The sequence below is a fragment of the Thermobia domestica genome, chromosome 10 (genome assembly GCF_964235325.1).
Source record: "Thermobia domestica chromosome 10, izTheDome1.hap1.1, whole genome shotgun sequence".
In the NCBI taxonomy this organism is placed as follows: domain Eukaryota; kingdom Metazoa; phylum Arthropoda; class Insecta; order Zygentoma; family Lepismatidae; genus Thermobia; species Thermobia domestica.
This window is the reverse complement of record NC_137463.1, coordinates 15,545,603-15,674,959: the sequence shown is the minus strand read 5'-3', so window position 1 is coordinate 15,674,959 and position 129,357 is coordinate 15,545,603. Positions and strand designations below refer to the sequence as shown.

Below are 129,357 nucleotides of genomic sequence, written 5' to 3'. Positions count from 1 at the left end.
CTACGCTCATACAGAGGTTGTACATAGGGGGATTCTTCCTTAGGTTCGCGTCTGATGGAACTAATATCTCCATTGTTCTCTATCTGGCGCATCCTCTTCCTTATCTTCCAATACCTTCTCCAGTTTTTCAAATCATCGATGAATACACTAACTAAACTATTTAAGTAACAGCAGGATCTCTATTACTATTATTATTATTGAATGTGTATCAAAGTTTGGATGTAAATTTAGCTACTTCAGCTTTCATTTCGACATTACAAAAATGTATTAAAACTTCACAAATAGTAATTGAAAAAACTATCCCAAAATATCGTAAGTTAAAGCCATGGATAACTGATGAATTGATATTACATATACGAGAAAGAGACAAATTAAGCAAACTTGTAATAAAAAATAAAGATAATCTAGAAATAAAAGAACACTACAAAAATATAGAAATAAGGTAACTCAACTGATAAAAATGGTAAAAAATGAGTACTATAAAAAGCAGATTGTTAATTGTGAAAACAATACAGGTAAATTATGGAATGTAATATCAAACATTATTGACAAAAAAGAAAACAAAAGCATGGACATTAAAGTAATACAAACGGCTACGGGTAACATTAACTTTCAGCAATATCCTAAACTAGTAGTTGACACATTCAACAAATATTTCTGCAATATAGGTGAAGTGAAAGGTTAGTTAAAATGTAAATTTAACCAAAATAAATGAAAACCTAGGAAACAAAGCTAAAAACAGTATGTTTTTTACGCCTATTACTGAACAAGAAATCTCATTTTATATAAACCAACTGAAAGCAAAATCGGCTCCAGGACTAGATGAAATAACTGCTAAAATATTGAAAAATGTAAAAGAAGAAATAACTAAACCACTGTTGCATATATATAATATGAGTTTAGAAACAGGTATTTTCCCTAATCAATTTAAACTAGCACTCGTGAAACCAGTATATAAAAAAGGGTCAAGAAAGGATCTCAATAACTATAGACCAATATCGCTACTTAGTAATTGTGCTAAAATATTAGAAAAATGTGTTAAAAAGAGATTAGTTTCCTTTCTTGAAACTAATAACATACTTGTATTAAATCAGTTTGGTTTCAGAAAAGAGAGAAGTACATCTGATGCAATTTATAAACTAACGGAAATAATAACAAATTACATGGATCATAATGAAAAAGTAATAACAATATTTTTGGATTTAACCAAAGCATTCGATACAATATCTCATAATATATTGTTAACTAAGCTAGAACATTATGGAGTAAGAGGTGTAGTACTCTCGTGGTTTACTAGTTATTTAAGTAATAGATTGCAAGCTGTTAAAATTGGAAATGTTATGAGTGACTTAACACAGGTTAGCTATGGAGTGCCACAAGGATCAGTATTAGGTCCAATTTTATTTATAATTTATAAAATGATTTGTACAATATAGGCATTGATGGCTATATTCAATCTTTTGCAGATGACACCACTATAACAATAACAGGGAAAAAGTGGGAAGAAACTTATAAAAAAGCGGAAATAACAGTAAAGAAAGTAAAACAATGGCTTGAACAAAATTCCTTGGTACTAAACTTAACGAAAACCAATTATATTGCTTTCTCACCAACAATAACCGGACAGCCACAAAATTTTGTCTTAAAATATCATAACTGTATTAATACTTTAGACTGTAACTGTAATATAATAAATAAAGTAACTGAACAAAATTATTTAGGAGTGAAAATTGATAAACATTTAAAGTGGACATCGCATATTCAACATGTAGCCAAGACATTAAGAAAATTGCTGTATAAATTTGTACAATTAAGAGGGTGTTTAGAATTAAAAGTTTTACGTATGGTATATTATGCACTAACACAAAATATATTACAGTATGGTATCTTAAGTTGGGGATCTGCCTATGAGACGCATATAAGACCTTTAAAAGTTCAGCAAAATAATATTATAAGAATATGTTTAAATAAAAACAAAGAAGACAGTCTAGAAAACCTGTATAGAGAATTTTCAGTCTTAACTGTTGAAAAATTATATATAAAAGCAGTCCTACTCTATGTAAAAAAACATGAAAATGAATGGAATAAAATTTCTCATGGGTATGGAACAAGAAAAGTAACTCAAAAAGATCTTGAAACAATAAAAGTAAATAAGGGTATATCACAAAATCAAACATATTATTTGGCTCCGAAACTTTATAATAATACTCCAAAAGAAATTAGGGAAGAAGGAAAAATGCATAGATTAAAAATACTAATAACTAATTGGTTAAAGGAAATAAAGAATGATGACTTTAGAGCGTTAATGTATTAAATTAGTAAATAATCGACAAAGTCACTTGAAATATGCTTATCTACAACTACTGGGGTTTATTTTTTTAATTATCCTTTTAAAAAAAGGAAAAAATAGAGAGGGGAAGGGAAAAGAAAAAATAATGGAGGAGAGAAGGAAGAAAAAGAGAAAAAAGAGGAGAAAATGATAAAATTACACTTATATATACTTTATGAAGATGGTTTCTCACTCACAAGCGAAAGCTTCTGTGAAGAACCATCTATCACAATCATATTATGCCATTAGGTTGTATTATATTATGTGTCTTTTTGTTGAAAGATAATGTAAAATTAATAATAAATTAAATGATAGTTAATTAAAATTGTAGTAAAAAAAGTAACAGCTATAAAAATGATTTATAATATAATACTGATTGATATTAAAGAAACCCTGCCAAGGACTGGAACCTCAAGGAGGTCCGGAGGTTACCAGTTGTAGTGCTAATATATGTAAAAGAAAAAAATTAAATAATTTTATAGTTGTGGTGTGTGTAATAGAAGTGTTGCCACCAATATATATATGTATGTGTCTGCCTGTCTTTATGTATTTCATAGTATGTGTTTTAATGTTGTTTTTTTTTTTGGCCTCGTGGAATACCGGAGGCCATCCGGCCATATAGGCTGGTAGGTAAACTAAGTTTTTTTGAATAGGCCTGATAACAAGTCTCTGGAGTATCGGAGAATTTCCGGCCTAAAAATAGATACACTATTTGTGTGTGCAGTGTGTGTGTCCACTATGTTCTGTATTGTTACTTGTATAAATAAATAAATAAATAAAAATGAACAACCACGTTTCCTGTTGGTTTACCAAATTTATTCTCGGAAAATGAATTATTAATAATTACTTTCCTAATTTAAGGATCTAAAGTTTACAACAATGTTATTATACATATATATGTTTAACATTACCTTAAAAAAATGAATAGTACTACTGATGAAAAACAACTATTTTAATGATTAAAAATACTAAACTAATATTCCAGATACAGCTGGTTACCTTCTTCACAAGTACTGAATTGTTAATTATGCAAAGAATTGGACTAATAAATTTCTTATGTTTTACTCCTGGTTTACTGAATTAATAAATTCAATCTGTTTAAGAAACTACACTGTAACAACTAAGTTGTTGGTATAGTTATATCAAAGTAAAGAAACTCGACTTTATTAAATAATAACCTAGAAAATACTTAGAGACTAAAGAAACTACACATTTACCGAATTTGCCATTCTGTAGAAGTAATTGTATATTACGAAAGTTGCAGAATAATCAAAGTGGTAATAGTATACATGAGAACGCCGTGATTTGCGTTTTTTCTGTGTTCTAATACCACTTCTACATGAAATACCATAAATTTTCTACGTAGTGCAATAGTAAGAAGTATTCATGTGCACAAGACATGCAATATGCGTTAAATTCCTCGCCCCCCCCCCACACACAGTCATAGATAAAGTACAAGGGCATTACACATGCAGATATAAAGTACAGGTTCTTTTTTATTTTCGTATCAGTCGACAAGTAAATCAAACTCGCTTTGTTACCCCCTTGGTAAGTTCGTAGATACTCAATGAATAATCCCTAAAAGTATGAGCGTCCAGCTCCTTCGGGAACTGACGCGGCTTTACGTTAATAAATTGGTCGATCAAATTGGGTTAAGTTCCAAAGTTGGGCGTCCATTTCCAGCAAAATTTTTAAAATTTACAGTTAAGATATGGATAGTTTGATCATTTGTGTGCTTGTTAATATATGAGTCTCGAAAAATCTATTTATTTGTTATATATAAGCGACTATAAACATGGGACTATACGGCGAGTGGAGGGAACTACTTGGCGCAAGGTAACCGAACAGTTGCATTGTGGGAAAGAAACGAGCATTTATGTTATCAACATGGCGAATGTACAAGGGCAATGAACTAACAGTTTTAACATTTGTGAAGCAATACGTTGATAAGGAGCAAAATCTTTTAAAAGTTTGTGAAGAGCACGGATTAATGAACCTAATAACAAATTGCAGAAAGTGTGCAAAGGAGATAACAGCGAAAAAACGTGGCGAAAGCGGACGCCCAACTTCGGAATAAATGCCATCAAATTATTTACTAAATATGCCATTGAAAGAAAATTATACATAAAATAAGGAATAACACAAGTAACTAATTCCTGATTTTTGGAAGTGTTCACTAAATGGATTTTAACACTAACAATAATGCTTTGTGAAAGTGTTTATTGCAATAGCATATTTTAAATATTAATGTGATAACGTTAAGCTGTATATAGTAACTCAGTGAAGGTAATATGTACACTTTAAATTATTCAGTATAGAACAGCAATTAACCTCTACCATATTTTGGAGCACTATAAAACGACCACAATTTTACCGTTCTACTCAGAATCTTCTTTCTTTCTTCTTCACCAAATAAAGGTGTTTTTTCTCTTTTCTTATGCACCCTCTACTCAGAATCAAACGTCAGATCAGATTTCATTTCGGCCTCCAAGTGGACAGCTTCATAGGCACGACCGTTTAGATCCAGTTGCCTTCTTCCTAATTAAGTAATAAATATAACTGTAAAAATGATGGAATTAGATTTAGTGCTTCATATGAACCTTTGTACTTTAGAATTACCGGGAATCAATGGGTTAAGTTCTGTAGAGAATAATTCGAGAATAATTTCCGCAGGTTTAACTTCTTTCGCAAACAAAAAGCGAATCACTGCCCTCATTTCCTCCTTGGTGTAGATCGACAATAGAGCTACCATGTTCAACGGTCTACTACACTCCAACGACTAATTCTACAAGAGTGACACGTTTCATAGAAGTGTTGCAGACGACACTCATTCAGCGCTGGATACTAGCAGTGTTACCAAACCCTAGTGCGACAAATTGCAAGTCCCTTTCTTCCCTCGCAATATATATACAACCAGGGCTGGATTAACTCATTTGGAGGCCGCGGCTAGAAAAAATATGTGGCTTCTGCTGACTTCACCTCATACATTTCTGTTAAAATACAGTAAGAAAGTTAAGGAAATATGTTTCATATTTTTCTTCATATTTTATTTTATGATGATGATTGTATCTTCATAATTGTTTTTAGATAGCCATTTGACATTTTGATCAGAGTGGAGGCCCGGAGCTATAGCCCTCGAACCCCCCTTAAACCGGCCCTGCATACACCTAAAAGAATAAATAGAAAGTTGGAATGCGTGTAGAAGAAGTGAAATGAAAATTCTAGTTATATGTCCAACGTTTATGCTTATTAGGCTAGGAAGAAAATATGAAAATGAAATCTTTGAGTTTTACGTCCCACGGTTATGCCGGTTAGGCTAAAGGAGACGGTGATTGTGAGAAATGAATGAAATGGTGGAATGAAGAAAGTGGGAGGAAACGGGAGAACCCCGAGAAAACCCACGAGCACGGTGTTTGTCCACCACAAAGTCCACACGGCGCGAGCTGGGATCGAACCATGGACCCCAAGCACCGGAGGTGAACGCTCTACCACTGAGCCACCGCGCCCCCCAGGCTAGGAAGACTAACAATTATGCAAACTGAATGGTTATAAAATAATTTAGAGAATAAGAACTGTAAAAAAATCTATAAGCACTATGTCGTCCATGTGGAATACTTGATAGCGGGCATAATACGGGTAGCTTCAACGGCGCCGATTTCTCTGTAAATTTGGGGGGGGGGGCATTCAGATGCAGAAGGTATATATATATGAGGATTTTTTAAAGACAAATTGCATTCAAATTATTCCAAATATTGTATATTCATAAATACAATAGGGGGCCCACATGAGCTTTGGGGGTCTTGCCCCCCAGGATCGGCGCTCTTGGGTAGTTTACCCCCAGTGTAAAGTCTTGTTTAAAACCCCGAAGTTTCTAACATGCCTGACTCTAGATTTAACTCCTTGGAGATTCCCGTGGCATACAAACACACAGTCGATTGTTCCCTTGAGGGCGGATGTGGTTTATAAACTCCACTTGCGTTTAATTTGTAAAACAATCCATTTAATATCCAATCATAGACTTGGATTACTTTTACGACATCCCACTTTTTCGTCTCTGAAGAAAGACTGATAACCATCTTAAAAGGTTAATGGGATCCGAGCTACAAATTATGCCTCATTCTTCCGCTTCAAAAGGTAGGAGAACCGAGATACTTTTTTGTATATGTGTTTTGAAGAAAAGTAATTTGCGTATTATCATGGGAATGAGCAGGCTCACAGCCAAAAAAAAAAAAAAAAAAAAAAAAAAAGCCCAGAAGCATTTTCTGTATTTTTTTTTCTGTCCCTTATACATTATAGAACCAAATAGTTCTTCAAAATGTAGGTCCTTATGCAGAATCGTTCAGACGCGTGATTAGAGCCATACTAAAGAGTTCGACTAGCATATGTTTCCTGCAGTAGTCAGGTCTTTAGTATAACGCTAATCATACGTCAAAACGACTCTGCATAAGAGAGATACAGTTTTGCCACCTTTCTCCAAAAAATCTGCTTGATAAATTACTTTCTTTTTCTGGAAGAATTCGCCAATAAATATCCAACCATTCGCCACTATTACCTAATTTTCCATTGATTTATCCAAAAATACCTGTTAGATAATTTTTGTGACCACATGAATGTGCGTGAAAATATAAATATAATATGATAATTTCACAGAGATAGAACGGTGATAATTTCTTCTCCTATGAAACTTCAAAATATTCCGAAGTTGTAAATCTTCATACTACCAATAACTTCGTATCCTGTGTTATTATATCAAGTATCGTATCAATATTTAGGGATGCGTACGAGACTAGATTTGTGGCTGTATCGTCTCGAAAATGTGCTGTAAAAGTGATGTCTCGACTCGAAAAATGTATATTTCTCTATTGGAAGAGCCGTGTCTCGACTCGAATTTTGTCAGGAAAATCCTGTCTCGTCTCGTCTCGTGCGCATCCCTATCTATATTGGCAAGTCAGACTGAACACAAAAGCATGAAATCACATATTGGATTTTTCTGTCTCTTTTTAACAATAGTAATAATGAGAAAAACATATGGTTTAGAGCTCAGGCAATTCATTTATGTATCAAGAAAGTTTAAGGGAAAGTGTTACATGCAAATAAGGGCGTCGATCCTGGGAGGGCTGGGGGGCCGGACCATCCAAAGCTTATGTGGGCCCCTATTGTATTTACGAATATACAATATTTGGCATAATTTGAATGCAATTTGCCCTAAAATCCTCATATATATATATATATATATATATATATATATATATATATATATATATATATATATATATATATATATATATATATATATATATATATATATATATATATATATATATATCTGCATCTGAATGTCCCCCCAAAAAAAATTTACAGAGAAATCGGAGCCGGAGCCTTTGCATGCAAATAGCTATATTACTAACCTCTGCAACTCAATTTAAATAACTAGTTCCCAAAGAAATGTATTATTTTGAATGAATTTGCTGTACTATACGCTTACCATTGGTAGTTTGATTTAAAGTACTCTTTGTTACTTTACATCGTATCTTCATTGGTAAAGTGAAAAGCTTTTATTGCTGTTGCTTTCAGTTATTCAAGCTATTTTATTCTATCTCAAATTTAGAATCATAGTTGAAAGAAAAATGTAAATTTTTTAAAAAATATATATTTTTTAAATAAATTAGCTTTGTACTAATTCTCCTCTCACTTTAAGAACCAATTGAAATTAATAATATTTTATAAAATACAGTTTATAAGTTATAGGCGATGATAGGCCTACCTGGTATAGTACTAGCTAACCGCATTTAATTACATCCCACAGCACAACCACACATGCTAATTTACTTCTACACGTTTAGCTTTGAACTATGTGAAATTGTATTTGTTGGGATCTTGTTGATTAATCTATTGCACATATTGCAGTGAAACTAGAATAGTCATTCTCACAGTGTTTCGAAAAGGAATGAATAGTTACTACATATATTTAAAAAAGTAGAGAAATATTTAAAATTTTCTTTGAAGATATAGCTACAGAAATTCGTTGTATATGTCATTAATTTCTTCAATTTTGATTATAATATGTTATTTCATATAAAATTTTCACAGTTAGACTGTCAATAACTTATATGTTCTCAGGGCCGCAACCAGACACAGAAGTTTCGGGGGGGGGGGAGACATGAATAAGATAAAAGGGGCCAAGTCATTAAAAATTCTCTTACAAATATCTAAATTGTGATTTTAGTAATAATAATAGCATTTTGTATTGAGGTCTGGAGGGGCCATGAAAAGTTTAGGGGGACCAGGCTATCACAAATCTTTTTAGAATTTGCTATCACAAATCCGTCACTTGAAAGTACATAGAAAATCAAACATTATGAATGTTGAATGTGCAAAACCTTGCTATCTATCGCTTCCTCGTATTTGGATTTGTAAGGTTGGATTTTAGTTTAAAAGAGAAATGGTTTAAATTTGTATCAGGGGTAAAAGTGGATCTGAAAAGGTAGCGGGACTCATGACGACACGCCGTCCGCCTTGCCTATTTTTGCCCATTGCAATCTTTTAGGAAGTGGGAGGACGCCATAGATATTTTATGAAAGTGAGGGATGACGTCCTCCCACGTTCCCCCTCACTTTTACCCTTGATTTGTATCAACTGTTGATACAACTTATACAACTTGATACAACATTCCTTACGTAAGTAAACATATACATATCTCATTAGGGAATAAATCAATAATTCTCTTATATCTATTACACACCATTATAAGCATTCATCTTTACATCACTGCGTCACTTAACTTGAACAGGGCTATGACTATTTAAATTGGTATTTTCAAGCATTCTTGACTTGTCTTGTCTCTTCACCATTAAAGGTGCATCAGCATTTTTGGTCAAGTATGCTATGAATCTGTATAACTTGAATTACTTATACAAAAATTGAATTACCTGTATTAGAAATTGTAAAAATGTTTACAAATGGTGGCTGACGCCATTTGCATTTTTGGCCGACTTTAGAGTCAAATTGCCTGTTTTATGCAGTAATCAGAATATATTAGAATAAGCATTGTAATTGTGCCAAGATCAGGAATCAGGAATAGTTTGTCATAGTCTTCAAGAAATGTATAGTCACAATAGGGTGTAATAATAGTCAACATCGTGAAGGAGTTCCAACGGGTAGAAGAAGGCCAGTTCCCAGTTAGTCAGGGTATAAAAGTTGGAAAAAGTGAAAAAAGAATGAAATGAAGACATGTAAAGTGGTTGTAGATCAAGGATCTTATAAAATAGAGGATCTGCCCTTACAACAAAATCTTGAAGCCATACGTCACAGTTTCGCCACCCCTACTCTGCCCACTCCACCCAATGGAATCGCAATGTTTTGAGCCAACAATCATGGCGGAAACGAAAGTAGCCAATCAGACGATGGTAGAAACGAGAGTATCTAACCAGACGTGCCGATGCTCGGTTTCTTTTTGGCTTCACCGATTTAATAGGATGAAGATACATATGGGCAGATCCTCTATTTATAACATCCTTGTTGTAGATAGATGTAAATGTTTCCATGAGTATTTGTAAAGGTGTAAAAAAAATGTATGATGAGAAATGTTCACTTTAACTACTTCTTCTTCTGCACATCACATTAAGAGATGTTAACACTATGACACGCACCGCGGAAATCTGAAGTCTTCAAGCATTCATATTCTAGAATCGAAGGATGTTATAAATAGAGGATCTGCCCATATGTATCTTCATCCTATTAAATCGGTGAAGCCAAAAACCAACCGAGCATCTGCACGTCTGATTGGCTACTCTCGTTTCTACCATCGTCTGATTGGCTAGTTTCGTTTTCGCCATGATTGTTGGCTCAAAACATTGCGATCCTATTGGGCGGAGTGGGCAGAGTAGGGATGGCGAAACTGTGACGCATGGCTTCAAGATTTTGTTGTAAGGGCAGATCCTCTATTTTATAAGATCCTTGCTAGAATTACTTTTTAACCAACGCAGGTTGTGCCTTTTTTTTTTTTTTTTTTACACAGTATGTGTCCATTTCCTGAAGCACTTTTCCCTCAATAAATCTAACGTACTTGCTATCTACATTTACTATTTCTTTGATTCACATAGTAGTTTCGATATATCGAAATCTCAAAAGATACATGAAACATAGCATAAATCACGTCATTTAAGAACTGGAACTAAGCAAACTCTAAAGTAACAGATTTTCTTTCTCATTCTTTGTAATAATAAATTTCGCTTCTGTATTCGAGAACACGCATTTTATTATTCTACATTTGATAGCAGAATGTAAAAACAAATTCTACATCTTAGATGAGGAACGTTACAATAGAGGAACAATTCTAAATTTTAACGATTCTAGCTAGTGTATCAAGGGAAGCAATTTTCACCTTTCCCCGAAATGAGGCTCCTGGGTATGGTACATTAAAAAAAGAAAATTTGGTTGTCCCACTTACTTTGAGGCTGTACATTTATTTATTCTTTTACTATGACAGCAAATTAAGGGAAAAGTAGCCGAACTTGTTGAATATTTTCATGTCCTGCATTTTGTGTAGGTTGCTTGAGTTAAAGTCTTAAAAACTTCTTGTTTGGCACAATATTTCTTGCTAGCAACGCGATAAGGTTTTTAAATATTTCTCAGTGGCACTACAATTAGTACTGAAATTTCTTATCTGTGAGATAGCCTACATGTAGAAGGCGATAGTAGTCTGATGACTTTTGTCTCATGTGGCTCCGATAAAAGAAGACAGTTGCGACCTTTAACCTGTGAACTTCACAAAATGTACAGCTATGTTGCGGAAAACTAGTTAAATATGTTATATTGTATTCGATAAAGAAGCAAGAAACGTAATATTCTTTTTTTTTCCCTTTCTTCTTCTTTAATTTCAGTTCAAGTTTAAAATCATCCATTATTGAGTAGGAATATATTGTAAAAAATATTTAAGCTTGTTCCTATATTTTTTTCTAAATCATAAAAGTTAGCACGATTCAGTGTTGAAAAGCGTTTGTGCATAAACATATGTTTCAAAATAAAAATAAAATTTATTTTTCTTTTAAAATTCTAAATTTGATCCAATGCTTTTGTATTTTGAACATTCACCGTCGCCAATTAATTTTATACTTTATTCTTGTCATCATTCACCATCAGCCTATTTCTCGAAGGAACAAGTCGTAATATGAGTTTTACAAGTTATAAAATATCATGAAACAAAAATTCTAAAATAACAGTATAAGATTTCTAAATACTAATGCTGATTCTTCTAATCCGTCATGATTTCAGGCGACATACAATTGCACAATTTTTTACTTTAAAAAGTTTTACATTATTATTACAAGACTAGTAGTTTCGAGAAATAGTTCCCACCTTATGCCGTAAACGTCGCCAACACCTAGTGGCCCACTTGCGGTAAATGTCGATCGTCGCTATGGCGAGGTGTCGAAGGACTGCCGCTAGTGTGCCACTGGCGGCAGGGTTTCGTCGAGTCGAAAGATATATGTAGAGTCGGGGTATTGAAGTTACCACCGCATAGCAGCGAGGACTTCATTTTGGTCCGCGCTTCTTTGATTTGTCGCGGAGAATCGCGAAGGCACCAACACGAACTACCGCCAGTCGTGTGCATGCGGTTATTATTATATATTATTTTTTCCTGACGAATGTTCCTAAAGTGAGCTACGGGGATCAAGAGTAACCCCTGGCTCTACATCATGAAGCGAAAAATCTTGAGATAAGTGCGTATAATTGTATGAATTTAGATGACAATTATAGCCGACCATTTGAAAGTAAATATGGGAGAACCATGAAATAAAGTAAATAGACGTGCATCATTTTCTTATAAAATTACATGGTGAACGGACTTTATTTGATCTCAAACGGTTATCGTCGAATATACATGGTTACAGGAGCACTCTGATTAGCCAAATTAAAAATACCTTAAGGATTTATGCATCTACAAGCGACTTTTTCTTTGTCGCATCCGTGGCCAAGTCGGAAGAGCACACGCCCAGTAATCCAAAGTTTGGTGGCTCGCGCCCACACCGGGACACTTTTTTTTAGTGTTTTTCAGACTCTCCTTAATGTAAACAAATTACGCATATAGGCGATTTAACATATTTTGGGGGAGTCATTTTGTGGTTCATTGACGTTTTGTCGCGTCTCTGCCACTGGTGGGCCGCTGGTGGTATAATTTTTAAAACGGAAGAGGGGCCACCGCGGATCGTCACTGCGGGGCCGCCAATTTTTGGCGAGATGTCGCTAATTGCACATCCGCCGCTTATAGCATGGGGTAGTCATTCTTCCAGAAACTTTTATCCGGGAGAACAAACTTGAAATGTGAGGCAGAACGAACTGAGACGCCATTTCCTAAAGGACATACTTGAAAAACAGTATTTGTAACAGCAATTTAATTTATCTTATCGCCGGGGTGGAATGTACTTCGGGAAAACCAACTCCTCCCCGGAATTAACCCTTGAAGAAACACTCCTGCCCTCTGTTCTTCGTGATGATTGATTTGTATTTATGTCCTTCATCAACAGCAAGGCTGCATAGAACAAAACCTATTCTTTTAAGTGGGATCTTAGCCATTGTACTGTAGTGTGTTTGATATTTTTTTCCACCAGGAATCAAACCTGAGACCTGTGCTCCAAAGGCACGCGAGTATGCCACCAGATCAGTGGCATGATTAATGACATGTTGGCAACTACCTACATTTTAAAACAAGTTTTGAAATATCCAATAAATTAAACCTGACTAAATTGATTGAATCCTTGAATTGAGTCATTTTGGACCTTTTTTGATATCTTATTGGAATACGAAAATGAAATGAAATCTTTAAGTTTAACGTCCCACGATTATGCCGGTTAGGCTAAAGGAGACGGTGATAATGAGAGATGAGTGAAATGGTGGAATGAAGAAAGTGGGAGGAAACGGGAGAACCTCGAGAAAACCCACGAGCACGGTGTTTGTCCACCACAAAGTTCACTTGGCGGGGGCTGGGATCGAACAGACACGCATACACGCATTATGTATATATATATATATATATATATATATATATATCGGCCTTAAGCCGATTGGACCGATTGCTTCCAATCGGGCCCCGCGCTAGTGCCATCTACTCTACTCCTCTTCAGTGCCGTTTAAACATCATGGGCCTTATGCAGAGTCGTTTTGATGCTTGATTAGAGGCACACTAAAAAGTTCGACTAACATATGTTCCCTGCAGTAGTCAGAATTTTAGTATGACGCTAATCATATCGTCAAAACGACTCTGCATAAGGCGCCATAAAGAATTTAGAGGATCTTTCACAAATCTCGCCAGCAATTTTGTTGGAAAATGGCACACTTGAGATATTGAGAGTCAGAAGTCAGCGATTTTGATTTGAAGAAATGCTTTAATGGGTACATACTCAACACCACCAGCTATTTTGATGTTCCTTATTTTGGATTCTCTTCCACATTTTGGAACAAAAACATGTGATACTTGCTTCGGGACTAGAATTGGCAAGATCAGCTTTGCAAAATCGATTATGCGGAACAGAGTTACATAAAGAAAAACTTGTAATTTGTAGCAGATATTGTAAAGCTGATTTCATCAATCAATAATTTCTTTTCTAACGTCTAGCTCTAAATCATGTGTCACATGATCTTGTTGTTAATGACACGATAGCTCAGTGGTTAGAGCACTCACCTGTGGTGAGAGATATTCCTCGTTAGATCCCAGGTCATGTGAGTTTGCGGTGTTTTCTCGAGGTTATCCCATTTTCTCCCGGATTATCATTCCGCCATTATTTTCACAATCAATCGTAAGTGACCTTTTGCCTAATCGTGCGACGTAATATTGAAAATTCCATTTCATTACATGAATTTGCTACTGTGATATTAAAAAGATGAGTGTCTCCAAAACATTATACATATAATGGTGGACAGCGTTGAGGGTATATTCAACAGTTCCTCTCATTAGTCGATTTCTGTTCTATAACAATCCCTGCTGCTTACAGTTTTTGAACTCCTGAATTTTGAAACATTAGATTGACATATGATGTTCAATATTATATCATGTCAGAGAATGCTAATCCATAAACGCTATGAGTCACAGGTTTGTGACGCAAACTTAATACATATTTTTTTTTATTTAAAAAAATATCTTAAGTTATTGCTAAGCAGATTTATTATGAAGACCATGTAAGTTAAACACAATGTTTGTACCATTAAAGAGAAGGAATGAATTAAGTTGGAGTAGCACATTGAACAGTGAGACGTGGTAAATTGAAGGTTGACTATCCTCTATATTATTGTTAGGTTATACACAATTTCTGTATGATTCCTTTCAACGCAATAGAAACAATGAACATTGTCCACAATTAAATTTTATTTCAAGCAACAACTGAAAAATAAAATGGTTTCATTTATAAACTTGATTGTGCTTTCTTCATCAACTTCTCACGAAGTCTTGTCCCAAAATCTTCATCTACTTGGCTGAACAGCTTAATCCCTCGTTCCTACAAAAAAAAGACAAAACCTTTATTTATTTATTCACACAGTTTATACCAAGGATGTTATGAATAAGAGGATCTGCCCATATGTATCTTCATCCTATTAAATCGATACCGAGCATAGGCATGTCTGATTGGCTACTCTAGTTTCCGCCATCGTCTGATTTGCTACTTTCGTTTCCGCCATGATTGTTGGCTCAAAACATTGCGATCCTATTGGGCGGAGTGGGCAGAGTAGGGGTGGAGAAACTGTGACGTATGGCTTCAAGATTTTGTTGTAAGGGCAGATCCTCTATTTTATAAGATCCTTGGTTTATACATCATTAAGCCAATCGACTGAAAATGAACATAATAACAAATAAAATAAAAAACAATCATGAAAAATAAAAAAAGAAATACAAACACAGATGGTTCACTTTTAAATTTACGATCTTCTCTTTACCTGAATTTAAAGTTTTGTTCAAAAGTAAAAATATTACATCCTGTTAGCAACGTATTGTAATCATGCGCTGATGTATAAAAGAACGAGCGTTTTACAATTGATAATCTAGATGTCTCGTAAGTTAGGAAATTAGGACAACAGGTTCGTCGGGGAGGAACTCGAAAGTTAATTTATGATAGTAAAAATTCAGAATCAATTTTTCCATTGATAATCTTATATAGGTAAAGTAGGTCTGGAACTCGTCATCATTTGTCTGGGGTACATAAATTCATTAAAGATATTTCTTGTCTCGTGTGGTCACGTAACTCGGGAATTATAAATCTAACTTTGGCTATAAAGAAGTTTAAGAACGAGTCTATGCGTGATAGGTTAGCAGGTACTGCCGCATTCCATACAGGTGAACAATATTCAATGATCGTGGAACTATAAGCCTTATAAAACATTGTAAAGGCAGGCAGGGGCGGATTAAGGCAGGGGTCCTGGAGCCGACTATTTCAAGGGGGTTCTATCCTACAAATAATTCTAGCGCATAAATTTTCTCAAATAGCTCACTCTCTAACAAAATAAGTATCGTGAAGACGCTGCTGGAAGAAGACTTAACTCTAACGATACCGCGAGCATAGCGAGCGGGAAAAAAAAAATGCATGGGTCTGAAGCTTACAATATAATATGTTGATTGCTATATTTTAGTAATTAAAGAGCGATTTTGGAGGGTCCTGGAGCCAGGGTTCCATTGGCTCCGCCCTTAATCCGCTCCTGAAGGCAGGGAAATTTTATATTTTGGAAGATCTATAAAGTAGACCAAGTAATTTCATAGCTCTGGATGAGATCGATGAGATATGATCCATAAAGGAGGGTTTTTCATCAAATACAACACCTAGATTTTTTTTGAGATGAGACACGTTTAAAAGGTATATTGTTGACATTGTAAGTCTGAAGAAGTACTTCTTTCTTAAAGAGATAGAAAAGATAGATCATTTGTTGGAATTTAAAGCTAAATTCCAGTTAGTACACCAGTTACTTAGCATATCTATGTCATCTTGCAGTAAAGAAGAATCATCTACATAGTTAATGCCTCTAAACAGTTTACGTTAATCAGCAAAAAGGAATATATTTGATGAAGAGGGCGAAAAGATGCTAGGTAAAGCGTTCATATGCAGTAAAAATAAAAGTGAACCCAGTACACTCCAGATAAAAAGGGACTGTACGGAGGTAGAGATCCAGGAAGAGTAACACATTTTCTCTCCGAGTGATAACAGTCTCCCACAGAAAAATCCTTCACCATACATACTCCTCCGGAAGAGCTGGATTAGTGTGATAAATACAGCTGGAACAACGTGGATATTGCAAAAGAGTAATTCGTGTTAGAAAACAAATTGGTGGGGATAAACTAGCTGACAAAGTGAAAGAACAATGAGGTAGCGTTTGCAAAATTTGGTGTAAGAGAGGAAAATTACTAGAAACGGTTAAAAAGAGGAAATGAAAATGGTTAGAACATTACTATATTGGACGAAAAGGTATCTGATTAGAAATGTGACACAAGCTATGGGAGAAGGAGAGAAGGTAGGCATCTTAATTTTACAAAGTTTGGCATAAGGGTGTTTGGCTACGACCATCTAATTTGAAGTACTCATCTACTGCCTCTATAAAAATTGTTGGAGAAATACAGGAGGATTCTGAAACTTGGATATTTGGATAGGGCACATACTATTTCCTAAGTGAAGTCTTGACCCGATTACGGTAGGATCCATAGTTTTGGAACTATGGACCTTTAAAGTTAATGGTTTCATGTTTTCTGCAGCCTAAAACTCCGAAAGGAAGCATTTGTGCATCCAAGTTGGTCTATTCTTTTTTCTCTAGTCTTGGTATCAGAAATCACCTCCCAAACGTTGCCGGTGTTGTTTTGAAACCTCCTTTATACATCTGCGGTATACGTGTTTTTACCTTACAGTGCGGAAGCAAAAACTCTAGCCGGTCTATCAACTCTCAGTTATGCCTCTGCTTACATCTATTGTTAGAATTCAAAATCAAAATCAAGTTCGAACCTGTATATGTTCATAAGCTTGACACAGGTGGTTTGCGATGTTTTCGACCAATCTTTCCCTCTGCGGAGGAGTCAATGTATTTCTCCAAAATAACGTGACTTGGCTAAAGTTATCATCATCACTTGAATTATATCTGCAACAAACAAGATTTTAAAAAGTTAATAAAGTAAAACAAGAAAAGAAAGAAAGGACAAAAACTTATGCTAAATGATACAGTGTGGCGGAAAAGCAAAGAAGAGATTGTAAATAATTTTCAGAGGTCTAGAGTTAGTTTTTAATTCTCGACAAACTGTAACGTATCACCCGTGCAGAAATTTTCGAGGTATATGAAAAATAATGTCTCAAAAATTAGGAGATGCAAACTAAATTTTGTTTTTAAAAAATCCCTGAACGCAGAGGATTCCTGCTAAAATTTCAAAATGGCGGCTTTACTTCGAGTATTTGGAGGTTGGTTTTTGGTGGGAGCAGTTTGGTGATCTGTTACTCTCTCTGCACAATTCTACATAATTTGGTAATAAAAGCAATTATGTAACAATTAGTCGAAGCACAGGCGCCAACTACGTGGGTGCTCCAGAGCTTGGAGGTATTTAATGGGTACTGAGCACCCACTGAAATTTTGCGTAGGAATTAAATTCGAAATTACACTTTCATATGGTGAATAATAAAAAGAAACTATAGTGCATGTGATCCCAGGTTAAATTTTAGATAGGATTGCATATGTTTTGAATAAGTATTTATCAATACCTATTTTTAAACTCTTCAGGTTTACGGCATATCAAAGATAGAGCGATATAACATTACAACGATAATAATAATTTATGAGTGTAATTTTGTATAACTATTCCTTTAAAGATCTTGGTGCTTGATGTTCTTAATTTATATAATTAAAGATTAAAATGTTTTACGTAAATCACAAGACAATTGAATCATTTTGTATTTTCACTCACATTATCCTAATTTTCTATATCCTTATTTTGACAAATATTGCTAAACACGTTTGAAATTCACAAACAAAATCTTAATGTTTAGGAATTTTGTTCAATATAAAGTTTACGAAATAGTGCTAAAATAAGTTAAAATGAAATCTAAAAGTTTTTGCCTTTGCAATTTTAAAAAATAATTTCTCTGTTCATTTTATTTCAGCAAGTCTTGATAGTCTTTCTCGCCTCTCGGGAAGAATTTGGGAACCAGGTGGTCTATTGGATCTACTAAAAAAAAAAACACAATAAAAAGAATATGGGACGTTAGTGCCGAAGCCTGAGCACCATTGAGAAATTTAAAGTTGGACCCTATGAGTCGAAGAATTATAGACAAGATCGGATGCTATCACCATTCCTGTTGCACATTAAAAATGAAATACTTTTCACCTAACTATTTAGCATACATTCACCCATTTTTGTATGCTGTATCTCTGAGAAAAGTAAACGGCAAGTGACCTACAGATAGAAGAAGAAATTTATTGTGATTCATTTTCGACGTAGTCACCACAAGACTCCAGACATTACTGACACCCTGGTACAAGCTTCCGTAATACTCTCTGTGTAAAATTCTGCCGCCTGAGAGAGCAGCGAATCCAGAACAGATGTCTTGAGCACTTCAGTGTTATTGAATCACTTAGATCTAAGACACCTTTCAGGTGAAGAAAAAGAAAGAAATCGGTGGGAGAGAAGTCGGGACTGTAAGGGGGATGATTGAATAGTTCCCATCGAAATCTTAGAATTGTCCCAACGGTACGAGTAGTTATGTGTGGACCAGTTTTTTTCATGGATCAAAAGAATTCCAAAGCGTAGCGTTCATGTCCGTTGACTTTGGATGGCATGTCGCAGATTATTCAATGTTTTGCAATAGATATCCGCTGTAATTGTTCGTCCTAGTTCCACGAATTATACAAGAATCACACCCTTTTGTCTCAAATCAAGGTTCCTATGATTTTGTGAACTGTTGGTGTTTGTTTAAATGTATTCACTTTAGGAGAACAAAAGTGCCGCCATTATATTGACTGCTGCTTCGACTCTCCAGTGGCGTACAATATCCAAGTTTCATCTACCGTTATTATGTGAGAAAAGGTGTCATTTCCATCGTGCCCCAGCGGCCCAAAAATCACGCACAACTGTCATTTTCTGCTCTTTGGGAGCGTTTGTCAGCATTTTCGGCATCCATCTCCCACACAGTTTGTGGTAATGAAGGTTGTCGGCTACAATTATATGAACTGTTTAGGAAAACATTTCTGGAAATTTGGCGAGTTCAGCCATCGTGAATCTGCAATTGGGTTTCACTTTCTCCACACCGCCCTTCTGAACACTAGGTCTTCCGCTACGCTCATCGTGATGAATATTTGAACGTCCTTCACGAAACTCTAAACACCATTGCCTGACCTTCCCTGACATTGGTGAGTTTTCCCAAAATATTTGGATGGCGGATTTTGTCTGTTATTCTCTACACTATAGTCCATAATTCGACCCTAAAATTACTTATGTAGCAATTAGTTCCGAATTCAAGTCAAAACTTGGTTTTCATTGACTCTGCTACAGGGCAATCAAAAAGTCCTTGCCATTCGTGATCATCAAAAACAGACAGACATACAGCGCATAGTATCAACATTAAGTCCCGAAATAATTTCCAACAGCATCAAGTACTCTTTGCCAATTTTCCTGCAGCTGTGCAATGAGATGGCGATTAAAATTAGGGATGGCCATTTCCGGAAAAAGAGTTTTCCGGTTTCCGGAAATCATATTATCCGTCTTCCGTTTTTCCGGAAAATTTTCCGTCTTCCGTTTTTCGGAAAATTTTCCGTCTTCCGATTTTTCGCCCTAGACAATATCATTTTACATGATAACGGTATCTCATGTAAAATGATATTGTCTAGGGCGCTCTTGTTCCACATTTCGATTATCTTTTATCTATTTGTAGATATCACATAATTACTGTAAAATTAGCGGTATTTTAATTTTGCCGGGATGAGGCCTCTTAAGACGTTGCAACCCCGCAAATGCGGGCAAAAGAGGGATGGAGGAATAAAGGGATGCTGTTGTAAAAATCAGCATGGAACTTGAAAGAAATTTGTCGAATTGCTCCTGTATTGACTGAACGCGCTGTTGTGAGTTTACTTCGTCGTGAAGTAGTGTTCACATCGTACTCTAGCTTACTGTGTGCGTGTGTGTTGACTTTTGCTATAGTGTTACTGCGTGATTGACTGCGTGTGAATAATGTCCAAAGATAAATCGCCAAGAAGCTCACTGCTTAAGCAATAGGTACAAAACAATACAAATTACGTCACAAATGATAAAATATTTTTTGTAAACCATGTAGCAAGCAAATTCCGTATGAAAAAAAGTATCAACTGATCCAGCATTCCAACACAAAGGCACATATCGATGTAGCTGGTAGACAAGCATCTATTAAACAACAGGCGATATTGTGGCCAAGTGGCGATAGGAACGAAAAGTTTCTTGTTTTGGTATCAGATGGTGTAAGTTACATGCTGAAGGCGGGAACAGGGTTGAAAGTTTTTTTTTTTTTTTTTAATCCCCAGATGATCCACATTACCTGCTTGGCTCATGGACTTCATAGAGTAGCAGAAGATATTCGATCTGTTTCCGGACGTCAATTCTTTAATATCTAATACAAAGAAACTGTTTGTGAAAGCACTCCTTCATATACAAGCGCATCGAGAAGCACTTCCTGAACCAATTCTTTCTCACTGAGGAACGTGGCTTGAGGCTGCAATGTTTTATTGCGAATACTTTGGCGAAGTGAAAAGCATTGGACGAGAATTTGACTCCTCTGATGCGAAAGTCATTCAGCAGAGCAACGACGCTTTCAACTGTCAAGAAGTTAGGAGAAATCTAATAATGATAAAGATCATGTCGACATCTATTCAGAACCTAGAGACACGAGGAATGCTACTCAGTGAATATTTAGCTCTAGTTGATAAAGTTCAGCACGAGCTCCAGTCAGTTCCTGGTGAGCTCGGGCGCTCTGTGAAAAATAAATTGACTGGTGTTCTTCCTAGAAACTCCGACTACAAAACTATTGAAGCCATAGGAAGGTATCTTCAAGGGTTAGATTCCAACCTGCCAGAAATTGTGCGTACCAAACTTGCTCCTCTCTATAAATATTGTAATGTCCCACGTGATGTGTGTAAACAACTCTTCAAGCCAGTGTTTGCAAACACCACCACATGTTTAGCAAGAGGATTCCACACACCAGATGGATCTACTATCACCTGTAGACGACGGGCTTTGATCTCCTCCCATGGAGCAGACGATGTCAACGGAGCAGCAACGCCACCGCCACCCAAGGACCTCTATAAATTGGCTGGACGACGGCAATTCTGTACCAATTCACTGGTGCCTCTCCTATTGTTTACTTCGGAACATTAGGAGTAACCTAATCCCAGGGCTCTAGTCTGCTTCGAGACAACGCCTTTCCTTTCTCCTGGCCTAGCCTGTTTCGGGGCTTTATCGCGAATCCCAACCTCAGCCGCCTAGCCTGCTTCGGGGCTTTGTCGGGAATTCCAACCTCAGCCGCTAAGCGTGCTTCGGGGCTCTGTTGACCACCTAACCAACCCACTGCTTGAATCAGAGCTATTGTCCCCTAACTCCACTCTGCCTAGCCTGCTTCAGGGCTTTGCAGAGATCCTGTCTGCGACCTTACGGTTAAAGACTACCTATAACTAACCTTGTAAATTTGAAGAGATTATTTGTATAGTATTTTGTAAAAATACTTTTTATAGTGGAAACTTTTATAATAAAACCGGTAGTGGGGTCGAGTCCGGACACTTTTTATTAACGCTCTACCTATAACCTATATGGGACAAAGTTTTACAATATTGTCTGGTAACATCTGTTGATATTGACAGGTCGTTTTCTGGCTACAAACTTATTCTAACGGACAAACGTCACAAACTGACACCAGAAAATGTAGAGAAGCATCTCGTAATTTATTGCAAGGTTAATTACGGGAAGGAGTAAATTTTCAAACTTTTTTTGTACATTGGAAACATGTAGAAAATTCAAGCTCGTGTGATTTTGTGTAAAGTAAATGCACTTTAAAATACATTCATGAAGAAAATACTAGAGATATGTATTACCACATCACTCTCTGTGTATATTTTTATCTCGCAATCTTTGTGTTTTAAAATATTCTGGATTATATAAACTGTAAATATCACAACAATAAGTTCTAAAGAGGAGCCCCTGAAAGTACATTTTCAATGTTATACTAAATATTTCATCTACAAAACATCAGTCGTAACTTTGTTGCATGTTTGAAAATGCTCTCTTTAATTGTATTGTTAGTGCATATTTTAACACATTTAACCGCATAGTTGCAAACATATTTTATGAATTTTAAGTGCATAAAATTCCGATGTCTACTGATAAGTTTCTTAAAGTTTCAAGAAGTGTTCTCTACGAAATTGTGACTCAGCGCCATGATACGATGATGAAATCAAAACGACCATGTTGCAGTGGTTGCCAAATCAGGCGGCAGACTTCTATGAGGATGATATTCAAAAGTTTGTTGTACGATATGATAAGTGTTTTCATATTGATGGAAACTAGTAGAAAAGTAGATTAAGGCATAGGCCTTCATACAAAATTAAAATTGTTACCAAAAAAATACTTTCTTTCTTTATTATTTCGAAACTTACTTTTAGAAAAAAACTTGTAAATTAAATGTATGAGATGCTTGTAGTAGTACGTAAAAAAAGGCAAGAACTTTTCTGGTTACCTCGTATTTTGAAGTTAAGTATTTCTACGTTCCCTTGTGCAAAAAGAAGTATTCGTATAATCTAGTATAAATAAAGGACGTACTCGACATATCTAATTTCAAAACACTGGACCAGGTATTCCAATAGTGTAAAACTTTATCGCGTGTACGAAATTATGTCGGTAGGATACTGCATTTGAAGTTAAGTTCTAATAATTATAATAGCGTAAAAATAACCCTATGTAGCTAACAAAAGTTACTTTACCTTGTAACATCTCCACAAGCAGAAAAAACGGATTCTGTAGTACGTTGGGACTCTTGAGGTCCTCCGAAGCTGTTGGGAAAATATGTCGGTGCACTCCCTTGATTGTAAATAGTGTTTTCTCCGTCTCTTTGGTAATTTGTTTGCGGAACGATTGGTCGATTCACTGGCAACTGTTGGAAATTGGTCCCTAGCCGATGACGTTGAGTATCTTTATAAGAAAAAATCCTGCCCTAATAAATAAAAAAATAAACAAATAAAATAACGTTTAATCGTTAGGCCTATATACTTATATCCGTGTAGCTAATGATATTTAGATATTTAATACTATGCTCGAAATCGAACAATGACACACTTATTATTATTATTATTATTATTATTATTATTATTATTATTATTATTATTATTATTATTATTATTATTATTATTTTATCCATTATTCCATTGCAGCGATTACAAGCAGGCTTTCCAGCCATACAATAATTTATCGCCATATAGGATAATTTAAGCCTTAATGCTATATGCAATAATAGTCTATCCTTGCGATAATAGGTGAATACAGTAGAACTCCTCTCGTTCGCCACTCTGGTTCAGTTCGGAGCAGTTCATTGTCTCGCTTTTTTTGCGTTTGGTGAACAACAATGGCAGCTACCAGTGACTTCACTTTGGAGGATTGCTTAGTGCTAGGTATGGGTCTATGAACGGAACCACAACAATGAAAACATCTGCAGGTGATGCATAGCTTCATGAACGATTCGGTAAGGAGCCACTAAGTCGCCAGACTTTGATCAAGTGAGAGAATAGAGCTTTTCGCGTGGGAAGTATTTTGGATGCCTCTCGTTCTGGTCGTCCATCAAGCCGAAAGAAAACGTGAGCAAAAGGTTATTGCGTCAGTAATGTTCACCCTGCAAGTCGACCAAAAGCGTTCTACAAAACTTAAAATTGCAAGGACTGCAATGCAGTTTCACATGAAAATAGACTCATTCCGGCTAATGGCTATCAATGAACTAACCGAAAATGACTTAAACTGCCGTCAGGAAGCATGCAAAATCTTATTGGAGGCCTTCCCCACCATTCCTGCTCCGAAGTATCTTCTTTCTCCGATGACTGTACTATTCATTGGAATTCGAGGGATATGAACGTCATCATGTGGGCAAAGGAAAGACCATATTTTTTATCAAGAAATTGAGAACAATTTTCCCCAAGTCATGCTTTGGGCGGGAATGACAGAACAATACATCTTTGGTTCGTACTTCTTTGAGGTTTCCGTGACCCAGGTTACTTATCTGGAGATGTTTAGTAACTGGTTTCTCCCACACCTGCAGAATCTGGGCATCAACTACACGGTTGTTTTCCAACACGATGAAGCTTCTATCCGCTTATCACTTGCTGTTTGTGAAGACCCGAACGCGCTTTTCCCTGGCCGATGGATGGGACGTGAGTCCCAAAATTCACCAGTCCCTTATCCTTGCCCACCTAGAAGTCTGGACATTACGACACCAGACAATGTCCTGTACGGTATAATCAAATCAGACGTCAGAAAAAAAAAAGAGGTAGGCCTACATTCATAATGATGCTCTGTGGACAAATGTGTTTGAACCTTTTCAGCTTGTGACGTCGTAGCTGCTAAAACGAATGAGTAGGAGGACATGGAGGTGCATCAAGCTGTGGAGGGATAACTGAGGTGCACATACGTACATTTTGAACATATAACTGCAAGTATTATTAAGGGGAATGTCTGCGTTTGGGGTCAAAATTTTCGATTTTCGAAAAGTATCATTTTCAGAATCTACGGTCTTTGAAGTTTCATTGCCGGAAGTTTCATGTCCGTACGATATCAGATTCCCTTCGAGAACTGCAAATTATTGTACTTCCGTTGTATTTTCAGGCTTAAATATTGTTGAGGGAGTGAGATTTTATTTCTAAAAATTTTAATAATTGGATTGAATAAAGATAAATGAATGTGTGAAAGTTAAAAGACAAAATTAAAAGTCAAGAATTAGGTTAAGCAAATAAATTACAAAATTATGTTATCCCAGTATTGTTTTGGTTATGTCAGTTGTAAATGCAGACGTGTGAATGTGCAATGTTTTGATTACATAGAATAACAAAGATGAAATGCTGTGTCAGGAATGTTGTGAGAGTAAGTTGTAATGTTTATGTTATTATTTGTCAATTGTTCACATCGACACAAATTTTAGGATGTGACAAAATTGTCAGATTACGGAGATAGACGTCTGGAGATTTTGTCTACTTGATGATCATTGCAGAAATGTGAATTTCGGCAATGAGATAGCAAACACGTGGAGCAACGTGAAACAAGGTGGCAGTTTGGAGAGTAACAGGTTTGACATAAATACTCTACGAAGATGAGATCAAGAGGATTCGACGGAGAGAGGTCTCAGACGATCACTCAACGGAGAAGAGACTCTCAGTTCAGTCATTTGACATTTTATAATTCAACGAGAGTTACTTTGAGACTGTTCATTAGCTATGGTGAACTAGTCTGTAATATCAGTTCTACAATCGTTCGGCTTTGGAATATCTGAGCAGTTTACTCTGCTGCATCTTAGCTTCCTAACGACATCAACATCTATCCTGAAGGTATGTGTTTGCTATTCGTTTTTTCGTCATCAAGTAGAGAAAATAGTCAGACTCCGTAGGTTGTGATCTGGTAACGTTTGTCCATTCTTCACACAACAGAGTACACTTGAACATTACAATTAATTATTGAAAATACAATGATTTAAACTTTACTCGTCATGTGTTTATTTTTTAGAAATAATAATTGTACTTTCCCGGACATTTAGAAAATGTTCGGAGGACAATCTTCCTGTGTCTCTGAGCTACGCACTTGCTAATATAGGCACACACAGGGGGGTTGACAATATATATATTTTCAGTTTTCAGTTTGTTTGATCATCTCATTCTTCTATAATGATGTAGTAAATATATTTTTGCTTTGTCGTTCCAAAAAGAATACACACTTCATTTTGCTTACTGTTATTTCTGCGTTCACAGTTCTTTGTTTTTCTTATTAGTCTGTGTTACTAAACTTAGCCAGTAGGAGGTAAATGAAGACTGAATTCCAAAGAAATTGATAGCTTACAGGTATATTATGGGAAGGCGATCAGGGAAAACGTTGGCAACCTTCAGAAGATGGAGAATGCACTGTGGGCAACTTACTTTCATAAATATTCAACTGACGAGAAACCAACGCATATGCTTTGTCCCAAAGGAGAGCTTTTCTGGAGTAGGTATAACACATCTTAAGCAACGGGAGAACATTACGAAAATAAGCACTCTTTGCCTGCTGCAGTGATGGATGCTATCAAACCTATCTACAGAGCTACTGCGGATCCCCCTTTTCGGAAAAATGTTTGCATAGCAAAACACGGAACCCCAATAAAGTTGCAGTGCACTGATATAGCAATGATGTCAAAAAACTACATTTTCGAGTTCTAAAATCTACAAACTATAGTGTGTAATGCTGTTTTGTGTTTTAGTAGCGTACGTGAATCAAAAAACGGTGTTCTGGAAAAGATGGGAATTTCAAGCGGTGAATACAGCTCGAAACTACTCCGAGATATGGACAGAAACGTATAACAAAATCTGAGTTGAGAGTCCTGAAGCTTATCAAGGAATCAAGAATGAAGACAAGAACGTGTAGGAAGGGTGAAGAAAACACAGTCGAAGACGAAGAATATGGTTATGATCCTTTCTGAATGTTGTGATGCGTCTTATTGCTGAAAATCCGTTGTAAATTTTAATCCTTTAATTTCTCAAAATTGCATTTTTGGACACACATGTACCATTTTCTCACAAACTATGAATGATAAAGTAATAAAATTTTGCACAAATCTTACTTATATGTACGTCTATTTACTGAACTAGAATTATAACATAGTTCCTTTATTTGTCTCAATTACTCTTTCGTGAAGATAAAAAAATCACATCCTTAAAATTCTTCGAATTAAAAAATAATAATTATTGGCTTTGTATGTAACCTAGAAAAATAATACTAGTTCGGTAGCATTGTCAGCTATAGTAGGGTGCATGGTATAAAAATTAAACGAATTCCTTCAGTAGTTTCCAAGAAAAATGTACAAACACTTTTAGAGCTGTGCTAAAAATTTGAGCCTATGTCATATGCGTAAAAGGCAAGATAGAGGAAAAGAAAAAACATAGAGATACTGAACTTCTATACACATCTACCGACCAAACATTAAATTTCTGCAAACAATAGCAAAGCGTGGGTTGGCAAATTTCTCGTAAGCAGTCAAAACACGGACATCTCCCTTAATGTAGGAATGAAATATGGGACTTTTTGGCCACCCTGTACAATAACAATTAAAAAATCACATCAATGAGCGATTTCCAAGAGAAAAAAAGGACAGAAATTTCTGTTTTTTCTTCACAAAATCAACTTTTCAACATTTGATTTGGCAACGCTGACAAGGTGCGCATAACATGGAATTGTAGTTAGTAGTGATAGTAGGACACGGATTACAAGATGGAGTGAATAGTTATATAGGGGAAGTGTGTATGTTTTAAGCATTTTTATGTATTTTATATATTCTGAAGGAGACAATCCTTGAAAACTCATTGCTACTGTGTTAGTACATAGCTTAATATGGTTATATAAAGTTATAATAGTAAACAAAAATGCATGCGTATCCTATAGTTATTTAATCAATAGGTTGTAACCAATAGAAAACTAAAATTTAAGTTCATTCTATGAGTAAGGATGTAACGATTTAAAAAAACGATCGTTACAAATCTGATTTGTTTGGTTTACATTTGTATTATTTGATTGTTTTATTTTATTGTAAATACTTGTTCATTTCATTTTAAGATTTGCTGTTACTAATTTTAAAATGTTATTATGAATTTTCAACTCAAATTTAATTAAAACGAGTCGATAAATTATAGTTTTCTGGGATACTAAATGAATCAATGGGCGGAAAGTGCTTAAATTCTGTATACATGCATTTTTATCTTTTTCTAAATTATTGATCGATTGATGGATATACAAGATAAACAGTGAAAGTTAATAAATGTAAAATCGAATTAATTTGAGGTTTAAAGGAATTTATAAGGTTATTTAATCAAACTGCCATAAAATATTGAAAATTTATATTCTTTTGTGCAGTAAATAAATATAGACGGTAAGACGTGTTTTGGAATATCGTTGAAATGTACCATAATATGAATTGCTAAGAGCTTAGCACCGCCTACTTCCATATCCCAGATGATTCCCAATGCTAAATTATTAAGTTTTTGTATGAAATAATTATTTTATTAAATAATATGGATTTTACGGAATTTAGAAAGCTAATATTACAGCTTATGTTCAAACTACGAGATGGATGTTACGGATGTTTTATATGTATTCTTAGCCATTGTGTATAAAGCTTCGCAGTCATGTGGAAATACGTCGTTGCCTTGAAATAATATATGTACTGGCTGTAGTAAGTAAAAGGGTGCTAAGAAACTGATGTATCCTATAATCCGGATCGTTAAAAAAACAGACATCTGTAATATTGCCCTTGTATCCTGATATTTAAAATAAACATTAAATTTTTGGAACTGAGATTTGGAATCTGTATAACTATGGTTATGGTTAAGGTTGTTAAATGCTGTGAATCTGCTTCCACGCTTGATATCCGGACCTGCTTGACTTGTGCTACTCGTAATGGAAGTCCGAAATACAAATTATATAAAAGTTAAAGTTTTCGTATGGCAATGAATGGTTGTTCCTATAGAAAATGGGTAGTACTAGTGAGTGTTTTTAGAAAAAAATTTTAACAGTTACACAGAGAATGGCGACCGTGTTACCGGACTTTGAAGACACATGTCGTTACTGGTCGCAGATCCAGAGTCAGAATATAACGACAATGATCTGAAAAGATATCAGCGTTGAGGATAGTGGATACCAGAAAAAAAAATTCTTGAGAAAATTTTGGGACTTCGGAAGTAGGCGGAACATTATTGAATAATATGGTAAGGAAGAATAAAGGTGATAAAACTGCTAAAAGCAGAGACAATTTAATGTATCTGTGTTGTGAGGGTGTGGAAGTAACTGGACAGGATACTGATAACAGTATAGTGTGTAATACTTGCCGCAATTATTTTCATCTGTCGTGTGAAAAAGTAGAATCAACCAAGTTAGAAGAATTATTAAACACTTGGTGTTGCAGTCGATGTACCAGTAAAGATAATCAATCAATAGTAGAGAATGATGAGGCTTCTGAAGAGGAAGAAGAAGTTGCTGAAAGTAGTAATATAGGACCTGAAACAATTTTGACAAAACTGTGGAAGGAGATGACGCGTATGAATAAAAATTTTGAGGATCAGATGACACATATGAATCAAAATCTGGAAAAGAAATTCGAGGATCAGAATAAGAATTTTGAACTTCATTGTCAGAAGTTGGAAGAGCGGATGAATAAAAGGATGATTGAGACTGAACAGAAGTGGCATCAAGAACTCACCAACTGCAAACAAGAGTTGAAGGAGGATTTGAAAACTGAGATACAAACTGTCGATATCCGATTGAATCAATTGAGTGATGAAGTGAGTGGACAAAAAGATAAGTTTAAGAAGGTGACGGATGATATGGAGATAACTCAGGGAAAACTTAGTAATCTAGAAATACAATACGGTAAGAAGTTGCAAGAGCAAGATTGTAAGTACCAGTGGCTCAAAGAAAAATTTGAATCCTTTTCAGGCAAACAGATAATGTCAGGTAATTGTGGTGATATCAGTGTTGCAAATGTATGTATTCCTCCTCTCTTTTCAGGTAATATATCCAGAACCACCGAGATTCCGAGTGTGACGTCTATGTCTACTGCTGTTACCACTACCGTTACTACGGTAAATAGTCCTGTTTCTCCCATCGTAAATTATAGCCAAAGTTCTGTTTCTCCTATAGTAAACCATTGTCATACAGTTAATTCAGGCGTGCCTTATCACATTCCTAACGGAGTAAATATGAGATCGAGTAGGGTAAATTCTTTAGAAACTGGATTTCATTATCCTATAACGGGTCAAACGCCTGAAAAAGTTTTAGTAAGAAATCCTTTCGGATTGAATGAGAGTGATGTGTGGTACGAGTTACCGCTAAAACCTAAAGACCTTCGCGAATTCCCCCGTTTCGGAGGACAACGAACAGCTGGTGTTGCGAGACAGTTCCTTGAAGATTTTGAAAGATGTGGTAATATGTTTCACTTAACTGACGAAGAAAAACTATTCCTCCTCCCGCAGTTTCTAACACGTGCGGCTAAAGGTTGGTTTAGAACGGTCGCATCTGAAATTAAAAGCTATGAAGATTTTATACGACTTTTTCGAGAGCAATATTTATCACCAGATTTAGAATGGGCTCAGAAACAACAACTCTTAACCATGCGTTACGATAAGAGTAAGTTTCCATCCACGCTCGAGTTCGCATGGCATTTGGTTGAGAAATATCATAGTATTGCGGAAGATTATAGGGAAAGAGAGCTCATTGATACTATTCTAACCTGCCTTCCGGAAGAAGATTCTCGATTGTTAAGAGTGGTTCCCGCAAAATCTGTCCAGGATGTATTGATTAGACTCGCGAACATCAAAGCTGGAGAAGGCGCCAAGCGTAATATAGTCAGTTATCGCTCCCGTAATAACCCGGATAATGGTCGTTCGTCAAAACCAATCGATGTTAATCTTGCTCAAGTAACACATACTGCAGACAATAGTACTCGTAGCAATAATTACCGTTTCCAGTACAAGAGAAGAAACTGGGGAAATTATGCACGAACACCGTCGAACAATAACCAACGTAGGAGAGTTCAGTTTTCACAAGACCAAAGTTGTCAAACTAACGAAAGTCATTCACCAATTGAAGATATAAGATCAGGGGCTAGCCAATCTGAAGGCTCGGGTGACAATCCACTTAGTTCGGAAAACGTGTGGCGCAATCGTTCATAGGAAGGGTAAACGGTTGCGAGGGCAAAAGCATAAATCCTTCCGACACAGGAATAATAAGAACCGATTTTGTATTATTCGAAGACCCAGATCTAATATCTAGTGAAGTAATCCGAGAAGAACAAAAGACTGATAATTACTGTCAGAAATTATTTTCAATATTAGAACAGAACGGAAGTTTCGTTGCAACTAATGACGGCATACTGTTTGTTAAAGAAAAACGTAAAAATAAATGGTTGCTTGTGATTCCTAGGAAGTTGGTGGATGTGTTAGTAAAGAATATACATGAAAAGGGTCATTTTGGACTTAAGAAGTGTTTTGGTTTTGCCCGCGCACTATTTTATTGGAAGAACCAAAAGAGAGATATAGCTAACTATATAAATAACTGTTTAACATGTGCTCGTACGAAAGCAAGAAATCGATCGATTCCCACTGTTAAGTGCCATAGTGAATCGAAGTGTCCTCACGAGAAGCTTTGTGTAGATATCGTGGGAAAGTTACCTAATAGTCGTGGATTCTATTATGTTTTATCTGTATTAGATGTGTACTCTCGATTTATATGTTTTTATCCTCTGAGGACCGCACACGCTCAAGAGATTATTCAAGTTCTACAGAAATATTATTTCTATGTATTTCCTTACCCAACACATATTGTAAGCGATAACGGATCACAATTTACCTCGAAGAAATGGAAAGAATTTTGTGCACGCCATAACATAGAACATCACTTGACATCACCCTATTCTCCTCAGGCAAATGGACTTGTGGAAAGAAGACACAGGGAATTAAATAGAATAATGCGAATAAAGTGCTCCGAAGATCACTCTAAATGGAGTCAATCTTTGAAGGAAGCGCAAGATCTCTTGAATCATTCAATTTGTGAAGCTACCAATCATTGTCCAGCTGAAATTTTTTTATCTTTCGCTGCCACTGATGTCTTTAAAAGATCTTATAAATGGCCTCCAGAATTAATTGATTTACAACCAGAAGATAGACAAATTACAATAAGGAAGACTTTTGAAACCAGTGCTAAAGTTTGTGATAATTCACCTAGTTTACAAGAAGGAGATTTGGTAATGGTTAGAACACATTCCCTCTCTTCTTCGGTTAAAAATAAAGTTCATAAATACTTCGACAGTTATGTAGGCCCATACTTGGTGCACAAAATACTACGCAATTGTGCTGTCATCCAAACTTTACAGGGAGAGCGATTGGGAACTCAGAATTTTAAGAATTTAAAGAAATTTAATTGTTCAATGGAGAGAAAACATCAACTCTTAAATAGATATAATCTCTCAGAGAAAAAAGAATGCGCAACAGTATTTATATCCTCTGCAAGTGAGAACGGGAAATCAAAAGTAGTTGCAGATGAATATACTCAAATTAAATATAGCATTTCGTTTGTCATTGACGAGGATGTTGATGATGCTAAAATTATAGGCAAGGAGGAATATTATTATCCTTCCCCCAAAATACCATGTACTTTAAGTGAATTCGATTTAACTGCTATTATAGATTCTGGCGCAGAATTAAATCTATTAAGCGAACGAACTTGGTATAAAATTCAACGGAAGTTTCCAAATGCTAAACTACGACATGTAGAGACTATAAATTTGGGAGCATTTGCCGGTAATGAAAATTTTAATGTTAAAGGAATGCAGCTCTTAACTTTTTTAATTCAGGAACATGTCTTTGAAGTACCAGTATTTGTAGTGAAAAATATGCATCCAGATCTGTTACTTGGAAGCCCTTTCATGCGTAAATTCAATGGGATTATTGATGTTGGAAAACAGGTTTTACACTTAACTGATGAGAATGGAGATATGATTACTGTTTGTCTTATAGAACCTACATCTGTACATCTTTCTTTTATTCGTGACACAAATTACAGTCCCGCCGATGAGTCCCTACACGAAGTTAAGGAAGTTATCCGTGTACCGGAACCTAGTATATCTGAGGATGAGATCAAAGACTTTGTGCAACAGCGCGCTGATTTGCCAGAAGATATCCAGAGTAAATTATGTGATATCCTTCTGAAATATCGACCATTATTTACAGATTATCCAAGACCCATCCGCACGAAGGCATATAAGATAGAACTTACAGATCATGAACCAGTTGTGGGAAAGTTATATGGCATCCCTCAATCTTTGCGGGATGAGTTTGAAAAAGAATTAATGAAATGGGTTGAGTATGGTATTGCAGAAGAAAAGTCTTCACCTTACCGTAATCCCATCCATTGTGTCCGCAAGCCTTCAGGAGGAGTACGACCAGTATTAGATCTAAGAGGGTTAAATGCCAAGGTCATATCGCCTAAAGTCCAAGTAGAGCCTATAGCAGATCTGTTATCTCGATTAACTGGTGCACGTGTATTTTCTTCTTTTGATTGTACGTCCGGTTATTACGGAGTACGTTTGCATCCTTCGTCGAGGTTATGTACAAGTTTTGTGTATTTAGGAAGGCAATATTGTATGCGTGTACTTCCCATGGGTTTGAGATCAGCACCTGCCGTATTCCAGGATACAATGAATGAATTCTTTGGGATGCGTACCAAATCTTTTATTATTGTGTATCTCGACGACGTTTTATGTTTTTCTTCTTCGCTAGAAGAACATTTTGTCCATCTGGAAGCTGCTTTCAAAATATTCCAAGCCGGCAACTTTGCCTTAAACTTTAAAAAATGTAGTTTCATCGTACCTGAGATAAAATTTTTAGGGCATATAGTCAATGGAAAAGAGATAAAGGTCGACCCTAAATTAAATGAGCCCATACGTTGCTTTCCTATACCAAAGACACGAAAAATGCTTAGATCTTTCTTAGGGCTAGTAGGATGGCGTCAACGATACATAAACAACTATGCTAATCTATCAAGTCCATTGTATGAACTTTTGAAAAAGGATAAACCATTTGTATGGAACGAAACAGCTATAACTGCTTTCGAGAAATTACGTATAGTAGCTAGTACACCTCCTGCGCTTGGACAGCCAGACTTTACATTAAGGTTCCATATCTTCAGTGATGCATGCGCGGAAAATCTAGCGGGATATTTAGCACAGTTTCATGGGACTGACGAAGATCCATCAGTTATCGGTTACGCCAGTAGACGATTAAGACTTCATGAATTATCATATTCTGTGTTTCAGCTAGAATTAGCTGCGATTTTATTGGTGTGCGAACGTTTTGCTAATTTTATCCTTGGGAGAAGTGTAATTGTTCATTGTGACAATAAAGCAGCCACTCATGCTCTCACATTAAAACATTTGGACGCTAGGACTACGAAACTAATACTAAAACTTCAACGATTTGATTTACACTTTCAACATATTGCGGGACAACACAATAAAATTGCAGATGTTCTAAGTCGTTGTCCACCTGATTGTGAAGAATCTTTGGAACTGTTAAATATACGAATATAAAGAAAAGTAAATATGAACTTTTCAAGTAAAGTTAAATAAGAGCTTGTAAATAGCGAATTCTATGTTATTAATGTTACTGTTCTTAAATTTTTGTTCAGTTGTAATTTCTATTAGTTTATTCAGTCTTTAGACACTTAAAGAAAATATAAATGTAAGATAACTATGAATAAAAAAAAATATAAATGTAAGATAACTATGAATAACAGAACGTGAAAATTTTATGTTGGTCTTTAAAGATCATAAAATTTTTTCCGGTGAAGCCGGGGAATTGTAACGATTTAAAAAAACGATCGTTACAAATCTGATTTGTTTGGTTTACATTTGTATTATTTGATTGTTTTATTTTATTGTAAATACTTGTTCATTTCATTTTAAGATTTGCTGTTACTAATTTTAAAATGTTATTATGAATTTTCAACTCAAATTTAATTAAAACGAGTCGATAAATTATAGTTTTCTGGGATACTAAATGAATCAATGGGCGGAAAGTGCTTAAATTCTGTATACATGCATTTTTATCTTTTTCTAAATTATTGATCGATTGATGGATATACAAGATAAACAGTGAAAGTTAATAAATGTAAAATCGAATTAATTTGAGGTTTAAAGGAATTTATAAGGTTATTTAATCAAACTGCCATAAAATATTGAAAATTTATATTCTTTTGTGCAGTAAATAAATATAGACGGTAAGACGTGTTTTGGAATATCGTTGAAATGTACCATAATATGAATTGCTAAGAGCTTAGCACCGCCTACTTCCATATCCCAGATGATTCCCAATGCTAAATTATTAAGTTTTTGTATGAAATAATTATTTTATTAAATAATATGGATTTTACGGAATTTAGAAAGCTAATATTACAGCTTATGTTCAAACTACGAGATGGATGTTACGGATGTTTTATATGTATTCTTAGCCATTGTGTATAAAGCTTCGCAGTCATGTGGAAATACGTCGTTGCCTTGAAATAATATATGTACTGGCTGTAGTAAGTAAAAGGGTGCTAAGAAACTGATGTATCCTATAATCCGGATCGTTAAAAAAACAGACATCTGTAATATTGCCCTTGTATCCTGATATTTAAAATAAACATTAAATTTTTGGAACTGAGATTTGGAATCTGTATAACTATGGTTATGGTTAAGGTTGTTAAATGCTGTGAATCTGCTTCCACGCTTGATATCCGGACCTGCTTGACTTGTGCTACTCGTAATGGAAGTCCGAAATACAAATTATATAAAAGTTAAAGTTTTCGTATGGCAATGAATGGTTGTTCCTATAGAAAATGGGTAGTACTAGTGAGTGTTTTTAGAAAAAAATTTTAACAGTTACAAGGAGTCACCAATCAAATCGGTGTATTCGCTCCAAACAATGTAAGATTTTTCAAGTATAAAATTACAATGAATTCCTAGCAAATAATCCACCATTAAATCATTGTAAGTTTCACAGCACGAAAAATACGACTGCTATTATAGACCCTTGAAAGTAGATTGAATATTAGAAAGAAGTTTCTGTTAGATATCTGCTAATGACAGTAAAATTCTTTCGATACTGATAACAAGACGTTATGAGGCAATCAATGGATCATTCCAGTTTACATACCTGCAACATTTTATCAGGACTATGTTCAATTCCGGGTATTAGGTTGGAAACACAGAAAGCAATTTGTTCCACTTCAGCAAAGAAGTTGGTTGGATTTCTGTTCAAAACAAGTTTTCCGACGGGAATAAGTGGAAACTCTCTTTGAGGCCATACCTAAGTCACAAAAAAATAAATTGTTAGAATAATGGTGTAGAAACAATTCAACGTGTCATTTGAAGAAGACAAACATCTTACTTTTGTCAAAATGAAGTTTTATAACCAATATCTACATATTCAAAAAAAAAAAAAAAAGTTATCCACTTTATCCATTAGGAAATAAATTTTCAATGACATCGTTTTGACTAACGATTGTATTCAATGGCATAATAACACGAATTTAAAGATACAAAATATATTTGACCAGCAGAAAATTTTGTTTATCAAAATCAGCTAAACGGAAGAGTTCATTTCTTGAATTGGCACGTCTAATTTGTGAAAAACAGCTTAGTCATATTTCTGACATAACATATAAACAATAAGTTTGTTTAAAATATAATCCGAAAATTTTGTTAAGCCATTTGAATAATTTTCTTTTTAGATCAAAAGATCCAATATATCTTAATCAAAAATGTTCTTGTAAGCCTTATATCTGGAAAACTACATATAGTGTAGCCAAACTCAAACTATCATTTAACTCAGTATAATGTGCTTATTCTGTAGTTAATACGAAAATTCGATTTAGGGGCCGTTCAAAAATGTTGTGGCCTCTGATCCGAAAACTAATTATTGGCCAAGACCGCAATCTTTTGATGCATTTTCTTTGGACACATTCTTAAAATTCTTGGCCAAGATCAAAATCTTTTGATCCATTTTTTTGGGGGGGAGGGGGTGTCATTCATAAAAATCTTGTTTGTTAACATAACAATATGGTCCAGTTTTGACTTGATTAAATGTTTCGTAAGTCCAACCAAATATTTCCATTAAATAAATGAACAGAACAAGGAGTGAACAAAGAAATTCATAAAAGAGACCAGTGATAGGCAAACATCAATGACGCAGATACGCTACTCGTGGATCGTGTACACTGCAACGTTTATTTATCCCATTCCACTACTTCGTCTCCTCTCCTTTACTCTATGTATTCTCAACGTTTATTCCCTGATCATAAAAGCGTGCTCCGACGTTATACAAAAGCCAGTTGGAAACAGTAGCATAGGTAGGAATTTTGTTGGCAGGGACCTTATTGTTGTTTTATTTATCTATCTATCTAGATAAATGGATAGATAGATAATATGCGTTTGTATGTGTTTGTCAAGGAAGACATTTAGGATAAAATGTCTACTACTAGTAATAATACTATTAATAAAACTAGTAATAAAACGAAATACAATAAATTAGTTAATGTAATAAATTTGTATAAAATGTTGAACTGCATTTGCGAGGTAAGAGAAATAACCACAAAATAAATCCAAAATTCTGGCTTTTAGGGATGCGCACGAGACGAGTCGAGACAGGATTTTCCTGACAAAATTCGAGTCGAGACTCGAGACACGGCTTTTCCAATAGAAAAATATACATTTTTCGAGTCGAGACATCACTTTTACAGCACATTTTCGAGACGAGACAGCCACAAATCTTGTCTCGTGCGCATCCCTACTGGATTTGATAAATGAATTAAAACTAAATAAACAATGAGCACTGATCAAGCCTAAAATATTCATTAGTAATAAATGGTCCAAGAGTCGACAAAAAATTACAAACATCTAAATATCAAAGTACATTGTCAGAACGCTTTCGTTGGTCCGGCTCCCCTGGCCCCCTTCCCTGCGCCACTGGTTGGAAGTACTGTTCCCCACGTGACGAAAAACAAGACAATCCTCGTTTTGTTTTCGAGATCAGAATCGAGACGCGACGAGAATTTCACGAGACTCTCGAGTAACACTAGTTCACCCTATCCTTAGGCCCGTTACACAGTCAAGCGGAGCTCCGCGCTCCGCGTCCCGTCTTCCGCCCTCCGCACTACGCGTGTGTGCTTACACAGTCATCCGTAGCTACGCGCTACGCGTCACGTGATTATATACAGGATTCTTCTCAGTCAGTGTTGCGAGTCAACATAAAAAGTTCAAAACGACAATAGTGGCATCTTAATATTTCTGTAAGAAGAGAAAACGAACACAGAAAAATAAATGTCTCAAGATTCACTCCTTAGTTTCTCAAAGAAGTTTGAAGGGAGCTTTACGTCTGTGTATATAGATTTGCGAGAAGACGAGAAGTACTTCAATAATTTCCGTACGTCAATTCAGTCGTTTGATGACCTAATTGAAAAAGAAAAAAATCCATCGAAATTATAAAAATGCAATTTAAATAAAATTCATATGCACGCTCTTAAAATACAGCACTTAACAGATACTGTTTTTGAACAAATGAAAATAACCTATGTTTGTACATTTGGTTAGAACTTCACATCCAATCAACTATTTAATAGTAGAGATAAATTATTTGCCTCAATTTATCTTTTTTCATTGCCCATACCTTCATTTTTACAAAAAAAAAAAAAAATCTTTTACATATCTCGTTCCATGCCTGTTCACGAATGTCACGCTTTTTGTATTCCTCACAAGAGGGATCCCATTAACATGGTGTTAATTTAACCTCCGTGATAATTGAAACAAACTGAAATTTGTTGAAAGAAAGTCCAAAAATTACAATAGTCACGTACTGTTAACAGTGGTATATTAGAGGCACCACATATACAGATGCAATTAAGCAAAGACATTAATTGAAAGTTCCAATTAAACGAAGACAATATAGCTAAATTAAAAATAACACTAAACAATACGAAAATAGTATTATAGAACAGTATAAAATATTATTTAGCAACTCACTATCAAAAATAAGAAAAGAAATCTGGATCAATTTGCATTTTGCTTTTGCTACCATGCACGTTTCTTTTTAAATTTTAAAGAGAAGTGGCTGCTCCGCGCGCGGAGTTCCGCTTGACTATGTAAGCACCCATTTGCTCAATGGCCTTATCTGCTTCGCGGAGCGCGGATAGGGCCACGCGGAGGCTGCTCCGCGCGCGGAGGCCTCCGCGTGACTATGTATGCACCCATAAGAATCAATAGAACAATCTTGCCACGCGGGACTCCGCGCGCGGAGCTTCGCGTGACTGTGTAACGGGCCTTAGATTACAAGAACTGTTTTATAGTTGTATGATTCATAGTAAAAAAAAAAAAAAACACTATAAATTGATACACTAATTGTTGGGGAACACAATAAGGAGGATTTATCAACCTTTAAAAATACAGAAGTCATTTACACAATATAATCGAATAATAAATATAGTTTATATGCTCTTATATCACACCCTTTCTGGACCTATCGTGATACAGAAGGATTTTCATCTTTCTTCTTCTTCATTACGAAATGGGGCCATAAATTTTGCACATAAATTTACAAAACGAATGGAGAAATATTCGAGACGAGATGGGAAACAAATCTTTGAGAATCGAGACGAGACAACTGTACTTCTCGTCTGTCTCGTGAGGAATTCTTGTTGTAAGTGACTACTCAAAACCATTGAAGAAAAATCTAATGCTGATGTTATGCGTGTAACCATGGACGGTTGCGTGCAACACGTGCATTTACACGGGGCGTACTTAAATTTACTAAGCTGACTTATTTGAATACTACATTCATAAATCACGTTTAGGTCACATTACTTTGAGGTCACATGAACGGTGCTAAGCATATGCTGAAACAAATCCCAGCATGAATTGCTTGATTTGTCAAATACAAGAACTCAATTCTCGAACAGTAACGAACACCTGTTCCATTTGATATGAAAACTAGTCTTGTCTTTGTCACAAAGAAGTTCCTTATCATTGAAGATAGAAACAAGTTTTTTTTTTTAATTTTTTTAACAGATGTAGAAGGAAAACCAAGAAATAAAGATAAAAGAGCTAGTTGCACTGGAATTGCAAACTGATATATTAAGATTGAAGCTCGATATTGTATTCTATATATTTAAAAAAAAATACCATATTTTCTCTGTACATGTGTTTACTTTCTCATTCATTAACGTAATATATTAGTATTTAAAGAAAAAAACGGACACAACGAGGTTGTGTTTGTAATGTTTAGGCTTTCTGCGTGCAAGTGCGTTTTCCCTCCCCTTCGTTGTTTATGTTGGGATAGTATACTTAAAGTCGTGGTTTTGAAGATTTCTATTTCTAGTTATTTCTAGAGAAAGAAGGTTGGCAAATGATGTCATTGGAAGCGGCAGGAAATTGCCTAGGGCCAGCGCTGCGCGTAATTTACATAATTTGTTTATGTACTATATTGTGTAAACATACGAATAACGAAATAATTGGACATTTAGAACTACGTTCCTTTCTTTTCATACTGAAGAATTATTTTACCTTTGTAACATCAAAAGGATTCCATCGATGATTGTCTGCTTCCTGGAAAGTCATTACTTGTATATAAAACGTCCATGATGGATAATTTCCATTTGCAATAGCGTTCCAAAGATCTTGCCGAGCGTAATCAGGGTTGCAAGCTGCCAGTTGGTTAGCACTTTCTTGAGTTAAATTTTGAATGCCTTGATCAGTCTGAGAATGCAATCAAATAATATGTTGTTAAAAAGCTTTTTATTAAAGTATTCTAACATGGACATTTAACTTAAAACTTTTGCTTTAATACACTGCAGTTGCATATTATAATTATTAAACTTTACTATTACCCAATAGCATTTTGCTCTCAAGTAACCATCATGAGACTATGGCTTTATTATCATGTAGATAAAAGAATTGATTTTTTATTTTTAAATACAATATAAGGAAACCAACAGTGTGGAGATTGGAAGAGAAATCAGACAAGGGCATAGTATGTCGCCCCAATTATCCAACATTTACAGTGAATGTTTAATGAAGGAAGCATCAATGGGAATTGGAGATTTCAAGATTGGAGGGGAGATCATTAGTAAGATCAGATATGCAGATAATACAGTTATAATAGCTAGAGCTGAAGGACTACAGAAAATGATAGACAAAATACTTGTGAAAGTCATGAAAATATCACGTTGAAACGCGCCCTTACGGGTCAGAGTATAACAGAGAGAACTTGAAGAGATCAATAATTTCAAGTGCCTATCTGGGAAGTATTTTAAGGACAGATGCTTACTGTACCAAAGAGATCAGGTCAAGAATTGCCATAGCTAGTATTGTGAAGGCCTGAAAAAAAAAAAAAAAAAAAACGGAAATTAAGAAAATCAGTTGTTATGGTTTTCTCCCCCGAGCTTGAAAAAAAAACGAAAAATTGGGAAAAATTGAAAGTTTCGAATATTTTACTATATTATGCTTTTAAAATGAAAACTATTTTATGTTTACTAGTTTACAGTTAAGATCATTGAGCCCTTACATTTCTTGTATTAGAATAAGGAAATTTTGTGGCAATAAATATGTATGCACCACTCATCCAAATACTTTAAAGTTAGCACTGTGATAGAATGGAGTTATGGCTACAAAAGAAACTAAAATATAATCCTAGTCAGATTAATTAATTTAGACGCATTTAAATTATCTTAACTAATCTAATAAAGTTACCGTTTTATGGCAGAGAAGTGTTAAAATATCGGGGCCAGATTCATTTTAGTTAATATGTCAAAGCAAACATATATTTCATAGAGATATTTTCCTTGTGCTATGTAAAATTTAAGGAAATTTTTAACCGGTTAGAAAAAAAAACATTTGTTCGGAAATATTGGAGAAAACCAGAAAATGTAATTTAAAAACTATGCATTTCTTCGCCTGATGCTCGAGCCTTTATATTCCAAGTGTGTCCCTGAAGGTGCTGCTGTCGATATGTGTTTTCCCATATCTCCCTCGAAAGGGGAGGGACAAGTTGTTGTGGGTGAGATCCTTTAAGAGTCTTGATCCCGGCGAAATTAAAATACTGCTAATTTTACAGTAATTATGTGATATCTTCAACTAGATAAAAGATAATCGAAATGTGGAACAAGAGCGCCCTAGACAATATTATTTTACATGAGATACGTTATCACGACTCACTTATCTGCTCTCGATTTCGAGCCATTTTGAAAATCGGGATTTATTTTCGCGTTTTTAAACAGCTGAAAACGGAAAGCCACTAGATGATTTGTGATAACGGTACCTCACGCAAAATAATATTGTCTAGGACGCTTTTGTTCCATATTTCAATTATCTTTTATCTATTTGAAGATATCACATAATTACTGTAAAATTAGCGGTCTTTTAATTTCGCCGGGATGAAGAATCTTAATAGTTGGATGCGGACAGGGTTCTTTCCCCAAAGCAAAGGGAAGTTTCCTTCCTGGGAAGTCGACGGAGGTAAGGCCGAAGAATGTTTCGCTATGTTTCCGAGGGCACACTTGAAATAGAAACGCTCTAATCTTAGCTGCTGTAGCATGTCTGCATCATATATACAATGTATTTCTCTAGCAGGTAAAATACTTAAAGCAACAGGTTTTAATTTTCATTTTTAGTTTTCTAATTTCTGATCAAATCCCTCATTATTATTTGTATATTTTTGGAATAACTGAAAAAGAGATATGATCTTATTTACACATACACCGCACAAGTGAATAGAGTTGAGCAGCGAGAACTATATTAAAGGGTTCAATATGTGAAACTTCTGTTCGTTATTATTACAGACTAACAGAATACCCGTTCTTCTCATGGGGAGAATATGTTTCATTTTGGATATAAAGGGCACCAAAACTGTCACCAATCAACTTATGGACCCCCAAAACTATGAATTCGACACTAATATTGGTCATTTTCAATTATCTTTACATATCATTATCCCCCCTTAGGAGTAATAATGAGGCTGAATTTGTATTTAAACGGCATCGACTGTTCATCTCAGCGATCCCCAAAACTATGGATTCAACACTAATAAGGTCATTTTCGATCATTTTTATATACAGGGTAGTTCAAAACAACACCGACAACGTTTTGGAGGTGATTCCTGTCACCAAAATAAGCTAAAAAGTATAGACTGAATGATGAGTGTATTGGCGAAGGTCATTTATATCTGAAACGCATACATTCCATGTCAACAATTGTCGATCCATTGCTGGATTAAGATTTTCCCAATATTTTTTTGACAACCAAGATATTCGCAGTGTTACCTAATTTCGAGACACCACCTCGTATTAGAATGCTGTGTAAACCTCTTGTGGATTCAGTAAAAACATTGCTTTTGTCTAGCTTGTATAGTTCGTTTCCTGAGAGAGTTAAATCTATCTAACTATACACCTACCCTCTCTCTTTCTCGCCTTCGGTGCGAGCGGTCCCGGGTTCGATTCCCGGTGGGGGCACTCGGAGGAAAAAGTGTAAAGAGCTTTTTCAGGCCAGCCATCCTGAATGTGATTTTCCTGGGTTTTCCTCATTTACACCAGGCAAACTCCGCGGTGATACAGTGACGACGCCAAAGGGAGCAAGGAGGCGAGCGCTCCCTGGAGGTACTCCTGCCCCCCAGCCTCCTAAAATCTTAAAATATTCTACATATATTTTATAGGTCAGTATCATAATTAATCTCATTATCACATTGTACTATCCATGCATTTACTATGTGGCAGATTAATGCTCAAGCTTTCTTCTGTGAGCGTCTGGGCATACACATATATTTCTGTGTTCTAATTTAGCGCCTTTTCTGGTCAATCTTGGTTATAGTTCTTTCTTATGATTTTTAATTAACACTGGTTGTGAGAATAGGCAACATTCTAGATGCAATTCACCTGAAAATAGAACTTTCATTGTGTCTAGCAAACAACAATTGTAGAGTTGGTCGATCTGTTTTCTTTGCATTGGATCAACTTCGATTAGAAACAAAAGAAAGACAAAACCATTAATTACAGTATATACATTAAATAACTCCTGTGTATTTGTCCAGGTTTGAAGTTTCCAGTTACACATTTTGTTTTATTTAAGGGTTCTATACTTCTCTTCTGAAACATTATTCTAAGCATTTAATATTCATAGGATGATCCTATAACAGTTTAATTTATGATAATCACAACTTAATGTTTAGAGGAGATACGAGTAAAAAGACTTGTGGTTTTCATTACTGCAAAGGATAATAGTAATAAATGTGTGAAATTAAATTGATTAGCTCCCAATAAAATGTATTGTCAGAGCTCTGATCTTTAGTTAGTAATTGGTTTGCACTAATACTCCCTTAGTTATTTTGCTTCAAAGCACCGACGTGACGTCTACCATAATGAGTAGAAATGTTCGAGATCTGCTGAAAATTCGTAGCCAGCGTTGCCAGACTCACAGCTCGGAATTATTCCAATACCTGATCGAAATTATGCTAGATTCGGTCAAGTTATGCTAGATCCTCATAATTTCTAATTCAGGAGTTTTTAAAGAAAAGAAAACCAAAGTCGAGATGCTATAACGTACCTTAAAAATACGCAGAGCGCAAAGATACGAGAATAAAACTCAATACTTCACGCAACAAATCTTTGTAACTCAACTAAACTAGTGCAGTCATTGCCAGACTCACAGCTTTTGGCTTCTAAGAAGAATAAAGAAAGAAAAATATGTCGTATAAATGAATGCAAAGTGTTTGTTTACATATTTTGAAAGAAAATGACCTCGCAGTCAAAGATTAGAAAACCCTGGTTGGAGCTACCAAAAAAATGCATCTCTGGGGTGGACTGGGTCAAAAACATGCCGAAAGTTCTTTGAGTCACCTGCATTTGTGTGCTGTATGTTTCATCAAGAAGCTTCCGTCTGCAATAAAACTCAGAAACACTAAATTGTTTTTATTCCCACGCCTCTTCTCTAAAAGTTTAGCAGCCCATACACGTAAACACATGCCTGAAGAAACAGCCCGACTTGTATGAAAAATGATAAAACCACAGGCAAGTTGATCGTGTATGGCCTCGTTCATTCATGTTAAAAGTTTTCAAAATCTTCTGAAAACATGTTTGATGTTTTTGCCGTTCTGCGTGCATGTTTACCGTGTATGGGCTCGTTCATGCAAGGTGGCTGTTTTATATTTAGGTCCGCCAATCACGACAGCGGAAGAAATCACGTGAGTCTCTCCTCCGTCGCATGCCAAGGTCGTGCAGTTGCAGAAAGAAAAAGCACATGTTGGACAGCACGTTGGTACGTGTGTGGGCAAAAAATTCTTTCAAGATGCTTGATGAAAGAAACCTTTCATACATGTTGGTAATGCAAGTGCGTGCGTCTATGGCGCGCTTATCGGTAAAGGGATGACCTCCTGCCGTTTCGAACTTGCTTCGAACAATAAGGCTGCCTGTATGGTTTACTGATTGTATGAATCAGTGGGACAGGATACATTTCTGCCGTTCTATTTCTTCCCATTACTAACTTCTTTCTCATCTCCAGGTTTTGCGACTTTTTGATAAACTTGCTGAAATTATGCTAGGTTTGGGCAGGATACTAAAAGCAAGATGCTAGATGCTAAAAACATGCAAATTATGCTAAATCTAGCATAATTATGCTAGATCTGGCAACGCTGTTCGTAGCCCAACTCAGAAGGAGTGCACGTTGAATGACGAAATTTTAGTTATTCTTTATACCGCTCCTTAGGTTCAATACATTTCCTTGTAGAGTACTCCAGTTTTTGCAAACCTGTTAAACGAATCTGGAGACATCCTCGCATTACAGTTCTTATCAGATCTAAAATGGCGTCCTTTCAAATGTTATTTGAGTTTGGGTAATAAGTAATAGTTAGACGAATCTAAATCTGGGAAATAAGGAGGATGATCTAGACATTGAAAGTTGTGTTTGTGTATGCAATGTCAGTTGTGTTTCCAGTAATTGATGGGCAAGTGCACTGCCCTGAAGGAACTGAATTCCTTTCATTTTCCTTTCAGTTTTGTCAGTAATGCAGAGATTCTGCATTAAATGTCTGACCCTTGGGCAGGTAGTCTATCAGTACGACTCCATTCTTATCAGAGAAGAATGTTGCAAGCACTTTCTCAGTCTACTTCTGTCTCTTTAACTTTTTGGGGCGAGAGGAAAATGAGTGCTACCATTCCATTGACTGTTGCTTCGTTTCAGGATTGTAGTGGTACAGCCTATTTCGTCCATGGTTTTAATTCGTGACAGAAATCGATAGGCATTCCGGTCAACATAGTAGAAGGCTTCTTTTGATCCCGCCACTCTTTCACTCTTTTGATCACTTAAGATTTCTTGGAACCCATTATGGTGAGAACTTGTGCATGCCCAAGTTATTATGAATTATGCCACCGACGCATTCCAGAGAAATGCCCATAATCTCTGACACACGTTTCGGTGAAATTCTGCAATTTTCAACTATAATATCACGAAATGTATCCATGATTTCGGAGACAGTCACTACTTTTGGTCGTTCTGGATGTAAAGCATTATCTGTTGAGAAATCGCCAGATTGAAACTGTGTCACTCACTTCTTCACCACTGTATATATAAGAGTCCTGTAGTGTTTCCTCAGGAATTTTCTCCTGTGACTTTCCATGGTAGAACAAAAAAACTTGTGATCTCGATGTTCCTGAAATTCGCTGGTTGGACACATATAATCACTTCAAATGCCTAAAAAAACACAATAAGAATTTCGTTGTTAATATGAAAATTTGTATTTGTACATATAGAGATACGTTTTTAAAAACTGTACAATTTCATCGTTCTACCTACACTCTTTCCGGGCTGAGCTATGAGTTTCGAGTTTTTCAGCAGCAACTCGTAGTAATTTCAAAGTTTCTTTTTTAATGTTTTCAGGACTTGCATAATGTAGACAGATAATTAACACACCTTTTGATGCACTGAAACATCAGCAATGTTGCCAATTCAGAGTGTTAATTTATGAAAACTACGATCTCTCTAGTTCCCCCTCACAGAGGCCTCATCCGATTAGTTATCGGTGGAAATGAAAGATTATCTTTTTCTGTTCCATAATTTCCAAGCTACTCCAACTAAACAAACTGAAAATTAACGACAGAACATCCATACGTATTAGTTATGAGTCAATTTACATGTTTTACAAAAATCATTGATTTACACCTTCACTTACATCTGGCAACACTGTGTGGTTCCTAGTGTACTTTAATCGTTGCTTCCTAGTTTTAAAATATATGCATGAGCAAAGCTTCATTTTGGTATATGATAGTCATTATTTGTGTATCGCTTCAGGTTCAAAAGTTCTATTATCCCGAACTCCGGGTTGCATTGTATATTGGACACCTTGTATAATATGAGAACAAGAAATACATGTTGTAATGTAAATCAACAAGAAGTACATGCTGTACTACAATGTAAGTCAAACGTAATAAAGCTATTATTTTCGGTACGAAAAAACCGCCCCCCTCAAAAAATGTCCTCCCCTCCTTTGTTCCCCTAAGAAATTAAAGCTGGCGTCGTCACTGGCTGGTAACTCATAGGTCCCAGGCCGCTTTGTTCCTTCCCCAATTCTTTCTCTTTCCCCGGATAGTGTGCTCGCCGGGGGACGTCATCCCTTATACGTGACGGGCTAACATGGCCTTAGATGCCTAAAGCCTAGAAATCTAATTCTTAATCCTATATATATATATATATATATATATATATATATATATATATATATATATATATATATATATACCGTATACGGTTATTGAAAAATTACAATAACAGACGAAACTCTAGGAATATCACCCTTGTAACCTTAGTTTCTAATTCTCCCTTGTACTAATAAAAAACGTACTAACCTTTTATCAGTGAACATCCTTGCACCCTGGCAAAATTTGAAATGAAAATCTGAAATTTTATGTGGAGATGGATTGCATTTTGGTGGATTTTTCTTGAAGCTAAAAAGAAAAAGCTAGTACGAATGATATTTCTTATATCCACACTGAATCTTTCTCTCCAATGTGACCCAAATTGAGTCGTGCTCTTCAATACAATAACACCTAGAATGTCTTCTGTAAATCTTTTAAATTTATTTATTTATATTGGTAAAATACTTAACTTTTTCTGACTACTTACTTTGTAGTGGAACTTGCAATAAACTGCTTCGTTATTGGCATTAACAAGTTTATAGGTATTGGATCCAAATCCATGCATATGACGGAAGCCATCTGGAATCCCTCTATCAGTATACATAAAACAAATTTGATGTGTGCTTTCCGGCCGAAGGGTGACAAAATCCCAGAACTGATTAGCGTCCTAAAGACAAGACATGGATGGTTACATGATTAGACAAAGAAAAAGAAATAAATTTAAACGACCAGATAATACGATATATTTACCAGCGATGATATACGCAAGGGGGTTCTGAGTTTTAAGCTCTCTCTTTAAAATATATTATTGAAAAATAAAAGATATTAAAATGTTGATACAAAAGTAGCACGTGTCCTGAAATAAAATGAATTTGGTACTTGACGGAAGTTGTATACACCACTACTACTAGTAATAAAAAGGTATAAAGAGGTGTGTGTACGTCATTGTTAACAGTAGTAAAAGAAGGTAAAAGGAGGTCTGTATACGCCATTGTTATAAGCAGTAGAATAAGGTAAATTTTTTAGAGTAGTTTCCAACATACGTCGCAGCTCAATCAGCCAAGTCGGCTATATCACTAAAATTGTTATTAGTTTACAATATGAACAGAATGGCCCGATGCAAGATGGACAATTAGGCTCTTAGAAGTATATTTGTTTTACACACTTTCAATGTAATTAAAGAGGAGAAGCGGCTACAAAATTTTTAAATTGTAAAACATACAATTGAAGATTGTAAGAAACGTGAATTTGTCTAAAGTAATAAATTGTAAAAAGTAAAAATAAATAAATAAATAAATAAATAAATAAAAATAAAAATTGGGAGCAGAACTTCCCTATACTTATCCACTATAGCGCCATTTTCATCCTATCTCTGTTTTTCAATCAATTGATTTACATTACGAGGTATTGTATTTTTCTTTTTCTTTGAAATGAATGAAGATTTCAAATTCATAGACTTTAATTTCACAGAGTTATTCTTCAATCCTATTTACATGTCCTTAGCTTAGGTTATTTTTTTTAAAATCATATTGCAAATAATCGTCGACATGATCGATTTTACAGGTTAAATTAGATGATCTACCAATGATCTAGAATTATAATAATAATAAATAATAACAGTAATAACATAATACATATCATTAATATAAAAGTTACTAGGATTATAAAAATACGAGGGCTGTCCAGAAAGTGCCAGTCGTTTTGGTCTATCGCGGCAGTGGGCAATGCTAGAGCCGCCATCTTGGTGTCAGAACATTGTCACACTCAGTACGCATCCTGCTGTGGTAGCGTGAGGACTGTCATGCTCTTTCTGTGCTTTCTGTGACGTGATACAATGCGCGAAGCAATAGAAAATCCCGCCTGTTGTGAGGTGTGTTCTGCGATTAAGTTTTCGTTGGCAAAAAAGCCACAAGCCAATTGAAATTGATCGCCAACTGTGTGCATCGGAGAAAGCTTAGCGCGAAGGAGTTTTTTTCATGATAACGCACGTCCAAGCGTACCCGAAAGATCTTGGATGGTTTTGGATGGGAGCTGTTCGATCACCCACCATACACCCCGGATTTGGCGCCGAGCAACTACCACCTCTTCCCAGCGATATAGACATGGCTCGCTGCACAACGCTTTGATACTGACGCCGAACTGAATCCCGGTGTCAGCCAGTGGTTGAAATCGCAAACGGTAGATTTCTACCGCGACGGTAGTGAAAAACTTGTGCCACAGTATAAGTATCTTAATTTGCATGGCGACTATGTGGAAAAATATCTTAAGACTGTACCTTTCAAATGTATATAATACAATTTGGTTTGTTCATTTTGTTACTTTTCATTTCAAAACGTCTGTTACTTTTTGGACAGCCCTAGTACAAACAATTTTTGTACATTTATCAGACAAAATTTAATTCTGTGTTTTCTACAAGTCCAGACCGTGTTTGAATTTTTCTTTAAAATTATGAAAGTAAGAACAAGTTAAATTACTGAAAGCGAAAACTAAAGAAAATGTTCAAAATTAATAATAGGAAAGATATAATGATAATTAGAAAGTTGCTGCAAAAATATGTACGGTAGCAGCTACACTTATACAACGAAATTTGATTATTATTATTATTATTTTTTGTAAAGATTAAGTCGTTGATAACTTCTACTCAATTCTATAAACACCCGTCGTGGATATAAATAGATGTCGACAGTCAATGTTTTAAAATTTCAACAAAGTCAATTGTACCAAATTGTAGGAAAAAGTTTTCAAGAGTTACAGTACAAACTGCAACCAAAATGGCACGAACGTAAGTTCGACATCCCCTGTGTCAAATTAGAATGTTTAAACACTTGAATCGTTACGAAAAGAAACTTGAGATTGACGCCAATTTGTTTTACTTGAAAAGCATACTGTCAAAATTTGTATTAAAACAAAAGATCTAAAATTAGAATATTTTATAGTAGGAAACTTGCATGAAAGATGAATTAAATACTCAGTTAGTCGTTGGCCATCTTCCCAGAATTCCTTGATAATCTCTTTAATCTATGACTTATTAACGAAGAGAAAAGATGCTTGCCAACAATAGGATTAAGACTTTTTTCATCAGGATAAAATGTTGAGAGAGATTATGTTTGTGACATGGGGTGAATTTTTACCAATAACGAAAGTTTTAAATCTTTACCAATATCTTCTAGTTCCTTTTATAGTCCTTACGTTTCGATTTCCGGTTTTTTAAAGTCCCATATCAGACCGAAGTAAGCCATGAGAAAAATATTACTTTAATTGTATAATATTAAATGGTATCACAAGCGACCTCATGTTTCCAATGCATTTATAGTATACAATTGTAAGCTAATTATTACTGTATCATAGTTCGATTCTTGTACATCTCTGTTCGGGAAGACACATATTACTGTAACAGGGTTCGATCCTTGTACACCCCTGTTCGGAATAAGCCATTTATTAATATACCGGCTTGAAGTCCCTGTGAGGGAATAGCCATATATTACTGTATCAGTGTTCGTGTCCTGCAGTTCCCTAGGAGGGCTTAGGCATTTACAACAATCCGGGATTCGATCCTCTATGTTTTGGACGTCTGCTTTAGACTTTAATAACAGTTTGACTCTTTTGCCAAAGCCGACCATATAGCCACTGGACAACAAGTCTCAGAGTTCGGGTCAGAACATTCTGGAAAATGCATTCAATGCCGATGCAATTTAATATTGTGAAAATTATTATGTTGCATAGGCATTAGTTATTTATGCTGAAAAAAAAATAAATTAGATTATCTCAAACTAGAAAATATAAATTTATACCATGATAATTCTCTTGATAAAGGGTATGGAAGATTTCACTTTCACTTTAATACACAACACTGAAACTACACAAACACATGTTACATTGCATTTTGGCACTTTAATTCAAATAATTGAATATGGTAAACTTTAACACTTGGCCCAATTATTCTTATTACAATCGTGGAAGGCGCGGTAGTCGCGGGTCACCGGTTGAACTTCACTACATCGTTAGTTTTGTAATTTCGCACTGTCACTTTTCACTCACGTTGATGCTGAAGGAAAATTATTTTTGGTGGTTCCAGGGGGATGTCCTTAAGGTTGGGGGTGAAGTCCCTCACTTTCCGTTTATCTTCTTTTGGGTGGTCTTGAAATTTCTTCACTGCGCTGCTACTCCTTTAGATTTAGCTTTTGAGAGTTGCACTAATGATATTTTATATTATTCTGAATTATGCAGACGTACGTGAACAGCATTTTAGGCTTAGTTTTGACTTCGTACTCTTTGTACAATTGTGCTTAGCTGAAGCAAAATATTATTTTGTAGGCACTGCTGTTTATATGCTGTTAACACACCAGAAACAATTGTCAGACTAACTTAATTTTTCTCTCCGCCTCCTCGTGTTTCTACGCAGGGGACAGGCTCACAATGCAGCCTGGTGGTGTCAAAGCTAAAAATAACTATGACAACCCATAGGCAGGAATTTTTTGGAGACGAAGTTTGCTCCCTGTGCTGAATTTTAGCACCTTATTTGGAGAGACGAGAGGATCACCAAGATTTCTGTCGCAGACACGACGCACACACACATATGCATATTCATCTGTTTGCTGACAGAAAAATTCTTAAGAGTGCTTTTATACGAGGTTTATTTAAACGTTAAAAATTTCTTCATTAATATTCGATGAGCTAGACCATATGGTTATATAATAAACATATACTAGTAAGGTAATAGTTATTAAATGATTAGAGATAAGTTGGAAATACGTCAACTCTGTGTTTGTGGTGAAAAGTTACCCCAAAACGATATTCATATGACTCTCATCCTATTAATCCTATTTAAAAAAATATAGACCTGACTCCAAGATGGTGGACTTCGAGATGGTAGTCATCATGATACTATACAGCAATAGATGCAGCCCTACGTCCATTTATAGTTTACTTTAAAATTCGAAACACCTATTCTAGCGACTTTCAGAGATGAATTTAGCGACATTTTGTGAATAAGAGTTGGCAATAGTGATCTTTGATCCTCTGAAATTCCTTTCACTATCGACGTTATTTTCATTACAGTTTCCGTTTGAATCTCTATCAGAAACCGAAAGCAAGCAGCCGAAAAAAAAAAAAAGAAAAGAAAGAGAAAACTCGTTTAAGTAACTATTTCCTATTCTATATATTCGAAATTAATAAGTGTAAATTAAATTATAGTTACTCGACATGTTTCTTGCATGTGAGAAGAACTAGATGAGCTTCATCATAAACAAAGACAATTTTTTCTCCTTCAACTGTTATCAGACTGCTTTTCAACAGTTTCTCAAACTCTACTCTCAAACATCATTTAACAAAGTACATAGGCCAGAGTGACCGTAAGCTTAGATCACTTAAGAAGGTCTAAATACAGTGGCGTCAGAAGTACTTTTCAGCTGGGGGCAAACTGGTTTTGAACTACTGTCTTCGAAATAGACGCGGGAATGTGACATAGGTAAGATAATACGAATATATGTTTGTAATGTAACATGGTTGGATAATAATAATAATAATAATAATAATAATAATAATAATAATAATAATAATAATAATAATAATAATAATAATAATAATAATAATAGTAATAGTAATATAATGCAGCTATAAAGAATTTCATGAGGGTAAAATTTCCATCTACGAGAAGCATCTTGGTTTATATCTTTAAGATGAATAAATCCAGTGCCAGTTTTGTTCTGGATTCTGGTATGGTGCAAACATTTTCAGCCAATTAAATCACAGTTAAAAACATTTAAAATAGTTAAAATTATACTACTTACAAAAAATGTCTGTTGGTAACTACAATTTTTACTATTTTATATACATATCTTTAACTGTGTTGTAAATGCCCACACGGACATTATTCGGACAACGGAGTCCACTTTTCTAATGTGCTCTGAATTTGTCTGCGACCTTTATCCAGTTCTTGAACCTTATGGCGAGAAAAGTCAATTCAGTTCCTTGCATCACCATTTTACCCTCAAATGATATGCCTTATACAATCAAAACACAAAACATAATATCTGACTATCTTAATGTAACCAGGGAATTTATGAAACCATTCCTCGCGACAAGATCGGCGTGCAGTTCGTGAAAAATTGAAACCCTTAGTCGGCTAAGTTTTATTTTCTAAAACAGGAATTTCGACTTCCTTTTTTGAATGAGAATTTTGTCCAGTAATGTCAATACTTATTTAGGAGCTCTTCATATATGCGAGGCGCTCGCCGCAAATTTACGCGACGAGGGAAAGCAGCCCCCTCTCCCTGCTAGAAAGCGGCGCGGCAGATTGCCACGTATAGCCAAGTGGGACATTATAAGCAATGGAACTATTCACATATAGGCAGCGATCTGCCACTTGGCTGTTGAGGGAGGGAGTAAGTGTTGCCAGGAAAGAGTAGAGAGTGGTTGCGATAATATGGATGTGTGTGTGATTTATGTGTATATATGAATGTGTGGAGCGTGTGTGTATGTTTTTATGTTCTAGCTTAGGACACCTGGAGAGTTTTTAATCAACCCTATTACATACAATATACGGGAGAAGATGACATGTTAAAATAATCGAAAATGACCGATACTACCGAAGTGTCGAAGCCATAGGTGATACAAATTATTTTTTTTCTATGTAATAGAAGATTGGGATAAATGTGCTGGTAGCGCTGGGCAAATGAGCTTGTAATTCTATAAATTTCTGGTGCCCCAAAATGAAATATATACTATCAAATATTTCAACAATATTACATATTTCAGTGTCTTTTGCTATATATTTATGTACTATATATATATATATATATATATATATATATATATATATATATATATATATATATATATATATATATATATATGGGTTGGATAAAAAATTTAAACTGTTTGCAAAAGTGTGAAAATCATACCTAGTATGGTATGAGGCCTCCTTTTGCGTCCAAAACAGCTTGGATCCGACGTGGAATGGACGTATGCAGCTCCTGAATCGTGGTGTGTGGAATTTTGTACCATTGTTCCTCCAAAACATGCTCCAGTTCCTTAAGAGTTGCTGGTGGAGAGTAATGAGACCGAACACGCCTTTCTAACTCAGACCACAATGGCTCAATGATGTTCAGATCTGATGATTGAACCCAGGAGAGTGTGATAGCTCCTGGTCATGCTCCTCAAACCATGATTTCACGGTTTTTCAGCGTGATAGGGTGCCAAATCATCTTGGTAGATGCCATCACCACCAGGGAACAATATTTAGGCCATGGGTAGAATCTGGTCCTCCAAAATAGCCTCATACGCCTTAGCATTCATCATTCCATGCCGGGCTATGATGGGACCTGCGGAAAACCACGATATTACTACCCATCCTGTAACAGAACCACCCCCATGCTTTACAGTTGGGAGCAGACAGTCTGTATCATAGGTCTGCGACGTTGTTCTTCATATGTAAACACGACCGGTTGTTGAAAACAATGTGAAGGTCGATTCATCGGACCACATTACGTGTTTCCACTGCCCATGAGTCCACGCCTTGTGGTCCTTGCACCACTGGATACGCCTCTTTACTGCTGTGACTAGCGGTCCTGCCATGAATTTTCATTTAATGCAGTTCCCGTCGCACTGATTTCGATGAATCCGGGTTCTCTAGGCCGGAATTGAGTTCAGACGTAATTTTCATTTCAGTGCTCTTCTTTGTAGCTGCTACAATCCGTTTTAATGCCTCCGGTCCCTCTCTGACAGGATTGTCCTTCGACCCCTGTTGTGCTTTGCAGACGTCGTTTGCCCATGAATTGTGTATGCCCTCGTGACATTGGACACAGTGCCTTTTGGTACCCCCACAATGTTCGCCACTGTTGCCACTGAAGCTCCAACCGGACGGGCACCAACGATCATGCCTGTTTGGAAGTCTGTCAGGTCGCCCATAGTAGTAGGCCCCGGCGTATGTCCAGCTGAGTCAGCAAACATTTTTGTGACGTCATAGGTCAAAGGTCAATGACCTGGCCCGGGGTCAATGACCTAGGGATACATAGGACCACCCCCTCTAAATTTTGGCAGGGGTACCTTGGCCCACCCTCTAAATTTTGGCAGGGGTACATAGAACCACCCCCCTTAAATTTTGGAAATTGCAATATCTAAAAATTTGGTATGGTAGCCTAGGACCATAGTATGTACCTCTATCAGTATTGGGTGTCTATGTCGTTCCCTTTCATGGGTAAAAAATTGCCAAAAATTCAAATTTCGGGGGTTTTTGAAATTATTTATCCCCTTTGATGAGGTATTATTACCGTATATAATTATATGGGCGTATACAGGGGTCCATTACCTTTCATAAGACATGGGTATATTAATGCACTCCTTGAAAAATTTGGGAGGGGTACTTTGGCCCACCCCTTAAATTTTGGAAATTGACCAATTTAAACATTGAGTATTATAGTATAGGACCCTAATATGTATTATGATAAATTTGGATGGTCCACCTCGTTCCCTTTTAGGGGTACAAAATTGCCAAAAATATAAACGTAAGCAATACGTTATACCACGTGTTTGGTTTTTGGTCGATTTTATCCCCTTTGATGAGGTGTTATTATCTTATATAGTTATATGGTCATGTATAGGGGTCCATTCCCTTTCATAAGATATGTGTATATTTGTGCACCCCTTTAAAAATTTGGGAGGGGTACCTTGGCCCACCACCTTAAATTTTAGAAATTGCCCAATTTAAACATTTGGTATTATAGTACTGGACCGTAACATGTATTATGATAAATTTGGGTGGTCCACCTCATTCCGTTTTAGGGGTACAAAATTGCCAAAATATAAACGTAAGCAATACGTTGTACCACGTGTTTGTTCTTTTGGCCCATTTTATACCTTTTGATGAGGTCCTATTACCTTATATAGTTATATGGTTATGTATAGGGATCTATTTCCTATCATAAGATATAGGTACATTTGTGCACCCCTTTAAAAATTTGGGAGGGGTACCTTGGCCCACCCCTTCATTTTTAGAAATTGCCCATTTTACACATTTGGTATAATAGTATAGTACCCTAATATATATTACTATAAATTTGGGTGGTCCACCTCGTTCCCTTTCATGGGTACGAAATTGCCAAATTTTTAGTACAACCACGTGTTTCGTTTTTGACCTAATTTATATTACTATAAATTTGGGTGGTCCACCTCGTTCCCTTTCATGGGTACGAAATTGCCAAATTTTTAGTACAACCACGTGTTTCGTTTTTGACCTAATTTATTCCCTTGGATGAGGTCCTATTACCTTATATGGTTGTATGGTTATGTATAGGAGTCCATTACCTATCATAAGACATAGGTACATTTGTGCACCCCGGGAGGGGTACCTTGGCCCACCCCTTTAATTTTGGAAATTGCCCAATTTAAACATTTGGTATTATAGTACAGGACCCTAATATGTATTATGATAAATTTGGATTGTCCACCTCGTTCCCTTTTAGGGGTACAAAATTGTCAAATTTTAGTACAACCACGTGTTTGGTCTTTTGGCCCAATTTATCCTCTTGGATGAGGTCCTATTACCTTATATAGTTATATGGAGATATACAGGGGTTCATTACCTTTCATAAGATATGGGTATATTTGTGCACCCCTTTAAATTTGGGTGGAGTACTTTGGCCCACCCCCTTCAAGTTTGGAAATTGCCCAATTGAAACATTTGGTATAATAGTATAGGACCCTAATATATATTATGATATCCCTTTTAGGGGCACAAAATTACCAAATTTTACTACAACCACGTATTTGGTATTTTGGCTCATTTTATCACCTTGGATGAGATCCTATTACCTTATATAGTTATATGGACGTATACAGATGTCCATTTCCTATTATAAGACATAGGTACATTTGTACACCCCTTTAAAAATTTGGGAGGAGTACCATGGCCAATCTTTTAAATTTTGGAAATTTTCCAGTTTAAGCATAAACTACTGGACTCTAATATATATCATGATAAATTTGGGTGGTTCACTTCGTTCCCTTTTAGGGTATAAAATTGCCAAAATATAAACATAAGCAATATGTTGTACCACGTGTTTGGTTTTTTGATCCAATTTATCCTCTTGGATGAGGACCTATTACCTTATATGATTATATGGTCATGTATAGGGGTTTATTCCCTATCATAAGACATAGGTACATTTGTGCACCCCTTGATTTTTTTTTGGGAATGGTACCTTGGCCCACCCCTTAAGTTTTAGAAATTGTCCAATTTAAACATTTGGTATAATAGTACTGGACCCTAATATATATTACTATAAATTTGGGTGGTCCACCTCGTTCCCTTTTAGGGGTCATTTTGTTCCGCTTTAGGGTGAACATGGATACCGTACATGTGTTGCAATCGTCCCGAGTTCGATTCTTGGTGCTAGTTTCAGGAAATGTTGAATTTAACGTCTCCGCAAAACGATGATGATGAGAAGTGATAGGACGAAAACATGAGAAAAACATGAACTTACTTGATTGAGGATTGAAGCAGGGACCCACCCTCCCTTAAATTTTGGAAATTGCAAAATCTAAAAATTTGGTGTGGTACCCTAGGACCCTAGTATGTACCTCTATCAGTATTGGGTGTCCATGTCGTTCCCTTTCATGGGTAAAAAAATTGCCAAAAATTCAAATTTCGGGGGTTTTTGACCTAATTTATCCCCTTTGATGAGGCGTTATTACCCTATATAGTTATATGGGCGTATACAGGGGTCCATTACCTTTCATAACATATGGGTACATTAATGCACCCCTTGAAAAATTTGGGAGGGGTACCTTGGCCCACCCCTTAAATTTTGGAAATTGACCAATTTAAACATTGGGTATAATAGCACAGGACCCTAAAATGTATTATGGTAAATTTGGGCGGTCCACCTCGTTTCCTTCTAGAAGTACAAAATTGCCAAAATATAAAGGTAAGCAATACGTTGTACCACGTGTTTGGTTTTCGACCTAATTTATCTCCTTGAATGAGGTCCTATTACCTTATATAGTTATATGGTCATGTATAGTGGTCCATTATCTATCATAAGACATGGGTACATTGGTGCACCCCTTTAAACTTTTGGGAAGGGTACCTTGGCCCACCCCTTAAATTTAGGAAAATGTCAAATTTAAACATTTGGTATTATAGTACAGGATCTCAATATGTATCATGATAAATTTGGGTGGACCACCTCGTTCCCTTTTAGGGGTACGAAGTTGCCAAAATATAAACGTAAGCAATACGTTATACCACGTGTTTGGTTTTTGGTCGATTTTATCCCCTTTGATGAGGTGTTATTATCCTATATAGTTATATGGTCATGTATAGGGGTCCATTACCTTTCATAAGATATGGGTATATTTGTGCACCTCGGGAGGGGTACTTTGGCCCACCCCTTAAATTTTGGAAATTGCCCAATTTAAACATTTGGTATTATAGTACCGGACCCTAACATGTATTATGATAAATTTGGGTGGTCCACCTCCTTCCCTTTTAGGGGTACAAAATTGTCAAAATATAAACGTAAGCAATACGTTGTACCACGTGTTTGGTCTTTGGCCCAATTTATCCTCTTGGATGAGGTTCTATTACCTTATATGGTTATATGGTTATGTATAGGGGTCTATTCCCTATCATAAGACATAGGTACATTTGTGCACTCCTTTAAAAATTTGGGAGGGGTACCTTGGCCCACCCCTTAAATTTTAGAAATCGCTCATTTTATATATTTGGTATTATAGTACTGGACCCTAACATGTATTATGATAAATTTGGGTGGTTCACCTCGTTCCCTTTTAGGGGTACGAAATTGCCAAATTTTAGTACAACCACGTGTTTGTTTTGGCTCAATTTATCCCCTTGGATGAGGTCCTATTACCTTATATGATTATATGGTTATGTATATTGGTCCATTCCCTATTATAAGACATGGGTATATTGATGCACCCCGGGAGGGGTACCTTGGCCCACCTCTTTATTTTGGAAATTGTCCAATTTAAACATTTGGTATAATAGTATAAGACCCTAATATATATATATATATATATATATATATATATATATATATATATATATATATATATATATATTACTATAAATTTGGGTGGTCCATCTCGTTCCCTTTCATGGGTACGAAATTGCCAAATTTTAGTACAACCACGTGTTTCGTTTTTGACCTAATTTATTCCCTTGGATGAGGTCCTATTACCTAATATGATTATATGGTCATGTATAGGGTCCATTTTCTATCATAAGACATAGGTAGATTGATACACACCGGAAGGGGTACCATAGCCAATCCCTTAAATTTTGGAAATTTTTCCAATTTAAGCATTCGCTATCATAGTACATGACCTCAATATGTATCATGATAAATTTGGGTGATCCACCTTGTTCCCTTTCATGAGTAAAAAAAAATGCCAAAATATAAACATAAGCAATATGTTGTATCACGTGTTTGGTTTTTGGCCCAATTTATCCCGTTTGATGCGGTCTTATTACCGTATATGGTTATATGGTCATGTATATAGGTTCATTTCCTATCATAAGACATGAGTACATTGATGCACCCTTTAAAAATTTGGGAGGGGTATCTTGACTCGTCCACTCAGTTTTAGAAATTGTTTAATATAAGCATTTGGTATCTTCGTACAGGTCTTCAATATGTACCACTATAAATTTGGATGGTCCACATCGTTCCCTTTCATGGGTAAAGAACTACCAAAAATCAAATTTTGGAGGTTATTGACCCTTTGATAAGTATTTAGCACGTTATATGGTTTATTACCTTTATATGTTTATGTTCTCTTTTAAATTTGGGAATTATAAAATAACATAATTTGGTAAACGTTTTCTAGGACCCATTGGTGTTCCTCTTATGGCCAAATATTCAAAATTTAAAGGTTATTAACCGGCTTTATTATTAAATGAGTACATGATTTATTACTTTTTCATAAGACACAGGTGTATTTGTGTACCAATCTTAAATTTTGGGAGGGGTACATTTCTTATTGTCATATCAATAATTGGTAATTGTTCTTAAAATTGGATAGTATCTCATTCATTGGGTAAATCATTATGATCACGTGATCAGTTATTGACCTATGATGGGATTAGGAGTCCAGGACATTGGTACATTTAAACTTTGTAGGATAATTTGAGAATTGTCAAATGAAATTGAGTCATTGGTATTGATTATTACAGCCAAATATAAACGTAAGCAATACGATGTACCACGTGATTGACCTTGATGAGGTAGTGTACAGGGATACATAGCTAACCTTATTGAATCTTATGACTCATAGTCTTAAGGGAATACATGCTACAACACTAGCAAAGTTATTGTTGATGCAATTTGATTGGTTGATCACTATCTTTCGTGCAATCTGATTGGCTGATCACTATATTTCGTGCAATCTGATTGGTTGCTGATTTTCAAATCTTTGCTGCATTCAGTTTTAAGTTTTGTTTAACATTTAAAAAAGGTTTTGAAATTTTTGTTTGAAAATTTTTTTTGTTTGAAACTTTGGTTTGACATTTTTTCGTTTGATATTTTTAGTTTGAAAATTTTTGTTTCGAAATTTTTGTTTCAAAATTTTTTGTTTGAAACTTTGGTTTGAAATTTTTTGTTTTGAAATTTTTGTTTCAAAATTTTGAAATTTTTTGTTTTGACATTTTTGTTTCAAAATTTTTTGTTTAATTTTTTTTCGTTTCAAAACTAAGAAACTTTTTGTTTGAAATTTAAGTTTAAAAAATGTTCGAATTTTCTTTCAAAATTTTGTTTGAAAATTTTTTCGTTTCAAAATTTTGTTTGATTTTTCGTTTCCAAATTTTTTCGTTTCAAAAATTTTGTTTCAAAGTTTGGTTTGACATTTTTAAAAGTTTGTGCACTCATTAGTAAAGAACCGGAACTGTTTAGAACTAAAACCTCTGGCAACATTGTGGTGCAATAGTACACGTCAGAACATGATAATGCAACGTCATCAGTTTTGCATCATATATAAGTATCGTTCGAGGTAGTATTCATAATAACATCATGATGGCTACTTGTCTGCAGTTTCTAAACACACGTGATGTGATGAAATCATATACCAAGATTACTGATTTACAACAGAATGTACCTTATAGAATCTTAGCTAGCCAAAAAATCTCTACAAAGTTTGGATTAAGAATCGTAGTGAAGTTTGAAAATGATAAGAATATAATTTTACCAGCAAGATATTTACCCATGGAAGCATCAAAACATGAAGAACTGCTGCGTTTCATAAATACTGGATCTGTATCTTTATGTTACAAAGGATTCTTGGGTCGAAGTCATCAATTTGAATTTAGTACACAGCCAGATTCGTCAGCAATTGTGATGAAATCATGAATTCAAACGTCAGCACATTCCTTTGACGTCAGACATAGTTGTATGAATTTGGCTAGTCAGCATGACGTCAGCAACTGTGATGAAATCATGAATTCAAACGTCAGCACATTCCTTTCCAATAACGTCAGCAATAACTCTGAAATCAGCAAATACCACGAAATCATTTGAGCAAGTGCTTTTCAGGAGGAAAGATGTGTACTTCTAACGATAAAGAGTTCATCTTCGCAAGCTATTATCCAATAAATATATTTCAAACAAAACATGTGATGATTGGTATCAGTGCTAGAACATTTGAACCAGTAATTCGATTGGGCAAAGCAGAACAATTTGGTGTACAACTGACCTTTGAAGAATGGCAAATATTATGTTCACGAATCGACCAAATGAACGATTATTTTCATGATGAGCTAAATGTGACCATAGTCAAATCATTAGGCTCAAATCATGAAGTGGTGCTGCGTACAGTCCTCGAAGAGAAGATGGTGTTGTTACGTAAAAAGAGTACATTCCATGTCCCTCGCAACATGATGTATCTAACACAAACGGAATGGAACAAATTCATCAGCGTATTTCAGTGTGTGAAACATGCAGTGGAAGTGTGCAACAAAACAAGTATATTCCTGAAAAAGTACTATTTTGAAAAATGTGTTATGCATATTGTACAACATGTATCTAGATGTTGTGATGGTTGTCAACATCGTTCGTGGGTGCATACCTGTATTGATACACAGTTTATTTGTGATCAAATGGACATTGAGTTTCCACCAATTGATATTGCAATAGACCTTAAAAGACTTCAATTGGAATTAAAATTATATGCTAAAGACAAACTAGTGCAAGAAGTTCAAAATACATTGTATCTACAATATCCAGAACCACTATCTGGTATGGATGTATGTGGAGTGTAATAAAATGATCCATTTCAATGAATTGTGTTTTTTCATTTCAAGTACAACCCCATATTCTGACGTGTACTATTGCACCACAATGTTGCCAGAGGTTTTAGTTCTAAACAGTTCCGGTTCTTTACTAATGAGTGCACAAACTTTTAAAAATGTTAAACCAAACTTTGAAACAAAATTTTTGAAACGAAAAAATTTGGAAACGAAAAATTCAAACAAAATTTTGAAACAAAAAAAAATTCAAAAAAAATTTTAAAAAATCGAAAAAAAAAATTTGGAAACGAAAAATTTTAAACAAAAAATTTTCAAACAAAATTTTGCAACAAAAAATTAATTTTCAAACAAAAAAATTTTCAAACAAAAATTTCAAAAACTTTTTTAAATGTTAAACAAAACTTAAAACTGAATGCAGCAAAGATTTGAAAATCAGCAACCAATCAGATTGCACGAAATATAGTGATCAGCCAATCAGATTGCACGAAAGATAGTGATCAACCAATCAAATTGCATCAACAATAACTTTGCTAGTGTTGTAGCATGTATTCCCTTAAGACTATGAGTCATAAGATTCAATAAGGTTAGCTATGTATCCCTGTACACTACCTCATCAAGGTCAATCACGTGGTACATCGTATTGCTTACGTTTATATTTGGCTGTAATAATCAATACCAATGACTCAATTTCATTTGACAATTCTCAAATTATCCTACAAAGTTTAAATGTACCAATGTCCTGGACTCCTAATCCCATCATAGGTCAATAACTGATCACGTGATCATAATGATTTACCCAATGAATGAGATACTATCCAATTTTAAGAACAATTACCAATTATTGATATGACAATAAGAAATGTACCCCTCCCAAAATTTAAGATTGGTACACAAATACACCTGTGTCTTATGAAAAAGTAATAAATCATGTACTCATTTAATAATAAAGCCGGTTAATAACCTTTAAATTTTGAATATTTGGCCATAAGAGGAACACCAATGGGTCCTAGAAAACGTTTACCAAATTATGTTATTTTATAATTCCCAAATTTAAAAGAGAACATAAACATATAAAGGTAATAAACCATATAACGTGCTAAATACTTATCAAAGGGTCAATAACCTCCAAAATTTGATTTTTGGTAGTTCTTTACCCATGAAAGGGAACGATGTGGACCATCCAAATTTATAGTGGTACATATTGAAGACCTGTACGAAGATACCAAATGCTTATATTAAACAATTTCTAAAACTGAGTGGACGAGTCAAGATACCCCTCCCAAATTTTTAAAGGGTGCATCAATGTACTCATGTCTTATGATAGGAAATGAACCTATATACATGACCATATAACCATATACGGTAATAAGACCGCATCAAACGGGATAAATTGGGCCAAAAACCAAACACGTGATACAACATATTGCTTATGTTTATATTTTGGCATTTTTTTTTTACTCATGAAAGGGAACAAGGTGGATCACCCAAATTTATCATGATACATATTGAGGTCATGTACTATGATAGCGAATGCTTAAATTGGAAAAATTTCCAAAATTTAAGGGATTGGCTATGGTACCCCTTCCGGTGTGTATCAATCTACCTATGTCTTATGATAGAAAATGGACCCTATACATGACCATATAATCATATTAGGTAATAGGACCTCATCCAAGGGAATAAATTAGGTCAAAAACGAAACACGTGGTTGTACTAAAATTTGGCAATTTCGTACCCATGAAAGGGAACGAGATGGACCACCCAAATTTATAGTAATATATATATATATATATATATATATATTAGGGTCTTATACTATTATACCAAATGTTTAAATTGGACAATTTCCAAAATAAAGAGGTGGGCCAAGGTACCCCTCCCGGGGTGCATCAATATACCCATGTCTTATAATAGGGAATGGACCAATATACATAACCATATAATCATATAAGGTAATAGGACCTCATCCAAGGGGATAAATTGAGCCAAAACAAACACGTGGTTGTACTAAAATTTGGCAATTTCGTACCCCTAAAAGGGAACGAGGTGAACCACCCAAATTTATCATAATACATGTTAGGGTCCAGTACTATAATACCAAATATATAAAATGAGCGATTTCTAAAATTTAAGGGGTGGGCCAAGGTACCCGTCACAAATTTTAAAAGGAGTGCACAAATGTACCCATGTCTTATGATAGGAAATGAACCTATATACATAACCATATAACCATATAAGGTAATAGGACCTCATCCAAGGGGATAACTTAGGTCAAAACCAAACACGTGGTACAACGTATTGCTTATGTTTATATTTTGGCAATTTCGTACCCCTAAAAGGGAACGAGGTGAACCACTCAAATTTATCATAATACATGTTAGGGTCCGGTACTATAATACCAAATATGTAAAATGAGCAATTTCTAAAATTTAAGGGGTGGGCCAAAGTACCCCTCCCAAATTTTTAAAGGAGTGCACAAATGTACCTATGTCTTATGATAGGGAATAGACCCCTATACATAACCATATAACCATATAAGGTAATAGAACCTCATCCAAGAGGATAAATTGGGCCAAAGACCAAACACGTGGTACAACGTATTGCTTACGTTTATATTTTGACAATTTTGTACCCCTAAAAGGGAAGGAGGTGGACCACCCAAATTTATCATAATACATGTTAGGGTCCGGTACTATAATACCAAATGTTTAAATTGGGCAATTTCCAAAATTTAAGGGGTGGGCCAAAGTACCCCTCCCGAGGTGCACAAATATACCCATATCTTATGAAAGGTAATGGACCCCTATACATGACCATATAACTATATAGGATAATAACACCTCATCAAAGGGGATAAAATCGACCAAAAACCAAACACGTGGTATAACGTATTGCTTATGTTTATAATTTGGCAATTTTGTACCCCTAAAAGGGAACGAGGTGGTCCACCCAAATTTATCATGATACATATTGAGATCCTGTACTATAATACCAAATGTTTAAATTTGACATTTTCCAAAATTTAAGGGGTGGGCCAAGGTACCCTTCCCAAAAATTTAAAGGGGTGCACCAATGTACCCATGTCTTATGATAGATAATGGACCACTATACATGACCATATAACTATATAAGGTAATAGAACCTCATCCAAGGAGATAAATTAGGTCGAAAACCAAACACGTGGTTCAACGTATTGCTTACGTTTATATTTTGGCAATTTTGTACCCCTAGAAGGAAACGAGGTGGACCGCCCAAATTTACCATAATACATATTAGGGTCCTGTACTATTATACCCAATGTTTAAATTGGTCAATTTCCAAAATTTAAGGGGTGGGCCAAGGTACCCCTCCCAAATTTTTCAAGGGGTGCATTAATGTATCCATATGTTATGAAAGGTAATAGACCCCTGTATACGCCCATATAACTATATAGGGTAATAATGCCTCATCAAAGGGGATAAATTAGGTCAAAAACCCCCGAAATTTGAATTTTTGGCAATTTTTTACCCATGAAAGGGAACGACATGGACACCCAATACTGATAGAGGTACATACTAGGGTCCTAGGGTACCACACCAAATTTTTAGATTTTGCAATTTCCAAAATTTAAGGGGGGTGATCCTATGTACCCTTGCCAAAATTGAGGGGGTGGGCCATTGTAGCCCTGCCAAAATTTAGAGGGGGTGGTCCTATGTACCCCTAGGTCATTGACCCCGGGCCAAGGTCATTGACCTTTGACCTATGACGTCACAAAGTTTTTTGCTGACTCGGCTCAATATACGGGGGGCCTACTACTCCCATTTTACCGCACCACTTTCACACCACGACACTCACAGATAAACTGGTTACTGCTGACGGAAGAGGAAGGTCCAGATGACGCACTGAAAACAAAAAAGCGATTGAAAACCGCAACACGTGTTATACAGTGGGGGGCCAAACTTACGTGTCCTGTACGAAGTGTTTTTTAGATTCTTTTGTCTACCCCTTTATATATATATATATACAGGAGGGTCACTACGAAAGTTTTGAGATGTAAAAAACTGACATATTTAAAATCAATTTAACACTTACATTTTCTCAAAGTATTCACCATTACACTGTACACACTTTTGCATCCTCAAAACCCACTTTTCAAAGCAGTGTTGCCAGTCTTTTTCTTCAAGTGTTGAAAGTTCATTCTCGTAAGTCACTACAGCTTCTTCAGGCCTGCAAAATCTCTTCCCACGCATGCGATCTTTGATCCTGGGGAACAGAAAAAAAATCACACGGGGTCAGGTCAGGGCTATACGGTGGATGAGTCATGTTTGACCTCCGTAGATTCTAAAATATGAATTGCGGACGCGTTGTCATGATGAAGCAGGATCCCACGTAATCCAGTTCTTGGGCGCTGTTCTTGAAGCTTCTGGAACACTTTTGTTAGGCAAACATTGGTGTACCACTGAGCAGTAACAGTCCTTTGTTCTTCAAGTGGAACAGTTGCAACATGGCCAGATTTGGAGAAGAAAGTTGCGACCATCTTCTTCCCCACACTTCGCGGTCGCTTCACTTTCGTGGGTGGATTGTCGTCTGGAAGGATCCCAACTGTAAACTGGAGTTTATTTTCAGGGTCAAATTGATAGATCCAAGTCAGTAACAATGTTAGAGACGCGTCGATAATTGCCTCCATCAAATCTTGCAAGCATTTCTTTACACCATTCCACACGCATGCGCTTCTGCTGTTCAGTCAAAGTGTGAGGCACCCAACGAGATGAAACCTTCCTGGGCCGAAGATGATCATGAAGAATTGTTGTTACTGCTGGCGATCCAAAGTTCACTGTAGATTCAGTGTCCTTGAAAGTTGTTCGAAGATTTTCTCGAATCATTTGTTCCACAACGGCAATGTTTTCATCTGACACAGCTGTTGCCGGACGTCCAGCTCTCTCTTCATCTTTAAGCGATGTCCGGCTTCTTCTGAATTCACCAAACCACCGAAAAATTGTAGCACGGGAAGGAGCAAGGTCCCCAAATGCCCCCTGGAAACGGTCAAGGCTTTGTGTCTCGTTCAAACCACTTTTGAAATCGTAAAGGATCATTGCCCGAAAATGTTTCCTTTCGAGCTCCATTCTAGACAGCCGAATACTGCTCACATCAACAAACAAGTGAAGGCGATACGGTCATGCCGATAAGCGAGGCGAGTTGAAACTTGCTTCGCTTGTTTGCTCTGGATACCACTACCGAACGCAATTGTTGGAATTCAAATACTGTGCCACAACAATGCGTATTTCAAAACTTTCGTAGTGACCCTCGTATACATAGTCATAGTTATATTGTTTGAAATGCCTTGATACGTGCAATAGTGAACTGAAATCCACATTGAAAATGAGACACACTCAATTTATTTCTACTGCATTACAATATCTAAAATTATAAATGGTTAAACTGCACAAAGGTATCAAATGTTCAACACTGCACTAAAGAATTACTCTGAGAAATTTTTCCTCATGTTGATGCTTCAACACTCTCTCTTGACTACTTCACTGTAGCCAGATCAATCACTACTGTTTAACACTATTGCCAGATCAATGTAAAAACCATTAACTGAAATTGCAAAAATCCCCAACATATATTGTTACATAAAAATTTGTAATCCGGATTTTAGTAATAATACTGTAATGTACCTTAGCAAAGCTAGAGATAATTCATTATGTGATATTTGATGAATATACCGTATTTTATATATTTTATAACTATCTTAATACTTCTATGGGTGTAATTCCTTGAATAATCCTTGAATTCAGGGACTAGAGCAATGCTTTAAAGAGACTTGAGCCAATAGTCGGAACGCTTAAAACAGACGAATAAACCCGAAATACTATATTATTATTATTATTATTATTATTATTATTATTATTAATAATAATAATAATAATAATAATAATAATAATAATACATACATACATACATACATACATACATACATACATACAGACCAGCCTTGGACTCAGTGGTTGAGTGTTGAATAAGGATTCTGGCAGTGGCGGCGGTTGGACGTTAAAAGTGGGGGGGGGGGCAAGACATGATCTTAATAATTGTATATCAATGTTAGATTTCCTGGTTGTTTCTAACAATGGTTGATGAAAGGTTGCATAACTAATAGGATACTATCTTTTTTCACTTAAAATGCCGTATATCGTATTTCTGTTTTATTAAGTAAATTCGTAAGAGCAATACAGGTAGGTACCTAGCCCTTTATACTCTTAAACAACGAAATTGTAAGAAGAGATTTGATTCCTTGCTCATGAATATCTTACAATTCTGTCTGGAAAATTGTGTGATCAGATTATTTAATAACAAATTTGCAAAACAAATAAATAGAAAGGATAATATCAATCATAGTAATGAATAATGATGCTTGTTTTGCAAAAGTTATGTTAAAACTCGGAATTAATGAACAACTTATACTTTTAATTTCACACATGCCATTAAATTTATGTTTTCACTCTTAGAAAATGAAATACAGTAAGTACTGCAAGCATATGCTATGTCATTTAAAGAAATATGCAATTGCAATATTAATTACTTTGAATTGCAATTAAAACGCAATTCCTGTAGCTTTCTTAACTCCACGGGGAGACAAATATCCAATACGTACTCACGCAACTGCTAATATCATATGGCACCATTTTTTCCTATGAAACAGTAATACATACAAAACCTTTACCAGGGTGTCCACATTCTTGTAAATAAGTGAAAGTCAGGGAAAAATCAGGGAGGTAAAAATGTATCAGGTGAAGTCAGGGAAATGGCAGATTGGTCAGGGAAAGTCAGGGAAAATCGATTTAGGTCCATTGTTCAATTACTGAATTTATGAAATAGGGTTGATTTCTTTACTGTTACTGGATGCAAAATGTAGTGTTCTCTGATATAGTTGTTGAAACTAATTTTCTGCGAAAAACAGATCCTGGCATATTTGCTCAAAAGAGTAGACGCTGTTCTAGAAGAATTGCATGGTGCCAAGAGGATATCTGAACAAGTAGCTGAGAACGCGAAGAAATATTATCTCCAGTTCACAGTAAAAGCTCGAATTCATAGCCAATGAGTTTTTTTCCTTAGTCTTAGGAAATGGGAAGAACTTCGTTGATTTATGGTCAGTTATGAAATTGTGTTTTATCTTCTTTCACGGAAACGCATTTTTTGAAAGTGGTTTCACAATAAATACAATAAATACGAATCTCGGTTGGCTCAACGGATCATATATGATTCTGTGATGAGAATATGTGGATAATTGTGAGCGTGTGGCCCCCCTCACTCCCATTCCATTTTAAATTTCCCAGTTTCTCTTGGCTGAATTGGAATGAGGCTCCATGTTCTGTTCGTCGACGCAAATTGTGCTCTACTTTTATCTTTTTGTAAGTTGGCAATCCTGTGAGTGATGATTCGTGCTTCCTGTTCACTGAACAAAGGAGGCGTAATACGGTTAAAATGATGCAAAACATAGTTCGTCGAATTCAAACATCATCGAGACTTACTTTTACTGTTTTTAACATTTCAATTATTTTGTTTTAATGGTGAACTTATTTAACGCCTTTTAATATGCGTATTTCTGATAAAGAATATTTACTATGAACATTTGTAAAATCTTTTCTGGTGTGCTCGGCGCAAACATACTGACGCTGAGGTAAAAAAGCCGCGAAGGTGTGCTAAGCAGTTATGGTGGTCTAGATTGCTCTATTTTGTGGCGGCTGTGAATAATATCTAAGTTTTTCTTCGCAATCGATCACGATTTTGTAAATTCGACTATGGAAAAAACAAGATAAACCTACGCAAATGATAAACATAAAATTAACATAAAAATCAACGTTTGCGTGCTAAAATAGCGTATAATATGTGAATGTATGAAATCCACGAGGGATGAGTAAGGAACCAACACAGGTAAAAGGACGTGTTCCTTCTTTTTTTTGAAGAATAGCTACATGATTCCCCCCCCCCAAATCCATCAACTTATAGTGTACTTAAGTGTGATACGAAAATAGCGTGTGTTTAATGCTAGTGCATCGTGTAATGCAAATTTCAGCCGGCATTCGTAGTGCGTCATTTTCTTAAAGAAAAAAATAAAAATATATAATAATTTCATCGCATAAATTCCATATTAATAAAATTTTGGGCTCATGGTATTTTGGTACATGTTAAATGAAAATCACTAACAAAAAGTTGTAATGTCATAAAAGTAAGTATTATACATAACTTGTGTTAATTGAATAAAATTTACATACAATCTATTTCTTTATGTGCAATTATCTTTACAGCATCTCTGCACAATCACTACCCAAAATGGTGGATGTTATGTTTAGTAACTTGTACTTATTCTGCTATTGCCAGCAGGCCTGGCAATGACGGTGGGCGCTCGTAGTCGCAACCTCAATGAAATAGTATTTTGGTTCGCGATCCAACTTGGAGGTTTGCGCACTTTCTATTGTAGTATTATCATTTTCATTGCGAATGCCTTCTTCATGCCAATTACTAATATCCACCACAGGTAAGCTGTAATGAACGGGAGTTGTTTCCAGCAGAGTTATAAGACTTGGTTATCCCGAATGGGATCAGGTAAGGATCAGACTCTGCCAGTTACAAAGGTGGTTAGCTCGAACAAGAATCAGACCCTGCAGGCCATTAGAACGGCTGCCCCGAACTGGAACCGAACTCAACACGATCCAATCGTGTTACAAAAATGGCGCCCGAACAGGGACAGAACTCCTTCACCGTACATGTAAAAAGTAGTGATTTATGTGTAGAAACGTAAAGGTATAAAGTATCTGACTCGTATTTAGAAATTTTATGTAATGGTACAAAATGGATGAAAGCAATGCCAAGTTGTTGGACGCCATCAAAGGCGAAATGCAAAATTTACGTGAATTGTTAGAAAATAAAATAGAAAAAAGTAATATATCTTTAGAACACAAAATTGAAAGGGTTAGCGAGCAAACTAACAGTGTACGTGAGTCTTTAGAAAGCAAAATTGTTGAGATCAATGATTCCTTAGAAAACAAGATGTTAGAAATCTCAGAGGCAACAAAACAACAGATCAACGATAAACTCCAGGCACAAATAGAAGTTGCAAAGAAAGAAATTTGGGGTAAAAGTGAAGAAAAAGGGGTCCAAGAAAAAATTGAATCAATTGAAGCTCCAAATGAAAAGGCTAGTTGTGCAGATGTAGAACAAGGGTGCCAAAAGGTAGTAAATGAGTTAGTTTTTGTTAGCGCTTGCAATGGTAAAGAAAAAAGTAGTCAGCCAGTATCATACAAATGTAAAGGTTTAGTTAGCCAAACTGTTACGTCATGTAGGCCTAGTGTTCGTTCGAAGTTTAAACAGAAAGTAGATGCGTTGAACATAAAATATTTGTCATGTTACGGAGGAAAATGCACTGATAGGTTTTGTACGTGTAATTGTACTAATGTAGTAATATTAATGAATGGAGGCAAGAGAATGCGCTCTTTACTCATTAGTCATATGTTGAATTTAATGGAGCTAGGATGCGTCCAAAGCACGTCACAAACAGATAAGTTTGCATGTATTCCAAGTAATGACATATGTTCGTACTTCGTGAACATAGTTAGGGTTCAGATTGACAAGAAGGAAAACAGTGGTAACAGTTCTCACTTGGTGGTGATAAATATGTATGTTGTAAATTTCAAGCGCATAAGGTTTTATTGTTTTCTATGCACCCAAATATGTGTAATGAATGATGATATCAGTTCAGGCACTAGTAGCATCAAAGAGAATAATGTTAGTGGAATGTCATGGCACAAACAAGTTGAAAGTTGTCGAAATAATTTTAGTAAGTTGCAGTACATTTTGAGTAAATCCGTCAGCAAGTATAAATATTGGTCACAACGTAGTAAGCACGCGTCCGATAAGAAACGAAAGTTGTGTAAATTGAAACGAAAAATAAAAGGCATGCACAAAATATTGCGATCTTTTGAAAGAATGTCAAAGTTTGTCCGTAGGAATTTTAAGAAAACCCAATGTAAGCACAAAGGCAATTGTATGGTGGTAAGTAGTAATGAAAAAAGCAATGTAGTCACTCCAGAAAAAGCACAATCAGAAAATGTAAGTGAAAAGCGAAATGAAAAGTTGAAACCTAGTAAGCGTTGTAAGTTGTTCAAAAAGCCAAAAGTCAATGCGAATGGAAAACATATGCAGAAGTTAGTCGTTAAAAATCATGATGGTGTCGGTGAAAAATGTAGAAATCAAGTGAGAAAACCGTGTCGTAGCCAGGCGTCGAAAATTCAAAACAAACGCGAGAAAAAGGCAAAAGTTAGGTTAGTCCAACGAACTTGTGCTAGGTGGCACGAGCATTCAGTAACAGCACCTACGCGTAAGCACACAGGGAAAATGAAAAACTGGGTTGATCATAAAAGCAAATTCAATATTTCATACAAAATTGGGCAGAGAATTTCCCGTAATAAAATTTTGAAAGAAAATAAGTGCAGTAAACACAATTACAAAATATGTGGAAATTGCATGTTAGTGAAGCAATGTGGTAAGTCGAAAGTCAAAATTTCTGTCAATATACGATTTGTTGTTGCTACTGACAGTGAAAAATCACACGCGTATGGAAAGCCAGTGATTATTAAAGTAAATATTTGTTGCAGAAAACACACAGGCAATTACGAAAACATGTTTATTAAACGTTTTGGAATAAAATTCAAAATTCTTGTTGTACTTGAAAAACCAAGAGTAGGAATTGGATAAAAACATGCTTGCGAGAAAACTGGATGGTGTATATTTTGAAAATTTGACCGTAGAAATGTTTAAGATTCTTGAATATTACAAAAAAAAAAGATGAATGCAAGATTAAATATTTTGTTTTTAGAATGTAAAGAAATTAGAAATTGAGAAGATTGGTAAATTGTTAGATCCTTTAACTGGTAAATCAATTGGTTCACATTCAGTGGATAGACTTAAGGTGTGGAAACCTACGAAACAAACTCGTAAAATTTGGTTAAATCTCGCAGTAAAACATAGTTCTGAGAAATACCATGATGTAATTTCAAGCGAATTTAAGAATTCAGATCTAGAAAGCAGTGTTGAAACTGTTCTTTGCAATGCATTAACCACAACACCAGTGTGTTTATCTCAAAGTGTTCAATCCAGAAGTAATAACCAACGAATACATAAAATCTTGGAGAAATTGTTGGGTATTGATAAGTATTTGAATTTTCTGTACTGTAAAAATTTATGTTCATCTGATGTATTGGAATTTGCATTAGTAAATCTACAGAATCCTTATGTGGCACTAAATGAACGAGTACAAGGAATGTAAAAAAAAAAGAAGAAGAAGAAGTCGTTTCATATGATATATGCAGGCATCTGTGACCCGCTATGCGACTTCCAGATGGCCGTTGATATTTCTTTTCCAAAGCAATGGAAAAACCAGCAAAGAAATATGCCAAGTCATGGAGATGAGGTCCCCCCCCTTTATGTGTATTGGGTAATGTAACATGTTTTTAATGCTCGGAGTAAGCTATTTTGGTAAATCCCATTCTTTATTATTTTAAGTTTTTAACCTTGTATTCTTTAATTCGGCCTCATCTCGGGGTGGTAGAACAGATTATTCATTGTGGGTAGGTTCCTTCGAAATTTAGCCAGGCAGATCCCGTCGAGTGATCAGAGAGAGTCATAACTGAATTATTACGTTGTAAAAATTTAGCTGTGAATCTTTAAGGCGCCGATAAATTTTATTAAATCTCGACAAAACGTATATTACTCAATATTGTGTGAAATAAAGTTTTTAATATGTAATATGTTTTAAAAATTTGTTTACGAATGAAAGATTTCATTTCATATATTCGTGTTACTGTATTATTGCATTGTGTTTGAAGTTAACTAACTAATTAATAGTGCTGTTTAAATGTTGTATTTTAAAGGTTTGAAGAATGGAAATATTACATTATTAGGAGTTATTTTGAGAATTAGTTATAAGGAAGCATATATTGATGAAAAAGGTTATTTTTGCATTTCATGTGTCATTTTTCTCAAAATATTGAAAATTTCATGTGTTTAGTACGATAAGAATATTTAGTGTAAGATGTAAAAACACAAGTCAGATACTTACAAAAAAAATTGAAAATTTTATGATTTAAGTAATAATGTAAGAAATATATTGGTTTGATGTTAATAAATAGAATATGAATAGGATATAATATAAAACGAAAATATAATAGATAATTAATATTATTCAACTTATATTGAAATATTGTATTATGAAAACACATGTAATCTTATATTTACACATACCAAAGGAGAGCCCATTAAAGTATATAGCCCATAAAATAAAAAGCCCATCTACGTTTGTGTAAAGTGTTAATGAACCATAATGGATCAAATGTTAATAATGGAAGAAAGAAGAGGAATAATAACCGGAAAAATAACTCTAAGAAGAGGAAACCCAAGGTCCCAGGGTTCTGATAATCTTCAAAGAAGATCATCGTCCGTGTCGCACGCCATTTGTGAGCGTGTGGCCCCCCCTCACTCCCATTCCATTTTAAATTTCCCAGTTTCTCTTGGCTGAATTGGAATGAGGCTCCATGTTCTGTTCGTCGACGCAAATTGTGCTCTACTTTTATCTTTTTGTAAGTTGGCAATCCTGTGAGTGATGATTCGTGCTTCCTGTTCACTGAACAAAGGAGGCGTAATACGGTTAAAATGATGCAAAACATAGTTCGTCGAATTCAAACATCATCGAGACTTACTTTTACTGTTTTTAACATTTCAATTATTTTGTTTTAATGGTGAACTTATTTAACGCCTTTTAATATGCGTATTTCTGATAAAGAATATTTACTATGAACATTTGTAAAATCTTTTCTGGTGTGCTCGGCGCAAACATACTGACGCTGAGGTAAAAAAGCCGCGAAGGTGTGCTAAGCAGTTATGGTGGTCTAGATTGCTCTATTTTGTGGCGGCTGTGAATAATATCTAAGTTTTTCTTCGCAATCGATCACGATTTTGTAAATTCGACTATGGAAAAAACAAGATAAACCTACGCAAATGATAAACATAAAATTAACATAAAAATCAACGTTTGCGTGCTAAAATAGCGTATAATATGTGAATGTATGAAATCCACGAGGGATGAGTAAGGAACCAACACAGGTAAAAGGACGAATTGCACTCACAACTAAAGAGTAATAACTATCATGGAACCTAAATAATAACTGTTCGACGATCAACAAGAAGCACCAAGGAATCCTTCTTTTTTTTGAAGAATAGCTACATGATCCCCCCCCCCAAATCCATCAACTTATAGTGTACTTAAGTGTGATACGAAAATAGCGTGTGTTTAATGCTAGTGCATCGTGTAATGCAAATTTCAGCCGGCATTCGTAGTGCGTCATTTTCTTAAAGAAAAAAATAAAAATATATAATAATTTCATCGCATAAATTCCATATTAATAAAATTTTGGGCTCATGGTATTTTGGTACATGTTAAATGAAAATCACTAACAAAAAGTTGTAATGTCATAAAAGTAAGTATTATACATAACTTGTGTTAATTGAATAAAATTTACATACAATCTATTTCTTTATGTGCAATTATCTTTACAGCATCTCTGCACAATCACTACCCAAAATGGTGGATGTTATGTTTAGTAACTTGTACTTATTCTGCTATTGCCAGCAGACCTGGCAATGACGGTGGGCGCTCGTAGTCGCAACCTCAATGAAATAGTATTTTGGTTCGCGATCCAACTTGGAGGTTTGCGCACTTTCTATTGTAGTATTATCATTTTCATTGCGAATGCCTTCTTCATGCCAATTACTAATATCCACCACAGGTAAGCTGTAATGAACGGGAGTTGTTTCCAGCAGAGTTATAAGACTTGGTTATCCCGAATGGGATCAGGTAAGGATCAGACTCTGCCAGTTACAAAGGTGGTTAGCTCGAACAAGAATCAGACCCTGCAGGCCATTAGAACGGCTGCCCCGAACTGGAACCGAACTCAACACGATCCAATCGTGTTACATAATCAGGATTAATAATTACAAGAGGTACGATAAATTCAGTGAGATGTTCAATGAGACAATACCATGTGTATCTGGAAAAGAAAAGATAAATAAATGCTGGAGACGAGAAGAGGAGAGAGAAACGGAAGATTCAGCAACAACTAAAGGAGCTGGAGGAAGATGAAAAGAAAATTAAACTGCGGAGACAACAAGAAGGATATTCAGATCAATGAGAAGAAAACTATGCGAGAAAGGATGAAAACAAATTTTTAAATTTGTTGCATTTAACAACTGCACCTGCAAAAGTATGTGCGCCTGTGTATATATTTTTAATAATCAGTAAAATCATGTATGAATTGTTTATTACTATAGGCAATATTATAATGCTGTGTAATTTGTATTATAATGTGTAAGCATATAATGTGTATTTTTTTCATATCTTAAGTACTCTGTATACTGCACACTTTCGTTTGTAACTTTACATTTTGTGTAATATGTAGGCCTAATCAATATCGGCCTAATGCATATGTTTGTAAATTTACATTCCTTTGGAAAGAAAATTGAAAAAAGAAAGAAACAGAAGCGGAAGAGAACAAGGCCAACTATGGGGAGTGTGGAGGCTGGAGTTTCTTTTTTCTATATTTTTAAGTTATTCAGGGGTCAGGGAAATCTGAAACTTTCGTCATGGAAAGTCAGGGAAAAGTCAGAGATCTTTTCTCCAAATTGTGTGGACACCCTGTTTACATTTCCAAATGAAATTATATAAATTAGGTTGTCTCTTCAAAAAAGTGGGGGGGAACTGCCCCCTCTTGCCCCCCTTAATCGCCGCCCATGGATTCTGGGATAGATCTCACCACCAACTATCCTCAAAGGACTTTATCCTGGTTTTCCCAGTCACAACAGGTGAATATCGGGATCGTATTTTAAATATCCAGAACCTGGCCGCTATTTTGCTCAAGTCTATCAATTGTGGAAACAGTATAGAAAAGTCTTCAAGATACCACTTCTCTAAAAGAGGATGAGCCCATACGTGTCTCTGACTTTTTTTCCCCTCTGTCTTAACAAGGCGAGTAGAAGACACTTTCTGGATCTGTCCGTTGCAACTACCACAACTAGTGCTGTCGAATTTTTGTGACATTTGCGGTTTTCGTTTTTTGAGAAAACAGGTTTTCTGAAAAACGTAAACCGCAAATGCGGTTTTCAAAATCAACATTTCGGTTTTATGAAATCTCACTTTTTCAAAAATCGGTTTTCGTTTTTTTTTTTTTTTTTAACCGATTTTGGCAGCACTAACCACAACACGACAAGAATGAGAAGGTTTTGTTTCTTCAGTTGCACAGCAACCCTGTTCGCATATTTTTCATCGCGGCAAAACGCCGTGTAATATGAAAGGATACACTTCTCACGAGACAAACTGCCATGGGAAAGGAGCGTAAGAGTGTACATTGTCTTCACGCTGACACAGCTGGATGCGTACTAAATGTGGCAACGTTCTGACAGCAAGATGGCGACTATAGTCGCGCCCACTGCCGCGATAAGCCAAAACGTCTGCTACTTTCTGGACGTTCCTCGTATATAGCATATTAGAAGACATTTATCAACCGATCGATACATTTTCAATTGGTTATTATTTATGGAAGTTCTTTGCTGGGTCTCTCAACACTACAACATTGGAAGACAAGAACTTTCTGATACTTCGGTATGAAAATTTGCTCGATTCGATTGTTAGCGAAACAAGGGACGCTTCTCTATAATACGGGAAAGCAAGTAACGATGCTAATGGTATACTTTGCACCCAATGATATCAAAGAATATTAAAGTAAATTAACTTTCTTCGATGTTATATATTGTGTATGTGTGTCACTGTAGACATACATAGAACAACGATAACTGAATATATTATTATAGGCCTATAGTTTATTCATCCATTGCTTTGAATTTTTTTTATAGAAGTGGTCTCTAGTAGTAATTGCGTTACTTTAGGAAACTTTTTGGCCCCTGGGTCCCTGCCTCAGGACCCATGGTCCCTGGCCGGGGTCAATGACCTAGGGGTACCTAGGACCACCCCCTAAAATTTGGCAGGGGTACATAGGACCACCCCCCAGGACCCATGGTCCCTGGCCCGTGTCAATGACCTAGGGGTACTTAGGACCACCCCTCTAGATTTTGGCAGGGGTACATAGGACCACCCTTAAATTTTGGAAATTGCCAAATCTAAAAATTGGGTGTGGTAGCCTAGGACCACAGTATGTACCTCTATCAGTATTGGGTGTCTATGTCGTTCCCTTTTATGGGTAAAAAATTGCCAAAAAAATTCAAATTTCGGGGGTTTTTTGACCTAATTTATCCCCTTTGATGAGGTATTATTATCCTATATGGTTATATGTGCATATACAGGGATTCATTACCTTTCATAAGACATGGGTATATTAATGCACCCCTTTAAATTTTGGGAGGTGTACCTTGGCCCACCCCTTCAATTTTGGAAATTGCCCAATTTCAACATTGGGTATTATAGTATAGAACCCTAGTATGTATTACTATAAATTTGGGTGGTCCACTTCGTTCCCTTTTAGGGGTACAAAATTGCCAAAATTTTAGTACAACCACATGTTTGGTTTTTTTTTTTTGGTTCATTTTTATTCCCTTGGATGAGGTCCTATTACCTTATATGGGTGTATACAGGTGTTTATTTCCTATTGTAAGACATAGGTACATTTGTGCACCCCTTTAAATTTGGCAGGAGTGCCTTGGCCCACCCCTTCAATTTTGGAAATTGCCCAATTTAAACATTTTGGTACAATAGTATGTATTACTATAAATTTGGGTGGTCCACTTCGTTCCCTTTTTAGGGGTACAAAATTGCCAAATTTTTAGTACAACCACATGTTTGGGTTTTTGGCTCATTTTATTCCCTTGGATGAGGTCCTATTACCTTATATGGGTGTATACAGGTGTTTATTTCCTATTGTAAGACATAGGTACATTTGTGCACCCCGGCAGGAGTGCCTTGGCCCACCCCTTAAATTTTGGAAATTGCCCAATTTAAACATTTGGTATAATAGTATAGAACCCTAATATATATTACTACAAAATTTCGGTGGTCTATCTCGTTCCCTTCCAGGGGTACAAAATTGCCAAATTTTTAGTACAACCACGTGTTTGGGTTTTGACCTAATTCATTTCCTTGGATGAGATCCTATTACCTTATATGGTTATATGGCCATGTATAGGAGTCCATTCCCTATTATGAAACATAAGTACATATGTGCACCCCCGGGAATGGTACCTTGGCCCGCCCCTTAAGTTTTAGAAATTGCCAAATTTAAACATTTGGTATCATAGTACTGGACCCTAATATATATTACTACAAAATTTGGGTGGTCCACCTCGTTCCCTTTTAGGGGGCATTTTGTTCCGCTTTAGGAGTGAACCTTGCAATCGTCCCGAGTTTGATTCTTGGAAATGTTGAATTTAACGTCCCCGCGAAAACGGTGAGAGATGATAGGACGAAACATGAACTTACTTGACTGAGGATTGAAGCAGGGACCTCATACAGTAGAGACAAGCACTGAGCCATCGTACACGTGTGTTGATTACTATGCAATGGTCCCGAGTTTGATTCTAGGTGTTAGTTTCAGGAAATGTTAACGTTCCCTTGAAACGATGATGAGAAATGAGAAAACATCATAAACTTACTTGCTTGCGGATTGAAGCAGAGACCTCACACATCAGAAATAAGAGCTGAGTCACCATGGCCCATTGAGAAGTTCAGTTTGTTGATTACTATGTCATGGTCCCGAGTTCGATTTTTGTGTTAGTTTAAGAAATGTTGAGTTTAACGTCCCCTTGAAACGATGATGAAAAAATGATAGGAGGAAACATGAACTTACTTCGTTGTGGATTGAAGCGCTGAGCCGCCGTACTCCATTCAGTGCGAACAGTTTCGCGTATGAAAAGAAGACGAGCAGATTATGTTACATTACACATTTCAGTGCGAGCAGTTTATACTAGGTTTATGTTTCATATAGAAAGATAGAAGATCTGCGTTGTCATCTTTTTTACTTCGTGTGCAACTTTGACCTTGAAGAAAACCTTGTTGACTCAGTGCAAAGCATTGACGTATACACATAATCTTATTGTTTAGTTGGCTGTATTTAGAGATGAATCAGACATGTAAGGTTGCTGGTTCGAATCTAATTGTGTTCGCTGTAACTCAGGGTCTGAGCGATACTTACCGAAATTTTTCCAGTGTTGCCAACACTATCAGAATGAATCGATTCATTTAGTCGGAGCAGTTTCGTGACGAAAACTGATTTTTGTTTTGCACACAAAAATTTTTCTGAAACAGAATTTTGTTTGTACATAAAAATTTTTCTGAAACAGAATTTTGTTTGTACATAAAAATTTTTCTGAAACAGTTTTTGTTTTGTACACACAAAAAATTTCTGAAACAGAATTTTGTTTTCGTACACAAAAAATTTTTCTGAAAACATTTTTTTTTCGTACACAAAAATTTTCTGAATCAGTTTTCTTTTTTCGTACACTAAAAATTTTCTGAAACAAAAATTTAGTTTGATTTTTTTTTCGTAAAACATTGATTTATTTTACCGGTAAACTGATTCAGAAAAAGAAATTGAAATCGCAGTACAGGAAAAAGAATTTGATTTTTTGATGTGAAATAAAAAACACAGAATCATGTTTTTGTACATTTATTTTTAGCATGTGAAAATGAATACAGAATTTCTTTTTTCTTCAAAGGAAGACGTGTCCGTGATGGGTACAAATTCTGTAAAGAGAAAATAAAACATGAATATACATGGTAATATTTATTTTGTTTCCTGTGAAAGAAGAAAAACAGATTATTAACATCGAACTAACTGATCAAGAGAGAGTGAGGTGAGAAAAGAAACGCAAATGTGACGTACCTGAATTCCTTTTTTTTTTCTCCACGGGTTTCTGCAAGGTGATGTCATCTGAGTTTTGTTTCCGCTGTCATCTGAGTTGATTCTTTGCCCCGTCTTTGGGAGGTGATGTTGGTGGGATTAGGGGAAAATATGGCTGTTATTCTGTTCTGGCTTTTTTATACCCATAGGGCAATGTCTCGTATGTGTCTGGTATTAATCGGCGTTTTTTATAGTTGAAACTGTACTTCTTTTCTTCAGGTTTTGTGACAAGATGATGATCGTGGGTTCTGTAAATTTTGTGCGGCGTGCTAATGGAGATTTTTTCACTGGATTGATTTATGATCATTTGCTCCAGACTGTTAAAATTTAGCTTTTGACTTGCAGTATAATTGAGTGTAAACCCACGAATTTTGCATACATAACTGGTTGATTTCGTGTCGGGGTTGTAGATTTCCAAGGCGTACTGTTTTGGGCCACCAGACACGAATTTTTTAATGTATGCTTTTGGTCCAATTGATTCCAGTTCATTTGACATTGAACCAAGAAATAATTCTGGTTCTATTGTGGGCTGTGATGGTCGCTGCGTGAATATTACGGAATCTGTATCGAAATATAGTACTCTTTCTTGCAGCAGTTCTAAATATTTGTAGAGTTCCAGACGAGCTTGACACGTTGTAAATGCTCCAAGGACAACATTAGCATTGTGATTTTGTACTGGAACATCATCTTCATACTGCCAATAAAGGTATAACATCGAATCGTTAACAGGTAAAATTTGGTTGACTTTTATATCTGGAGCAGTTAATTTCTGATACAGTTCTTTGGGGTCGTTAATGATGGTCGTTTGGCTGAAATTGTCTCTTATAGCGAGTCGTCCCCAGAAGGCATTCAAACAGAGTTTTGCAAGACTACGACGTGCTGAATTTGTCATTATATTTGCTGCATCTAAAGTTATGCCTTCCCGTTGTTGTACCACTTGAATATACTGCTGCTTTTCTTCTTCGGTGACGCAATTGGCAGGCCATCCAGAAGATTCCAGCTTAGATTTCAAAAATGTGTTAATGTATTCGCTGAATAATCCACCAGTCTTGGTTTCTGGATCATATACGGTGATGTCGTAATCCCAAATTTCGTAAATTTCAATGACTTGATACCCAAGTTCAATGGCTTTTTGAATTTCATAGGACACCCACGTTCCTGTTAGACTTCGTTCACTGTCCGAATGTGTACATTCAGAATCTTGATTTAATGTTGTGGCACAGGCAGCACAAAGTGGAAACAACAACTTCTTATTTGAGCGAAATGGCAGTACTGGATGAAACACATTTCTGCTAGGCAAAATCTTCAACTTGACTAATCCGTTGACATCTTGAATGTCGGGCATTTCTGGATCTCCCTGTAGATATATTCGTGGATGCCCTATTGGATACCGTCCACATTTATTCACATAAGGATACAGGGAAACGATATCCAAGAATTTTATTTCTTCGCCTTCATTTTCATTTGCGACGTGGTACAATTTAATGGCATTAACACGACCACCATAGAAGCTGTCTCTTGGATTTAATGGTGTCTTATTAATATAAGGATGTGTGCTTAAAGAAGAGGCCAATGCTGGATTGGATTTTAACACTTGACGAAATTCACATTCCCACATTTCATGTACTTTATATCCCATGGATCGTAATAACTTCATTTTACGCTGTGTTCTCTCGTAGCGATAGTTCATCGTTTCTTCGGAGTTGTCATAAATGGGCTGATCACGGCCTGTAGGGACACATAGAGGACAGCCATGATAAAAACAGCCGGCATGCTCATACACGTGTTCCTCTTTAGTGTCGGGATTTTTGTAGTAGCCGTCCAGATGAAAACCAGCAACATAAACTTCTTTTTCTCTCGCAGCATGTAGAATTGGATGGCCCTCTTTTTCCTCCATGTAGGCAAGCCACTGCAAAGCAATCCGTGACTGATTGTTTCTGTGACGGTATCCTCGTGCAGGAAGAATGCTAATAGTATTGGGTTTTAAGAAATTTCGTCGAAATACTAAATTGCACGCACTCGCCAAAGTGATAGTCTCCAGGAAAGGATTGACGTGAGTTTCTTGTTCAAAAGTGGTCATGAAAGATATACAAGCCATTCGAAGTACGTTGACGTCCTGGACACAATAGTTTACCAATTCTTCTTGGAAAATAAACGTATCGTTCTGGTGTTCGTTGTACCATGTCATGAATTTCTCTCGTTCATCCACTTTCATTTCATCTGCACCATAATAATGGATGTCCGGTAATTTTCCCACATACGTTTGATTTGCAGCAGTATTAAAAAAGTGTGGAAAATATCCCTTGGTCGCGGGTAAATGAAATGCCTTGGATAATTTACTTAAAGCCATTGGCATGAAATTTAAAGAGTCAATAAACGATAAGTGATTCACTTTCATGCTTAAAATTTTTGCTCCGTTCAAGATCAAAGTAGGTTTCAATTCATGTTCTTCCACTAAAGATTTAAGAATAAAATGACCATCATATCCCTTACAGTTATGTGCCAAAGATACAATAAGTTTGATGTTGGGTCGTGGTTGACGTAAATACGCAAGAAAGGCATTGATCGGATCATCTTGAAAAATATGTTCTCGCTGTCCACAAACTTCACACGGATGATGTATATCTTCATCTTGAACACAGTTGTAACATACTTGTTGGGCCACCAGTAAATTGGGCTTATGAATGAATGTGTCTTCATCGAAGAAAGTATCCTGTGTGGCTTCGATATCATAGAAGACAATCATAGCCTTCTTGGCATGTAACACTGATGGAACTCCAGGTTTTAATTGAGTCGTATCAGGCTTCATGTAGCATTGGTGGGTAGACGTAACGTGTTTATGGCACACATTACAAAAATAATCAGTACAATCATGTTTTCTTTCCCCTGTATGGACAAACGAATAAATGCGTAGACATTTGGCACACTGTTTCACCATCTTGCATATTGGTTGGCCCTTATGATATGGTACAGTCAGATGATTTGTATAACATGTTTCACCATAAAATTCACGATTGCATTCTGAACACTGCTTCTCCGTATTGGTCTTACTACATGGCGGTTTCTGCAAACATTTTTCACACATGGCCGAACAGTTCTTGACGTGTGCAGTACGATGATCATATTTTTTGTGGCATGCTACACAATAATACACAGTAGAGAAAACGGCCGTTAATGATGTGATGATGTCATAATGTGAATTGATGCACATTAAATTGATTGGAATTTTGTCTTCGCCACCAGGCCCTTCATACAGAATATCTTCTCCGGAAAAGCTAGTCTATACGGTAAGTTTATAATTTGTCAAGTAGCGTTGCAATTGTCGTAATTCTTCCACAGATCCCCCATGGTCTAAATTCACTGATGATCTGGACAAAAGTTCATGTACGTCAGGGAGAACGACACACTTGCTCTGTTTGCGATATTGATCGTAAACTTTTTTATTTGTATCCTTATATTTCTTTAGGCCAATAGCAATCACAATTGCATACGCTAAACATTTCTTGTCGGTGTTTTTTACACGTAAAATGCCTTTCTTGCGTTTTAATAATTCGTCGTTTGATAAAAGACCTCGACGCACCAATCCAAATCCACGGGGCACATCCACATGATGAAAATGGACAATGAACGGTTCGTTCATGAGAAAACTATCGTTACTTTGAAGGATGCGATCAAAGGAAGCCCATAAAGTCTCCAGTGTCAAATTACTTGCATGCCGGAAAGATAGATAAAACGGTTTGTTCTTCTCATCGTGGGATAAAATCGACAATCCAACCATCGATGATTCGTCGACGTTTTCCAATAAGTAATCCAACATCTGTTGAAAGGAGGTCTGAACCCACTCCACAATATCGGTGCCACTGGTCGGAGCATTAATTTGAATTTCCAGCATTCGTCCTTCAAGATTAAAACGCCGATAATGTCTATTGATTTCTCGCAAGACAGTAAAGCCAGAAGTAGCCATATTCAAATAGGAAAAAGGTAAGGTAAGCAAAAAAGGAATAGGCAAAGAAAAACAAATATCTAAAACGAAAAGAGAAAAAAAAAAGCACGAATTAAAATTGAATTCAGAGATCACTACATTATCAAAATGACTACACGATCAATCCTAAAAGAATGATCATATCTCAAATAGTTCTACTACTGAAACGTTTTATTGTCGTCATACTGGAAATCAAACCCGGACCAACATCAACATGTAAATGACCTAAGTTTCTGTAGTGATAAAAAAATTAATGAAATTGTTTTTCTAACTGTGCTGAAAGAATCATTGTAGTAGTAAGCATTTTTCCTCTGACACTGAACTTTAAAACGTATGACGAACATGAAACGAAAACAAAATCTCATGCGCTTGCTTTTCTTTTTTTTTTTCGAGCTAAGACAAGAAAGACTCGAATTCGTTTCTCGGCGGAGATCAGATCCCACATTAAACTGTAGGTCCATGTCTCACGTTGTAGGGAACAAAATCGTGCGTAGTTTCTTTGTTTACTTTCAGAAACTGAGCTAAGTGGTTAGCGTTACGTTCCTCTGGCACGGGTTCAACACCCAGTATGCGATCAGATTCAACATTAAGCTGTATTCCTAGCCCCACTACTGAAGGGACGCTAAAACCAAAATCAACAATTTTCTCGTGCCTACTTCTAATGTGTGGGATGTGGCCCGGGTTCAACACCCAGTATGCGCTCAAATTCAACATTAAGCTGTATTCCTAGCACCCCACTACTGAAGGGACGCTAAACCAAAATCAACAATTTTCTCGTGCTTACTTCTAATGTGTGGGATTCCTAATTCGATCCCCGGTCAAGTAAGTGAGGGTTATTCTTCCATTTGCTAAATATTTCGTGTTAAAATAAAACAATGATAACAATGTTATCCTCATGCAAAAGCACTCCATTGATGTTAAGAAAACGCAGTCGATACTTACCTCAAATTCAAGGAACGGAGTAAAGTCACGCTGTCACTAGAGGTACATCTACGTTCATTCAAGATCTTCGTGGAAGTAGGATTTGAAAATGAAATTAAGAAATTTATTTAGGTCTGAAACGGTTCAACTATAAAGTGACAACACTATCAGCCAATCAGAAACGAGGAAAATGAATCAATGACATCACGGAGAACCAATGAAAACACAGCTTTCATCATGTATCATGAGCCGAAACGTGATGTAAGAAGCAATCTGATTGGTTGTGACATTATTCACGTTTTTTCTCCTTACACATCAATCGTTACGACATCTAGTATCGCAATTTTGATAATGACATCATACCGTTGACTCGTTAGTTTCTTACGACATTCAAATTACCACATCTAAAATGTGATTCATTTTTCTTAAACTTGATTGAAAAAATGTAACACTCATCGATATGTTACGAAACTGTCTTTGACATAAATGTAAAGTTGAGCTTTAAAAGTCCGTCAGCTGAGAAAAAATGCTGATGTAGTATAAGCAGATTCTGCAATTTCACAATAACAAGCTTCTATGCGTAACAACAAGCAGAAATGTGTAGTAATGTAACATAATCTGTTCATGTTCTTTTTTCATACGCAAAAATTGCTTGCACTGAAGTTGGCATAGTGCCTCAGCGTTTTTTTTTTCTGATGTGTGAGGTCTCTGCTTCAATCCGCAAGCAAGTAAGTTTATGATGTTTTCTCATTTCTCATCATCGTTTCAAGGGAACGTTAACATTTCCTGAAACTAACACCTAGAATCAAACTCGGGACCATTGCATAGTAATCAACACACGTGTACGATGGCTCAGTGCTTGTCTCTACTGTATGAGGTCCCTGCTTCAATCCTCAGTCAAGTAAGTTCATGTTTCGTCCTATCATCTCTCACCGTTTTCGCGGGGACGTTAAATTCAACATTTCCAAGAATCAAACTCGGGACGATTGCAAGGTTCACTCCTAAAGCGGAACAAAATGCCCCCTAAAAGGGAACGAGGTGGACCACCCAAATTTTGTAGTAATATATATTAGGGTCCAGTACTATGATACCAAATGTTTAAATTTGGCAATTTCTAAAACTTAAGGGGCGGGCCAAGGTACCATTCCCGGGGGTGCACATATGTACTTATGTTTCATAATAGGGAATGGACTCCTATACATGGCCATATAACCATATAAGGTAATAGGATCTCATCCAAGGAAATGAATTAGGTCAAAACCCAAACACGTGGTTGTACTAAAAATTTGGCAATTTTGTACCCCTGGAAGGGAACGAGATAGACCACCGAAATTTTGTAGTAATATATATTAGGGTTCTATACTATTATACCAAATGTTTAAATTGGGCAATTTCCAAAATTTAAGGGGTGGGCCAAGGCACTCCTGCCGGGGTGCACAAATGTACCTATGTCTTACAATAGGAAATAAACACCTGTATACACCCATATAAGGTAATAGGACCTCATCCAAGGGAATAAAATGAGCCAAAAACCCAAACATGTGGTTGTACTAAAAATTTGGCAATTTTGTACCCCTAAAAAGGGAACGAAGTGGACCACCCAAATTTATAGTAATACATACTATTGTACCAAAATGTTTAAATTGGGCAATTTCCAAAATTGAAGGGGTGGGCCAAGGCACTCCTGCCAAATTTAAAGGGGTGCACAAATGTACCTATGTCTTACAATAGGAAATAAACACCTGTATACACCCATATAAGGTAATAGGACCTCATCCAAGGGAATAAAAATGAACCAAAAAAAAAACCAAACATGTGGTTGTACTAAAATTTTGGCAATTTTGTACCCCTAAAAGGGAACGAAGTGGACCACCCAAATTTATAGTAATACATACTAGGGTTCTATACTATAATACCCAATGTTGAAATTGGGCAATTTCCAAAATTGAAGGGGTGGGCCAAGGTACACCTCCCAAAATTTAAAGGGGTGCATTAATATACCCATGTCTTATGAAAGGTAATGAATCCCTGTATATGCACATATAACCATATAGGATAATAATACCTCATCAAAGGGGATAAATTAGGTCAAAAAACCCCCGAAATTTGAATTTTTTTGGCAATTTTTTACCCATAAAAGGGAACGACATAGACACCCAATACTGATAGAGGTACATACTGTGGTCCTAGGCTACCACACCCAATTTTTAGATTTGGCAATTTCCAAAATTTAAGGGTGGTCCTATGTACCCCTGCCAAAATCTAGAGGGGTGGTCCTAAGTACCCCTAGGTCATTGACACGGGCCAGGGACCATGGGTCCTGGGGGGTGGTCCTATGTACCCCTGCCAAATTTTAGGGGGTGGTCCTAGGTACCCCTAGGTCATTGACCCCGGCCAGGGACCATGGGTCCTGAGGCAGGGACCCAGGGGCCAAAAAGTTTCCTAAAGTAACGCAATTACTACTTCTCTCAACTCAAAAGCACCTTTTGGCCTAACTTGCGCTTTTTCTGACTGTCTTTATTAGTCGGAATGCTTATACTAATGATGCCAACTATAATGTTTTCCATTCAGGGGCGTCATTTTAGACTTCGCTTGAGGGGGGGGGGCAAGAGCACCACCGACATAAGACCTTCACGTTTTGTACTTTAGTACGGAACGTACGTATAACGTCGTTGGCTTCCCGCGAAAAGTTGTAGTGACGTTCATGGGGAGCAGCTCAGTTACTCGTGGTTCGCTAAGCGCGGTGAAGGGTGGGTGGTGATTGGTTATCCTCTGACTACACCCCCATTGACGAGCAGGTCCAAGCGCAGGAAGCCAACGACGTTATTCCTTCTGGACTTTAGTATATTAGTATAAATCATGTTTAGTAGGTATATATTAGTAGACATTCGATTAAAGTATATGTATTCCTCAAATCCTTGGAGGGGAAATTGCCCCCTCGTGCTCTCCCTAAATGACGTCCCTGTTTCCATTGTACATTCAAACTTTGTTTCACAGTGATTTAAGCTACTCACTGAGCAAAATAATACGTTTATTATAAACATTATTAACGTGTAACAACTTTATCCACTTTGGCTTCATTAGACAATATGAATTTCATCTATGAATCTAATTCATAGTCTTTGATGACGTCAAAGTGGAGTTGGCAAAACTGTTACACGTTTACATTTTTTTACAATAGGGTTTGAAGCATTGAGATAATATAACGCACTGTTCTTGAGTTGTATTTTGTTGTTGAGTTCTTTATATTATCTCAATGGTCTAAACGTATTGTTTAGCTCAACGAACGGTTTAAATCAAATTTAAGGATACCAACGTTTCACAACTTTTTTTTTTTTTTAATTTCAATTTTGTCAAGGACTCATTAGCTGAGACTGTATCTATAATAAGAGGTAACAAAGTGCAAATTTTCGCAATTTTAGTGCAGCCACCTACACTCCATCAAAATTCGTACGGAATTTGATCCTGAAAACTCTAATTCGTATGAATTAGACACATTAATGTTCATAGACGCTTATTCATACAAATAAGACGGAAATCATGTAACCACATCTATGAACATCGATTAATTTGTTTATACACCCTCCATTCCAAAAGAAACCGAACTTTTGAAAACAAATAGTACCACTAGTGCCATCTGTTGTAATATTTTACCGGTAGATGGCGTATTCCCTCATTGACAACTGGTATAAATGTCATGACATTTGGATGCACGGCAACAAAGTTATTGCGTTTCAACTGTCAGTGTGTTGTGTACATCGGTCGGAAAATGAGTTTCAAACAACGAGCTGCAATTGAGTTTTGTGTTAAACTGGGTAAAACTTTTAGTGAAACGCACCAAATGCTACAAAATGCATATGGTGATGAGTGTCTATCCCGTACGCAAGTTTACGAGTGGTTCAGGCGATTCAAATCGGGTAGAGAGACGCTGGATGATGACGAAAGATCAGGCCGTCCCAGAACCGGATTATCGGAAGAAAACATCGAAAAAGTGCGTGAATTCATCAAACATAACAAAAAATCGTCATTGAAAGTTATTGAAATGGAATTAGGCATTCCTCAAACAACCGCATATCGCATTTTGACCGAAGCTTTGGGCCTTAAGAAGATTAATTCGCGGTTTGTACCACACAAACTCACCGAAGACCAAAAAGTTGATCGAATTGCGCATAGCAAAGACATCGTTAAAAGTGCTCGGCAGGATCGAAACTTCTTGAAATCGATTGTAACTGGTGACGAGACGTGGTGTTTTGAATATGAGCCCGAAACAAAGCGGCAAAGTGCTGAATGGAGAGCGCCGGATGAAGGAACACCCAAAAAAAGTCGCTTGGTGAAGTCAAAAGTTAAGGTGATGCTGATTTGTTTTTACGATTCAAAAGTAATTATCCACAAAGAATTTGTTCAGCCCGGCCAGACAGTCACTGGAGAGTTTTACTTGGGCGTCATGAAGTGTTTGCTGGCAAGAATTCGTCGTATTCGGCCCGAATATCGCGAAATCGGCAGTTGGACTCTTTTGGACGATAATGCACCATCACATCGTTCGCGGCTTGTAACTGAATTTTTGGTCAAAAATCACACTATTCGGTTGCATCATCCGCCCTATTCACCAGATCTCGCTCCGTGCGATTTCTATCTGTTCCCGAAACTGCATTTAGCGATGAAAGGAAAGTGGCACGCATCGATTGATGCCATTGAGAAGGCGACGACCGCCGTCCTAAAGACCATTCCAATAAAGGGCATGGAGAAGTCGTTTGACAACTTGTTGGAGCGTGCAAATATGTGTATCGATGCAGAAGGGGAATACATTGATTAATAAAAATGATTTGTTCCAAAATGTACATTGCTTTTTTGTTTTTTTAAAACGTTTGGTTTCTTTTGGAATGGAGGGTGTAAAATTATTATTATTATTATTATTATTTTAAAGTTTAACGTCCAACCGTTATGCCCTTTAAGTCAAAGAAGACGGATGATAGTGAAATTAAATTTCTTGTTATCCTACCGGGAATCGAACGAGACCACATATACCAAAGGAACACGCGCTGGCCACTAACCTAGTGCTGAGGGCATTAATTTGTTTCATTCCTGAGAGTTCATTTATGCAAAGAAAAAAAAAGTTCTGACGAACAGAAAGAGAGAAAATTGTTACCGTTAGTCCGGTTGCTGGGTTCCTCTTGAATGCATGGATAACATGCGGGAACAAAGTAGCATCTCGTATGAAGAAAATTGGTGTGTTGTTACCCACTAAATCAAAGTTTCCATCTTCTGTGTAGAATTTTATTGCAAATCCACGAGGGTCCCTGGAAACCATAATCATCTCCTTTATTATGTTGAAAGTCATTAAAAACTAATATTGAAAAAAAATGATACATAGACACACACACACACACACACACACACACACACACACACACACACACACACACACACACACACACACACACACATTGTTATTATTATTTCAAAATGCTTCCTGAGCTGGGGAACATTATTTTGTTTTGTTATAATTTTAATGCATTAAATACGGATAAAGCTAAGTACAACCAGGTTGAGATATTTACTCCCTCTGTAATACATGGCTTAGCTTATTGCTATGCATTTACGTTGATTATCTGCATACAGAATATAAAGCATTACATCTGGACTTTAAAGTGGAATCTGAAGCTGAATCACCGTAGTACATTCAATTCTCTTCCGGCCCATGAGACAATCTTTGGAGCTCCCATAGATACTATACCTGTCCCAGGACATTCAGCTTAACAGTAAATCTTTAAGGATAATGGGGATAGTCATGGGATTTCCGTTGGATCTCAATGGGATATGCCTGTCGCGTGAGAGTACTTGGATGATCAAAAGACGTCACTTGATTATTCAGGAAACAACAACAACAAAAAAAGTCAATCAGTAATCTCGCAGAAAACCTCGTTTCCAGGACATAACATAAGCTAACATCTGAACTTCCACAGAATGTTGATGAGACGTCCGCTGACAAAAATATAAATAATTCTCATGGAAATCCAAAAAGCCTTATTCAATATCACTCTTCTAAAAATTGTAGAGTGTAACGCAATGAAAAAACATGGCAAAAAAATTAATTATAAATGCAATGCCTATTATAACAGATTTTTTTACGATGCGCTATCGTAAACCTTTACACAATGTGACTCCAAGCCGCTTATTGACTAAAACCAAGAAGGAAACTGAACAATGCAATAAAGCTTCGTTCCCCATACTCACCCGACCACGCGCTAGACAAAGGCCTTTCCAACATTGTGACTGTGACAATGCATTCAAGCTTCTCTTTCTCTCCACAACATTTTCAGCCTCTCTCTGTCTTGACTCGGCTGTCCTGTCCTTCGGTCAATATGAGGCTAGAGATGTCTCAGTACTATGGGAATGGTTTCCTGGTTGCTCAGCTGAAGAAGTACCTATTCCCATTTGATAACTACCATAAACATGTCATAGATCCTGCATATTATACAACACAAACGTCCCGGTATATTTACAAGAGTCGACAATGAGTGATGATTTCAGGGAATGCCTAGGGAGAATTTCCCGCCTGGAGTTACGAACGTGCTCCCTCCGGGACCTTGATAGTTTACAGTATTTTTCACACCCTATGTTAAAATTTCCACCGGCTAAAATCTTCTGAAATCATTACTAGTTCCAATTTCGCCAGTAGGCGCCCTATTGGCTATCTACAAAAATTCTTATGTTCCTGAAACAGAACTTCCTGAGTTCTTTACGGGGTAATCAGAGAAAGTCTTTTGGACATCCAAATGTCGCCACTTGATGGACATATCCTATCGAAATCCTGATAATGATAAATATTTAGCATGCATACCTAACTGTGTCCGCAGATCCTTTTTCCTTTATAACAGTTGAAAATCTAACAGCGACAGGAGTACGCTTTCCAACTTCGGAGAATATACAAGCTTTTGAGTATCGTGTAATGTCGTGAGTCACTTCGAAGTATCCAAATGCACCTGCAATACAAAAGAAGAAAGCAAAAGTCTTGTGTGCATAGAATTACACTGCCATTTTCAACATTGAGATTATATAAGACGTGCATTTACAGTTTCACCTACATCATCACTTTAGTATTTATATCGCACAAAATCAAATTAGCACTCACGGTAATATGTTCACTGAGAGGTACTAACACAAATGGTACAGCATAAAGCAGTCTGAATTTCGCTGATCTCTTTCAACACAATTTCTCCGTCAGTGTTGTCAGATTGGGTTACAAGTAGCTGAGTGGGCGATTTTTAAAAGTATCCTCGCTTCAAAAATTTCAAATTGGGCGACAGGTTACTTTTTGGGCTACCGTAAGAGGGGGTTACTTTGCACAAGATTTAAGGAATTTTAAACAAAATCGGATGTAACTTTAAAGCGTAATGATTTAGAACAGTATTTTAAACATATAATATGTAGCTAGATATATAAGGAAAACATTAGTGCAACTTCACTAGTAAACATTCACTGTGACCACAGTTATTGAACTATAAACTTTTGAAACCACAAGTGGGATTACTTTGCACAACATACAAAAAAGTATATTCAACATACGAACATAATGTTTCTATGCAATGTTTTCCCTTCAGTATTTATAATTTTACTTTCTACACAAAACTGCATGCAGTCTACAGATATTGATATTAGAATGAGAGTACCGGTATTGATACTTAGTATGAACCCTAACAGCACACGATGTGCTAGCCATGTGCCATTTAGGCGTCCCAGCTACTTTTTAGGTACCCGACACTTGGCACATATGATATTTATGTGCTAAGTATGTACTTCAGCTACCTACAGTTTTAGGTACTGGTTACACCTAATTGATATTTGCAACTATGTACCACAAATATAACATTTATTACCTGGCTTAGTTTCGCACTCTAACAGTCATTTGTTTTTATGTCGTCACTTGAGACACATATCTGTCATGTTCTAAGTACGTCCTTTAGGTACATACTGTTTCAGATACCGTAACAGCACAAGATGTGCTAGGTATGCGCCATTTAGGTTTCTAAATTCATCTCCCACATTTAATGCATTTGTTGCTTCTTTTTCTAAGCGATTGTGTACTAGAAGCAACAAACGCATCAACTTTATTAGATGGCAATTATCGGCGATCATTTGAAAGTGAATATGGATGAACCGTGAAATAAAGTAAATAGACACTCGCCATTTTGTTATAAAATTACATGGCGAGAAGATTTTATCTGATCCCAAACGGTTATCGTCGAATATATGCGATTAAAGAGCACTCTGATTAGCCAAATTCAAAAGACCGCAACAATTTATCCCTGTACAAGCGACGTTAACTTTATGGCCTACATAGCCAAGTCGGAAGAGCACGCGGCTAGTATTCTAAAGATTGGTGGTTGGCGCCCACCCTGGGGTATTTTTTTCATTATTATTTGTTTAAAGTGTTTCTTAAACTCACCTTAATGTAAACACATTACGCATATAGGCGATTTAACACATTTTGGGGGAGTAATTTTGTGGTTCATTGACGCTTACAGCATGGGGAACATATCTAAAAATATACTAGGCATGTTCCCCAGGTAAATGTCAGGCATGTGCTTAGGTGCGGACATAGAATGTGACTATCACTTGTCATCCATGTGATTTCTCTCTCAGAGGTACTACCATGAGCAAAATAAATGACGCGTCTCTTTATTTTGAAGTTTTTTTTGAAAATATCTCCGTTTTCTTTATATGTTCGAAATTTCGGAAGGTTTCCCCAGCAGGACAGGTTAATAACAAACCCGTTTTTAATATTTGTGTTAGATATTAGCTTAAAATAAAGAAATTAGAAGCAAAAAACATTAAATCGACAGAAATCTCGAGAATTACCAACTCTGCTAAAGTGGGAAATTTTCAAGAACACGAGGGAATTCTGCAGTTCAACACGAAGCAGCGACATCTATGTCATTGAGAGAAATGTGGATTAAATCTACAAACTAAACTTTTAACGAATATTTCTAGTATGTCTTATTATATGCATTATCTGCAAACTCCAAATATATGAATATATGCTAAGTATTAACATAAAGATAGAGCAAATAGTGGAAATTATCTATGGAAAAGGACGAATTGGTAGGACGATCGTAATGAAATATCGTCTTTACCGGAACAGGCTCACTTCACGTAAGAAAACAAGTAGCTCAGTTAGTTAAAGCAACGAGTCTGTATGCTGAAGGTAGCGGGTTCGATCCCGTGGAAGTGCCGTTATCATTTTTATCACTACACTACGGTTATTTTTTTTATTTTTTTATTTGGGAAAGAATCAAATTGTAACGTACGTGTAAAACTCATGACGATACCAAAAAAAGAAAAAATGCTGTTGTCGCACTTGCATTAGCGTCCCTAATTTTGTTTGCAAACAGTTTCGTAATTATTTCCCCTGTGCTCACTGCTCACCATATGCTCGCTGGCGCATAACAAATGTTTCCCAGTAAATGTTAATTCTAATTTGGAGAATTTTATAAAGTTTCACAATATTTCTCACTAGATAGTCTTCTATCTACGTGTTTGGATATTTTGATAACAGATTTCCCTATTAAATGTTTAATTTTCCCTAGATGTTTAATTACGGAAAAGTTTTACAATGTATTTGTATTGAATTGAAATTGTTTTGAATTTACTACATAAGGTAAGTAGACCGAAGGAGGAGAACTCAAGTAATTGATATTCTACGTAAAAGCAACCTATTGTAGAATGATGATGCTTCTTACCTTCAGCACATAATCTATACGTTAGAGAGTCAGACAGAGAAAAATCCTGGTTTTTCCTCCTCTATGACCACCCATCTTAAACCTCTACATATCATTGTTCGTCTCACAAAATTTCGGTGCTCCAAAAACATTCAAATAATAATAATAATAATAATAATAATAATAATAATAATAATAATAATAATAATAATAATAATAATAATCCTGAATATGCCATCCTTACATAATGTAGGATATCTTAGTTTCCTAGTTTAAATCTTAAATATCTTAGTTTAAAATGCTTTCTTTAGTACTTATTTGAGCAACCATGTAGGAGGGGGTACGACTTTTTAATTTGCCCCTCTCATTTCAGTAGCCTTCCAACAGAAAGTAATTTTTGATAAGCAGGACAGACAAAATGAATAAGAAATATATTTACAGCATCCTCTCCCCTTTCATGATTGGAATATCACGTAATATTTTTTATTCTACGAAAGATGGCCCTGTGCGGTTAGGGGTAGGTAACTAAAAAAATACCTAATATATAGCGCCCCTTGATTGTAATATTACCGCTTCTTTATTTATACGAGGGAGCCCCTACACAATCAAGGATGACAAAAAGAATAGGAAGAGTGTCTATTGATTCAAGTGGTGGATCCAGCACGAACTCCTGGGGGAGGGGAGGGGAAGTGAAACATTCTTTTGATGATGTGAAGCTGTCACAAATTACCAGTTAACTAAACTAAACAATAGTGGGGGGAACTGGAACCCAGTCAGTTTAAATTAATGTAAAAGTTTAATTTTTGGATTCATATTAAAGTTTTGGTTTCAAATGAGAATTTCAGTCCAAGTGGTCAATGATCAAATCTCGTGGGGCTCTTCAGTGTAGGCTAATACGGCCCCCTTATGAGAAAAGGCAAAATTATTAACATGTTTATAACTTTCGAATTTTTCGTCTATTTTAAAGAAGTATTTTGCTTCGTATTAAAGTGTTGGTTCCAAATGACAAACTCAGTCCGAGTGGACAATGATCAAATCTCCGGGGGGGGTCTTCAGTATAGGGGGCTACGGCTCCCTTATGGGAAAAGGCAAAAATATGAAAATGCTTATAACTTCCGAATTTTTCGTCTATTTTGAAGAAATTATTGGCTTCATATTAAAGTCTTGGCTTCAAATGACAATTTCAGTCCGTGTGGACAATGATCAAATCTCGGAGGGCTCTTCGGTGTAGGGGTTTCGGCTTCTTTATGGGACAAGATTCACGTAGTTGATATTGCAAAATTGTTTTGTATATGTAAGTGGAAACTTGCACCATTTGGTTAATTTTACCTCTTATGTTTTGCAGATTCATATTCCAAGCAATAGTTACTTCGCAGAGCTAAAAGAAGGCACTTACTAGTTTCATTAAAATGAAATGTCTTTTATGAGAGGAGCAGACGAACGAACAGGCACCCAAACGTTGGTTGAGTCGTACGGTTGAAACTCGTTAAGCTCGCTTCAATTATTATTATTATTATTATTATTATTATTATTATTATTATTATTATTATTATTAATAATAATAATAATAATAATAAAGCATTGCAGGGACCTTTGGTGCAGGGGGTCCGTGGCTCGATTCCACTTCGTGCCAAGTGAAATTTGAGGTGGACAAATACCGTGTGCATGGGTATGTGTTTTCTTGAGATTTTCCATTTTCCTCCCACTTTCTTCATTTCACCATTTCATTCATCATCATTCTCCCTTAGCATAGGTGCATAATCGTCCAACGTTAAACTAGATATTGCAATTTCAATAATAATAATAATAAAAATTAATTCAACTGAAAGGACTGTAATTTATGTGGACAGCAATTATCATAAATATGCAACCATTATAAAAACAATGCTTTGAGTAGAAAGATAATCCTTCCCAAGTGTTAACGAATGCGCACGAGATAAGACATGTCTCGAGAAAGAGACAAGACGCGCTTTGTGACATCCAAGATAATACGAGGCAAATGTTTTGGACACGAGATAGCTTGTAAAATGTCTCGTCTTGTCTGGAATGTCTCGAAAACAAAAGTCTAAGTTTTAAAATTATTTTTCAAGATCTATTCTCTCAGAAGTAGTTCTCTGCCTTAAAATTAATAACGACATTTGTGATTTAAAAAAAGATAAACAATGCCTAAAGTTAATAGTTAACTTTTCGAAAAGAAGCTTCATTAAGGGTGAACCTGTAAGATGTCCACAAACTTCGGGAGGTGATTCGTGACATCAAAAGGAGACAAATGGTCCTCTTGCAGTTTTCGATTTCAGCTTCGTTGTCGAGATACAGGGTTGCCAACTGGTCGTGTTTGAGAAACTCACTGGGAATAAATTCAAGTCCAAGAATAAACTACTACTCATATATTTTTCAGGTCAATTGACGTATACCATGTTGTAAGGTCAAATATTTATTTATGAAGTGTGTACAAAATTCGCCAGGGTCTTTTCTGAGAAAATCGTCGAGAAAAAGTCACCTCCAAGAATAAACTACCCCTCGTAAATTTTTCTAAGAGAAATATCTGATACTGCAATATAGGGTTGTTAATTAAATATTGATTAATGAAAAATAAATAAAATTGTTAAAACCATTTTTGAGAAAATAGCGTTTTTCGATTTTCGGCTGTTTGTAAACCACACTTATTTTAGGTGGTAGGAAAAAATGGAAAAGCTCCTGTAAGAATACTAAGTAAACCCTAAGTTTAAAATTTGGTGTAGATAAGTTGAACGGTATGGCCTCTAGGCGAGTGCATATAAAAGTGTGCCGAACGGACGGACCGGAAGGACGGGTGTCAAAAAGTCACATTTTCGGTATGTAGACGCCATGAAACATGTAAATCCGTTGAAATCTGAATTTGATATTATTTTCACAATCACTATATTTTCTTCTCTCTTTTGTCGCTCGAAAAAGAAAAGCCTGAGTTTACCACAAAAAGCTAGGGAGTTTCTCAAAAAATATTCAATTACAGGGCCACCGCACTAAACTTTTTCAATTCAATTTCTTAACTGTGTTAGGCCGCAGTTGTTACTGAAGTGTGTATTTGGATAATACGAATAAAATTATCGTATTATTCAAATACATCGAATGTCAGATTATCGAATAAAAACCTTCGATTGAAGAAAATCCATACTACAAAACTAACTCACACTTTGAGCACATTTTCATTAGACATATAATAGACCAATTAATGCAATCATTGTTTATGAAATATGAAAAAAATCAAATGAGTCACTTTGGGAAAGTCGTTCAAAAAGAACACGTCAGGAGTCCCTGTCGTTCGAGAAAATTGTCGGGGAAAAAACCTTGACCTCAAAAATAAACTATCCGTTGTAATTGTTTTTCATAGAAATGACTTATACTAAAATATAGGGTTATTAATGAAATACTTATTTATGAATTATCAATAAAATTGTCCGAGTAATTTTTGAGAAAATCGTGAGGGAAAAATAACTCCCCGAATAAACTATCTCTTGAGGATTATTTCAGGGTAAGCGAGTTATTCCATATTACTAGGTTTTTAATGAAATATTTATTTCTGAAAATTGCTTGACTCATTTTTGAGAAAACCGTGGAGGAAAAACACCCCCAAGAGTAAACTACCCCTCGCATATTTTTTCAGGACAAACGAGTTTTGCCATATTGTTCGGTTATTAACGAAATATTTATTTTTGAAATATGAATAAACTCATTTGAGTCGTTTTTGAGAAAATCGCCCAGACAACACTCCACCAAGAATAAACTACCCCTCGCATTTTTTTTTAGGACAAACGAGTTATGCCATATTGATAAGTTATTAATGAAATCTTTATTTATGAAATATGAACGAAAATATTTGAGTCCATTTTGAGAAAATCACTGAGAAAAAACTCACCCCCTTAGTATAAACTACCCCTTGTAGATTTTTCTCAGATAAATGCCTTATACCACAAAATAGGGTTGCTAATTAAATATTGATTTATAAAAAAAGAAAGAAAACAAGATCGTTAGAGCCAGTTATGAGAAAATATCTTTTTTTTATTTTCATCGTACAGGAAACTACCCTTGTTTTGGGAGTAGGAGGGAAATAAAAAAAAAACTATAGGAAATACTATGAAAATCTTAAACTAAAATTTGGTGCAGATAAGTTGAACATACCGTAAATTTTTCAACTAATTTACGGTATGTTCAAGTATGGCTTCTAGGCGAGGTATGGCTTCAGGTATGGCTTCTAGGCGAGTGCACAGAAAAGTGTAGCGAACGGACGGACGAACTGATGGACATGTATCGAAAAATAACTTTTTCGGTGTTAGGGGCTATAATACGTGTAAATTCGTTGAAATCTCAAATTTGATTTTTTTTTCGAACACCATACTTTCTTCTCTCATTTGTCACTTCAAAGTAAAAGGAACTCAGAACTACAGATAAAAGACACCTACTTTTACACATAGACATTTATTGATTTAAAACTGTTTTAGTTTGTGTCATTTCACTTCCAATTGAAAGGTTTTACAATGATTAACGGCATACCAATGACGAGACGGAAGTTTTCAGGAAGTAAATGCATTCAGAAGTCTAGACTGCATTACAGCCTGTTTTTATTTCTGCAATTGTTAACAGCTGTAATTTCGTCCAAACGCTACATGAAATAATTTTTGGTTGACGTCATTGTATTACTATTTTAGTATTGTTCTCTTCAGACTTGGTTGAAGTTTTGTCTTAACGGTTATACATTTTTTCTTTCTTATTTCATCGTTACACATAAGAACAAAATGTTATGGTGAGTGGATAGATTCGAACCTACGAATATTGAGTTTATATTCTTCCAACACTTTACCAATGGACCAAGCTTTGTCTTCACGTTAACGCTCGGTTACAGGGTTTACTACGATTTAAATAAAATGGCTGGCTGTTAGAATTCCCTGCTCAATTGTCAGCAGGCACGTATGCAGTAATTTATTTCGGGAGAAGTCCGACTTCAATATTAGGATAAATTATAATAAAATTTAAAAGATAATCCTTAAATTTAGGCTAAATTTACAGAGAAGGTGGGATTTCAGAGGGGAGTCCGGACCACCTGGACCCACCCCTAAATGCCTCCTTGTTTGTCACTAACGTTTCCTCATTTTGAAACCCTCAAAAACTTCGGATATATAAAGGAAAACGAGTTATTTTCGATAAAATATCACTTCAGAAGACGAGACAGTTTTATTGCACATGGTGGTATCCCAAGTTCACAAGGGCAAGAATTCATTAATTTTGATTCTCTGTCATTGTGCTCTATCGAAAGGTTAGGTTTGTAACATATTACTCCTACGAACAAGCATGACTGGCAGATAGGAATACTAAACACAACTCCAGAGAAATGCATGCTGAACTTACGTTTATAGTTACGCTTTGGTGATTTGCCCTCAAGGTCAATCGAGTGGTAATTCAGTTCCGTCCCTGTTCTTAAGCCATGTTCGTATTACTTCGAACAGTTCTGATAATGAAAAGCATGCCTCTTAATATAACAGACTTCTTTCGCGTAAGAAATCGAAACTCAGTTGGTCAGAGCAACTAGTCTGTAAGAATTAGGTCGTTAGTTAGTTAGGAGCCCAGTACGAGTAAGGGTTTTTATTACTATTGTTTTTATCTTTTTTATGTGAGGAAAAATCAAATTGTGACATCGCGATATCAAATGTATTTGATTAGGTAGCTTTGTCTTAGCTAAACTTTAAACATCAGTAACCGTCGAAATTATTTCACCAACTGATCACTTACTGAACATTTCAAACACGTCAAACCAGTGGCATAACATGAAGGTTAACCTCTCCTCCGCAGTTCTTAGTTATGCGTCCGTACTTTCAAGGGCGGACTAAGGGCCGGGCGACTGCCCGGGGCGCCAGAGAAAGAGGGGCACCAAAACGAGCCTCAAAAAGTAAATTTTATAATGTGCTTTCTACTGACGTTTTTGGTTTATATTCTTGTAAAGTAGTGGCAATTATATGATCTTTTTCCATTTCACTATGGAAGAAGAGAGTTTCATAGTACTAAGGGGGCTGTATCGAAAAATTGAGAGATGGCATGTAGAATAAAGAGTGCCGGGAATTAAGTATTGTTTGTTTGTTTGCTTGAGTTTAGCGTTCCACGGTTATGCCTTAATGGGCATGGGAGATGTGGATACTAATTATAGTGGAATCCGAACCACTTTTATCGTTCAACAGTAATCCACCGGGAATTGGACCCGGTACCACAGAAGGCAGGCGTGCTTGCCACTAGACCAGGGGGGGTGGAGTTGGTATTGTTTATAGCGGGCCATATTCTTTGTGAACTTTTCCTAGGTAATGGATTTCTTTTTGAAAATGGGTTTAAAACAGGGGCGTCATTTAGGGAGGGCAGGGAGGGGCATTTGCCCCCCGTGAGTTTGAGATGTATATAGATTTTATCATTAGAATAGTAGTAAATCAGTGAAAAACGCGAAATTTTACTTATATCAAGAGGTCTTGCCCCCCCCCCCCAAAGCAAAATCTGAAATGATGCTCCTGGTTTAAACTATTAAAAACACTATGATAAAATGTAAAATATAGGCTACTACTAGGGGAAGGGCGCCAAAAAGTCACTTTGCCCGTGTGAAAATTTGGCCTGCTCCGCCTCTGCGTACTTTCTGTATATTTTTTGGCCTTGCAGCTTGTGCGGTCCCCACGCCACATTGTTGCGGGGGCGCTATTTACGCCTACCCTTCGAACGTAATTCAATAACTGTTTAAGAAATTCTACCATCAGCGTGAAAACGGGAATATAATTTTCTAATAGTCCCATAGAACTTTCACTCAGAATGCCAAATGCAATTTTTCAGAGTGGGCTCTGGCTAAGTAGAAGGAAGATCTGTTTCCTAAGTAAGTTCCTTTCAGAAAGTTTGCTATTTCTTTAACAGTGATGTAAATAAATATACTTATCGTTATTAGCTCGACACCAAACCATCCTGGACAAATCCCTCTAGAACAATGATCGGCAAAAGTTATTCTGCATAATTTTATAAGCGACTCAAGGGTGAAACACTTGTTAACGAAAGCAATGTTGTGTATATACTGCCTTGTTTCTGACAAAATATAAAGTCTTTTGTAATCTTTAGACACTTTTCCTATTCTTTTTGTCACCCTTGGTTGTGTAAGGAAGCCTCGAACAAATAAAGAAGAGGTAATATTACAGATAAGGGGCGCTATAAATATATTAGGTATTTCTTTTGTTACCTAACCATAACGGCCTAGGGTCGTCTGCAGTAGAATAAAAAATGCTACGTGATATTACATTCACGAAGGAGGAAAGGATGCTCTAAATATATTTCTTATTCATTTTGTCTGCCCTCAGAAATTATATACCTTCTGTTGGAGGGTGCTGAAAAGAGAGGAGGGGAAATAAAACGTCGTGCCCCCTCATACATTTTAAATTTTGTGACGTGGTTGCTCAAATTATTACTAAAGAAAGCACTTTAAACTAAGATGTGTAAAGTTACAACATTATGTAAGGGTGGCATATTCATTATTAATAATAATAATAATAATAATAATAATAATAATAATAATAATAATAATAATAATAATAATAATAATAATAATAATAATAATAATAATAATAATAAATATGAATGTCTTTGGAGAGCCGAAATTATGTGAGACGAACAATGATATGTAGAGGTTTAAGATGGGTGGTCATAGAGGAGGAAAAAACAGGATTTTTCTCTCTCTGACTCTCTAACGTTAAGATTATGTGCTGAAGGTAAGAAGCATCATCATTCTACAATAGGTTGCTTTTACGTAGAATATCTATTACTTGAGCTCCCCTCCTTCGGGCAACTTTGCTTATATAGTAAATTCAAAACAATTTCAATTTAAGACAAATATTTATAGAGAAAATTAAACATTTAATAGGGAAATCTGTTATCAAAATATCCAAACACGTAGATAGAAGACTATGTAGTGAGAAACATTGTGAAACTATAAAATTCTCCAAATTAGAATTAACATTTACTGGAAAACATTCGTTATGCATCAGTGAGCACAGGGGAAATAATTACGAATCTGTTTGCAAACAAAAATTAGAGACACTAATGCAAATGCGACGATATTTTCTCTCTCTCTTTTTTTTTTTTTTTTTTTTTTGGTATCGTCATGAGTTTTACACATATGTTACAATTTGATTCTTTCCCAAATAAAAAAGAAATAAAATAACCTTAGTGTTAAAAATGACAACAGTACTTTCACGGGATTCGAACCGTCTACCTTCGGTATACAAACTCATTGCTTTACCTAACTGAGCTATTTGCTCTCTTACGTAAGCTGAACCTGTTCTACAGTAAAGACGATTTTTCATTACGATTGGGCTAACAATTCGTCTTTTTCCATAGGTAATTTCCACTATTTGCACTATCTATACGTTAATACTTAGCATAGATTCATATATTTGGAGTTCGCTGATAATGCATATAATAAGACATACTAGAAATATTTCGTTAAAATTTTCGTTTGTAGATCTAATCCACGCTTCTCTCAATGACATAGATGTCGCTGCTTCGTGTTGAACTGCAGAATTCCCTCGCGTTCTTGAAAATTTCCCACTTTAGCAGAGTTGGTAATTCTCGAGATTTCTGTCGATTTAATGCTTTTTGCTTCTAATTTCTTTATTTTAAGCTAATATCTAACACAAATATTAAAAACGGGTTTGTTATTAACCTGTCCTGCTGGGGAAACCTTCCGAAATTTCGAACATATAAAGAAAACGGAGATATTTTCAAAAAACTTCAAAATAAAGAGACGCGTCATTTATTTTGCTCATGGTAGTACATAAGGTACTGGGCACATTTCTAATAGTCCCACATTCTAATAGTTTAGGATATGTCCCACAAAAATGCCAAGTCAGGAACAGAAAAAAAAATCCCCGTGAATTGATTTGCCTTGGTTATTCCTTATGTCCAAGAATATCATCCCAACCGTAATCAGTGGAATTTTTACAGGTTTTGTGACTTTCAGGCTGAAGCCCAACCAAATTGCATGATTTCTTTTCACAAAATATAATGTTAATCATTCCTATGCTAATATGAGTCATTCCTATGCGTATAAGCTGCAAGACCCCCGCCCCAAAAGTCTAGTGATTGCCAAAGAAAAAAAAGCCGAAGCCTTTGTGAGTGAAGCCTGTCTCAAACTATTTTTCTGGATCCACCACTGTTCATAACTTATTTTCGAACAAGAAATTCATTCCGGCATCTACCTAAATACGAAACTTACTTAAATTTGGAATGCAAGAGGTTCCACAGTAGTAATAATCTCCTATCTAAGCGGTATTTTGAACCAATGCAAAGTAACCCCGAGTAGAGGCTTAAACTGCCTTCTCTCAGTTTTACTTTTTTGTGACTTTAAAACGTTTCACATTTCAGTTTCAACTATTGCATCAAAGTCCCATTATACACAGTAGTATTCTACGGAACTAACTTAAATTTGACGAAAATACTTGTACGTGATATCTCTCAAATTTTGGCGGTCTTTACAGTGACTGCTTTCCATACCTCTACAGCAACAAATCCTCCGGGTAATTAGAACTAATGTTAACCATCAACATTATAGCCAAAATACAGTTAGATGTTCTATCTTACGATGGCAGTTGAAACATTCTCTTTATTGTTCATGGTTTTGCCGACAGAGGACTGTGAAACTCTTTTCATATTTTGTGCAACGTAACCCCGTCTTACGGCTACAGTCTGACACTTCAGAATGCGCAACTCATGTTCACATATGAAATCACAAATTATTAGTTTTACATAATACAATAAAACAGAGCCGGATTAACCCATCTGGAGGTCCGGATCTAAAAAGAATATGTGGCCCCCTGCTGACTTAGCCTAATGCATTTCTGTTAAAGTACAGTAGGAAAGCTAAAGGAATACATGTAATTCTATATCAACCATGCCATACATTAGATGATATTACATTTAACAGAACTTTGAATGTGGATGTAACAAACGAAGAAATTTGTTTCGTATTTTTGGTTACCGGTATATTTTATCTTATGGGTATGTCTACGGAAATAGGGACAAAAATTCATGAAAGAAATATAATTTTTAGTCAACTTGTTCTTTTGATAAAATATATATATATATATATATATATATATATATATATATATATATATATATATATATATATATATAGTTGTATGTAGCTAGCATCATTAATTTTTTTCAGAGAATTACTATTTTCCTATTTTTCCCGTAGGTTACCTTTCATCTACTAAGTTTTAATGTTGATTATATTATACAAGCCTTATTTATTATTACATAGGTCTTACTTTTTTTCTGTCGGTATCCCAAGTAAAATTTCATATAACTGATGAAACCTTTTCTTAAAGTAAAGTTCAATGTTCAACTTAATTAAACTGTGCTTATTTCAAGTTATTATAAATTTATGTTGCTTATACTTAATAATAAAAGATCGTTGACAAATGTAACGTAAGTTAGCCGACTCTGTGCGTATTCCACTAAAATAAGTAGTCATAATATGTAAATAAAAATTTAATATTTTTTGTCATAATTAAATTGTGTGTGTCCCTACCGTACATAGTAATTTCATGCAATAGCTATGCCAGGACAAAAGAAAATGTACTAAAAATCACAGGTTCTGAATGTAGGGTAAAAATTTGTAACGTGAGTTATTATAGTATTTTCTTTTCTCCTAGGTTTGCTGTATCATATAAAATGACGATATTTGGTAATTATCTGTATAAATATGACAGCTTTCCTTTTTTTTTTAAAAAAAAGGAGCTTTTAAGTTTATTGTGGTTAGTATCCTTCAAAATATAAGTCATTACGTAACGTGAGTTACCATGGACATACCCTTATGATGATTATAGTTGATTTTTCGTGCTTGGACGCAGGCCGGTAGCCAGTTCAAAAATATAGGTGGGCTCGGCTGAAGTTAGGGGATGGGCCGATCCAACCATATTTTAGTTCATTTGCAAGCCTACCGTGAAAATTTTAGTTGAAACCAGCAAAAATTTAGGGGGGTACCCTCTAGACACCCCTGGATACGGGCCTGCTTGGACGTAAAAGAACTGTGCAACACAAGCATTTTAAGGGAGTCAAAACCGTTGATTTCAACCAACGAATTATCATTTTCAATTGAACTACAATTAATGGTTGCTAATTTCGTTGAATTCAACCTACGAATACTTGCTGTAAGAGTAATGTTTATTCTTTTGGTTAAGTTGAAAACTGGTTGTGCATTTTTTTTTTTTCGGTGGAAATGGGTTGATTGAAAACTACTGCAGCAAAGCAAACGTCATCAACATATTAACAACCGTTGAAAAATGGTGATTCTAGCAAAAATCAACCGTGGGCCAACATCATTTGGTTATTAAGTTGGGTGGGTACTCCTAATCAATAATTTATGTTCTCTAGTTTTTTAGATGGAGCTAACAATACGGTAATACATTAAAACCTGCAACGCATTCGTACTACAGGAGTAGAAGTTATAACGAAGAAAGAAAATAGGCATTTTTAGTGGTTTTGTATAGGTTTCTCAGAATGGATAATTTGCAACTCTGGAGTTAAGATTGAACTTCTCACTAATTTTTGAAGTTGTAACAGAGGAATTTAACTGACAACATTAGCTCATATTCCGAATACTGTAACGCTAGAAAAATATGAACAGTGGCGCAGCGCATTATAAGGCTCTGAGGCCGGGCCTATCCTGTTTTTCACTGTATATTTTCTTTATCTTTGGTTTCTTATAAAATAGCCAATACTTCAACATTTCGGGTTCTTCGTAACAAAATAGTAGGTTGAAAACACTTGGATACTCTTCCGTCTGAGCCTCACCAGCTCGCTAGACAGCTTTACGGGTTTTGCTGCTCAGGGAGAAAATCTACTGTATTACCGTTGGAGATTGCATGTATTGTTAGGAAGGTACAGAGGCTCGCCTCTGTTAGTTTAGTTTTAGCGTTAAAGGCATCTTTCAATGCTAATATGTTATAAAATCTTATCCTTAATACGGAGCACTGTTGCCACACTTGGTACAATTGGACCAAGTTCAGTCCTTTTTGTTATTCATCGGCCCGTTGGTACCACGCTGGCATTTTCAGCCCCTTTTGTGAAAAAGTTGGTACAATTCTACCCAATTCAGCACCATTTATTAATAATGTGTTGTGATGTCTTTCAGGGAAGGTTCTAGAATCCTGGACTGGTTTTACTTTTTTTTTTTTTTTTTTTTTTACAAATGTGAGTTTACTTACGTTATATTCTTCTTACGTTCTATTATCCTCCTTCGGTCGTGAAATAAGCGAGAATATGGTGCAATAACTTATATTTTAATATTTTATTTTAACGTACTGTTTACACACGAACTCGGAGATGATTGATCTGTTCCTCGTTTCATATATTTTTTCATATATGGCCAAGGGCACCCATATTGTGGTTTCCAAGGGGGGGCAAGTATAAGCGACATTTCAAAAATAGTTTCAAATTTTGCTGTAACTAATGTAAAAATTATATTGGGTTTTCGATATTCTGAAGTACAATTTCCTCTAGGGAGGCAAGCGCCCCATCTTGCCCCCCTGATGGGCGCCCATATATATGGCCATAATACCGTTTTTGTTTATTGGTCAATTCGAAATAAAGGCACGTTTGGATTCCTTACAATACATACCGAAGATGATAACTGTTTTCCCATTTAATTTTAGCGGCCTCAGTTATATTTGCGGGAAAAGTTTCATCGTGCGAGAGAAGTTTCATCTACTTCCATGGTTGTTCGGGGTCCTCCTATTTGGATGTTTTTAAAAAAGTAAGTTTTAGAAAGAGCACTTTCTTGGTTTGGATTCTTGGAAGAAGGGGTTACGGTGTTCTAGAACTACCTCTTTTAGTATCGTGTTATAGAGCCATCTATTATACTGGTATAAAATAATGAATTCAGCCCTTTTTGATTCAATTTGGTACTATTTTTCAGCCCACTTCAGAGCTAGGACTGTGGCAACACTGATACAGAGTAAGAAGTTTCGGTGTTTCTATTGGTGATAATTTAATTTAGGTATGTTCCCTTAAGAGTTATTCAAAGTAGCTTTTTTCCTACATTGGCCATAATAGCTTGTAGAATATGTCTAATACATTAAACATATACAGTGAAACCTCCCTGAACGGACACCTCTCAATAACGGACACATCTATAATACGGACACAACTTTTTGTCCCGGCAAAATTATATGTTCCCTTATGGAACAAAACCCTCCCTTTTACGGACACTCTCCGATACGGACGCGGACAGTTCTTTTTTTCCCCAGACGTTTCAATAACCTCTTCATAACGGACAGGAATTATTCTCAGTTCTACGATATATTATTCCTCACAAGTATATCTATCATGAAGTCTAGACCTGGTGCATCATCAAACAGAACAGCTTCAAGCTGAATTTGAAATTATTCTTTTTTCTGCCCGCAATAAATTGCTTTCTGGTGGAAATCCTAGGAAACCTTCAATACCTTCATGCAGGGTCAGTTTGTATGGCCAAGAATTCTATGCGAACAATCTTCTCTTTCCTAACAAATTTAATCCTTTTGCCTCTGGGCCTTCCATCTTTCCCGACAATTTCATAGATAAAAAACAACCATTGTTTTACAATAACTTTTTCAACGAGCAATGTTTCCTCTCTTACATTTCTTGGAAAAGCAACATTTTTCTTTTACTTATGATACTGGAACAAGTCTGGGTTGGAATTTCCCCGGCTTCTTTTTTCATTTTCTCTAAGGAAGTATTCTTTGTGATTGGGGCTGGATCAATAAAAATATGCACTCCCATATGCCTTTTCATTAATTCCGCCAACGAAGATACCGCGCCAGTACACAAACACACACACGTTTCTTCTGCAACCGTACTGTGGATTCTCAGAGGATACTTGCTAATGAGTTTTATTACCCTTGTAGAGGAAAAAGTATGCATTTTTCACTAAACAAAAGAGTTTAGCCGATTACTTGGTTCCTAACGCATCTTTTCAGAAGGTTCTGAGAATTCGAAATAAATGAGGAACGCTTACAGGGTGATGACATGCACTTAAGAAAATTAACATACCCGCACTATCTTTTGCAGTACCGGTATACGAATATATTAACACATCCCTCAGCAATAATATTATTTAACAGAAATGAATTTCTCCATCCCTCCCACTAATTCAAGTACGTACTAAATAGAGTATTTGCATACCGTTGTGAGATTAAATTTCTGTAACCTCTGTGTAACGGACACCTCTCAATAACGGACAAAAATTCATGTCCCATTGGTGTCCGTTATTCAGAGGTTTCACTGTATATAAATTTACCAAACGCTACCATACAGTAGAAAATAATATTTCTGTGTAATTTTAGTTGAATTTTCTATTTCATAGAATCAATGGGGTATTTACGATTTTGTTTCGGGGGCCTTTGCTTGTTTCGGAACTTTATTCCTGGAAATGTGAACATTCTGCAATATATATATATATATATATATATATATATATATATATATATATATATACCAATAAAAAGTTGCGATAAAATTTCGGTGAGTGTTTAAGCCCTGAAGCCCTCCTTAATATAACACTGTATAGAATACAATATTTAATATCTTGTGTTGATTCATTTGAAGTTCCTTCTTGAGCATTAACATTTCTAGTGAAGTCATTATCACGTGATGCATTAATTAAATGCAGTATTGTACTTACTTTAAAGTGGCAGATGCAAGTAACAAACGCTTATCGAAGAAATTTGACAGTTACCAGCAAGGGCGCCGATCCTGGGGGGCCGAGGGGCCCGAAGCCCCCAAAGCTCATGTGGGCCCCCGCATTGTATTTATGAATATACAATATTTGTCATAATTTGAATGCAATTTGTCTTAAAATCCTCATATATATGCCTTTTGCATCTGAATGTGCCTCCCCCCAAATTTACAGAGAAATCGGTGCCCTTGGTTACCAGTAAGAATGTACTTACTTTTTCTCTCTCTCCCCCTTTTCAAATATGTAGGAAATGAAAACAACAACTGAGAAGGAAATTCCCCTCATCCCTCCTGCAAATCCCAGACAGAAGAAAATATGAACTGCTCTTCAAACTATTTAGACCAAGGGCCAAGGGGGTGATAACTCCCCCCTAAGGAACTTTTGCCACTATATTAGAAATGTTCCTTAGGGTCCTTTGAATCAAAATATAGTAGTTGGTCAACATATAAGTGCAACACCTGGGTCCTGAGGCCCTTAACCCTTTAGCACTCGTGTATATTTAGAGACATCGATGGGATCTCTTTAAATGACCGTAGATCAGATTGTTAGTGCAACACTGAAACAAGTTATACCTCGATCGATTTGTAAGAGTGTAAGCTTTCAGTTTACGTAATGAACGGGATATTTCTGTATACAAAGGAAAACTAATTGAGAGACATTTAAGAAAATGTCCCTTCTCGCCATTCTTTTAGTTATTACGTGGCAACACTTCAAACTAGGTGAATAATAAAAAGTATTTATGTGTCCTATTTTATGTTCAACTTAAACTGAAAATTTCATCTTGATCCATTGAATAACAGTAGAGGAAATATGTTTTTTTAAATAGTTTTCCCAGATTTCATAATAATAGATTTTCATCGAACTACGAGTGTGACTTTGTGTCAATGTTCCGACCGTCAGTGTAACACTGGAACCAGTTATACCTCGATCGATTTGGGAGAGTGTAGGCTTTCAGTTTACGTAACGAACGAGACACTTCTGCGTACAAAGGAAAAATAATTGAGGAATATTTAAGAAAATTTCCCTTAAAAAATCTCTTCTCGCCATTATTTTAGTTATTAGTTTAGTGGCAACATTGCAAACTAGGTGAGTAATAATATGTATTTAGGTGTTTTGTTTCATGTTCAACTTAAACTAAAAATTTCGTCTTGATCCATCAAATAGTAGCAGAGTAAATATGTATTTTATAGTCTTCACAGGGTTCATAATACAGTGAAACCTCTACTAACGGACACCTCTATAAAGCGGACACCTCCCGTAACGGACATATTTTGTAATCCCCAAACACTGTAATAGGAAAAATCATATTGGCAAACCTCTATAAAACGGACACTCTCTAGTACGGACACGGACAGTATTTTCTGTTTTTTATAGGTATTATTTACCTCTGGATTACGGACACTTTCTCTAGAAACAAGTTGAAAAATACAGTAAAAATATATTTTTAGTACCGGTACTTCATACATATGTCACCAAGGAAGCATTGTGACAACATTTTGCCTCCTCAACTGTCTGCTCAGCAATCCAGACGAAGCATTATCTGTTTGACAACACCCTCATGTCCTTTGCTCGCATTTCACTCCCACTCAACCTGTTTTAGACACAAAAGTGATTGACAGTTGCCTGCGGACACGTTATTCTACTGTCCCTCTGGAATCTCTGACCAAGCAGAAGACAAATTTAGTATCTTCTGTCCTCGGGTACGCATATTGTCTAAAAAAAGAAAAAGACACTACTGGACTGCAATTAACCCACAAATTAAAGGAACATACTGTAAACGTAGTAAGTAGTGGTAAGTGTAAAGTGCAGAAAACTATAACATCTTATCTCCATGTTGTGTCTAGAACATAGAGTATTGAATGGCAGAGGATAATGCAGGTTATCATTTTGGTAATATTCGTAAATACATGATTCATGCAATTATTTTTTTCTAATTGGACATTACATTGTTTACTAATTTACGTAAGGAAATATTGATACCTCTCTGAGGCGGACACCTCTCTATAACGGACAGTTTTGATTCCCCACGGCTGTCCGCTTTAGAGAGGTTTCACTGTAATTGATTTTCACGGAAGTATGAGTATGACTTTGTATCAATGTTCCCCCTGTGTCAATGTTACAGGCCATCATTGTAACATAGTCTTTTTCCTTTTTCTTTTTCCCCCCTGATCACAAAGCAGCAACACCAAGAAAAAATGCAGTCATCTCGTACCTAGAGGAGTTCATAAAGCAGCAACACCATCAGTGGAAGAAATGCTGTCATATCGTACCCGAGGAGGAAGAGGGAACTGACCAAAGAGTGGTACATATCCAACTTTAACGAGTAAGTTATATTTCTCTTATCAATATTTACTCGTTTTTATTTTTCAGGAAAAAAGAAATTCATAAAGTAATCTATTGCTTATTCTTTTTCTTTAGAGAATACGTCTGCAAGATTCGAGGATGACACGTTCAATGTATTCATTGACCTAGATTCACCACTTATCATGTCAATAAAAATGTATGAGAAGAGCAAATATCTTTCGTTAAAATACAAGAAGTTGAAAAAAAAATGTTTTATTATTTCTTGAAACCCCGACCACTCGTTTTCAAATAATGTTAATCTTGAAAATTTGGTTTGAGAATTTCAGGTGGAAAATTTTTCCACGATTTAGTTTAAATGATTAGTTTGAAAATATTTCGTTCGAAAAATTAATTGAAGAATTTTGATTTAAGATTTTTTAGTGTCCAAAATTTGGTTTTTAATTTTTTAGTTCAAAAATTTTAAAAATTTAGTTCGAGAAAAAGTTTAATTTGAAAACTTTTAGATGTGATCTTTTAGTTCGAAGCTTTTGTTTTTAAAAATTGGTTTAGTTCGAAAAACTTTGGTTTAAAAATTTAGTTCAAAATTTTTTGATTTTTTAAATTTTTACGGTTCGAAATCTTTTTTAGTTTCAAATTTTTTAATTCGAAAAATTTTGGTTTGAAAATTTAGTTCGAATTTTTTTTTATTTTTTTTTCATTTTTTGCCTCGAAAAAAATTTTGAAATTTTTTGTTTCAAATTTTTTTAGTTCGAAAAATTTTGGTTTTAAATTAGTTCGAAAAATTTTGTTTTAAATTTTTATAGTTTCAAATTTTTTTAGTTCGAAAAATTTTGGTTTGAAAATTTAGTCCGAAAAAATTTTTGAAATTTTTTTCTAATTTTTTCGTTCGAAAATTTTGTTTAATTTTTTTTGTTTGAAAAATTTTTAGTTTTGAAAAATTTAGTTTCAATTTTTTTGGGTTCGAAAAACTTTTAGTTTGAAAATTCTTGCACTCTGATGAACCACTTCGAAAAAAATCGGAGCAGTTTAAATAAGAAAAATCCGGCAACACTGTCTCCATCAATGAAGCGCTTACTGAGCAACAAAACGCTGAGCGTTTAAAAAATCGCTCAAACTCACAACAATGTTTTATAAGAGTTCTAACAATGAAATCTACAAGCAAGGATGGACCCCTCTTTCACCATTGTTAAAAATAAATGTATCCTTTCAAAGACATACTAATTCAAGGACAAGATTCTATACACAATCTCCACACGTAAAGGTAAGAACCGTATGACCCTTCAAAGGAAACGATAATATTTAAGTTGGGGGTCCGAGTCCGACAAGGGAACTTCAGTACATCATCAAAAAAAGGGATAACCATAAAAGGAAACGAAGTTCTAAAATCTCAGTCATGGGTGGATCACATGGCCTCATGACGTCATACCACGTAACCTAAAAATTTGAATTTCTCGCGTGGGTGTGACTAAGTCATGTGACCTCTATCAGCCAATCAAAATCGAGGTACCAAAGCACTCATCTAACCCGTAAAAGGAAACGAATTTCAAAAATCCTAGGACCTAACATCACGTGACATCTATTAGCCAATCAGCATCTACAGTAGGTATTAAAGCACTCATCTCACCCGTAAAAGCAAACGAATTTCAAAAATCCCAGGGCCTAAGATCACGTAACCTCTATCAACCAATCAGAATCAAGGTACCAAAGCACTCATCTTACTCGTAAAAGAGAATGAATTTCAAAAGTCCCAGGGCCTACCAAAGCTTTCATCTTACCCGTAAAAGGAAACGAATTTAAAAAATCCCGGTCATAAAGAGAGTGAGGGATTTCCCCGCAGGGTGACTCATAACGTCATACCACGTGACCAGGGGGGCGTGGCTAAATTTGAATTACCCGCGTGGGCGGGTTCTAAAGTCACGTGACCTCTATCAGCCAATCAGAATCAAGAAAAATTTTGTTGACTCGGCTGGACATACGCCGGCCCCTACTACTCATGTAATAACTAAAATAATGGCGAGAAGAGATTTTTTAAGGGAAATTTTCTTAAATATTCCTCAATTATTTTTCCTTTGTACGCAAAAATGTCTCGTTCGTTACGTAAACTGAAAGTCTACACTTTTCCAAATCGATCGAAATATAACTTGTTCCAGTGTTGCACTGACGGTCGGAAAATTGACACAAAGCCACACTCGTACTTCCATGAAAATCTATTATTATGGACTCTGGGAAAATTATAAAAAAACATATTTCCTCTGCTATTATTGGATGGATCAGGATTAAATTTTCAGTTTAAGTTGAACATAAAATAGAACACATAAATACATTTTATTATTCACCTAGTTTGCAATGTTGCCACGTAATAACTAAAAGAATCGAGAGAAGGGACGTTTTTAAGGGACATTTTCTTAAATATCCCTTAATTAGTTTTCCTTTGTAAACAGAAATGTCCCGTTCATTACGTAAACTGAAAGCCTACACTTTTACAAATCGATCGAGGTATAACTTGTTCCAGTGTTGCACTAACGGTCTGATCTACGGTCATTTAAACAGATCCCCCGCATCGATGTCTCTAAATACGGTGCTAAAGGGTTAAGGACCCAGGACCCAGGTGTTGCACTTATTATATGTTGACCAACAACTATTTTTTGATTCTAAGGACCCTAAGGAACATTTCTAATATAGTGGCAAAAGTTCCCTAGGGGGGGAGTTATTACCCCCTTGGCCCTTGGTCTAATTTGTAGTGGGTCTAAATAGGAATATTCCATTAATACATGTTGCGTGTTTTTCTCATGTAAATATTTGTTGAATAATAATAATAATAATAATAATAATAATAATAATAATAATAATAATAATAATAATAATAATAATAATAATAATAATAATGGTGACGCTGATTTGAAGTTCGAAACTGAAGATCACTAGATAAGTTTATTATATATTATGGACATTATTATTAGTATTATATTTGTTTCTACAATTAACACGTGTATTACGAATATACGATAATTTTAAAGACGAAAATTTATAATTTTGTTCTCTGAGCTTGGAAACCCTTGTCCGCATTCCTAAATATCCTTAAAAAAAGGAAAAAAAAAAAAAACAATCCAAAGTTCTGTATGATGCTATGTACTTACCAGATCCTTTAGCATGGACCACTCGTTCAGGTATCCTTTCTCTGTCAAAGTGGGCCATTTCATCCAAATAGACAACATCCTGGAGTGCCATTGGTCCTCGAGGTCCCACAGTGACACTGTCTGTTTTATTGGAAACAGGGGCTCCATTGCTTCTTCTTATAACTCCAGGATCCTACAGAGTGAAGTCATAATGTAGTATACCATACGCAAAGCCCGTTTCATTGGTGTACTACACTAATATGCTCTAAAACGGGGTTTCTCAACCAAGGGATTGCGAGAGGAATACATAGGAGTCGCAAAAAGAGGTAAAATTAAAAAAAAATGTAATTAGAATCTAGTAGCGGAAAAATATTGTTAAAGATTACAGTGTTTTGAATTTCTGATTTTGAAAGACAGATTTTTATTTCCATATTTATTGTCAAACTGTTAATCCTATTCGTATATAAGGCTTATAGACTTATACAACTGTAGACCTAAGTGATAGGTAGCCATAGGGTCTTCTCTACCATATGTGTAATACGTGCATTTGCACAGGGTGGCAAGTTTCGAGGGGCTGCATAATCTATCAAAACTATATTAATTAAATATTTCTTACTGGGAGCAGACTTCATGATGATGGTAGTTAAATTTACTAAGTTGACTTTCTATTTGAATACTACATTCATAAATCATGTTTAGATCGCATTAGTTTAAGGTCATATGGACAGTGTTAAAGCAAATAAACAAATTCCAGTGTGAATTGCTTGATTTCATTTCATTTCATTTTCATCTATAAATCATACATGATGCTCGAAGGAAGTCGAGCATATGAATCGGACACGTCAATAAATAAGGTACGTCAATAAATAAGGTAAATAAGGTAATAATAAATACAAATAGTTATTACATATTAAAAAAACAATAATGAAAGAGAATATGAGACATGTTATATGAGACAAAATTACACTATACAATCTACAAGGTGTATTTAGCAGACAGGTATTCATCTACTGAATAAAAACAATTGTCCAATAGATACTTCTTTGTAACTGATTTAAATACATTTATTGACTCAATGTTACGAATATCTTTAGAAAGGTTATTATATAATGTTGGACCTAAGTATATGGGACCGTTTTGAAACAATGCTGTACGGTGGTTTTGAGTGTGGAGATTTTCCTTATATCTAGTATTATGACAGTGAAAGCTTCCTTTATTGGCAAAGAATGTATTAAGATTTTGGCGCGTGAAAATTAATAACTGTAACAAATAAAGACATGGCAGTGGTAATAAAAATAATCTTATAAAAAGTTTTTTACATAGTTTATTTTTTTATTTTTTTATTTATTTTATTTATTTTTATTTTGGGGGGGATACGAAAGATTAATTTACTTCTTGAATCGTTTCCCCAGAAGATAATGCCGTACACAAGAACTCAATTCTTGAACAGCAGCGAACGTCTGTTCCAGTTAATTAGTTATCGCAATTTTGATATGAAAACTAATCGTGTCTTTGTCACAAACAAGTTCTTTATCATTGAAGGTGAAAACAAGTTTTCTTTTCTTTTCTTTCTTCTTCTTCTTCTTCTTCTTTTTCTTTCTTTCTTTTTTTTTTTTTTTTTTTTTGAATAACAGATGCAGAAGGAAAATCAAGAAATAAAGATAAAAGAGCTAGTTGTACTAGAATTGCAAACTAATATCTTGAGATTAAAGCTCGATATTGAACTCTATAAAAAGAATTACTATTTTCCTGTGCAGGTGTTTGCTTTATCTTTGGCTAACATGACAGATTATTATTATTATTATTATTAAAAAGAATGAGATTGTATTTGTAATGTTTTGGTCTTTCTGATTGAGACACTCTTTCCCTCCCTTCGTTGTATATGATGAGGTAGCATATTTAACTTAATGGCTTTTAAGGTTTGTTCTTTTTGGAAAAAGGGGGCGGCAAATGATGGCATTCCACAAGGCGGCAAATTGCACAAGACTGGCCCTGTAGGCAGCAATAGTCGAAAAGCTTATTATAAACCGGAAGTTATTTATTTGGAGATAACTGACAAACGGATGTGATAAAAGTGTGGTCGTGATCTGAAATAGGTTGAAAAATTCTGTTCTAAAATATTAAGTTTAAGAAATTTTGAGAAATTGAGATTAGATTTTTTGGGGGGGGGGTCACAATTGCTTACCTCGATATTGGTATTAGCTAACTGTCAATTCTTCGCACGGAAAGACTAAGTGTATGGGAAATCTTCAAACATATTATTTGAACTGTTCTCTCTTCCTTACGATGTACTGTATATTTGGAGCGAAGTGAAGTGATGAAAACTCAGGTCGGCCCAAGTGTTAATTACGGTCACAAAACATTTTAAACAATTAAAAACATTTTCTTCCTTTGGCTATTTTATGAATACAATGTGGGAAATTAAGATATTTTGAAAATAAAGTGTGATTTTAGAATACGTTGAACCACGTGACCACTTATTTTTAATGAGTTTATACACTAGATGAAGGGCTCGTGAGCAGTGGCCCAGGTCCTGTCTGAAACAAACCTGGCATATCTTATACAGCAGCACTGCAGACAAATTTTGGTGAAATTTCAAAATATATCGATGTATAAATGAATATTAAATTAAGTCAAAGCACTGTGCAAAGGGAGAAAAACCCAGTGAAAACTCTACATTAATTTCTTAGAGTAATAAATGTTAGTAAATAGTGCGTCATCAAATGTAAAAATAAAGATGTACAAATTAATAATATAGTGCAAGTTTTAAAAATTTTAACCGTTAATAATAGGGAATTTGTGAATTTGAATTATTTTAAAGCCTCTTGCTAGGAGTTATGAGCTATGAGTTAATAGGGTAACTAAATTTCTTGAAATGGAAAGAATTCAATTTTGTTCATATCAGATGGTGCAACACGTCGTTTGCAGACTACTGTACTAGGTAGTCTTGCCCCTCCCGAAGTAAAATCCTGGTTGCGCCACTGCTCGTGAGATACTACTGTATATTAAAAAAAGAAAAGAAATTGCCCTCTTAGGATATACATTGATACAGAAACACGGCCTGAGTCATGTGCTGTGTTCAAAATTTCATTCCAAGCGTTTTCCCCGTGATTGTGAGACAAACAATCTTCCTCGTTTCTCCTATTGAGAAAAAAAAATCTAGGAATTTCCTCCTTAGCGATTTTAAAAGTGTAATTTCCATTCACTGAAACATGTGTCCACTTGCTTTTAATAAAGAGTTTAAATATCAATTTTCATCTCTTTGCCATGAGGATCTAGTGAGACCGATAATTTATTTTTGGCGTACATTTTATAAATAATCATTTGTCATTAGGTAGGCATCGTGTACGGTACACTACAGAAATGTAATGACTTCCGAATTTGTATTTCACTCAGGTGTTCCGTAGGGTTCAAATTTAGGACTTCTGCTGTTTTTGTTGTATGCTAATGATTTATCTGATGTAATAAAGTCACAAAAGCTGTTAAATAGAGATTATTTAAAATTTTACCGTATCATACATGCATAGGGGGACTGTATCACTTTGCAAAATTACCCTATAGTTTAGTGCAATTAGACCAAAAAAGGCCAAAACCCGGACATTAAAAAAAAAAAGCCGAAACCTTTTCTAAAATGAACATACTCTATTCAGTAACTCAGAAAAAGTCCCAAAATATCTCACGTCGAGTTTGGTTACTATGGCCACCATATTTGATAGTCTGTTTCCAATGGAAAAGAGTTTTCTTGGAGACCTAGCATTCATTTTAACTGACTATAATACAGGTTGTAAACACAGCAGAGGTATGAACCATGCCTCGTTCAAAAGATACTTAATTAGTTGTTCTTATTGTGTGAAAATTGGAGCAATTTACATTTTCTCGAAAGGGGAAAGAGGGAAATTCTACAAAATTTCTTAGAACAGAAGTGAAAAATAGAATTTTGGGATTCTTATTACAACATTGTAGGGAGAAGAAACAAAACAAAACAAAACAAAACAAAAATCGAAACCTTTTCTAAAATGATTATGATACTCGATTCAGTAACACAGAAAAAGTCCCAAAAAATCCCGCGTCGGGTTTCGTCACTATGTCCATCATATTGGATAACATATTTCAAATGCCAAAAGTTTTCGTGGAGACGTAGCGTTCACTTTAGCTGACTATAATACAGGTTCTAAACACAGCAGAGATATGAACCGTATCTCGTTGAAAAGATATTTAACTAGTTGTTCTTATTCTATGAAAATTGAAAACAAAAATACGTTTCTCCGAAAGGGAAAAAAAGAGAAATTCTACATTTCTTAGAGCAGAAGTGAAAAATTGAGATTTGGGATTTTTATTACAACATTGTAGGGAGAAGAAACATAAAATATGTACACAATTATTGGCCACACCCTAATTAAATTATTGGCTACACCCTAATATGAATATCTCCTAAAAACTGGGATTTTGAAGATTCATAAATGCATTAAATTCCTTGATCCATATTGTAAGATTTCAATCTCTGCATCCACAAATTTTGAGTGAAATTATCAATGGGTAGGTATTTGCAGAGGCTTCAATAATCTCTACAAACCTAAATATTGGTTTCTTTGGAGAAAGGAAGAACGGGAAATTTCCGATAGTTTGAGGGAAATTTTAGCACACACACACACACACACACACATATATATATATATATATATATATATATATATATATATATATATATATATAGTCCCTGCATGTAGGAATAGTCGGAAGAAATTAACATGTATCCTCAAACATTGGTTAATTCTTCTTTAGTCAGAAAGTCAATCCAATTCCCAAGTTGAGACTTTTTGTAATATTGATTAAATTTTTAAATAGCGCATACTTATTCATTCACTTAGTCATCATCTTCCTATGGAAAGCAATGGCAAACCACCATGTTTTTACTTTGCCCTAAGACCTTCGGTCAAAGACCTGTATTCAGGCAGAATACTATATCATCATTATCATCAATTCAGCTAATGATCCTGCAAACTAGAATCTATTTTACTAAAACAAGAATTCCCGAAGTTAGTAAAACAAAGTTACTTCATAGTTAGACAAAGTGAGAAGTTGTAGTGTGGAACTTGGAGTGACCTGACAATATAACAGGCCTTGATGAAAAGTAGTGGTGGCCTCACCTGGGGACGAAGAATTTTATTTTCAACTATTACTACATGAGTTCATTCCATGCAGCATATTCAAGAATAATGGAAGCTGTGGAGAAATCCACTGACGTTATCTCCGCCTCCTCCGAACAACATCTTGACTTGAGAGAGTCTCGTCAAACTCGTGACGCAGAAGATATTTCTTTCATCAACTGGCTCCGAGAACATAAACCATTCGAGAGATCATCCCAAATTACATCAATAGCTACTGATTTACTAGCCGATGAAAATGTAAATTGTGATAAAACATTAGAAGTTAGACTTGCTGTGATGAAGAAGATTGAGGGAAAACAATTCAGTGAAATTCATCTGAAACGCAAGTCAAGTGTGAAGTCTTTGGACAGCTATATGAGAAGACAATTGCCAAACAGCCTATATACATTTGCAGTTTAACTTAGTTGCACTTCCTCCTACAACAGAATCCACTTCTGAGCATTCACTCCGAGTCTTTTATCAAGTGCAGCAATGGCGTGATGTTAACATGGACATTTTACGCTAGGGTTTGAAGATAGTCAATAGTTATCTATGTCCCATACAAATTTCGAAGTCCGCTGCTCCTAATGACTTACTACTTCTTATATCTTGTTTCTGCACCGATGAGTGTGAAGGAAGTTCTGAGTGCCGGAGAGGTATGTTAAAATGCTCAATCATGTGCATGTACTGCGTATGGCATGGACGTACCAACAGGAACATAGAAAATGAAGTGGAAGTGGACGGAGATTTGCTAGTTCCCGAAAAGGATATCGAAGAAGAGACATTTCAAGATGCCAAACATCCTCGTCTTGAATAGATTCAAGTAAACGTAAGTTACTTTCAAATCAAAATTGTCTAAGTTTGAAACCTTTACATAATAAAGAATTACTTTTAAGGCCCTTTCCTAGCTCAAACACTGCGAATTTTCATACGTTACTAAACGTGACTGTTTTCAATAATTTTGTATACATGTCAAATTCCTCCGACTACTCTGGCTTGCTAAGAATAGAGCATTTAAAAAAAAATCCCTCAAATTTTGAGGTTTTTCCTTTTTCTCTTCCCCAAAACAGCCAACATCAGGGCTTGTAAGAAATATTGAAGTCTTTTCAAATGCCTATCCATTGATAACTTCACTCAAAATTGTGGATGTACAGGTGAAAGTTTTACAATATTTGAAAAGGAGGGAATTTAACGCATTACGTGAATCTAAGTTTAAAAACCCAGCAGTAGAAGGTGTTAATATTGTGTATTTTTAACGTTTTACTCAGAAAGGTTTAGCCAAAAATTTGCACATATTTTGAATCTTCTCCTTACAATATTGTAATAACGATCAAAAATACAAAATTTTTCACTTCTGTTCTGATAAGGTTTGTGGAATTCTCCTCTTTTCCCTCTAGGGAAAATGAAAATTTCCTCAATTTTCATACAATAAGAACAACTAGTTAAATATCTTTTCAATGAGGTATAGTTTATATCTCTGCTGTGTTTACAACCTGTATTATAGTTATTTAAAGTGAATACTAGATCTTCACGAAAACTTTTGGCGTTGGAAATAGGCTATTCAATATGGCGTCCATAGCGACGAAAATCGACCCGGGATTTTTTGAGACTCTCTGTTACCAAATAGAGTATCATGATCATTTTAGAAAAGGTTTTGGCTTTTTTTTTTTTTAATGGCCGAGTTCAAAATTAATTGTACTGTACTATTAAGAGTCTGACATACTAAAAATAATACAAAATTTGCTATTTTTCTTTTGCTTGTTTTTCATAAGTGAAAGGAGATAATGAAATGCAACTTCCTACAATCATAGATAGGTCTAATGCTATTCTACAACAGAAATTATGAACCTAAAGAATTTTTAGTGTTGCCATCTATAGCAATTACAGTGTTGTCAGAATAACATTTCCCACAAAATCTAAGTTAAGGCAGCTTCTAGAGGAACGAACTCAAGTGCATTTGATTACGTATTATGTTGTTTTGGTATCCTGTGAACTACTTTTTAAATAACATTACTATTTAATTTTAATAACTGTATATTAAAACTATTTTGCTTATTACAAACTAAATACAACTATTATTTAAAATTAAAACTAAATACAACTATTATAAATTGAAGTTCATATTTTTTGTTGTAGAATAACATTATTTATGATTGTGTTAAGTTGCATTTCATTATCTCTTTTCACTTATGAAAAACAAGCTAAAGAAAAATGGTAAATTTTAATTATTTTTAGTTTGTCAGGCTCCTAATGTTCTTTTTTGTGCAAAATAAACGAACAACTGTTAAATAGCCTACTGAGAAAAAGTGAAATGTAATGTCTTACACAAGAAAGAAAGAATGTGCTTGCAAATTTAATGTAAAAGCACGCAACTACAAAGAGTTGACCGTATAACAGATCTTGGTGTGTCCATAAGATCAAATTTCTCATTCGATATGCGTCTAAATCGGATTTTGTAAATTAGGGTTATAGAAATCTAGGATTTGTTATGAGACCTAGAAGTGAATTTAAGAACATCGATGTGCTTCAAATTCTGTGCAATGAATATGCAAATCCCAAACTAAAATGTTCATCGATTATTTTGGACAGTAGTGTACAAAAATATTACACCATCTAGTTCTAGAGTCAATTCAATCCAAATTTGTGCATTATTCAGTATACAGGGATAAAGGAATATATCATCGATATGAAAAAAAAAATGTTGCTCTTTTACCAAATTATTCATTGCATTACCTTGAAACAATAAAAACTAATTTTCTTTTCTGTTTTTAAACAAACATATGAAACGAGATAGATTCAGCAACATTATTATCGGAAATCTCCTGTCATGCCCCGAACTGGGAAATACGCTAGCGGTTATCAGTGGCGGATCCAGGGGGGCGATCGCCCCTCCAGAAGACGAAACTTTTTTATTTTATATATAAATAAAACTCATCCCAGAGTTTGGAGCTCTCAAAGTAGCTCTAAGTAGCAGTATTACAACCCACCGCCTCCCCAGAAGTCCGTCCTGGGTCCGCTCTGGCGGTTATAAAATTTCCTAAGTCCTACAATAGATAGGCCTATATTTGATGTAAATATAAAACAATACTTTGAGCATATATTTAGTATATAGGAGAAAGGTTTATGAATGGTAACTCTGTGTGTACTGTATACTACTGAACACTATCAATAGCTGTACACTTGTGCTCAATTTACAGTAAAACAAAATACGCATTCATATAAATAAATTATTCAAATAAAGTGACACTCATATATTTGTAAATCGGGTCAAATGCTATGTTCAGTACAGGGCAATTTGCCACCCCCCTCCAGAAAGAACAAATCTTAAAAAAACACGATTTTAAGTATATTATCTCATCATGAATAATGAATTGGAGGGAACCCAAACGTTGTCGGTATTGTTTTGCAACACCCTATATATATATATATATATATATATATATATATATATATATATATATATATATATATATATATATATATATATAATATGACAGATTTTGCCACTTCTTGCAAATACAGGCGTTATGCACTATGGCAGAGCCGACCCTGGTTCAATATTTCATTTAAACGATTCAATTGTTTTTCCGTTGGGCTACGATGACGAGACAGGAACTTCGATGCCACTTTTATATATTGAGAAAAGATAGAAATCGCACTCCTTTCTTCCTTAAAAGCGGAACTTTAAAAAAATGCTAGGACATATTTCCACTTATTTTTAATGAAGAATGTGTATAATGTTATTGAGTTTAATCTCCCTAATTCTTGGGGTTCCTAAGACATTCTATTTTTGCTCCCCCGTAAATATGGAAGAAACACTGACCCCATATTTCCCCTTGGTACAGAATTGCAGAGCATCCGTATCCTTTGTATGCTTTTACATTGTCTACAAGTAATTTTGCTGTACATATACTATGGTTTTAAATAATCGTGTGTACATTATATACGGGGTGTAAAAAAAGGTACGGCAAATTATCAAGGCTGGAATCCTTATGGGTAGAGAAGTAAAAAAGTTCATATGACCAGACGTCGAGAAATGCATCGTTAAAAGTTACGGCCATTGAACCACCTAACGGTGTGAAACAGAAACATTCTGGACGCCGCTCAATGTAACTGTCAATAACTCAGCCCCTAATTAAACTAGGAAGATAATTTTGGTATTAATGTCTTCCTGAAGAATGAAGCTTTCCACTGATATGCATTTTCACGAATTGACGCCGAGCCAAGGGCAAGTTATCCGATGCATCCAAAATATGGGTTTCCAGGAAGTCTCGATAGGCGTTTCCCGTCAGCCTCTGTGGGAGTATGTGTGGGCCTAGTAAAGTGTCACTGGCAATACCGCACCACACACTGAGAGCAAACTGTTGTTGATGTTTCCTGGGACTGATCACATGAGGATTATCGTCCGCTCAAGCGTGTACATTATGGTAATTGAAGATGCCTTCTCGTGTGAACTGAGCCTAATCTGTAAACACTATTGCGGATGGGAAAATGAGATTAACGACACACTGTTGCAGGTATTACTGGCAAAAGCGTACTCGCAGCAGATAGTCGGCTGCTGACAAAGAATGCATTCTCTGCAGGTGATATGGATATAGGATCGCTCAACGACATACGCGCCATATCTGCATGTGGTTTACACGTAGTTCATCCTTCATGAAGACCAAAATTATCTTTCTAGCTTAATTAGGGACTGAGTTATTGAGGTTTAAATAGAGTTACATTGCGGGGCGTCCAGAATGTTACTATTTCACACCGTTAGGTAGCTCAATGGCCGTAACTCTGTAACAATGCATTTCCCGACATGTCGTCATATGAACTTTTTTACTTGTCTACCCATAAGGAATCCAGCCTTGATATTTTGTCGTACCTCTTTTACACCCTGTATTATAATGTACAAACGATTATTTAAAACCATAGTATATGTACAGCAAAATTACTTGTACGCAATGTAATTACTTTACATCCATCCCGGAAATATTGCCGTACCTTTTTGTTACAACCTGTATAAAATAATTTTAAGTTTTCAAATGAGTTTCGTTAGCATATTCTCAAAAAATACACAAAGAAGCTTACCTTAACAGACTTCTCATAATCTTTCAACTGTTCAGACGCTGGATCGGGTCGAGACATGTTAATATTTATCTCCTAAGCCACCTCTTTACTCCGAGAAAACTTATTCAGGTATGTTAGTAATAGAGAGAAACAAAAAAGTAATGTAATTTACTGTAAATACTGTTCAATTGACAACACGGCTTTCAAGATCACAGGCTTCAGACAACTGCTAACAAAGCAATCTTTTGTTATGAAAAGAAGAAATTTAGCAGCTTACATCATGCATAAAAGAAATAGAATTGTAGGACAACTTTGTCAGCATTTAGCTAGCATACTTACTGAATGTCGAAACTTCATTGTACAGTGATTGTTTCACTGCAGATGTCTGATGATACTCTGAATAGGAAATTTAATAATTATGTCTACCTTTTGATTTAACAGCTGAAATGACCGATTTTCGGCCTCCAACAGATAAGATTGAAATATACTCAACCACCTGGTTTGCAAACTCATTGAGTTGAGTTCAAATTCACTAGAATACAAAACTCTTTATATTAGTGGGGGAAGGGGGAGCACGTGACTGAGTGGCAGTTCTACCTGCTGGTCTTATGGCTAGCACCACGCCTTTGGTGTACGTGATCCCGGATTCGATTCTAGGTGAGAAAGCCTTTGAAATTTTCTGTCCTCGATGTTTCTGTGTTCAGTAACTTTCCTTAAAGGTTAATGGAAAAGAGTGAAATTAATTATAGCAGTAATTATTGAAATAAAGTTACTGAGAAATGATCGGTTATCAGTTCACTTAAAAAAAAAAAAGGTAGAGCGCTTATCTTTGGTGCGTGGGGTCCCTGGTTCGACTTTAGACCAAGTAAGTTTGTGGTGGACAACATCGTGTTCGTGGGTTTTCTCGGGGGTTCTCCTCCTACATTCTCATTTTACCAACTACTCCATCATCATTCACTTGCTATAATCATCGTCTCTTTTAGTCCAAAGGGCATAATCGTAAATAAAAGAGTTAAATCCGTTTTCAGTTATCTTCACATTAGTGCTTAATTTATAATGTATTCGGTAAGTCAAGACAAAGTGCTTTCTTGCATACCAAAATGAGATATTCACTCTCATTTGTCATTGTCAAACTTGTTAGTTTTACACACAGGCATCTCTGGCGAGGGGACACGTCCCCCCAATATTTTGAAGTACAAAATATTCAATATTTTATTCTAATTTAATTTATTTACTAAAGACAGAATAACATATACATAACTATATTTATTTGGAATATAGTATTCAGGCTGTGAAACGATTATAACAGTTCTTGATATGACAGGGGGTAAGCAGAAAGATAACAAATGGAATCGAAGATAATAAAAGGTTGGACTAGTAGTACCATTTAAATCACTTTCTTTGATGCCCCCCCCCCCCTCCTTAATTTTACGTGCCAGGGACGTCAGTGGTTTTACATACTGAAATCTTTTCTTTCCCACATCTGTAAATGATTTTTTCCAAATCATGGAAAATAGTGGTTGTAATAAAGTGGTCACCTCTGATGCAAGCTTCCAGTGCTATATATATATATATATATATATATATATATATATATATATATATATATATATATATATATATATATATATATATAAAAATCCGAGGGGGCACAGTATTCGAAGGGGCACTTAGGTATATTATTTTCACACAATACTATTCTAGTTATTATTATATTATAGATGTATTATTTTGGTCTCCGGAGGGGCCACTCTCAGAGCTCAGGGCCCCCCAAAAAAACATGTCTGGAAGAAATAATGCAAACTTTCCTGGCTGGATCCCAGGCCATGTGAGTTTGTGATGATCAACAATGTATCAGTGCCTTTTCTCCTGATTTTTCCGTTTCGTCTTACACTTTCATTGAACTAATTCTTCCATAATCATTCACTTCCATTCCTCATTCTTCTTCTTCAGCGTAAGAGCATTAATCGTAGGACGTTAAACACCAGTTCATTTTGCGAGAACTGGCTGAATCACGTTCTGAAATTTTGGGATAATGTATTTATATAACACTCCCCTAGATACAACCTAAGAGGCCATTCCCTAGCAGTAAGAACAACAATGGGAAACGGTAGGCTGGCTCGATAGTTCCCAACCGGTGTGTCGCGAAACTTGAGAAGTTAATAATTATGAAGCATTTGGTAACTAATAAAAATCAATTTTGAAACAGACTGTAGCAGCCAACGCTGTCAGCAGGAACAATGCTCAGTAATACATAGACCCACTTCGTTATAGAAATGTATAGGCTTACACTATTATGGTTTGTATTATTAATAATAAAAAGACAAACAAGTGTGTCAGAATACTGTAGGTGTTCAGTAACGTATATTACCAGTGAA

General features: G+C 35.7%; 2 protein-coding genes across 2 annotated transcripts; both read right to left on the bottom strand.

Annotated features, from left to right (window-relative positions):
* Positions 1–14,483: 14,483 nt before the first annotated feature.
* LOC145662312 (catalase-like) lies at positions 14,484–116,959 on the bottom strand. Its single transcript, XM_081727759.1, has 9 exons — positions 116,799–116,959; positions 93,710–93,851; positions 92,015–92,165; positions 48,259–48,438; positions 40,660–40,851; positions 36,260–36,412; positions 23,279–23,508; positions 17,302–17,434; positions 14,484–14,820 (listed from the first exon to the last, which is right to left on the bottom strand). Exons 1-9 carry the CDS (start codon positions 116,887–116,889, stop codon positions 14,728–14,730), a joined length of 1,365 nt encoding a protein of 454 aa, XP_081583885.1. The 5' UTR covers positions 116,890–116,959; the 3' UTR covers positions 14,484–14,727.
* On the bottom strand, positions 85,246–87,230 carry LOC145662713 (uncharacterized). Its single transcript, XM_081728570.1, has 2 exons — positions 86,890–87,230; positions 85,246–85,988 (listed from the first exon to the last, which is right to left on the bottom strand). The coding sequence occupies exon 2, from the start codon at positions 85,927–85,929 to the stop codon at positions 85,246–85,248; it is 684 nt and encodes a 227-aa protein (XP_081584696.1). The 5' UTR covers positions 85,930–85,988; positions 86,890–87,230.
* Positions 116,960–129,357: the final 12,398 nt, after the last annotated feature.

Coding starts and splice junctions, on each gene's coding strand:
- LOC145662312 (XM_081727759.1), bottom strand. CDS start 116,889: ATGGCACTCCAGGATGTTGTCTATTTGGATGAAATGGCCCACTTTGAC. Junction 92,166..93,709: donor GGATCTGCGGACACAGTTAG/GTATGCATGCTA, acceptor TATGGTTTCCAG/GGACCCTCGTGGATTTGCAA. Junction 17,435..23,278: donor GCTTGTGGAGATGTTACAAG/GTAAAGTAACTT, acceptor TGTTTGTTGCAG/ATATAATTCAAGTGATGATG.
- LOC145662713 (XM_081728570.1), bottom strand. CDS start 85,929: ATGGCTACTTCTGGCTTTACTGTCTTGCGAGAAATCAATAGACATTAT.